Here is a 144,179-nt window from a genome sequence, read left to right as displayed (position 1 = left end):
AACGCCCGAAAAGGATAGGCGTCCCCATCAACTTCTCGCACAAAGATTCGACTTTGTGTATGAGCCCGGGTCATCAAAGTTTACGGAATCCACCATAAAACCTCACGGAATCCACCCTGACACGGAATCCACCGTGAAATATGCATGATACCACTGGTCGCAGATCGGATGCTATACGCTCGCATAGTGAATGCCGGAAGGTCCCAAGAACAAAAGAACTCTACTTTTTGCACAAAACTCAAGGTAAAAAGCATGCACGACCTGAACAAGAGACCAATTGGGTGCGATTCCCCTCCCATGCCTTGTGTGAGCGCTCCAGAAAGCATGTATTTTTATGTATTAATCATCTTCAAGCTCAAATAATAGCCCAAATTACAAAATAGCAAGATTTTAGCTTTTGAGTTTGCTTTAGCACAAAATAGAAATAAAGCTAATGGACAGTGCCCCAAGAGTCTGGCATACCCAATACAATGTCCAAGTACAAATAACATAATCGTGCGCCCATGCGCATAATTAAATAATAAATAAATATCCAACGCTTCAATAAATAGGCGCGACAAAATATAGGTTCCATGCCTAAGGTATGCACCAATTAAAATATAAATGATAAATTGAATACTCGCTATCCTCCAATGCTTTCCTCCGCCACTGCTACTATCTCTACACATCAAGTGAAGCATCTACAATCGTTAGCAAAATAATACAATTAAACCGACAAAAGTGAATACGTAGCAGTCTTCAGCTACATAAATAAATCAACTGGTTTGAAATCAATCCTAACCTTAATTTATTACGAGTGCGCACTCTAAACTCATAAACATTTATTAATTTAATATGCATTTTGCGAAATCACCCGCTATGGAATCACCCATGTACACACTAAATTAATGAAACGCCCGAAAACGATAGGCGTCCCCATCAACTTCTCGCACAAACAATCCACTTTGTGTATGAGCCCCGGTTATCAAAGTTTACGAAATCCACCATAAAACCTCACGGAATCCACCCTGGCATGGAATCCACCGTGAAATATCCCTGAGACCACTGGTGCGCAGATCGGATGCTGTACGCTCGTGTAGTGAATGTCGGAAGATCCCCAAGGAGAAAAGAGCTCTACTTTTTGCACAAAACTCAAGGTAAAAAGCATCCACGACATGAACAAGAGACCAATTGGGTGCAATCTCCCCCCATGCCTTGTGTGAGCGCTCCACAAAGCATGTATTTTTATGTATTAATCATCTTCAAGCTCAAGTAATAGCCCAAATTACAAAATAGCAAGCTTTTAGCTTTTGAGTTTGCTTTAGCATAAAATAGAAATAAAGCTAATGGGCAGTGCCCAAAGAGTGTGGTATACCCAGTACAATGTCCAAGCACAAATAACATAATCGTGCGTCCATGCGCATAAACAAATAATAAATAAATATCCAACGCCTCAATAAATATGCACGACAAAATATAGGCGCCATGCCTAAGGTATGCGCCCATCAAAATATAAATGATAAATTGAATACTCGCTATCCTCCAATGCTTTCCTCCGCCACTGCTGCAATCTCTACATATCAGCTGAAGCATTCACAATCACTAGTAAAATAATACAATTAAAGTGACAAAAGTGAATGCCTAGCGGTCTTAAACTACATAAATAAATCAACTGGTTAGAAATCAATCCTAACCTTAATTAATTGCAAGTGCGCACTCTAAACTCATAAACATTTATTAATTTAATATGCATTTTGCGGAATCACCCGTTATGGAATCACCCATGTATACACTAAATTAATGAAACGCCCGAAAAGGATAGGCGTCCCCATCAACTTCTCGCTCAAAGAATCCACTTTGTGTATGAGCCCCGGTCATCAAAGTTTACGGAATCCACCATAAAACCTCACAGAATCCACTGTGGCACGGAATCCATCGTGAAATATGCCTGATACCACTGGTGCGCAGATTAGATGCTGTACGCTCGCGTAGTGAATGCCGGAAGGTCCCCAAGAACAAAAGAACTCTACTTTTTGCACAAAACTCAAGGTAAAAAGCATGCACGACATGAACAAGAGACAAATTGGGTGCAATCTCCCCCCATGCCTTGTGTGAGTGCTCGAGAAAGCATGTATTTTATATATTAATCATCTTCAAGCTCAAATAATAGCCCAAATTACAAAATCGCAAGCTTTTAGCTTTTGAGTTTGCTTTAGCACAAAATAGAAATAAAGCTAATGGGCAGTGCCCAAAGAGTCTGGCATACCCAATACAATGTCTAAGTACAAATAATATAATCGTGCACCCATGTGCATAAACAAATAATAAATAAATATCCAATGCCTCAATAAATAGACGCGACAAAATATAGGCGCCATGCCTAAGGTATGTTTCCATCAAAATATAAATGATAAATCGAATACTCGCTATCCTCCAATGCTTTCCTCCGCCACTACTACTATCTCTATACATCAACTGAAGCATTCACAATCGCTAGTAAAATAATACAGTTAAAGCGAAAAAAGTGAATACCTAGCAGTCTTCAGCTACATAAATAAACCAACTGGTTAGAAATCAATCCTAACCTTAATTAATTACGAGTGCGCACTCTAAACTCATAAACGTTTATTAATTTAATATGCATTTTCCGGAATCACCCACTATGGAATCACCCATGTGCACACTAAATTAATGAAACACCCAAAAAGGATAGGCGTCCCCATCAACTTCTCGCACAAAGAATCCACTTTGTGTATGAGCCCCGGTCATCAAAGTTTACAGAATCCACCATAAAACCTCACGGAATCCACCATGGCACGGAATCCACCATGAAATATGCCTGATACCACTGGTGCGCAGATCGGATGCTGTAGGCTCGCGTAGTGAATGCCGGAAGGTCCCCAAGAACAAAAGAACTCTACTTTTTGCATAAAACTCAAGGTAAAAAGCATGCACGACATGAATAAGAGACCAATTGGGTGCAATCTCCCCCCATGCCTTGTGTGAGCGCTCCAGAAAGCATGTATTTTTATGTATTAATGATCTTCAAGCTCAAATAATAGCCCAAATTACAAAATAGCAAGCTTTTAGCTATGAGTTTGCTTTAGCACACAATAGAAATAAAGCTAATGAGCAGTGCCCAAAGAGTCTGGCATACCCAATACAATGTCCAAGTACAAATAACATAATCGTGCGCCCATGCGCATAAACAAATAATAAATAAATATCCAACGCCTCAATAAATAGGCGCGACAAAATATAGGCGCCCATCAAAATATAAATGATAAATCGAATACTCGCTATCCTCCAATGTTTTCCTTCTCCACTGCTGCTACTACACATCAACTGAAGCATTCACAATCGTTAGTAAAATAATACAATTAAACTGACAAAAGTGAATACCTAGCAATCTTTAGCTACATAAATAAATCAACTGGTTAGAAATCAATCCAAACCTTATGTACACACTAAATTAATGAAACGCCCGAAAAGGATAGGCGTCCCCATCAACTTCTCGCACAAAGAATCCACTTTGTGTATGAGACCCGATCATCAAAGTTTACGGAATCCACCATCCCTCACGGAAGCCACCGTGGCACGGAATCCACTGTGAAATATGCCTCCTGGCATCAATCACAGCCATTCCCAATCAAATAACTTGAAGTAGACTGCACCAATATTCATGAAATAGGTAGACAGTAATAGAGCCTGGCATGAATGACTAAGAATCTAGCATTGTCCTCAGTCGTATTCCATTCATGATCAAAAAGTAACTGCTCGAATACAACTTCCTGATGTTTTTGACCTGCGCCTTGACTTTCAACTGAAACATCATATGAAAGATAAAGGTTGCTTTACATATCTTGAACCTTCAAGCCTACATGCACACAAATACTAATGTATAAAAATATATGGTGTAATCTGAGCCCTAAGATTGTCCAATAGGAATGGCAAAGAAACAAGTTTTAACTTCTTAGCCACATTTTTATACTTTGTTTCAACTCATACCTTTGATGTGTTATCTATGCATTCTTGCCTTTGAAAGTCTTCAATCACTCTACACATGTCAATAGAGCATACTTGAACAATTCACTTCAAGCCTCCAATCTACACTAGATGATAGCTATAAGTTTTACTATAGTAGACATATAAGATACCTCATCATATACTCCTGAGAAGCATTCATCGAATTCAAGCAAACCATGCTTCTCCAAATCCTTTTAAGCCTTTGTGATTATAAAACAATTCATTTGTATGCTTATTTTAAGGCTTTTGAAAAAAAATTGCACAATCTCTAGAAAATGTTGTAAATCCCAAAGAAAAAGTATTTGTACCTACTAAAATAGACAATATCATTTTCATTTTAGTACCATCATAGTCCCACTTTAAAATGGCATATACTGAAAGTCCATGTCATGTCATGATTCTTTGAATTCTTTAGAATTTGGGGGTAAATGATACTCATGAAGAATATCATATTTTTTTCATGATTAACACATACAATGAGAAATGGAATAGGATACTTACCATCATAACTTCTAATCCTAGTATAGATAGAACTATCATCCAATGCCTTAGCTTCCATACAAACTAAAGTGATATATGGCTATCCAAGAATCACATGGTAAGTAGATATATCCTATACAAAGAAATGCTTCTCATCTTGTACACCTTCAATGGGGATTTGTACATTTGGACATGCAACATACAAGTCTCCTTGTGCATTATATGTAGCCCACATTCTCAAACCATGATTTGTATCAATCCACCATTTTCCACTTTGGTAAAGACTCCTTCTCATAAAATTTATCTCAGATTCATGATCTATTAATGCTATAAATGGCTCCTTAAGATTACACACTTTGATTGGATTCTGAGGAGATCTAGCCAATTGGTTCTTTATATAGTGACTTTTTGAAATAACTCTTGGTACTTCTTCTTCTATGAAGTGAAGTTGTTTAACCCCTCAAGAAGTTTGGTGAAAATTATTGCATTTTCAACATCTTCCTCTTTCTTCTATAGCTTATGCATCTTTGATTCTTATATACCTTTTATGCCTTGGGAAAATAGCTCTTCTTTCCCCTACAAAGTGGCAGTGATTCACTCACAATTTGATGCTTCGTCTTAGTAATGTCAATGTTTTCTTGATGAAATTCTTGTTTAGAAATCCCAAGAATTTCACCCAAATTAGATTTCACTCTACTATTAAGATCATTTCTTCCAAGAAAACTTTCAAATCTATAGTTGTTTCAATATCAAATTCCAATTTGTAAGTTGGATGTTTGTCTTTAGCTTTGCTTTGTTCCCTCTTCTTTCCCTTTGATACATGTTCCATGGATACATGAGGTGGAGATATTTCATGAGGCATAGAATCAAAATTTCCACCTCCTTTGAGTGCTCATTTTGATGTTACCTTATTACCATCATCTCATTTTCATTTCTCTTCAACAATAACTTTACTATTTTCACTTCAAGAATATTTGCATACATGAAATGAGAACCTACAAGATCAGCTAGTCATTTTGCCAATGCAATTTCCTATTTGATTCAATTAATGCCTAAAAATTTTCCCTTTTTAGTTGTATGTATTGCATAAGAACAAAGCTCATTCTTCTTGCTAGTTAAGCCTTCTCCTGTTGCATTCCTCTTTGTAACATTTTTGAGTTGTAAACCATGAATGATAGCTTCAACAACAATAGAAGCATACTTGATAGGCATATCTTCCACTAGCTATCTTATATAAAATACATCATAGTGTTTTCTACCATGCTTTATGGTATCACACCAAAAATATATGTATACAAATCCTTCACAATTTGGAAGTTTTTGCAAACTTTAGCTAGATGCACCACATCTCTTTCACTAATTCTTCCATCATATCATCTTTGTTTGGAGCTAGAGTTGCAGTTACAAGTTTATGCTTACTTGTTGTGTACTTTGTGGAATCAGAGGGATTCTCGCAATAGCTGAAGAAACAAATCTATTTATCCATATCGAGAGTCAATTGCTCTATTCTATCTAGCTATGCATACCTACACTTAAATTATTATAGCAATTCTGTTGGTGCTAGGTCCTAGCAACCCACTCCAAGAAAGTCCATTTTGTCACCTATTATGAATCTTGCGTAAAATATTCATCATTGAGTGCCTTTGAAAAATCATCCCAATTTAAGTCATGATTTGCAAGAATGTCGCATACATGTGATCGAAGTTCTAGGACCACAATCACAACAAAATATCAACTCGTCTAATTTACAATAAGCCCCAAAAAATATAATCTTTGTATATAGAACCTTAAATACTTAGATACATCTCACCCTTCAAACTACTTTATTTCAAGCGTCATAACTAACTCGACTGCATTTCTAATAGCTTTTCCATGCTTATACATCACATATGTTTGTATAATCTATTGTAGATAATCCCGTCATACAAATCTTGCATCCAAAGAATCACCCATGATTTTGATTTCCTTACCCTAGTTCTTTCACATCAGATTCTTTCTCGATGATGGACACTATTGAATATGCATCGCTTTGGGCATGTTCTAATTCCATCCCTAGTTTTCCCTTATTAAAGTTTTGTTCCTTCTAATTTGCTTTAGGCACATGAAGCTAGCATGTATGCAACCCAAAATCTACACTTTTTTCTTCTCATGTTTTCCATGAGTGCTGCAACCTCCAAATATCCACAAAATTATGCATTTGTATTACTAATATTAACTCTTTGCTAATCTTATATGCATCAACATGAGTATATTAGCTTTGAACCAATTAAAGTTCTATCTTAGATATAAGAGTTTCTTGAACATGGGTACACTCTAGTTTTTATGACATGTCTTCTCCCAACCACATGGCAATGTAGTAAAGAACCAAGGGTTTGGTATAGCTCAAGTGAGTATCGCCATTTAAACTAGGATAATTTGATGAAATTGATTTCCTAGCATTTATTCTCTCTTAGTCCTAAGCCATAAGTAAAGATATCTTAATGAAGGCTTCTATTCCATCTTGTCTTAGAGTTTCGTGTGCAACTTCTTCAATCGAATCTCACAATAGTGCCTTTCTGTTTGAAACTAGGCTTCTCTTACATATGAAACAAACTAGCAATACCAAAAAGTGACATTGAGAAACAAAATGAGTCTGCAACTCGCCTCGGTTCTTGGTGTAGGTGGATGATGATATCCCTTTGTAGAGTGCACATCCACTAGTGGAGGACGTTATTCATGGTCCTTAGGGGCAAGGGAATATGTTTAATACCGTGCATGGTTTGGAATTGGGTATTTGAATAATCTATGTACCTCCTTTACTTTTTAATGAACTAACCTTTGGAAATTGTAGTAATGGTAATCGCGCTACATTTAGGGTAGCTAGGATAATAATTTAGCCATTGGATAGAAGGTCAAACCATTGGACATAAAATTAAGATTTTGGCAAGACTGTGTTTCTTGTACGAACAATTAAGCCATTGAATGCATAGATAAGTTGTAATTGGCAAGTGTTTATTGTATGCTTAGAGTGTTAAACTTTAACTCTTCTTCTTTGTCGGTTAAGATGAAACCCTCCTTTTCTAGCTAGAGAGCTCTCTCTCTCTCTCTCAAAATATATGTGCATGCATGTAGGTATAGCCGTAGCATTATATGGAGCGTGTGTAGACCAAGGATTACAACATACGCGTATAAACCCATGAACACCAAGAAGAAGTTTCACATAGTACTAACAAGTGTACTTATATTGCGAGATGGATGCACGACAGATACAAGGCTAAACGAGACTGCGTGTCATAAATAGCACGCGTGGGTTTTATTCTATGTCGTAGTTACGACGGTTGGATGGAACTCTGACGAGTGTGCACGTCATATAACGCTAGCTTTATTACTTGTTTTTATTATATAGGTAGTCTGCCTTCATTTTGGTCCGATGAAGCCTCCGGAGCCTTGGAATGATTCCTTGAGGTGGGGCGTGAAGCAGCCCATCCACATGCCCGTCATCCTGATGGGCTTGTTGTTCTTCATCTCATAGAAGGTGACTTTGCCGTTGCAATGGGGGTTGCAGAGAACGGGGTGGAATTTGTAGAAATTTGTACAAGGTATGAGGTCCCGTGTCGCATAGAAGCGGGTGAAGCTGCCTACGCTAGGTTCGCATGGTGCACCACAACCTTCAAAGGTGGCGCCGTCAACTTTCGGGCCATTGATCCGGCCGCCCCCCACGCGTATTGTCATCTGGTCCCAGAGAATGTTGCTGCCCTTCTCCGCCGCGGCCAGCGTCGCCAACGCCTGCTTCACCAGCTCTTCAGCACTGCCTCCTAATTCCAGCAAGGATGCGCGCAGCTCCTTCTCTATCGCTCCCTCATCATACTCCTCCTTGTTCAGGCACACGAATGCCTGATCACGTCGCAGCTGCTCCACTGCCATCTCTATCTCTGTCTCTGTCTCTGTCTCTCTCTCGCGACACTAGTGCAATTGCTGCAAATCACCCTACCACTAGGCCTCGCTTTTATACACCTCCTCCTGCACGCGAGTATCGGCCAGACGGGAACATATTCGGTTCTGCACGCGGGTATCAGCCAGACGGGAACATATTCTATTCTGTTGCCTTTTTCCTTGGTGTGCACGCGGAAGAGGATCGGTTCCATTCAACGCATTGACAGCGAAATAACCATTTCAAACTTACCCGAGGTTTCATATCCTCTCATCCAATCTATCCATGCCTCGCTATAACTGTTCGTATATCTCTTTGCCGAATCAAGGCGGAATGGGCTTAGCAAGAGACACACTGCTCGCAGGTTCCCTTTATTCTCCATTATATAATTATTTGCCAATGCATTGACATCGTACAGACGATGGATGCTCCTGCCACTACACGGAACATATTCTACCCCTCCTTTTCTTCATTACCAATAACTTGTGCGTCACATCTTGCATGGCAATGGATGCGCAGACTAATCCGCACGCGAGTACCGGCCAGACGGTAACATATTCTATTCTGTTGCCTTCTTCCTTGGTGTGCATGCGGAAAAGGATCGGTTCCATTCAAGGCGTAATTGAGAGCGAAATAAGCATTTCAAACTTACCCGAGGTTTTGTTTGTTCAATTTTTCATTTGTCTATTTTGTTATATGGTTCGTTATATGATTTGTCTATTTCACAAGTAGTGTATGTGGTCTCCTACCATTTGGCCATACCACCATATTGGAAAGACAATCTAATCCATCTTCAAAAGCTTGTAAATAGTAATGGTGAATACACACTATCTTAGGGTTCAAATTGTATACTTTGAGATCCAACCCAAGATTTCGTGAATTAGAGTTTACGTAATATCGTGTATATTACGCAAGAGCTTGCAAGTCTCCCCACTCGACCTTCAATACCACCCACTACTTGATGATATTATGCAAGAAGAATAACTCCATATTACATGTCATTTGGTACACCGAACTTGCTTTCCAATATCATCACATATGTTTATGCCATAGCAGACCAACCTTTTGGTATCCATCCCCTAGCAAAACTATCGTATAGCAATGAGGAGATCACCAAAAAATATCTAAGTGTACGATGAGAGTTCAATAGGAGAAGCTTATCAAACTAGAAATTTTAGAAAACATTAACAAAACATACTTCTATAAGCTAGGGAAACTTTGAGAAACTTTAAGAAAGAACTTATAAGTTTCTAAGGAAAAACAAGTCAATTTATTAAGTCTAATTTATAGAAAGGGATATCTTCTATAATCTTTTGAATGCACATAGTATATAGGTTTTCTTTCTAAGTGAACTCCTTCAGAATATAACCACAACTTCTCTCATTGGTGGAAAATAAGGGCCTAAACAATGTGCTAATATTGCACTACCTTTTGTTCAGGTGATAGAATAGATTCCACAAGCTCAAAGGATCTACATAATCGAGATGACCATGCCACGACATAGCATCCTTCGTGCAATTGGATGATGAGGCCTAGATGCATGGTTTTATATTGATCTAGAAGCTGACGGCATACACTATAGACAGGCTTCTATTTGCATGGTGATAATTGTGTTTGTATGTGTGTCTAATAGCATGTCCAATCTAAAACCTAGCCAAAGTGTAATTAGAGGTACACATAGATGCATATTTGGTGATATGATGTTCCAAATTTCTCTACTTTCAACATGGTTGCAAAGTTTTTAGGTAAGTTCCATGTTTCTCCAAATGAGATTTTCCTAGATTTGCCTTAAAATTTTTAAGAAAATGACATATTTTTAAAATTTGGGTGAAAAATAACATATACCTTTCTAAAAAGTTCAATTTTATGCATTTTAAAATAAAAACTACGATGATATTGAAATCATTTTAAAATAACATATACCTTTCTAACAAACTTGATGCATTACATGGAGTAGCTAAATAACACAAAGAATAATATATCTCACAAGAAAGAGAATAAGTATTTAAATGGAAGTGGGAACATAGAAGTTAGCTATTTGATTCAATGCATGTAGTATTAGTGTGAAATTCCATTGTATTTAACCTCAATTTATTCATGCTAACAATGTCAAGTTGAATAATTTCATTTAAGCTAGCAACTCAATTCACTATATCAAGTTGAAAAAGAAGTATAGAAAAAAAGAAACACAAAAAAATGTAAAGTTATAAGCTACATCTTTAAAAAAAACAAAGTAATTAAAAAATTCAAGTTGTAGATTATGTTGATCAGAAAGTTTACTCAAAACATATACCAAGTTGATGTAGTGCTTCAAGTGAATGATGAAAGTGTCAAAAATCTTCATAGAGCTTAATGCACTCTATGAAGTCAATATAATGTTGGTAACAACTTGATGCATTGTATCAAATGAAAACTAAAGTTGTTGAAAAATACAATGCAACTTGATGCGATACATCAAGTTAGTACAACATTTACTCAAAATTCAAACCAAATTGATAGAATGCATCAATGAAAGAATAAAATTGTCACTAAATACAATACAATTGATACCTCATAGTAAAAAGGCTAACAAATTGGTGTATTAAATCAATTGAATAACGAATTGAGTACAAAATAAATTATGAAATTATCTTGGATAATATAAATTTGATTCAATATACCAAGTATAAGTGAGAAATTATTTTAAAAACAATCCATTTGATGCCCTATATTAATTGATATCAAATCTATAAATATTTTATATCAAATTTTTACATTGTATTAAGTGGAGAACAAAAATGTAACAAAATATGAAAGACCTTGATGCATGACATCAAGTTAGCATAGATTTGAAACAAATAATCATAAAAACTTGATGCATTAAGTTAGTAAGAGTTTAAAACTAAAAATCATACCAACTTGATGCAATACCTCAAGTTAGTATAAAACTTACCACAAATTCATATGAACTTAATGTAGTGTATCAAGAAGACAATGAAGTATCACAATTTTTAGCTCCACTTGATGTACTACATCAAGTTTGTATTGATCTAGAATAGAAAATTATGCCAACTCAATACCATGCCTCAAGTTAGTATAAAATTAAAGTGAAAAATCATACCAACTCAATGTGTGCATTGACTTAGTATAAAATGTATTAGGAATTCATAACAACTCAATGAGGTACATCAAGATAACTTTCACTCCCACTTGATGCATTGTATCAAGTGGAGGATGAAAAATAAAAATCACATGAGTCACAACATCACTTGATGCACAACATGAAATACCACTGCAATAAGGTCAATTGTTGAGGAAACTTGATGCAATGCATTAAGATAGAATATAGATATTTTACTATATACATGTTCTAGATGTATAGATTACTTGTATATCAAATGCTATTTACCAATTTGGATGAAAATCATGCAAAAAGTATATAGCTAAAATATAAAAGTTAATTTAAAAATCCTAATAATTTATAAGGTACAATAAATCATACAAAAAATCCTTATTATTTTGACAGTTCTTGAATATGTAATGACTAATCCATTAGATAAAGTTTTCCATAAAAATATATTTACAAATATTTAATCATTAAAAATATATTAAATTATAACTATAATTCTTAAATTTTATCAAAAATTTTAACATACAAATTTACATGAAAGCTAGTTAAGCCCAAAAGAATACATGTATCTCATCCCAAGCTCTTATGTCTAGTACGTTGCCCTAGGTTGTCTATGTCCTTTGCTCCAGTATAATAATAGGCCACATTGAAGTAAAATGCTTGCAAGAAACAAATAGCTTGTTTGAAATACTTCCTTAAACCAATCAAATGAAAAATAAAAGAGAGATAATCTCAAATGATGAAGGCTACACCAAGCAATAAATCAAAAACTTCAAAAAAAGTACTCATTTAAGATAAATAATGTACCAACTTGGAGATCATTATGCTCATGATCACAATTGGTTGTATAGAAATTACAATCATAGTCACCAATATCATCAAGATAATCAAAACCATCATAGTCCACCATCAAAATGGTTGTAATAGCATAATCAATATCGAGCTCCTTAGCAATCCCATAATAAAATAAGGCATGATAGAAGTGATATAGAATAATACCAAGGTGGGCAATAAAGTCTGCCTAGAATACTACAAGTGTATTTAAATCTATAGTACCCAAGATCTCAAAACTGATAATAACATATCCAAGGTAGCATCCATCATGAACAAAGTAAGAAAATCCATGGATAGTCAATATTCAAGGTGAGTGCTCTTTTAGCTTAGTATGAAAGGACTGTGTGTTGGTCGATGTGATGTATTTAAGGATTTCCATGGTTACTTATAATAAATTTAATGAGTTTCGAAGATGCCATGATGATTGAAAAGATCGTGTTAATAGCTGTGAAGTAGTATTGATCGTGACTATGGCTAGACATGATCATCATGATGAATCTAAGCACTATGATCTTCACAATGATTTTAAAAAATCATGAAACATTATTACTTAGGTAGCAAATAACTAAAAGTGCAAGAAAGAGAACTTGATGTGCTGCATTAACTCACTTGAATAAAATTTTGATTTTAAAGACGTTTTAAAAAACCTTACCTTAGTGATGTAAACTTGATGGATTACATAAAGTTGGGCAATAGAAATATGGGATTTGGTACTTTTAAAACTTGGTGATGGAAAATCAAGAAAGTAGAATGGAAAAGCAATGAAAAAAAAACCCTCTAGCAATACTAATAAAAACAAGATAAAGAAGAAAAACTTGGTAAACTAAATTTGGGCTTCACTACTAGACATTTGATGCACTATAACAAGTTTGAGAGAAAATAATTAGACTAGTTCATGGTGACTTTGTGCATCACAATCAAGTTATTAAAATAGAAAAAAAAAATTAAGAAATTTAATGTGGTGTGTCAAGTTTATCAAGAACTTCATACATTGCATCAAGTGTAGAAAAAATGATCCAAAACTAAAGTGAACTTGATGCACTATATTAACTTGTATAGAATATATGCTAAAATTCTACAAAGCTTCATGGATTACAATACTCTAGCTCAAAAAGTAATAATATTTTAAGGAATTTTGATGCATTCACAATAAGTAAGAAAAATTAATTATTTTAACATTTAAGTCAATTTGATGCATCACATCAAGTTGACCAAATTATTAGCTAAAACTCTAAGACACTTAATGCACTACATTAGTTTGGTTAAAAAAATATAGCAAAATTTATAATAAAATTAGTGCATTATATCAAATCCATAAAAAAATTAGCAAATTTTATAAGAAGCTTGATGCATTGCATCAATTGGACTGAAAATATGCAAATTTTATAAGAAACCTAATGCATTATATCAACTTGGGTAAAAAAAATGTAAGATTTCTAAGAAAGTTGATACACTCCATCAAATTGGCTAGAAAAATAGCAAAATCTTTGAGAAACTTGATATAATGCATCAAGCACAATAAAAAATGATATAAATATCAAGTTAACTTGAAGTATTGAATTAAGTCATCCAAAATATTAGTTATAATTCTAGGAAATTTGATGTACTACACCAACTTTATAAAAAAATTAACAAACTTTTTGAGAAACTTAATGCACTACATCACCTTGAATATTTTTAACAAAGCTGTAATGAGACTTGATGCTCTATAGCAATTACCCAAATCTAATATAAAGATTGGGAAAAACTGATGCATTATATCAAATCAAGTTAAATATTAGAAAAAAATCCAAGAAACTTGATGCACTTTATCGAGTTAGCTATAAAATTAAACAAAATTCCAAGAAAACTTGATGTAATGCATCATGTAGGATACAAAACTTGGTACAATATTTGCATGAGAGTGATGTATTATAGAGATCAATAGAAATATTAAGAATAGTCATAATAAACTTGATGCATTACATCAAGTACACTAAAGTGTTAACATAATTTCTAAGAATCTTATGGCACTAAAATAAGCGAAACTAGATATTATAGTATACCGCTACTCAAACTTGATGCATTCTATCAAATTAGTGGAGATATTGACAACATCCCATCAAGTTATCTTTAAAAAGTTAAACATTTCTTAGAATCTTGATGCAGTGCATCAAGTTCTCTATAGTCCTAAAGAGAATTCCTTGGTTGAGTAATCAAACATGTTTACTATATTCATTATAACTTGAGTAGGGAAGAGAAATTAGGAGACAGAAAGAAGGCATGCACCATAGTCATAAGTCTTTTGTTGTATGAGAAAGATATGTTGGACTTGTCATTGATTATGTTTGGATAACAAAAGTTTTGAAAGTTTATAAGGATGACCATTTAGGTGGGATATGATCTATAGAAGTACATTGGTTTCAAAGAAAGCATAAGGATGCACTTGTAGATAAATACACACAAACTCAAATGCAAAATATGAAACTTCATACAACCGAGCCAGTAGCATTGGGTGAGATTTAGGAAAAACCCTTGATGAATGTATGATGAAGGGCACACATTTGGAATGCCACATGACAAGAAAGCCTTCAACACGTAAAGTATGCACAATAATGGTAAAAGGTAAAGGGACGCAATATCACAGCGTTGACAGATATGCGCAACATTATATCCAGAGTAAGTACGGAATTTGTGGAAAATATAAAATCACCCATTACCAAAACACAAGAAAGCACAGTAATTTTTGGCAATAATAAATATTTATATTACACGAATCACAAAGCACAAACACAACTAAAAGAGGAACACACAAGCACCAACATGCATCATACATCTTACCAACTCAAGTCTTTCCACTAGTTCTAGGATTAGATTGGTTGGTTACCAAATAAGTCATCATCCACTTTCAAACATGCATGATAAGTATAGGAAATAGAATTTTTGTACTACTCCACACATTAGGAAACAAAGTGAAAAGAGCATGTATACAATTGATTAATGAATCTTCATTGATGCCACAAAAGATATGAATCTTCATTGATGCCACAAAAGATATGAACAAAAGAAATCCATGAAATATTGCAAAAATACAAAACATATTTTCAAAAAAAAAAAACACAACTTACAAAGTTAATCCACCATGAGATAAGAACACAGGCAGAAAGACCTATCAAGATGGCCATGAGCAGAAGAGCATTGAAGGAGAATCAATGATGCATCAATGAATGATACACTTAAAAATATGCTAGCAAATGGAGTGATAGTCTCTTTGTCTAGTGATTAGACATCTAAGCCACATTTGGTAAATAAATATTATGAAAAAAATATTTTTTAATTGATTTTAGACCCTTTAAAAAGGTTGCACTACATGATGTCTATCCTTTATCATGACTATATGATGTTTTGGATACATTAAGTCGATCAAGATACTTCATCTTCCTTGATCTTGCATCTAGGTATTAGCAGATACCATTGTCACTAGTGAATAAACACAATACAAAATTTTACACAACCAATAACCTATATTAGTTCACAAGAATGCCCTTTGGCCTCAATGATACAAAGAGTACATTCTAGTGCATGGGAAACATGATCTTTGGAGACCTAATTGAAAAAACGGTATTAGCAATCTATATGGATGATATTTTGACCACAAAGAAACTTAGTAGCAACATAAAGAAGTCTTAGAAGAAGTGTTGAAAAGGATAGAGAAATATAATGTGAAGCTATAGATACATAAGTGTGAATGGGGCTCAACATGCTTAAAATTCTTAGGGTTCATTATGTTAGCAATTAGCATTAGAATCAAAAAAAAAAAAAAAAGAATGTTGTTAAGCAATTTCCAAGGCCCACAACCATGAGAAAGCTCCAAATCTTTTTGGGTTTGATCACATTTTTAGGTAAGTTTATCCTTAACTAAGCCATATAAACATAGCCCTTAATAAATATTTTTAAGAAAGGCTACGAATATGACTGGAGACTATATTGTGCAAAAAGTTTCAAAGAACTTAAGAAAAACATGCAAACATCAATTATGTTGAGCTATCCCAACTTCAACAATGAATTTAAACTTCAAATAGATGCATCAAATGCAAGATTGGGGGCTATACTCCTACATTAAGAAAAAGATGAAAAGTGGCAACCTATTTCCTACATTACCCCTACACTTACACAATCTAAAGAAAATTATAGCGCTACCAAAAAGGAACTTCTTGGAGCCCTGTTCAATGTTCGTGGTGGATACATGCTTGGAAGATGGGTAGATATAGGTCCCACAAGGTAGTTGATCTCATCAACAACCTGTCCAATGGATCATGCCCTCTTTCTTGAAACCAAAATCTGGACTTGTAGGTAAACCACCCTCATCATCACTCACAATTTTCACACTTTATAAGCTACCCAAAAACCAATGTAAATTGAAGCCTTCTCTAAAACACCAACTGCCATGCCATTTTCTACTTGAAGTCGTGCTTACAATAATGTTGACATACTATTGTTCCTCTTCTAATCACAAGCTACCAACTTCTTCTCACATGGAACAAAAAGAAGTAAATCCACCTCAATAGGCACTAACACTTATAAGTACTATCCATGTATCATAAGTTTAATCTAAAAGTCCATGATTCTCAATAAGGCCATCCCCAAGTCTATCAAAATTATCCATTTTTGAATCCATCTTTCAAAGCCTCAGGTCTCAAAAATTTGTGCAATCTCTTTGTTCTCTTCTTCTTCTATCTTTGTTAATGATGTATAAGGACTTCTGATGGATTCTACTAAGCGTTCATCTAAAGACTATGTGCTCTCTTTAGGTGGAAATGTTGATACTTTATCCTCTTATAAAGGTAGTTTTTGTGTGTCATCATATGCTGATGGGATCAAAAATGGGCCGGCATTGGCTATGGCACTAGTCGGACCTCATGCACACAATAGACACCTCCACCACCACACGGTCTCGCGGGCCAGGAGCGTCTGTAATAACTAAATGCTCACTAGATACATCTAATATTGCATTTGTAGCTGGATAAAAATCCAACATCACCTTTCCCAAAACCCCTCAAAGGGGGTATCCCACACGTATTGGCAATAAGTGCCACATATCACAAACATAGATGGCACTCCACCGGCTATTTGCCGTGTCCCCATTTTAGCTCTCCTACGTCTTGGGGATTGGTCCCTATATGTGCTGCTTTTACATATAAACACATTCGCACAAGACTCCTCTCTTTGTCAACGAGATCCAAGAGATACCATGTTTCCTCACTAATAACTTCCCCCAAGAAACAAACGACTAACCTATGGCAAGGGGAATCTCACCCTCTCAAGTGTGGGTCAACTATAATTCAAAAAATTACTATGCATTTCCAGGAGTTGATACCATATGTATGATCAAAGCAATAGTGGATGTCTCATTGCGCACAAAAAGTTGTGTTTTGAAATCAGCCTATGTGCTAGTACGCAAACAGTCTTCTCATGAATTGCAACTAATACGTATATGCTTCATTGCAAGAATCTAGCACCAAGGCAAGCCTAAATGTTATGCATAGAAAAACAATCAATCAGAATTTTTATTATTTCAACCCTCAAAATGTTGCACAAAATCCTACTCCCCCTCACGGTTTAAGTTTTGCTTCGTTGCATAGGTGTATAGAGGTTGTTTTCTCATGATTTAATATATAAAGAGGAATCAATCACACACTATGATAAAAACATAGGGCAAAGTGATGCCAAACCTCATGCTTTGCCACTATCATACGTCCACAACCACATATTATATTTTTCTCTATTTTTCTAAGGCGTATTCCTATTTTTCTCTTATTTTTCTATTTTTCTCTATTTTTCCAAAAAAATTTAATATAATTTCAAAGCTATGGCTCTTGATTCTTAGAATAGCAAAAATATAGATTTTATTAGCATTTTATCCCATGTGTATTGGTTTATTCCACTCGAAAACACCAAAAATCACATTTTTTCTCATAAAAAGCATGTTTTACGGGTTTCTAAAAATTATTTCTAGAATTTTGACTTTATGTTTTTTGATTTTTTCATCATGCAAGCATAGAGCAAATAGTAAACAACATGTCTACCAATTTTCACTCCATAAGAACAACATTGGCTTAATCAAATGTCAAAAACAAGCAATTTTCCTTTGTAAAATAGAAATACCGGTTTTTCCTTCTTTGCGGGTTTTAAAATCTGATGCCGAACTGCAGATCAGCCCTCATTCAAGGCTCAACCTACCTCCAAATAGCCAACTCTAGCTCACCATCGATCTGGTGCCATGCCAGACAAGCATCCTTCAATCGGTTCTCTTCTTTATTCTTCCCAAATGAATTGCCTCTTGAAAGAGAGAGAGGGAGGAGAGAGAAAGATTGATTTTGAAACTCAACAATTGGGTAGCCATTTCAAAGGCTCAAGGCAACAATAGGAAGCGTAGACAAGATGTAGATTGGGCATCTAATCAGTTGGGGGGTGTTTATAGCCACCATAGCCCACCCATCCGTCAAAAATTCGCGTGAAGAAGGCACCATTCTTGATTAGCACCACCGAAAAAATGCCCCCTTACAAAAATTGAGAATTTAGGGGGCCCCAAAAGGCACACCCTTTGGACTTTCTAAAGTCCATTTCCACTTGGCCACTTTAGCCATTGGCCTCCCGTCCTGCCTATCTCTCGCGTCCCGCATCCAAATCAACCTTTAAAAATTCTTGGGCGTCTGTCTCGAAGTCCCCAACTACCAGGCATCTCCAGAAGTCTCATCCGATATGCCAAAAAATTATGAAAATTTCCCGACCGCCGTTTGGTTGGTCTTTAAAGCACTTTTGGGCATTGCCGCTTAAAATCGTACTAATTGCAGCTGCCGCCTTCGACGAAGTCTATTTTTCCCTTGAAATTCGGAGTTTTTGGCTATTTTTAAGCACTTCTCAGCATAAAAAATCATCTATCATTGGCGACCACGTGATAGGGCAACTCAGCCCATTGAATCCCACGAACAGATTTGCACAGAAACAACCAAAGGAAGCATCAAGATGATACAAAATAAATACACATAAAAAGACATCGCAGTTCTCACCCTACCCCTTGACAAAACCAAGGCATGAAATCCACGAGGAGTAGACCTAGCATAATCTGATAAGAGCCTAAAGCGTGTCACTAACCTGATGTTCCAACAAGCCAAGCGAAAAAAAACTATCCAAGAGGTCATCCCAAGTGGTGGTCTGAGCTACCTACCTAACTAAGGACAACTCAACTAGGAACTCCTACTAGGCGAGGACACTTATAGCTTGATCAAGAGGTATTGTTTTGTTTAGCACATTGGCCTTTTAGGCTCTTATGTTCCCATACACGGGTGTGTAAAAAGGAGGGAGCTGCGTGTAGTGACCTAAGGAGAACAAGGCATCGGCCTCAGGTCTTGTCTCGGTACCCAAGAACCTACCAAGCCCTCGCAAGGCGACACTTAATCCTTTTCTAACGCTCGCTTTTATTTTCACTCCAAACTTCTCTTATTCTTATTTTTCTAGCTAGATGCCACCCCTAGGAAGACAAGGCATTTGGCTCCGGGTTCTAACTCGTCCCCAAGAACCTACCAGGCCCTTGCAAGGCAATAAACAACTGCTCAAGGACTTTTCTTTCTTTCCTTTTCTATTTTTTGTAGGGTTAGAACCCCTTTTTACACACCTTCGTAATTCATAGATTGTCTCTCGGATATTTAGGGTTGTGTTTCTTTATATCATCATTTTATTAGGCTTCTCTAACTACCTCACACTAACAAGACCTCCTAGAACGGCTGGCTAGTAGGTAGCAGAATAGGGTCACTAGAACTTCCTTCAAAAAGAGGTCTTTTAGTGCCTGGCAATGCCTTTTTAGGAGGCAATGACTACTCAGATCTCCCACAGACATACATAACCTAAATCTGGGACTTCATGCCTTGATTGCCGGTCCCCAACAAACAAAAAGAAATTACCCACTGACACATGTATCGTTACTTACTTAAGGGAAAAAAAAACTCGAAAAGGGGGCAAAACCACCTGGGATGGCCACAAGAAGCTCCTTCCCAGCAAAGGCACTGTCCAGCGACTTCATCAACCTGTATGATGCAACCACTTAAAAAACAAACCATTAATCGTACCTACACCAAATAGACATAGAGCCCTCTTGGCCTAAAGAGATTACATTTGTACTGCAAACTAACTGGCCCTCTTGGCCTAAAGAAATAAGAAAAGCTAGCTCATGTAGATCCCCCCTTGAAAGAAGGAAGGTATACGAAAATACGCTCTATTCCAAGGGGAAAAAGAGGGCTCTCAGCCCTAAACTAAATGCATCAAGTTGTGACCCATACCTCCTACATATATAGCAAGAGGCATATGCATAACATGTCGTCTGACCAACCTATGGGTCTAGAATAATAGTGGTAGATGGGTCTCGACTACTCATCGCATTACCCATATCAACCATCGCCTACCATATAACGCATGGTCTAATAACATTCCCCACAAACGATCAGGTCCTGTCTCTTTATCAAGAGCAACATCCGAACTAGGACCACAGTTAAAGAAGAGGTCCTCTTCATAAGAAAAATGGGCTAGTGAGTCCACAAATTGATTCCAAGAATGTGGAATCAGCTAAAGAGACACACTCTCAAACTCATCAAGTAGGGTTATAGCAATGCGATGATACATACGAAGGATAGGATTCCGAATTGTATATGTCTCATTGAGTTGATTTAAGATCAACTGGGAATCCCCTTTTACTAACAATTGTTGAATACCACATTTCTTGGCAATATTGAGTCCCATAATCAAGGCTTTATACTCCACCATGTTGTTAGTGAATCCTACCCTGAGATAAGCAATTAATTTCATTGTAACTCTACGTCGGGGATCTCGGATAACTACTCTAACACTCCCTTTTTTATTAAGGCCCTTGGACGCTCCATCGAAATATAATGTGTATATCACAACGGGTTTAGACAGCCACTCATCCGGAACTCCCCTATTCATAATTATGATAGTCAAAATTCAACATATTTAGAAGATGAACTGATGGATCCATCCCACCTTCATCATTAAAGACTACAAGGACACTCATCAAAATCTACAAACAGTGATGATAGAAGACCTTAATCTCCCAAAAGAATGTCCCATCATCTTGCTCAGTCACTTTATAGCCTTTACTCCACCATATGAGCTTTCCTTGATAATATCGTTGCTCTAAGTATGGGTGATCCAAATAAGGGATCAATCAACCCATCAACCTCTATTGTTGTTTCCTTACAGATATCTGATCAATCGCGCATAGGCCTGCAAGGCACTTATGTCATTAGTGCAATTTTAAAAAAAAGGTTTAATCTTATTAAGATTAACCTTATTCTTAAACTCCACACCCTCAAGATCTACCAATAATGCTGTGGATTTATTATTCCCGATCCTGACAATCCTATAAGGACCCTCCCATTTCGGCTGCACATCATAGTACAACACTAGCTGTCCTTTCTTAAAAGTGTATTTCTTTGCTTTTAGGTCATGGAGCTGCTTCATCCAACTCTTGGTCACCTCCTGATGTAGCAAGCTCTGCAATTTAATCCCGTCGAGGTGTGCCAAAGTCGTAAAGTGCTCTAAGAGGGCATTCCCATCCCCAAAGAATGATTGATCGCAAATCTTATGGTTGGCAACTCGATCTCTAGAGGTAGGATGCGCTCCTCTCCATATATTAACTTGAATGGGGTGTGACCAGTGGCTCGTTTGAATGTCGTATTGTACGCCCACACGGCCACATACAACTTTTTGTCCAACCTCTTTTCTTTTCCGATACTACCTTAGACATAATGCACACAAGCTACTTGTTGGTACCCTCGAACTGCTCATTGGCGTGTGGGTTATAGGGGGTTGTTTTATTGTGCTTGATGTGCCAAGCCTCAATTAGGCTTTTTATCACTTTGTTCCAAAAACGTCCCCCGGTCCGATACTATTTATTTTGGCAAACCAAATCAACATACTATTTTCTCTAATTAAGAAACTCGCGGTTTCCTTTGCATCGTCTTTCCGTGCTGCACGTGCTTCCGACCACTTAGTAAAATAATCAGTTGCTACAATAATATATATTTTATGTGCAATGGACGATGGAGTAATAGGGCCCACAAAGTCGATCCCCCACTTCTTGAACGGAAGGATCACCATAATAGGAGTGAGTGGTTGCTTCCTATTCTCTTAACTATCATATTGTTGACAGATGTCGCATCTTTTAACTTACTCGAATGCATCTTGGAAGATGGCTGGCCACCAATATCTTGCTTTCAAGGCTTTTTGCGCAGTTAGCTGCCCAGCAAGATGATCTCCGCAAGCAAAGTCATGGCACTCTTCTAAGATGAAAGGGACCTCGTCAGGCATTACGCATCGGGAGTAGATATCATCTACCCCTTGCCGATACAATGTGCTTGCGATTATTATAAATTTTAAAGCCTGCTGATTGATCTTTCATTTTTCTGACTTCAATAGACTAGCTCCCATCTCTCGTGTAGACAAATAATGTGCTATCACCACATACTAGGAGGGAATAGACGTTGTGTCAATCTTGAACAATGAGTTGTAGTCACTACCTTCAGCCAGAGCTTCCTTTTGGCTCCCCAAAGTCCACAAGGCACTCTATGATACCTTGCAACTTGGGTGACTTGCTCTTAATCTCATAATCAAACTCCTGCAAAGTGATTAACCACTTTGCCAAACGGTCGGACGATTGTAGCTTATTCATCAGTAGTCTTAGCCCTTCCGCCTTCGTATAAAGAACAATCTTCTCATAAAGGATGTAGTGCATGAACTTTTTAGTCACAAAAACCATCACAAAGCACAACTTTTCCATATAAGTACAATTAATTTTGGATACACCCAGCTTCCGACTGGCAAAAGCAATCAGGTGATATCGCTTCTCTTCCCACATGTGTGCTAAACAACAGCTAATGCTATGCATGGTAGCTGCTGAAAAGACATAAAACATTTCACCCCTCTTCGATGCTTTCAACACAGGTGCTCTTACAAGTTCTTGCTTTACATCCTCAAAAGCCACCTTACAAGGGTCACTCCACATAAATAAACAGTTGAAGGATAACTGATTTGTCAATGGCAACGTCCTTTCTACCAAAGCGTTTATAAACCGTCGATAATATCCAACTGATGACAGAAAGCTGTGGGCTTCTTTGGGGGTATGTGGTGGACTCATGGCGACTATAGCTTTGATATTTTTAGGATCTGTTGCAATCCCTACCGAGCTGACTACATGGCCAAGCAGGAGTCCATAAGATACACCAAAAATGCACTTCCTGGGATTGAGAGCTATGCAAAATTTTCTGCATCGCTCAAAACATTTTTGTAAAATAATCAACTGCTTTTCTCTCACAATGGCTGCCCCTAAATCCTCAATAAATACCTTTAGCTCCTCAGGGGAAATGTCACCAAAGGTCGTATTGATAGTTCGTTGCCAAGAACCAGGCGCATTGCATAAGCCAAATGCCATCACATGATACACAAAGGTCCCAAAGACTGTTATGAACATCGTATTGAGCCTATCCTATTCTACGATCGCCATCTAATTATAGCTTGCAAAATAGTCCAAAAATGAATATATCTCCCTACCCGCCAATTGATCCAGAATCTGGTTGATAAAGGGCAGTCAGTAGTAGTCCTTAACTATTTGCTTGTTCAACTCTCAAAAGTCCACACATAGTCGGATTTGATTATTTTTCTTCTTCCTGATCACAACTGGTGAACACCATTCAGTGTGCTTCACAGGGAATATGAAACCCACTTTTCGCAGTTTCTGTAACTCCTCAAACAGCCCATCCTGCAACTCAAATGGCATACGCTTGGCTTGCTATCACACAAGATGGCTTCTTTCCTTCAACAAAATTGTATGGACAACGGGGCTGGAAGGAATGCCCCTATGTTCATTGTAACTCCAAGTAAAAATATCCCAAAACTCTTGGATCAGAGTGACATAATCTTCCCATTCCTTGGCACTAAGCATGGATCCTAGCTTTATGGGACACTCATCGTGTGGCATACCAAGATTTAGCTCGATAACATCTGTGTCCCTTATTCTATCTTGAGCTTCTAATGGCTCGTTCAACGTTACTTGATAGACGTCTTCTGTGGTTGATCCCTCTTTGGATTTGTTAGTCAACGACGTCTCACTTTGCAAACACATCTTTCATTGTCTCTAACTCTATAGAAGACAGGGGAGCTCGTTCACTTTGAGGTGATTCAGGATATGCATCGACTACCACACGTCTAACACCTCTGCCAAATATCAATCTACCAGCGGGTATATCTACTTAAAATTTTGCTTGCAAAATCCAAGGTCGACCAAGCAATACTTGGTAACTTGGACGCCTTGCAAATGGGATTACCCTAAAGTCCAATAGACATTCTACATTGGCAACTGTTACTTGGACTTTAGTAATCTAGCCCTCCAACTATCTCAGACTATCGTCAATCATTCTAAGGATTGTGGAGGCATCTTTCAGAATCACAAGACCCAACCTCTCCATCAATTCTCAACTCATAATATTAACCAAGGATCATGTGTCAATGATAACATTATCCGCTAGAATCCCATCAACATAGGCTGCAACCCTTGGGCAATGTTTTTCGGAATGTTCAAACCAGTCATCTCCTACTTGCACTATTCCCAAGGGTTCTACGATATAACCCATACACAAGATCTTTTTAAATTCCTTACGTACTCCTGGCGACAACTTGATTAGCTGCAAAAGATTCTTGTCATTTGGGCAATTACGTGAATAATGTTGCCCACCACACCATTTGCAGCTGAATCTAGAGGGTGCACCCTCTTTGGGACGTCGACTCCCTATCAGATTCTGTTGTTTCTTTAAGAAATTAACGTCAACGGCTATTTGCCAATATTACTTAGAGATCATATACATGTAGTGCTTCATCATGTCCTTGAATTCGCTAAGGAAATTTGACGCACTCGACTCATAGCCCTGATCATTTACCCATCGGTCCCTTGGCTGCACAATTTGATTAGTCATTGGCTATATTGGTTGCTGACCCATAGGAATGATATTAGGGTTCGCTGCTTGGCCTCCCACATTTGGAGGCATCTGACTAGCGATAGGCATAGTCACACTAGGTGGAGCTGGCAAGAAAGGCACATTTAGCACCATATTCCCTCTCTCATTAGGGTTGGCTATCCCTATCCCTTGGCTTCCACTACCATTGATCAGTTGCGAATTATTTCCCGAGGTTAGACCCATATTAGGATTGATTTGAGAAGCATAGGCTGCTTGCAGATGGGATTCTATTTCTTGCGCTCGTCTAATGGAAATGTTTATATCCGCCAAGGTGACACTACTCAGCTGCACCTAGATGTTAAAATCAAGACTATGCAAGAAGTATTGTAACTAGGCAGCAGGTGGGATAGGGATAAAGGCATCCAATTTACAGAAAACCTCTTTGATCTTTTTGGCATACGCTCGTATGTCTTCATGCAGTTCTTGGCATGTCAAATTCAACACGTGCAGCCAATACTAGCCACCCCTCTTAGAGGCGAACTCCCTTCTGAAGGCTTCATAAAATAAGTCCACGGTGGTTATGGTTCCGATCTCGAGGCCATGATACCATATAGCTGCCCTTCCCTTCAGGGTCATGTAGAAGAACATCATTAGATGCCCTTCCTCTTGGATGCGGCAGTTAAACATCAACTTTTGGATTTCCCTTGTATGAACTCACCATCCTCTTTCACTAACCCATTAAAACTAGGTAGGGGGAAACCTAAGGCTAGCAAATCCGCAGTTCCCGCAGGGATTTCGATAGGTTGCGCCATGGCAATGATAGGATTTTCTAATGAAATCGAGACACGCAAAGCTGTCACACCACTTGAAGTAGGCAGATTAATTGGGAGGGGGGAAGTACTAGAACTTCCACCTCCTGACGGAATTTGATTCAGGCTAAGGTTACTAAGACCCCTCCCTAGAATAGGTTTAGGACTACTCCTTTTAGGAGAATAACGCCTATTGATTTCGGCCCTTCGTCCTAGCCCTCTCGGTTCTCTCATTTTTCTAGAGTTTGACTTGATGGATCTCTTCAAAAAGGAAATCAACTAACCAGTAGGTCCCAAGAGACCCTAGATTCAGAAACAACCACTTTGAGGCAGTTCCCGGCAGATGCACCATTGATGGGACCAAAAATGGGCTAGCACTGGCTATGGCAATAGCCGGACCTCATGCACACAACAGACACCTCCACCACCACACGGCCTCGTGGGCCAGGAGCGTCTGTGTAATAACTAAATTCTCACTAGATACATCTAATATTGCGTTTGTATCTGGATAAAAATCCAACAGCACCTTCCCCAAAACCCCTCAAAGGGGGTATCCCACACATATTGGCAATAAGTGCCACGTATCCACACAAACACAGGAGGCACCCCGCTCGCTATTTTCCATGGCTCCATTGTAGTTCTCCTACATCTTGGGGATTGGCCCCTAGATGTGCTACTTTTACATATAAACACATTTGCACAAGACCTCTCTCTTTGTCAGCGAGATCTAGGAGATACCATGTTGCACAAAATCCTACTTCCCCTCACTATTTAAGTTTTCCTTCATTGCATAGGTGTATAGAGGTTGTTTTGTCATGGTTTAATATATAAAGAGCAATAAATCACACACTATGACAAAAAAATAGGGCAAACTGACACCAAACCTCATGCTTTGCCACTATCATACGTCCACAACCACATATTATATTTTTCTCTATTTTTCTAAGGCATATTCTAATTTTTTTTCTTATTTTCTCTCATTTTTCTCTATTCTCCAATAAAAAATTCATATAATTTTAGAGCTGTGGCTCTTGATTCTTAGAAGTTAGGGGCCCCTAAAGGGAGCTGCCAAAAGGCACAACCTTTGGACTTTCGAAAGTTTATTTCCACTTGGCCATTTTGGCCCTTGGCCTCCCATCTGACCTATCTCCCGCGTCCGGCGTCCAAATCAACCTCCAAAAATTTATGGCGTCCATCTTTCAAAGTCCCCCACTGTAGGGTGTCTCCAGAAGTCCCATATGACATGCCGAAAATTTATGAAAATTCCCTTACTACCGGCTCAGTGGGTCTTTAAAGCACTTTTTGTAAGAGAGGGGGATTTAATAACGGGGAAATACTAGCTACACTGGCTGGTATATAAGATGAGAGAGACTTAATTTTTCATTATCTATAAATATACAAGTCTTCTTTCTCCTTCACCTTGCTCTCCAAGCTTCCATGTCTTCTTTTCCTCTTTTCTAGTCTTTCTCTCTCTATTTCTAGTCTTTCTCTCTCCTTGTAACTGTCTTTCTCTCTCTTCTGTTCTTCTTCTTCTTCTCTGCAGTCTTCTCTCTCCCCTTTCTCTCTCCCAGTTCCTCTCCTTGACAATTGGTATCAGAGCCTAGGTTCTTGGTCCCAGTTAGTCTCTCATTTTACCCAATTACAATTTTCTAGTCACATGAATTTTTAAGTCACAGGTACACAGTATAGGGAGCAGTAGGGGAGTTCCCAAAGATTTCTGGACCACAAGGACTGCAGGCAAAAGCATTAATGGTGGCTTGGACCAAGTTTGGAGGGGAGAAGACCGACTTTGGCAGCTCGTGGGTCATTTTTGGCCCATTTTGAAGGTAAACTCTTAGTAACCGTGGTCACCGATATTAGAAGAAAGTCTAGCTGGGGTTACATTTCAGGGAGGGTCTTCTCTCTCCTCCTTCCACAAGCTTCCTACAAGCTCCCATGGAGGAAACCAGCCCCAAATCTTGCTCTCCCCCTTCTTCCATGAAGCATTAGCCCTTCCCCTTCCATCTCTGAAGCTCAGGAGCCACAGATCAAGTAGGGTTGAGCTGGGTGGTCATCCCCAACCCTCCAAGAGCAGCCCTGTAATTTGCGGCACAAAAAACGGGTTGCTTCCTGGCATGTTGGACAGCACCCTAGCCCTCCTCTCCTCCATGGATCTCACTCCTAGCTCTTGGCAAGTCCCTAGGTCAACATTGAAGGCTTCCTTCTCAGCTTCTTGGACTCCTCTTCCCACTTCAAGAAACCCTGATCTTGTGCAATCCATGGCAGCCATGGAAGCTTGTTATCAAGCTCAAAATCTTGAAGATTTTGGTCTTTTCTTGGTCCCGTGAGTCCCTCTTCAAGCCTAGCTCAAGATTTCAGCCATCAAGAAGCATGGGAAGAAGATTAGAAGCAAGATTTGAAGACATGCACTTGTGGGCAGCCATGGCTATGGAAGTAGAGCTTCAATTTCAGCAAGAGCTCTTCATGGGAAGGTCCTGAGCCATCCTACCCCCAAGCTATAGCCACATTGGAGCTCATTCTCAAGATTTGAAGGCTTCTTGGAAGCAAGAAGGCATTATGGAGTGCTCATTTGGAAGGAATCACCCCCTTGATCAGTCTATGCAAGCAATACCCTTTCCCCATGGAAGAATCCTTCTTCCCCAAGCTTGACTTCATCCTTTCTTGACGGAGCACAACCATCTTGGAGCCATGGAGCATGCAGGATCAAATTGGAGCTCTCATGAAGGACTGAAGTGGCATTAATGACTGCGTTCTTCTTCAAACGACTCAAGGTAACCGATTCTTGGCTCTCATTCTCTCCATTTAAGCCTCTTGTTGAATCCTATCCACTTGTTTGAGAGAATGTATGAGTCCAAGTAGGTAAGTCCCAGACATTGTATGCATGCTGAATATTAATCTCAGTCATTCCCCTTTGATCTTATGGCATTGAAATGGATTTTACTCATGCTAAAGCTTCATTGAGATTATATTTTTGCTTACCCATAACCCGTTTGGCTTCTTGCAGTGAATTGACTGAGCCAAGAATTGATTAAGATATCCATTGTATAAGGGTGAGTAGGCAGTGAGTCACTGCCGGTAAGCTCTCTATCCCTATTTCCCATTCCAATTCCATGCACTTCATGAAAAGCCCAAAATTTTGATTCCTAAAATGCATCTCATGCTGGGTGTTTAATTAATAAATGTCTGCCATGTATATTCCGGGTGAGGAAAAGCCCGATGCCAAGCGAGTTGCTTTCTTTTACATGTCATCCTATTCTAGAAGTCATCTACAACTTTTGGATATTTACAAGAGATAATATCTAAAATATCACCTCCCGGTGATCCGAAGCCCAAAACTCATTTGCAGGTGCATGTACTTCTTGGGAAATTTGAGAAATGGACTTGGCATGATAGAATTTTGATGACTATGACATAACACACTCTTGTGTGCATGGGATGTACAGATGTACATCAGCAAATGTACCCTTAGATATGCATGCAGCCATGTATGCAGTGATGTATGGGAATGCATTGCCTTACTTGGGTTGAAGATGGATGTATGTATAATTGGATACACCTATGCAATCATGTATGTACTAATGGTAGTGATTATGCATGTATGAGAGCCTACCTTGTCGATACGATCATGGAAATGATTATTCTCGTGCTCAGTAATGCTGAAGTGATGCCAAACATGCTAAAGGGTGCTCAAGTGATGCATGATGCCAAGCAAACAGTGAATCCCATAGTGCAATAGAAGGAGAACCCAATTTTAGCCCTCTTGTGACTGTTTCAGAGTGCTGGAGAAATGGCTTGCATTTGCAGAGGTGTTGCCACTCCCAAGAATTGAGGTGCTGACCTTGGAGAGTACCTTGAGGCCTTGCCAAGAACTTTGTTCAATTTTGGATACCCACTTGGAGCATACAAAGTACCTATAGCCCACAACATGCCTTTCCTAGGTGTGGACAGGGTGCTGGACTACATAGAATAGTCCCACAATTCTAATTACAAAAATTTCTATATAAAACCTGGGAATGCGTGCATATGCTCATCTCAAAGAGGGCATTGCTGCCTCTGTTTTGAACAAAAAAGTAAGTCAATCGGAGTTGTCTAGCTCTAGTTATAGCCAAAATAGTGACAAGTGGTCTCACGGGACTACACTTAGACATGGCGGGTAACAGGGGAAAAAACAAAGCAAATGAAGATGTTCAGCAACAAATAAGGGATGCACGCACCCCGAGGGATGACACCAACTTTGAGGTTGAAGAGGAATGTGGGCAAGAAGAATTCTTTGACCCGGCTGACACTTTCCCATTTGACCCCGACGGTCATGTGGATGTGAATATGGGTGATAAGAATGATTCACATGCTACTGCCACTGTTTGTACTATCTCCCTGGATGCTTGGACAGGATCTAAGAGCCCCAACAATCTTCGTCTTCAAGGAAAGATTCATGAGAAAGATGTATTTGTCTTGGTAAATAGTGGTAGCACACACAATTTCATAAATAGAGCAGTTATGCACAAGCTGAAATGTTTTGTCTCTGATTTACAGCAACCAATGAGGGTGCAAGTGGCCAATGGGAGTGACAAAATTAGTACTCATGTATGTCCAGCTGGACCTATTAAGCTTGCTGAAAATTATGAGAAGAAAGTGGATTTGATTGCACTCAATATGGGACCAATAGACATTGTGTTGGGCTGCGATTGGCTAAAAACTTTGGGCACCATTTCCATGGATTTTTCATTGTTCTACATGTAGTTTTTCAGGGCTGGACAGCTTGTTCACTTGCAGGGAATTAAAAACAACAGTGAATTTCAGCTTATTACAGCCAAGCAGCTCAAGAAAGAGTTCAAGAAACGCTCCCAGATTTTTGTGCTGCAATTAAACAAGGAAAACGCAGATCAATCCCGAAAAATGTAGGATAATTCAGCCCTTAAGGCTCTACTTGCGGAGTATGGTGACTTGTTTCAGCTACCTATAGCATTACCTCCCAAGAGAGCGGTTGATCATCCCATTGATTTGGAGCCCCATTCCAAGCCGGTCAATAAACCCCCTTACAGGCTGTCCAAATGTGAAAGAGAAGAAGTGGCCAAGCAGGTCAAAGATGTAGTAGATATGGAATTCATTGAGCCTAGCTCATCCCCTTTTGCATCATCTATCTTGCTGGTCAAAAAGAAAGATGGCACTTTCAGGATGTGCATTGATTATACAGAGATCTGAATAAGATCACTATCAAAAATACATACCCTATTCCTAGGGTGGATGACCTATTAGATGAGTTGAAGGGAGCTAAGTATTTCACAAAGATTGATTTGAGATCCGGCTACCATCAGATACACATGCGTGAAGGGGATGAGATAAAGACTGCATTCATGACCGATCGTGGGCTCTACCACTTCTTACTCATGCCCTTTGGCTTGACTAATGCACCAGCCACGTTTCAGAGCCTCATGAACAAAATACTTCAGCCTTACTTATTCAAATTTGTATTGGTATTTTTTGATGACGTCCTCATTTATAGCCGCTCAAAGGAAGCTCACCTTATGCACATGAGGCAAATATTTGATATACTTAGACAGCATAGACTCTTTGCTAAGGAGACAAAGTGTTTGCTCATGCAAACTGAGGTTGAGTACTTGTTGGGACATATTGTTAGTGAAGCAAGCATTAGAGCTGACCCAAAGAAAGTGCACTGTGTCAGAGATTGGCCCACACCTGCAAATACCACCTCCTTGAGAGGATTCTTGGGTCTCTCCTTGTTTTATTGTAGATTCACTATGCCACTATTGTAGCCACTATTGTAGCCCCTCTCACTGATAGGCTAAAGAAAGAAGCATTTTTTTGGGATGCATTGGCAAATAGAAGCTTTAATCAACTGAAAGATTTGCTTACTTCAGCCCCTATCTTGGTATGCCCTGATTTTTCTAGGAAATTCACCATTCACTGCGATGCCAGTGGGAGAGGAATATGTACAGTTTTGCTGCAAGAACATGGGGTCATAGCGTTTGAGAGCCAAAAGCTGGCTGAAAATGAGAGGGTTATGAATGTCTATGATCAGGAAATGCTGGCCATCCTTCATGCCATCAAGAAATGGCATCACTATTTGTATGGTAGCCGATTTAGAGTGAAAAGCGACCATAGAGTACTCAAGTACTTCTTGTCTCAGTCGAATCTGACTCCAAAGCAAAGGAGATAGGTAGCCACCTTACAAAACTATGACTTTGACATCACCCACACTCGTGGGAAGGAAAATGTAGTGGCTGATTCCCTATCTAGAATGTGGGCATGTAAAGTCTCTGCTATCATGGAATTACACAGTGATTGGATACACAAGCTTCGGGAGGCTTGCCTACTAGACGCTGATTTCAGCAATGCATTTCAGAAATTACAGCAGGGACAATGTGTGGAAAACTCTTTGTATCAGCTGAAAATTGGGCTTTTATGGTATAATGGCTGAATTGCCATCCCTCGTACCTCCCCATTCAAGCAAAAAATCATGCAGGAGATGCATTCAGCCCCCATAGCTGGTCATTTGGGAGTCTTTAAGACCTATGACAAAATTGCTAAAAGCTTTTACTGGAAGGCCTTTGGAAATATGTGAAAGACTTTGTCCTGGGCTGCATGCCTTGTCAGCAAAACAAGGACAGCACCTTAAAACCAGCTGGTCTACTTCAACCATTGCCTATGCCTGAAGGCAAGTGGACACACATCACTATGGAGTTCATCACCGGCCTACCGGTGACCAAGAAAGGTTGGGACAACATCTATATAGTTGTGGACAGACTCACAAAGGTAGCCCATTTCATTCCCACGAAGACTCAGTATAATGCTTCTCAAGTAGCCAGCCAATTCATGGAATATGTTTTCAAATTGCATGGCTTACCACAGGTCATTGTGCATGACCGAGATGCTAAGTTTATGAGTAACTTCTAGCGGGCAGTTTTCAGCTCTATGGGCACTCAATTAGCACCTTCCACTGCTTACCATCCAAAGACAGATGGTCAAACAGAAAGGGTCAACAAATGGCTGGAAACTTACTTGAGGCATTTTGGTCACACTACAACAGAAACAAGGCATAGACGCACAAAGTCGGGCGCGTCTATCATTGCGTCTATAAGTGCGTGTAAATAGACCCGAATTTTGCGTCTATATATCCGCGCAAATAGATGCCAATATAGACGCGCCAGCAGACACACAATTATTTAACCACCTAAAATTGCAATTCACATAATTAAAAAACCAAAGTTAATAATTATTTAACCACCTGAAATTGATTCTTAAGCATGCATGTGTACGCATGATAAAAACTATAGAATTAAGAAGACACATTGAATCATTGAATTAAAAAAAATAGAGTTAATAATTACTTTTTCATTGCTCTCTAATGAATGGCAGTCCTCCAGTTGACAAGCCTGATATAAGTAATTAACGACAAGCGACAGAGACCTTACAATTAGTAGCAAGCATTGCAATATGTATCTCGTAATTTCTCTACTTGAAGATGATAAAAGATACTTCCTTTTTATTATGGAAAATTCAATTTAGCTTTAAACTTGACTCTTGATTCTTGAGTATGCACGTGTGCGCATGATAAAAACCATAGAATTAGGAATACACATTGAATCATTAAGCAAATTAAGTATGTTATAGTGAATGATCCATCTCATCTTCAATGAGATCAACCCTTGCTAAACTATCTACTTCTAGGTCTATGTTACCAAGAGGTAACGAAACAAATAAGTCTATCCCACTATCAGATGTGTTGCTATATTGCTCAATAACTTCATCAATATCATCGACAATCACATTATTGTCTTTTTCTGCGTTTCCTTGAACATCCTTGCGAGGTTCATCTTGTACTATATCATGCATATTATCCATTATGGTGTCATCATGCACATCATCATTAATTGTTGGATTGCCATATGCTATCTCCATGTCGGTAATATTACCATATATTGGTTTTGAACGATTAGATATAGGGATGACATACCACCATCGGTTATTGTTTACCATTGGATGATACATAACCTGTATTTGAAAAACAAAAGCAAGAAACTTAAGTACTTATTATATTGTGTATATGTATCACATGTATACATATAAAAAAATTAGCCTTTGTATATATACCTGCTCGCATTGTTGAGGTAGTACTAATGTGTCATTCTTGTTTTGGTGAAATTTTGTAGAGTCAATGTTTACAAAACCACTTGGATGATGTGTGATTGTGCAATGGTCACCATTTGTTACCACTTCTTTAAACCACTTCACATCCCGTACATATATAAAGAATCGTCTGAAGTCAAGCTTCAGAATATCTTGGATCATGCCACAATAACCTTCCATGGTACCATTGGCATCCTCGAAGTGAGCAAGGACACCACAATCTTGGGTATTTCTCTTTTCATCTATACGTTGAGTTTACCCTCACACCAAAGTGCATTGAATAATGTGCACTAGTAATAAAAGATAAAAGATCAAACATGTCAATTATTTATATAAAATAAAACTTATAGAAACAAATTAATTGATAGTATGTCTCACCTTTGATAAGAAACCTTGTGCGTATTCCCACTCTTCTTGAGATATATTAATTTCTTCCTCTTTTTCCATTCTCTCCATTTCCTCATGTAACCAATCTATATCAATATGACGTGGGAGCGCATTTAGATGATCTGGAAATGAGACATTACGTCCATATCTAGTGCGAAATTCTTGTCTTTCGCTTTTTCTTCTTGCCGTTGCTTCATTATATAGTGTCACCCATTTGCTCATTACATCACTATTGAGCACACAAAAACTATTTAACTTATGAAGTTCTTCTTTTGTTAGCACTTTACTCATTCCTTTTCCTTGAGGTACTATAGAGGTCATCCTCAAGTCTTCATCATCTTTCTATAGTCGTGGTTGAGAGGGATCCACTTCAGCAAGATATTCAGAGATATAAACAAGGGATGATTGCACTAACCAACCCTCAGCCATGCTTCCCTCAAGCCGTGCTTTTTGCCTCACAAAATCTTTCAAGGTTTTCATGAAGCGCTCAAGAAAAAACATCCACTTTACATGAACTACCCCACAAAGTGAGATCTCATCAATCAAATGTACGAGTAAATGTAATTGAGTAGTCAAAATGGATCGAGGAAAAATTTCCTCCACCAAACAAACCACCTCAATAGATAATACTCGAGCATCTTGCAATGTGTTTGGATCAAATTCCTTCAAGCTCACGTATCTGTCAATATGTATTTGAGAATTGTTTATTTTTGTGTAGAAATTCAAAGATATATAATGAAAAAATACAATGTATACAAACCTCACAAGCTCTCCCATCTTGTAAATGATATCACATACATCTTTGGATACACAATGGGATATGCTAGTAGGAAGTATGAACTGAATGTAAATAATATTCATAGATCAAATGATTAGTTGAGAAAAAAGTCATCATACCCCAAAGTTTACACATAGTTACAACACTAATTACTATATTCATGGTTAGAGATACCCTTACTTGAATCATTTTGTGCCAATCGTGGGACTTCAAACCAGATAGTTGCTCCACACCTCCTTTCTTTTTCTTTATGAAGGCTCCCTTGAGACATCTCATACATCCTGTGGGTGTTCAAAAGCTACATATTTGTTCCTTCACTGCTTTTTCCTCATTCTTTGACAACATCCAAGGTGCATGGGGTAGCTCAATCTTTCCTCTGGGTCCAATGCGTGGCCATGCTCGTCTCATGTGATCAATGTTACGTAAATCCTCCCTTACAGTAACTGAATCACGAGCCCCTATCAAGTGATCCCATAATGTAGATACAACATTTTTGAATATGTGCATGGGGTCCAACAGGTGATTGATCTTGAGTTCAGTCCAGTATGGAAGACGAAAAAATATAGAGAACCTAACAAACAAACAATATATTATGTAAACAATTCATCATGCTAAATACTTTAAAGTCAATCGAGAGAAATGTACTTCTTACCGACTCATGCCGAGTGGAGGGTGGCTGTCGGCATTAATCCATCTCTCCTTCCAATCTTGAATGGTTAGAGACTGTGGAGTCATTCCATTAGTAGGGAGAACATATTTGGGATGGTCAATAGGAAGAAATCGATGATGATTGTCGTAGATAACCTTCTTTAAACGTGTCGGCCTAGAGGAAACTAGAGAGGGACTGCAAATAAGACATGCATAATATCCTAACGTGGTTAAACTTGAAAAAACAAGTGAATTAATAAAATGCAATTGATTCAAGTCTTGAATTTCAAATATAGAGTTATATACATGTATCTGAACACTCTCTGTATCCTGGAAAGTCATGCATGGTCCACAACAACATGGCCTTCAATGTGAAATCTCTAGAGGATACAGATGCACTTGTATCTTGCACCTCAATACCTTCCCATAACATTTATAACTCTTCAATCAAAGGCTCTAAGTAAATGTCCATGTTTTTTACCTTGTACTTTCCAAGAATCAGAAGGGACAACATTACATGTCCCTTTTTAATTGCCATGGATGGAGGAATATTATAGTTCACCAATACCACTGGCCATACACTGTATGATGTGCTTTTGATGCCAAATGGATTGATTCCATCCATAACTAAACCAAATCTCAAATTTCTTGACTCTTCTTTGAAAACGGGCCACAAATTATCTATATGTTGCCATGCCGATGTGTTTGCAGGGATCCTCCATTTTCCATCACTTGAACGATGACTAGCATGCCATGACATGAGCTTTCCAATAGACTTACACTTGAACATAAGTTTTATATGTGGAACAATCGGAAAATATCGCAAAACCTTACGAGGCACATCCATTGACTTCATCTCCACTTCGTATCTTGATTTGCTACAAACAGGACATTCTCGTGTGAACTTATGAATCCCACGAAATAAGACACAATCATTGACACATGCATGGATCTTGACATAATCGAGGCCTCCCAAAGATGTCAATTAATGTCTTGCTTGCTCTCTCTTAGTTGACAATTTGTTTCCTTTTGGAAGCATTTGTGATAATAACCTACATATATTTTTAAAAGTGAGTTAAAAAACCACCAACGTCATATATTTCTGTCTGATTTCAAAATAGAACAATTAATATTATGATTCATAAGCCAAACTGAATTGATACCTACTTCAATAACGCATCCAAACTGACATTACTCCATCCATAAATTGTTTGCAAGTTAGGTATCTCGAGGGACGCACGAAGAATGGAGTACGTACAACCTTCATACAATGGAGTAGATGATGCTACATATAGTGGATCATCTGGCTTCGTAGAGTGACCTTCTCCCTGAACCGGTTGCAAAAATAGATGGTGTACCATGTTGTCCAAAATCTCATCCTCTACCACTTGATGGGGCATTTCATGAGGGCTACTATCATGGTCGTCAGTCTCTACTCTTCTTGAAGACTCTGCCTCCTCGCGTCGACATTTTGCAGCCTCTCGATGCCCGGGAGGGAGCATCTGAGGATGTGGCACTGCATCCTGCTCAACCACAAAAGGGAGTTTCATGTACGTTGATATATAATTCCCATAACATAGACTAGCAATCTTAGTGGTAAAAAAAAACAATGAATACTGGTGATTTTTCTCAGTCCCATTCTCCATACAAGCTAAGGTGTGACATTGCAATTTGACATGCTCGAAAAATACACCCTCGACAACGATCACACATGCATTTAATTTTTCGTCGTAGCCATGCATCTCGATTATGAAGACGCAATGTTTCATCCTCACTTGAGGATGTGCTCATTGACTCATCAGCACCGCACTAGGTGATGACGATGACATGATTAAACCTAATTCATGACAACATCAAATTAAAATATTTATCATTCATATGTTTACATAAGATCTCAATTTTAAATATACAAAAATCATCATAAATACATTAAAACTTATGATAAGAATTCACTTTTAAAACTTATCTTAAAAATAAAAAATTATGATAAAGCCTAAATGTGCGTCTATATCTACGTTTACATATGCGTTTATATTAGCGTCTATTTTCGCATCTATATTCGCGTCTATCCTCACGTCTATCTGAACAATAGACGCGCATATATACGTAAAAATAGACGCACACGTCAAAATTCAAACCATACTTAAATCATTTCTTTTCAAACTGCGCCTTTCCTTTCTTGCGTTTTTTGCGGTTCTGAAGCTTGAGTTTAGCCGACATGCAGTCTCTTCATGCCTCACCTAGTCTCTTCATGCCTCACCTCCTCATGACTCACCTCTTCTTTCATTTCAAACACACAAGAAGGGAAAAATGAAAGCCAAGGAGAGGTGATTCCATTATGTATTGCATTTTGTAAATCATCAATGGCAGTCATCGGGCTAAAATCAGCCGACCGAGCGCGTTTGATAGCGCGTCTACATTTCAGTGTAGACGCAAAAAATGTTTCCTCTCATAGCATCTGAGGGTGCGTCTTAGAGCGCGTGTGCTGGTGCGTGTGCAAGTAAATCTACACACGAGGATACACGCGCGCGCAAATTGACCTGAATTTGCGTGTGACACCGCGTCTCTGCTGCATCTTAGATGCGAATATAGACACGTTGGACAGAAGGTTGACTTTGGGAGCGCGTCTGAGGGTGCGTCTAACCTACAATTTAGATGCGAGGATACACGCGCCAGCTCTCCCAGCTCTGATAGTAAACAATATATTTTTGCAATGATAAATGTGACCAATCCTATGTTTGTGTTTATCAATTTTCTTGTTTATAAGAAGCATTAGCACTTAAGTTTTATGCTCAATGTCTAAAGAAAGCTCTTTGAAAATGTAGGTAATATATGATTTTTGTATGCAAATAAATTTGTCTTTTTCCTGTGTTTTTTTGCAGATGTCGTATCCTGGTTCATCTAGCAATGACCCGGATTTAGATTGCATGAATGATACATTGGCCTCGTTTGGTAGGGGGTCAATGCATTTTTTGGAGGTTTTCCTAGTAGGGAAGACTTCATGGGAGAGATGACCAGACACCTTGGCCGCTCTCCCACAGCGGACGAGGTGTTCAGTGTCATGTCTGGAACGCCTCTGACGTCTTTGCCTAGCACTACTTCCCAAACTCCACATGCAGGTACTCCACATGCAGGTACTCCACATGCAGGTACTCCATATGCAGGTACTCCACGTGCAGCACCTGTACGTGCATCAGCTGAAGCAAGTGCATCTGCAGAAGCAAGTGCATCTGCAGAAGCACGTGTGTCTAGCGAGGCACAGGGTAGTCGACAAAGAGGGAGGAGGGAGAGTCGAGGGGGAGGACGAGGCTTGTGTGGGGGTTGCCTAGGAGGTGGCGAGCGATCACCCTCACCAGTAGATCACGTAGAGGAGGTTGTACACCAGTACTATAGAGTTACAAATGTTGGTGGCATCTTTTATGATGATGAAGGAAGGGATGTAATGGCGTACATGAGGAGCGTCGTGCATGTGACGTATAAAGATTGTTTCATTACCTTCAAAAATCAGAAAAGTGGCTTGTGGCAGGAGGTGTTGAGGGCAGTCCATAGGAGGTATCCAAATCCTGAGGGTCAGCGATTCTGGGATGATTGGGGACACACAAAAGTGAGGAATATGCTTCACAACAAAAGATCCCACCTCATGACACGGGCCAAGGACTCACTGCGGAGGCAGGAGGAGGGGCGTGGAGCCTATAGCCAACCACCTATGTGCCACCGCATAGAGTGGAAGAAAGCCAAGAAGAAAGCAGCAGAGAAAGTGAAGAGTCGCTAGCACGCAGAGGCGCGATGGATCCAAATGGAAACTATGGGATCGTCGCATTACGGATCGGGCGACAGAGAGTCGTGGGAGGCAGAGTTTGTAAGTATATTTTGATTTTTAGTTTTTTAAAATTTATATTTCTTTCAATTCTTTATATAATTTATTCTAATATATTGTGACTCATAATTGTTTGTATATATCATAATTGTTTTGCAGACTACTATCGTTGGTAGGATACCTACTCCTAGAGAGGTAGGTTACCATCGAGGCCATAACCGCGCAGCCACATGGCTTCACTTCTATGAGGAGGGTCTCATCACTGAGGACCAATACAACCGGGCCATGAGGATTTGACAGCTAGAGGAGGTATCTTACTGAAGTGGATCCCTCTCAACCACGACTATGGAAAGATGATGAAGACTTGAAGATGACCTCTATAGTACCTCAAGGAAAAGAAATGAGTAAAGTGCTAACAAAAGAAGAACTTTGTAAGTTAAATAGTTTTTGTGTGCTCAATAGTGATGTAATGAGAAAATGGGTGACACTATATAATGAAGCAAGGGCAAGAAGAAAAAGTGAAAGACAAGAATTTTGCACTAGATATGGACGTAATGTCTCATTTCCAGATCATCTATATGCACTCCCACATCATATTGATATAGATTGGTTACATGAGGAAATGGAGAGAATGGAAAAAGAGGAGGAAATTAATATATCTCAAGAAGAGTGGGAATACATACGAGGTTGCTTATCAAAGGTGAGACATACTATCAATTAATTTGTTTTTATAAGTTTTATTTTATATAAATAATTGACATGTTTGATCTTTTATCTTTTACTACTAGTGCACATTATTCAATGCACTTTGGTGTGAGGGTAAACATCTTCGAACTCAACGTATAGATGAAAAGAGAAATACCAAAGATTCTGGTGTCCTTGCTCACTTCGAGGATGCCAATGGTACCATGGAAGGTTATTGTGGCATGATCCAAGATATTTTGAAGCTTGACTTCAAACGATTCTTTATATATGTATGGGATGTGAAGTGGTTTAAAGAAGTGGTAACAAATGGTGAGCATTGCACAATCACACGTCATCCAAGTGGTTTTGTAAACATTGACTCTACAAAATTTTACCAAAACAAGAATGACACATTAGTACTATCTCAACAATGCGAGCAGGTACATATGCAAAGGCTAATTTTTTTATATGTATACATGTGATACATATACACACTATAATAAGTACTTAAGTTTCTTGCTTTTGTTTTTCAAATACAGGTTGTGTATCATCCAATGGTAAACAATAACCGATGGTGGTATATCATCCCTATATCTAATCGTTCAAAACCAATATATGGTAATATTACCGACATGGAGATAGCAGATGACAATCCAACAATTAATGATGATGTGCATGATGAAACCATAATGGATGATATGCGTGATATAGTATAAGATGAACCTCGCGAGGATGTTCAAGGAAACGCAGAAGAAGACAATAATGTGATTGTCGATGATATTGATGAAGTTGTTGAGCAATATAGCAACACATCTGATAGTGGGATAGACTTATTTGTTTCGTTACCTCTTGGTAACATAGACCTAGAAGTAGATAGTTTAGCAAGGGCTGATCTCATTGAAGATGAGATGGATCATTCACTGTAACATACTTAATTTGCTTAATGATTCAATGTGTATTCCTAATTCTATGGTTTTTATCATGCGCACACGTGCATACTCAAGAATCAATATTCAAGTTTAAAGCTAAATTGAATTTTCCATAATAAAAAGGAAGTATTTTTTATCATCTTTAAGTAGAGAAATTACGAGATACATATTGCAATGCTTGCTACTAATTGTAAGGTTTCTGTCGCTTGCCGCTAATTACTTATATCAGGCTTGTCAACTGGAGGAACTGCCATTCATTAGAGAGCAATGAAAAAGTAATTATTAACTCTATTTTTTTAATTCAATGATTCAATGTGTATTCTTAATTCTATAGTTTTTATCATGCGCACACGTGCATGCTCAAGAACCAATTTCAGGTGGTTAAATAATTATTAACTTTGGTTTTTTAATTATGTGAATTGCAATTTTAGGTGGTTAAATAATTGTGTGTCTGCTGGCGCATCTATATTGGCGTCTATTTACGCGGATATACAGACGCAAAATTCGTGTCTATTTACACGCACTTTTACATGCACTTATAGATGCAATGATAGACGCGCCCGACTTTGCGCGTCTATGCCTCGTTTCGATTGTAGTGTTTGCCTTTATTTACACGAGCATTGTACACATTACTGAAACTATTTTGTATGGCCTAAATAAAGCACATAGTGCTATAGCTGCCCTGCCACAAATTTTTTTTCCTTGTTACCGTTGCTATTAGCGTCGCAAATTTACTGCACGCGTCGCTATTAGCATTGCAAAGCATCGTTCAATGCGACGCTAATACCGATGTCAATAGCAATGTTGATAACGGCGTTGATATTAACTGTTCTATGGCATCGCCAATGACAACGTTTTTTACGTTGACATGGGCAAATTTCTTTATTAACATTTTCGTCACTTTTAACGTCGGTATAATGCCTATATCTTGTAGTGTTGAACAACAACCTTAGACTATGCCATCCTCTGTTTGTACACAAACACTTTGCCTTCAGAATTGTTGCACTTGGCCACCCTCTTCTTCGTCTTTGCTTTGTAGATGTAGGCAATTCTCTTACCAAAATTTTAGTTTACTTCCTCTACTATGTTCACCCCTTCAATTTATAAAAGAAAAGTACTTAGATACTGGTTAGATTAAGATCGCTTGTAGTCAAAGTTGCTTCCGTGGTCTTGTTCTTTATGGCTCTACGGGCTCCTTTTTCTTTATACCACATGGAATTCGACTGCCTATCTGAGGGTATCTTTCCCTTGTCAACACTAGTCGTTGTCTTCTGCAGCTTTCATTGTCTCCTCTTTGTCCTTCTTCTGCTACTGCATCGCTAACTTCCTTCGGCCACTTTGTTCCCACCCTTCGTTTTCTCTCTCCTCCCCCTTTCCTGCATTAGTTACGTCCCTCTTTATAATCAGTGCTGCCCTTGACATCTCATCCTGATATGGCTCACAAAAGCTTGATGCTTTTCTCTCCAAAAAAGCTTAGGAAAAAGCTTTTTTTTATAAATCATTTCATGACATTAATGATTTATCAAGTGTATTAAAACAAGATTCTTCCTCAAGTGTATTAAAACGAGCTTCTGACGTCAAGGTTTACATTTTCCTTGTGTCACCATCTTTCAGGGTGTTGCCATAATTATTATTTATGAGTACTATGGGCATAGACGTCATTGATGATGAAGAAGTCCACCTAGACAAACACAACGGTGGCCTACTGAAAAGATTGGTCCAGCATACTGCAGCATGTTAGTCTTGTTATTCTGGAGTATTTGTAACGTGTCCACTAGTATCATCCAGGACACGTCTTAGTAGTCCATCGTAAAGGATGTCTAGAAAGCTCCGCCCGGCACTCCCATGGAATGTTACGGGATTTGCGATCTAGGGCTTTCCGCGTTTGCCACGTAATTAATCCGTTAAGCACTGGTTCCTTCACGTAATCTTATCACGTGACATAGAAAAACAATATCAGACAAGTTCTTTATTAACATATCATCATATTTATCTTTGAAATACAAAATTTCTTCCCATAGGCTTATCCACAATCCGCCCGAAGGCTATCCAGCAATCCACAGGGATCACTATTCCAAGTTTCTGCCCGTAGACTAGTATGTGGGCCTCGAGATCCAATCCCGAGTCACGTTAGCCTCTTGTGCAGGACCTGGAAGGCGAGGGATTTACGACCAAAGCCCCCCTACCACCCAAGCGTCCTCTTGCTCCAAGTAGCGCTCAACGGAGAGACCTCTCGCGGCGGGTTCGGTCCACATTCCCGGTGCGGTCACAACCCCCTTGGTTAGGGTCAGGCAGACAGTCGGGGGTAACTAAAGCTGCCTCTCCCTTCAGGCCTTCAGCCTGAAGTATGGACATTCTTTTAATTTGTAATTAATAAATCAAAGAGTGCTCTAAAATCTCTAGCAAGCACAAACATTTCCATTGATCGATCTTGTTGTTGGCAAACTGCTAAGGAAGGAATCTTTCCTTTTGAATGCATCTAGCACTCGATCCGGGGTGCCTTGCAACTTGACAAGATCCTTTATATTCTGGGTTAGGGCGTACCCTATTAACCCAACTTGGTCAACCCTAAAGTTCATTTGATACTTTAGTTTCCGGTTTTTTTTTAAACCTTCCTTACTTAGAAGGATATCAAAGTATACATCCTTTTGCAAGATAACTTGCGTAAGGATCTGCCATCCTTATTGCGGGACTTTAGCCTTTCTTCTTGTGAATCGATCACAAGACCATATGACTTCGTACTTGCCGCACAAGTCCTACATCGTACTAAGCGATAATGGAGTTACGAAACAATCCGTTTCAGTTTCTTTAAGCTGACGTTTGTCAGACCTAGGGTTTCCTAGCTTTATTATTTTCTTTTAAGAAACTCAGGGATGAACCCTAATTTCTTTTACGTTTACAATTTACTGACCCTACAATCAGGGAATGTGGGCAAGTATTTAAGGTATAAACGTTTCTTGGGTTTTAATTCATTCCCAATAAATATTTCACAGCATTTTTAGTCTGGTTAACTCTAGAAGGTAGTTTCGAGATTACTTTCGTATGATCTGTTTTCTACGTGTCACTTGACTTTTCAATCATATACCTCATCGATTTGAGGTTAGGTTAAATTCAACTGATCTTCCCTTTTCTTTGCGAACAAACTCATGCTAAATAAGCAATCTTTTCCTTGCTAAGTTATGTAGTTAGCAATGATAACTTCCTAAAGTTTAAGCATCGCAAGAATCCTTTCAAGATTTTCACTTTCCATGATGATTTGTTGTAAAAAGAAATAGGGGTTAATAGTGCAAGATGCAATTTTATACCTTCTAGACTTGACCGAAGTATACTACTTTAGTGGGTAAATAATCGTGCTCATGATTCGTTTCAATGCTTAATGCTATTTGAAAAAAACTATGTTTATACTTTATTTATTTTGCATGTTTCATTAAACTAAATTCCTTCGTCGTGAATAACTAGGACAAAATATATCTTATCCCTAACAATTCATCTTGCGTGATTGAATTAGAACCGATATAAAATTAAAAAGGAAAAACCTGGGTTTGGCGTGAGATATCCATGGATACCGGGAGATGACCCTCCCGCAGCTACTCCTTGGACTTTCTTAGGCGGCATCGCAGTTGTAGTCCTTCGAACATGGAAGTAGCTTTACACTCCTTTTCGGAATTCCACCGTCGCTTCAATACACTTCTTGTCTTTTTCGAGGCAAGGAATCGTTAAGGGATTTGCCACGAGAAGGGGGTAATAAGACCTTTAAGATCTTAGTTTCTTCGGGAGGCAAAGGCTTACAAAGCCTAAAGAAAAGGCCCTATAGGGATATATACACGGTGAAAAGGGTGTGTGTGAGTGTGGTTTCAAAAACATATGAAGGGGGCCTTGGGAGATCGTTGTGTCAAGATTGTGGGAGAGAAGGAAGGAGCCTCACTTGTAGCTTTCTTGCTTGCACAATGGGGGAATACACACAAGGGTGGACGTTGAAAACAATTTTCCTCTTCTTAGTTGTGTAAGCCAAAAACAACTCTAGTATATAGAAATAGAAGAACTCTATATATGCGTCTCAAGCCAAACTCAACTAACTAAGGTGGCATTCTAACTGAGCCACGAACTAGAGTAGCTAAGGATAGTTGTCATCTAGCTATTATTCATGGGCGGTGTACCAACCGCATCTGCAACTGACAAGTCGCTGACATAAATGCACAACGGTCACCCTGGCATATCACGAGTGGAGCTCGATATCTCAACACTCCCCCTCGAGCTCAATCCCAATTCTTGCACACCAAGCAGGTCTCTGAACTTGCATAGCTTCTCTGTGCCCAATGCCTTCGTAAATATGTCAGTTACCTGATCCTCTGTGCTGACATAAACTATATCAATAAGACCTAGTAAAACCCTCTCCCGCACATAGTGATAATGCACCTCAATGTGCTTTGTTCTAGCATGATAGACTGGGTTATTTGCCAAGTGTATACTACTCATGTTGTCACAATAAATGACAACTGGCCCATCTATAGGCTGATGCATATTATAAAGTAGCTTATGCAACCAAGCTACCTCACATGCAGCCACTGCTGCACCCCTATACTCAGCCTCTGTGCTCGACAAGGCAACTGTAGGTTGTTTCTTGCTGCTCCAAGTGATTGCAGCACTCCCAAAAGAGAACACATATCCTGTGTTTGATCGTCTATCAGAAATACTACCATCCCAATCAGCATCAGTGTATCCATGCAACTGTATCTGAACCCCAGGCTCATAAAGTAGTCCATACTGCAATGTGGACTTCACATACCTAAGTATGCGTCTAGCCGCATCCAAATGCGGTTTCCTTGGAGCCTGCATAAACTGACTTACCAATCCAACAGCATAACTCAAATCTGGCCTGGTAATATATAAATCAAACTTCCTACTATGCGTCTGTACATAGTAGGGTCTTCCAGAAGCTCACCTGCATTTGCGCTCAGCTTCACATTTTGCTCCAAAGGAACTGAAATAGGCTTACAGCCTGTCATCCAATATTTGTACAGCATGTCCAATCCATACTGCCTCTGCAAGAGCCATATCCCACTTGGTGATCTAATCACCTCAATGCCCAAGAAATAACGTAGCCCTCCCAAATCCTTCATCTCAAACTTCTGCTTCAATAGCATTTTCACATGAAGGATATCTTCATCACTATCACCTGTGATAATCAAATCATCAACATAAATGACAACCCAGTTGTATGGGAAACTGCTAAAGAAGTGTTCTTTCCTTTTTGAGTGTATCAGCAGTCGTTTTCAAGATGTCTTGTAACTTGGCAAGATCCTTTATATTCGGGTGTAGGGTATACCCAACTTGGTTAACCCTAAGGTACCTTAGATATGCTAGTTTCTATTTTACAACTTTCCTTATTTAGAAGGATATCCAAACACTACGTCTTTTTGCAAGATAACTTGCGTAAGGATCTGCCGTCCTTGAAGAGGGTTTTTCCCTTTTCTCCTTGTGAATTGATCACAAAATGATTTCATACATGTTGCGCAAGTCCGGCGATGGAATAATCTGTTTAGATTCCTTAAGCTGACGTATGTCAAGCCTAGGGTTTTCTAGTTTCTTATCTTTATGAAATTATTGTCCTTACGGTAAGGAAAGTAGTCAAGGGTTTAGGGTATGAATGTTTCTATGTTTAGATTGGTTCGGTTAGCTTTTGGAAAGATTGGTTCGGTTAGCTTTTAGAAAGTAATCTTACTCGTCTTGTCACGGTTTTACTATCCTTGTGACAATTAACTTTCCCAATCAATACAGTTTAATTTGGCATATAGCATAATGCCAAGATGATACAAAGAGCGACGATACTTCTTGGGACAAAGGCCTAGCTGAGAAATTGGTGTATACACACTTTATTAGTCCCAAGTCCTCAAATAGTAGGGGAAAAGTGTTAATAGAGTGTCATCCAGCAATTCCCTATTACATTTTCTTTCCAAATGAGTTCGTATATCTAATTTTTATACTTGTTAATTCCTAACATTTAACTTCCGTTTTCTTTAAAGATGAACTCATGCCAAATAACAATAGTTGCCTTGCTAAGATGTGCAACTAGCAAAGATAACTCCCTAGTAATTTGAGCATCGAAGAAACCTTCCATGAATTTAGCCATTTTACCATGATTCGTTGCGAAAGGAATAAGACTAATGGTGCAAGATATCATTTCTACACTTTAGGAATATATTACTATAGTAAATGGTTAATCTTGCCTATAATTTTATAATGCTTGATGCAATTTGAAGAAAGCTAATTTGTATACATTGTCGTCCATAGGCTAACTCCTTCGTAAAAAAATAACTCGAGCAAATATATCTTTCCTTAACAATTTTTCTTTGCATGATTGACTTAAAACCAAATTAACACCAAGAGGAAAAACCTGGCTTTGAGGGGAGATATCCACATGGATACCGGGAGATGACCCTCCCGCCGCTACACCTTGGACTTTCTTCGGCAGCATCGTAGTTCGAATGTGAGATAACCTTTCCCTTTTTCTTCTTGGAATTACACCGTCTTCTCCTTCCTTATCTTTTACCTGTTTCCCACTCTTCCTCCTTCACTCCCTCTTTTTACTCCCTCTACTTCCCTCCCTATCTTTTATCTCACGGCTATTTCTTCCTTACGGGATACCATACGAAGCCATGATGATGAATTTGATTTTTTTAGGACATGGGAGTGTGTGGACACCGGCTTGTTTGATAAGATTAAGAACACAAAGCTCAACTACGAGAGCACTTGCACAAAAAGGTTTGAAAGTGAGTGAAGGGATTAACGCAAGAGAATGGAAGTTTGCAAGGTAGCCTAAGGACAAGGTAGGCCTATGGTTGTGACCTGAAAAATCTAAAGAGCTATGAGGAGGGAAAAGAGCAAGGGCTTAGGAAATTAAAACCGGAAGAGGAAACAAGGGGGCTTAGGGGGGAAAATTTAAACCCGGGGGGGGGGGGTAATAAGGACTTTTAGGGGATTAAAATCCGGAGGGGAACAGAACAAGGCTTAGGAGGGGAATTATACCGGGAGGGGGGGGGGGGGGGAAAGAACAAGGGCCTTAGGGGGGGATTTAAAACCCCGGGAGGGGGGGGGGAGAACAAGGGCTTAGGGGAGGGATTTAAAACCCCGGGAGGGGGGGGGAAGAACAAGGGCTTAAGAAGCCCACCTTGGAACCTTCCAAGGGGCTTCTGGAAGGGCCACGTGGGGGGGGGGAAGAACAGCTAATTCGGCAAAAACGGCGGGACTGGCCTGCAGCAGTCGATGGTGGCGTGATGGAGGGCAGACGGTCGGCGTGGCAGTGGCGATTCGTCTCCTTCCTTCAGCTCAAAGCTATGGCGGCATTCGGTTCTTCTCATGGCCCCCCAGCCTTCTCTATCCAGCGGCCCCTCCCCTCCCCTCGTTTAAATAGTGGAGGGAGGGGGATCTTCTCCTCCTGCGTGTCGACACGCATGCCCTCCCTCCCTCCACAAGATCCACCAAGGAGCTTCATAACTCCTATTCCCCTCCCCCTCCAGCTCGTCAGTCGGCTGGAGGAATAAGGGGGGGGATAAATTTAAAAAAAATAAATTCAAAAGCCCGATCTATTTTTTTCCCACGCGGACTTTTACAACTGCTATAGCAACTGCTTCAGCCCAATAAAAGTCTGGCGGGTCTTTTTCACTGAGCATGGCACGAGATACCTCTCCAATATGCTTTTTTTCCTTTCTGCAATTCCATTTTGTTGTGGGGTATGACTGCATGAATATTGCTGCTTTATGCCATGCTCCTACAAAAACCTTGCAAACTCATATGAGAGGTACTCTCCCCCTCCATCTGACCTTAGGCATTTTATTTGCAGGCCTGTTTATTTTTCAACCATAGCTTTAAGAGTTTTGAAATGCCCAAAAACTTCACTTTTCTTTTTCATAAAATACACCCAAACTTTTCTGCTATAGTCATCAATAAAAGTGACAAAATAATGAAGCCTCCAAGAGATGCAGCTTTAGTAGTCCACACATCAAAGTGGATTAATTCCAATGACTTCTTACTCTCTTGAACATGTCTAGGAAATGGTTTCCTTGCCTATTTTTCAAACTGACAGGCTTCACATACCTTATGCATTTCTGCAACCTTGAATTTAGGCAATCCTGCAACAATATTTTGGGCTTGCATTGATTTAAGTCGTTGTATATTAACATGACTGATGCGTTTATGCGAGATATCAATATCTGCAACTACACCGGTCCCATGTGCAAACATTGATGCACTCAATTCAGGCATGTCTGCATCCAACGTAAACATTCTGCCCTTCTTCTTTCCTTTTGCTATCAAGCAACCTTTATTTTTCATATCCTCAACAAAGCATCCATGAGAATTAAATCTGACCTGCAAGCCCTGCTCAACCATTTGACCAACAGAAACTAGGTTCTTGGTGATATTCAGGACATGAAATACATCCGACAGGTATTTCTTTTTCCCATCCTTCATAGACAAAGGAAATTTTCCAATCTGCACAATAGGATATGCAATATCATCACCAGTCTCCACAAATCCTGGTTTTTCCATTTTCCTTGCATCCTGCATCCATTCTGCATGACCTGTCATGTGGTTTGATGCACCTGAGTCAACATACTACACATCGTTTCTTTCTTCTGCACTTGTCACAGAATTGGTCATGTGCTGCACCATAAACAAATGCTCATTTCTGTCATCACCCTGTCTACTAGAAGATGCATAATTCCCTTGTTGCAATTTTCCATTCATGATGTCATTCTGCTTTTTATAGTAGTCTTTAGCCATATGACCAATTTTACCACAGTAGTAGCATTCAACATTGTTGTTTACATTTTGGCCTCTTTGCCATCCACCACGACCTCTTTGGCTCCCCCTGCCTCTAGAGTTACCACGTCCTCCTCCATAGGACTGGTTTTCTTGAGTTTGCTGCATATTCTGATTTCTACCACGGCCTCCAGATCGGCCTCCTCTACCTCTGCCTCTACCTCTTCCAGCATTTGAGTAGAAGACAACTTCTTTTGAAGTTCCTCCTAAAGAAGATGCACCACCATTTCTCTGCTCCTCAGAAATTAGAAGAGCAATCAACTCCTCAAAATCAGGAAATCTTTCATGGACGGAAATGGATGTTCGGAACTGTGCATAATCCTTTCCTAGACCATTCAAGGTCACAGAAACTAAATCATCATCTTCCACTGGCGACCCAATGGAAGCAACTGCATCTGCAATCTTCTTCACCTTCATGTGGTAGTCATTGATGCTCATACTTTCTCTTTGCACATTATGCAACTCTTGCTTGAGCTGCATTTTCCTGGCTTGCGTATTTGTGCTATACATTTTTGACAAAGTATCCCATGCCTCCTTTGACGTACTTGCATCCTGAATATGCACAATCATAGAGTCTGAAATGCTGATAGACAGCCAGTACATAACTTTCCTGGCTCTCTCATGCCATGCTTTAAATGCCTGCATTTGCTGTTGATTGGGAACATTTGCTATTGATTGGGAACATTTGCTGTTGATTGGGAACTGGTTCTTCTTCATTTCCTGCAACGAATTTCCAATATCCTTTTCCCATAAGGAAATTTGTCATTCTAAACTTCCATGCTTGGAATTTGTTCTTATCAAGATTTTCAGTGACAATCTGTGAAAGAGAATCGGACGCCATTACAGAACACTGCAAAAAATTATGTCACTGCAAAGAACACAGCTTTAGCCTCACAAGGGAAAATCTGCAAAACTGACAAAAGTGGTATTTGACCACACAGTCACTTCCTAGTGACGATTTTGCATCAACAGGCAACAAGGATGATTCTGTAACTCCCAATGTCTCTGCGCAGAGGCATACGATGCAATTTCTACAGTAACTTTTCACCGACCTGTAGAACAGTGGTCGCACAGCATAAAATCGGGCCTTGTCCTGAGTGCATGCAGAAAACTTCAGCCTCCAAAACAGGCCCCGAAATGGCCTCAAATAAAAAAAATAGGGTCACCAAGGGCTAAAGCCCTTTCCCGCAGTATATATTGCCCTCTTACTTCACAGCGAAGGGCGTCTCAACCTGAGACAATGCACTCTTGCACTTTTCGGCTGTGCTACCTGCAGAGACTTGCTCCCAGAACAGAAAAATGAAAGCGACACTTTCCCTCTTACCAGAACACCGCGAAATTGATTTGCTTTCTTGAGCTCCTTACCACGAAAAAGGCTCTAATACCATGTCAAGATTGTGGGAGAGAAGGAAGGAGTCTCACTTGTAGCTTTCTTGCTTGCACAATGGGGGAATACACACAAGGGTGGAGGCTGAAAACAGTTTTCCTCTTCTTAGTTGTGTAAGCAAAAAAGAACTCTAGTACATAGAAATAGAATAACCCTATATATGCGTCTCAAACCAAACTCAACTAACTAAGGTGGCATACTAACTGAGTCACGAACTAGAGTAGATAAGGATAGCTGTTATCTAGCTATTATTCATGGGAGGTGTACCAACCGCATCTGAACTGACAAGTCGGTGACATAAATGCACAACGGTCACCCTGGCATATCACGAGTGGAGCTCGATATCTCAACACGTTGGACACGGGAGTGAAAGGGTATAGGAAGCGGGATCTTGAAGGGATTTCTGGACACAGGGGGGGGGTAAGTTCCACGCCAAGGGGAAAAGTGAAGGATGAAAGGGGGTTTCAAAAGGTACAAGAAGGGGGACTTATGAATTTAAGCATGGGGAAAAAATGTAATAAGACTTTTCAAGCCTTAGTTCTTTTGGGGGGGGGGTTCCATCCATGGAAAGGGGACTTAAGGGGGAAAGGGGCTTAAGGCTTTAAGCACGGAGGGAAAAAAAAGACTTATAAAGACTTAATGACTTTTAACACGGGGGGAGGGGTGTGTGGACACAGGGTGAAAAGGACTTAGGGGTTTCAAACCCAGGGGGGAAAAAGATGAAGGGTAATACAAGGGGTTTATAGGTTAAACACAAGGGGTGAAAGGGCCTTTAAGAAGATAAACCCAGGAGGGGAAAAATTGAAGGTATAGGAAGGAGGGCTTAGGTCCCTCCCCTTAGAAACTTCCAAGAAGCTTCTTGGAAGCTTCTGTAGGTCGAGTTATCACACGTGGAGGAGAGATAGGATGAATTTGACGGTGGTGTGCTGGGGGGATTGGCAGACTCAGGCGGCTGGTTCACCTCGTCCGTCTGGCAGTGTTGTCCCTCCACTTCAGCTCCACCTCTCTTATCTGGTGGCGTTCGATTATCACCTTCCTCCTCCAGCTCGGCAGCAACACGAGGTTTGTAGCAGAGCGATGGCTCCTTTCTCTTCTCTCACGACCACCTCCAATCCTTCCCTTCCCCACAAAGGTTTATATGGGAGAGGGAGAGGTACCTCCCCTCCCCCACGCGGTTCATGCATGGGTTTCATCCCCTCTACGGCATCCAGTAAGGATGCTCAGTCATCCTTGCTATTCCCCTCCCCTCCAGCACGACAGTCGACTGGGGGAAAGGGGGGAAATAATAATAATTTTTTTTTCCATTATTCCTAAAGTTTATCCTTTTGGCCTCTCTAAGAGGAGTTTCCCACGTAACTAAACATGTTTTTTTTTTCTTTTAACTCGTTTATGCAAGTGGAGATCAAGATACGTTTGTGGATAATTTGAAAATTACACCGTGAGTGTATTTTTTTTATGTTGGAATTCCTTTGCATGACTATCACATGGGTTAGAAATATTATCAACGAAAATATTACATTCTCTCCCCCTTAGAGGAGTCGAGATGTCCTCATCTCGAGGTAAAATGGGGATATTGATGGTTGAGTGTACCTTCATTTATCCAAGTGGCATCCTCTTCGGGATAATCTTTCCACTGGACGAGGCATTCTCTCAGGGTTCTCGATCTTAATTGCCTCTCCCTAACATCTAAAGTCCTGTCAGGCCTTAGTTCAAGGACTCCTTGACTAGGCATTACAACTTGTTGGTCGTTAAGTACGTGGTTAGGATTTTCAAGATTGTGGGAGAGAAGGAAGGAGTCTCACTTGTAGCTTTCTTGCTTACACAATGGGGGAATACACACAAGGGTGGAGGCTGAAAATAATTTTCCTCTTCTTAGTTGTGTAAGCCAAAAAGAAGTCTCATACAAAGAAATAGAAGAACCCTATATATGGGTCTCAAACCAAAGACAACTAACTAAGGTGGCATATTAACTTAGCCACGAACTAGAGTAGATAAGGATAGCTGTCATCTAGCTATTATTCATGGGCAGTGTACCAACCGCATCTACAACTGACAAGTCGGTGACACAAATGCACAACGATCACCCTGGTATATCACGAGTGGAGCTCGATATCTCAACACTCCACCTCGAGCTCAATCCCAATTCCTGCACACCAAGCAGGTCTCTGAACTTGCGCAGCTTCTCTACGCCCAATGCCTTCGTAAATATGTCAGCTACTTGATCCTCTGTGCTGACATAAACTAGATCAATAAGACCTAGTAAAACCCTCTCCCGCACATAGTGATAATGCACCTCAATGTGCTTTGTTCTAGCATGATAGACTGGGTTATTTGCCAAGTGTATACTGCTCATGTTGTCACAATAAATGACAACTGGCCCATCTGTAGGCTGATGCATATCATAAAGTAGCTTATGCAACCAAGCTACCTCACATGCAGCCATTGTTGCACCCCTGTACTCGGCCTCTGTGCTCGACAAGGCAACTGTAGGCTGTTTCTTGCTGCTCCAAGTGACTGCAGCACTCCCAAAAGAGAACACATATCCATTGGTAGATCGTCTATCAGAAATACTACCAGCCCAATTAGCATCAGTGTATCCATGTAGTTGTATCTAAACCCCAGTCTCATAAAATAGTCCATACTGCAATGTGGACTTCACATACCTGAGTATGCATCTAGCCGCATCCAAATGGGGTTTCCTTGGAGCCTGCATAAACTGACTTACCAGTCCAACAGCATAGCTCAAATTATGCCTGGTAATAGTCATATAAATCAAGCTTCCTACTATGCGTCTGTACATAGTAGGGTCTTCCAGAAGCTCACCTGCATCTGCGCTCAGCTTCACATTCTGCTCCAAAGAAACTGAAATAGGCTTACAGCCTATCATCCCATATTTGGACAGCATGTCCAATCCATACTGCCTTTGCAAGAGTTGTATCCCACTTGGTGATCTAATCACCTCAATGCCCAAGAAATAACGCAGCTCTCCCAAATCCTTCATCTCAAACTTCTGCTTCAATAGCATTTTCACATGAAGGATATCTTTATCACTGTCACCTATCATAATCAAATCATCAACATAAATGACAAGTAGCATAATACCTTTCTCTGTTTTTCTCACATAAAGTGAGAAATCTGCATTGGAAATCTAAAAACCAATAGTGACAAGATACTGTCCTATCTTGTCAGACCATGCTCTAGGTGCTTGCTTCAAGCCATACAATGCTTTCTTCAACGTGCAAACAAACTTAGGATGAAGAGCATGCACATAACGTGGTAGCTGCTCCATATATACCTCTTCTTGCAAATCACCATGCAAGAAGGCATTCTTTACATCCATCTGATGTAAAGACCATTCCCTTGACGCAGCCATAGCAATGACTGCTCTTACGGTTGCCATCCTTGCAACCGAACAGAATGTTTCTTCGTAGTCAATGCCATATGTTTGTGCATACCCCTTGACTACTAATGTTGACTTGTATCTGTTCACATAACCATCTGCATTGTGCTTCACCTTATAAACCCACTTATAGCCAATTGCATTCTTACCTTTAGGCAAAGGTACCAATTCCCATGTAGCATTTGCTTCCAAGGCATCCATTTCTTCATCCATGGCTTTCTCCCATTTTTCTTTTCCCATGGCTTGCTCAAAAGAAGTGGGTTCTGGTTCATGTATCACTTTGACCATATAGGCATAGTGAATGACTGTAAATCTATCATATTTCAGCCTATCCATAGGATACCTAGCTTTGGTAGACCTGCGCAAAGTAGGTTCACTCCCAGGTGCTCTCAAAACATCCCTGGTCTTCCTTACTCCAGGTGTAACAGTAGAAGGAATACCCAACTCATCATCAATGCTCTGTTCTGAGCCACTGGATTCACCATCCACATAAGAGTGACCTGCATTCACATCAAACATGGGCTGATCTACCTTCTCTTTTCCTTTTCGTGAAACCTGCATACCACTATCTGCATTGTTTTGAGGAGATTCTCCTGATCTCAATCTGCCTGTCCATGGCGAAGAATGTGAACCACTGCTAGAGGACACTCCAGGTCCACTAATATTTTGTGACTGCTGCTGTGAATTCTGTGCAAGATTACCATTTTGTGCATCTACATCATCAATCACATTTATTGGTTTATACCAGCTACTCATCTCATCAAAAACGACATCCACTGCTCACTGTAAACTTACGAGTAGAAGGGTTATAGCATCTATACCCTTTCTGCTGCAGAGAGTAACCAATAAAGATGCTCTTCTCAGCTTTTGGATCCAACTTGGATCTCAACTCATCTGGCACATGAACATAGGCAATGCAACCAAAAATCTTCAAATGAGAAATATCTGCTTTCCTACCAGTATACCTCTCCTCTAGAGTCATCCCATGTATTTCTATAGTGGGAGTCATGTTCATTATGTAGATTGCTGTAGCAACTGCTTCAGCCCAGTAAAAATCTAGCAAGTCTTTTTCGTTGAGCATGGCACGAGATACCTCTCCAATATGCTTGTTTTTCCTTTCTGCAATTCCATTTTGTTGTGGGGTATGACTGCATGAATATTGCTGCTTTATGCCATGCTCCTGCAGGAACCTTGCAAACTCATTTGAGAGGTACTCTCCCCCTCCATCTAACCTTAGGCATTTTATTTGCAGGCCTGTTTCTTTTTCAACCATAGCTTTAAGAGTTTTGAAATGCCCAAACACTTCACTTTTCTTTTTCATAAAATACACCAAACTTTTCTGCTATAGTCATCAATAAAAGTGACAAAATAATGACAGCCTCCAAGAGATGCAGCTTTACTAGTCCACACATTAGAGTGGATTAATTCCAATGGCTTCTTAATCTCTTGAACATGTTTAGGAAATGGTTTGAACTTGCGCAGCTTCTCTGCGCCCAATGCCTTCGTAAATATGTCAGCTACCTGATCCTCTGTGCTGACATAAACTAGATCAATAAGACCTAGTAAAACCCTCTCTCGCACATAGTGATAATGCACCTCAATGTGCTTTGTTCTAGCATGATAGACTGGGTTATTTGCCAAGTGTATACTACTCATGTTGTCACAATAAATGACAACTGGTCCATCTGTAGACTGATGCATATCATAAAGTAGCTTATGCAACCAAGCTACCTCGCATGCAGCCATTGCTGCACCCCTGTACTCAGCCTCTGTGCTCGACAAGGCAACTGTAGGCTGTTTCTTGCTGCTCCAAGTGACTGCAGCACTCCCAAAAGAGAACACATATCCACTGGTAGATCGTCTATCAGAAATACTACCAGCCCAATCAGCATCAGTGTATCCATGCAACTGTATCTGAACCCCAGTCTCATAAAATAGTCCATACTGCAATGTGGACTTCACATACCTGAGTATGCGTCTAGCCGCATCCAAATGTGGTTTCCTTGGAGCCTGCATAAACTGACTTACCAATCCAACATCATAGCTCAAATCTGGCCTGGTAATAGTCATATAAATCAAACTTCCTACTATGCGTCTGTACATAGTAGGGTCTTCTAGAAGCTCACCTGCATCTGTGCTCAGCTTCACATTCTGCTCCAAAGGAACTGAAATAGGCTTACAGCCTGTCATCCCATATTTGGACAGCATGTCCAATCCATACTGCCTCTGCAAGAGCTGTATCCCACTTGGTGATCTAATCACCTCAATGCCCAAGAAATAACGCAGCTCTCCCAAATCCTTCATCTCAAACTTCTGCTTCAATAGCATTTTCACATGAAGGATATCTTCATCACTGTCACCTGTCATAATCAAATCATCAACATAAATGACAAGTAGCATAATACCTTTCTCTGTTTTTCTCACATAAAGTGAGAAATCTGCCTTGGAAATCTGAAAGCCAATAGTGACAAGATACTGTCCTATCTTGTCAGACCATGCTCTAGGTGCTTGCTTCAAGCCATACAAAGCTTTCTTCAACCTGCAAACAAACTCAGGATGAACAGCATGCACATAACCTGGTGGCTGCTCCATATAGACCTCTTCTTGCAAATCACCATGCAAGAAGGCATTCTTTACATCCATCTGATGTAAAGACCATCCCTTTGATGCAGCCATAGCAATGACTGCTCTTACGGTTGCCATCCTTGCAACCGGACTGAATGTTTCTTCATAGTCAATGCCATATGTTTGTGCATACCCCTTGACTACTAATCTTGCCTTGTATCTGTTCACAGAACCATCTGCATTGTGCTTCACCTTATAAACCCACTTACAGCCAATTGCATTTTTACATTTAGGCAAAGGTACCAATTCCCATGTAGCATTTGCTTCCAAGGCATCCATTTCTTCATCCATGGCTTTCTCCCATTTTTCTTTTCCCATGGCTTGCTCAAAAGAAGTGGGTTCTGGTTCCTGTATCACCTTGACCATATATGCATAGTGAATGGCTGTAAATCCATCATATTTCAGCCTATCCACAGGATACCTAACTCTGGTAGACCTGCGCAAAGTGGGTTCACTCCCAGGTGCTCTCAAAACATCCCTGGTCTTCCTTACTCCAGGTGTAACAATAGAAGGAATACCCAACTCATCATCAATGCTCTGTTCTGAGCCACTGGATTCACCATCCACATAAGAGTGACCTACATTCACATCAAACATGGGCTGATCAACCTTCTCTTTTCCTTTTCGTGATACCTGCATACCACTATCTGCATTGCTTTGAGAAGATTCTCCTGATCTCAATCTGCCTGTCCATGGCGAAGAATGTGAACCACTGCTAGAGGACGCTCCAGGTCCACTAATATTTTGTGACTGCTGCTGTGAATTCTGTGCAGCATTACCATTTTGTGCATCTACATCATCAATCACATTTACTGGTTTATACCAACTACTCATCTCATCAAAAACAACATCTCTGCTCACTGTAAACTTACAAGTAGAAGGGTTATAGCATCTATACCCTTTTTGCTGCAGAGAGTAACCAATAAAGATGCACTTCTCAGCTTTTGGATCCAACTTGGATCTCAACTCATCTGGCACATGTACATAGGCAATGCAACCAAAAATTTTCAAATGAGAAATATATGGTTTCCTACCAGTATACCTCTCCTCTGGAGTCATTCCATGTATTGCTGCAGTGGGAGTCCTGTTCATTATGTAGACTGCTGTAGCAAGTGCTTCAGCCCAATAAAAATCTGGCAAGTCCTTTTCATTGAGCATGGCACGAGATACCTCTCCAATATGTCTGTTTTTCCTTTCTGCAATTCCATTTTGTTGTGGGGTATGACTGCATGAATATTGCTGCTTTATGCCATGCTCCTGCAGGAACCTTGCAAACTCATTTGAGAGGTACTCTCCCCCTCCATCTGACCTTAGGCATTTTATTTGCAGGCCTGTTTCTTTTTCAACCATAGCTTTAAGAGTTTTGAAATGCCCAAAAACTTCACTTTTCTTTTTCATAAAATACACCCAAACTTTTCTGCTATAATCATCAATAAAACTGACAAAATAATGACAGCCTCCAAGAGATGCAGCTTTAGTAGTCCACACATCAGAGTGGATTAATTCCAATGGCTTCTTACTCTCTTGAACATGTCTAGGAAATGGTTTCCTTGCCTGTTTTCCAAACTGACAGGCTTCACATACCTTATGCATTTCTGCAACCTTGAACTTAGGCAATCCTGCAACAATGTTTTGGGCCTGCATTGATTTAAGTCGCTGTACATTAACATGACCAATGCGTTTATGCCAGATATCAATATCTGCAACTACACCGGTCCCATGTGCAAACATTGCTGCACTCAATTCAGGCATGTCTGCATCCAATGTAAACATTCTGCCCTTCTTCTTTCCTTTTGCTATCAAGCGACCTTTATTTTTCATATCCTCAACAAAGCATCCATGAGGATTAAATCTGACCTGCAAGCCCTGCTCAACCATTTGACCAACAGAAACCAGATTCTTGGTGATATTCGGGACATGAAATACATCAGACAGGTATTTCTTTTTCCCATCCTGCATAGACAAGGGAATTTTTCCAATCTGCACAATAGGATGTGCAGTATCATCACCAGTCTCCACAAATCCTGGTTTTTCCATTTTCCTTGCATCCTCCATCCATTCTGCATGACCTGTCATGTGGTTTGATGCACCTGAGTCAACATACCATACATCATTGCTTTCTTCTGCACTTGTCATAGAATTGTTCATGTGCTGCACCATGAACAAATGCTCATTTCTGTCATCACCCTGTCTGCTAGAAGATGCATAATTCCCTTGTTGCAGTTTTCCATTCATGATGTCATTCTGCTTTTTATAGCAGTCTTTAGCCATATGACCCATTTTACCACAGTAGTAGCATTCAACATTACTGTTTGCATTTTGGCCTCTTTTCCATCCACCACGACCTCTTTGGCTCCCCCTGCCTCTAGAGTTACCACGTCCTCCTCCATAGGACTGGTTTTCTTGAGTTTGCTGCATATTCTGATTTCTGCCACGGCCTCCAAATCGGCCTCCTCTACCTCTGCCTCTACCTCTTCCAACATTTGAGTAGAAGACAGCTTCTTTTGAAGTTCCTCCTGAAGAAGATGCACCACCATTTCTTTGCTCCTCAGAAATTAGAAGAGCAATCAACTCCTCAAAATCAGGAAATCTTTCACGAACTGAAATGGATGTCCGAAACTGTGCATAATCCTTTCCTAGACCATTCAAGGTCACAGAAACTAAATCATCATCTTCCACTGGCGACCCAATGGAAGCAAGTGCATCTGCAATCTTCTTCACCTTCATGTGGTAGTCGTTGATGCTCATATTTTCTCTTTGCACATTATGCAACTCTTGCTTGAGCTGCATTTTCCTGGCTTGAGTATTTGTGCTGTACATTTTTGACAAAGTATCCCATGCCTCCTTTGGCGTACTTGCATCCTGAATATGCACAATCATAGAGTCTGAAATGCTGATAGACAGCCAATACATAACTTTCCTGGCTCTCTCATGCCATGCTTTGAATGCCTGCATTTGCTGTTGATTGGGAACATCAGGAAGAACTGGTTCTTCTTCATTTCCTGCAACAAATTCCCAATATCCTTTTTCCATAAGGAAATTCGTCATTCTAAACTTCCATGCCTGGAAGTTGTTCTTGTCAAGCTTTTCAGTGACAATCTGTGAGAGAGAATCAGACGCCATTACAGAACACTGCGAAAAATTCTGTCACTGCAAAAACTCAGCTTCACCCTCACAAGGGCAAATCTGCAAAACTGGCGAAAGTGGTATTTAACCACACAGTCACTTCCTAGTGATGATTTTGCATCAACAAGCAACAGGGATGATTCTGTAACTCCCAATGTCTCTGCGCACAAGCATACGATGCGATTTCGACAGTAACTTTTCACTGACCTATAGAATAGTGGTTGCACAGCATAAAACTGGGCCTTTTTCTGAGTGCGTGCAGAGAACTTCCGCCTCCAAAACAGGCCCCGAAATGGCCTCAAATCAAAAAAACAAGGTCGCCGCGAAGGGCGTCTCAACCTGAGACAATGCACTCTTGCAATTTTCGGCTGTGCTACCTGCAGAGATCTGCTCCCAAAACAGAAAATGAAAGCAACACTACTCCTCTTACCAGAACACCGCGAGCTTGGCTTGCTTTCTTGAGCTCCTTACCACGAACAAGGCTCTGATACCATGTCAAGATTGTGGGAGAGAAGGAAGGAGTCTCGCTTGAAGCTTTCTTGCTTGTACAATGGGGGAAGACACACAAGGGTGGAGGCTGAAAACAGTTTTCCTCTTCTTAGTTGTGTAAGCCAAAAGAACTCAAATACAAAGAAATAAAAGAACCCTATATATGGGTCTCAAACCAAACTCAACTAACTAAGGTGGCATACTAACTGAGCCACGAACTAGAGTAGATAAGGATAGCTATCATGTAGCTATTATTCATGGGCGGTGTACCAACCGCATCTGCAACTGACACGTCGGTGACATAAATACACAACGGTCACCCTGGCGTATCACGAGTGGAGCTCGATATCTCAACACCTTATGCGTTTCTGCAACCTTGAATTTAGGCAATCCTGCAACAATATTTTGGGCCTGCATTGATTTAAGTCACTGTACATTAACATGACCAATGCGTTTATGCCAGATATCAATATCTGCAACTACACCTGTCCCATGTGCAAACATTGCTGCACTCAATTCAAGCATGTCTGCATCCAACGTAAACATTCTGCCCTTCTTCTTTCCTTTGCCTATCAAGCGACCGTTATTTTTCATATCCTCAACAAAGCATCCATGAGGATTAAATCTGACCTGCAAGCCCTGCTCAACCATTTGACCAACAGAAACCAGATTCTTTGTGATATTCGGGACATGAAATACATCGGACAGGTATTTCTTTTTCCCATCCTGCATAGACAAATGAATTTTTCCAATCTGCACAATAGGATGTGCAGTATCATCACCAGTCTCCACAAATCCTGGTTTTTCCATTTTCCTTGCATCCTCCATCCATTCTGCATGACCTGTCATGTGGTTTGATGCACCTAAGTCAACATACCATACATCGTTGCTTTCTTCTGCACTTGTCATAGAATTATTCATGTTCTGCACCATAAACAAATGCTCATTTCTGTCATCACCCTGTCTACTAGAAGATGCATGATTCCCTTGTTGCAGTTTTCCATTCATGATGTCATTCTGCTTTTTATAGCAGTCTTTAGCCATATGACCCATTTTACCAGAGTAGTAGCATTCAACATTACTGTTTGCATTTTGGCCTCTTTGCCATCTACCACGACCTCTTTGGCTCCCCCTGCCTCTAGAGTTACCACGTCCTCCTCCATAGGACTGGTTTTCTTGAGTTTGCTGCATATTCTGATTTCTACCACGGCCTCCAAATCGGCCTCCTCTACCTCTGTCTCTATCTCTTCCAGCATTTGAGTAGAAGACAGCTTCTTTTGAAGTTCCTCCCGAAGAAGATGCACCACCATTTCTCTGCTCCTCAGAAATTAGAAGAGCAATCAACTCCTCAAAATCACGAAATCTTTCACGGACGAAAATGGATGTTCGGAACTGTGCATAATCCTTTCCTAGACCATTCAAGGTCACAGAAACTAAATCATCATCTTCCACTGGCGACCCAATGGAAGCAAGTGCATCTGCAATCTTCTTCACCTTCATGTGGTAGTCATTGATGCTCATATTTTCTCTTTGCACATTATGCAACTCTTGCTTGAGCTGCATTTTCCTGGCTTGCGTATTTGTGCTATACATTTTTGACAAAGTATCCCATGCCTCCTTTGGCGTACTTGCATCCTGAATATGCACAATCATAGAGTCTGAAATACTGATAGACAGCTAGTACATAACTTTCCTGGCTCTCTCATGCCATGCTTTGAATGCCTGCATTTGCTGTTGATTGGGAACATCAGGAAGAACTGGTTCTTCTTCATTTCCTGCAACAAATTCCCAATATCCTTTTCCCATAAGAAAATTCGTCATTCTAAACTTCCATGCTTGGAAGTTATTCTTGTCAAGCTTTTCAGTTACAATCTGTGAAAGAGAATCAGACGCCATTACAGAATACTGCAAAAAAATTCTTTCACTGCAGAGAACACAGCTTCAACCTCACAAGCGCAAATCTGCAAAACTGACGAAAGTGGTATTTAACCACACAGTCACTTCCTAGTGACGATTTTGCATCAACAGGCAACAAGGATGATTCTGTAACTCCCAATGTCTCTGTGCACAGGCATACGATGCAATTTCTACAGTAACTTTTTACCAACCTGTAGAACAGTCGCTGCACAGCATAAAACTGGGCCTTTTCCTGAGTGCGTGCAGAAAACTTCCACCTCCAAAACAGGCCCCGAAATGGCCTCAAATTTAAAAAAAAGGGTCACCAAGGGCTAAAGCCCCCTCCCGCAGCATATACTGCCCTCTTGCTTCACCGCGAAGGGCGTCTCAACCTGAGACAATGCACTCTTGTAATTTTTGGCTGTGCTACCTGCAGAGATCTGCTCCCAAAATAGAAAATGAAAGCAACACTGCTCCTCTTACCAGAACCCCGCGAGCTTGGCTTGCTTTCTTGAGCTCCTTACCACGAACAAGGCTCTGATACCATGTCAAGATTGTGGGAGAGAAGGAAGGAGTCTCACTTGTAGCTTTCTTGCTTGCACAATGGGGGAATACACACAAGGGTGGAGGCTAAAAACAGTTTTCCTCTTCTTAGTTGTGTAAGCCAAAAAGAAGTCTCATACAAAGAAATAGAAGAACCCTATATATGGATCTCAAACCAAAGACAACTAACTAAGGTGGCATACTAACTGAGCCACGAACTAGAGTAGATAAGGATAGCTGTCATCTAGCTATTATTCATGGGCGGTGTACCAACCGCATCTACAACTGACAAGTCGGTGACATAAATGCACAACGATCACCCTGGCATATCACGAGTGGAGCTCGATATCTCAACAAGGATTAGGTACATACTTTTCCAATAGGCTGATATGGAATACATTATGAACTTTTAGGTTCTCTGGGAGTTGCAGTTTATAAGCATTGGGTCCTAGGCATTTGAGGATTTTGTATGGTCCACAATACCTTGGACTTAGTTTCTTGCAATCTCCTAAGGATAGAGAACTCTTTTTAGGGTGTACGCGAATGAAGACCATGTCTCCTTCTTCGAAGATTCTATCTTGATGCTTCAAATCCATGTATGCCTTCTGTCTATCCTTGGCAGCTTGGATGTCCTGTCTTATTGACTTTATTTGGTCATTCATCTCTTCCAACATCTACCTTGATGCTTCAACCCTTAGGGTTGGATCAGAAAAGTTTAGGGGACTTCGATAGTCATGACCATACAATGCTTGGAAAGGAGTCATCTGAATGCTCTGCTCATAAGAAGCATTGTATGCAAATTCTACTAAAGGCAAGTATTGAATCCACCTCTTCGGTTCTCGACAGCAGTATGCCCTAAGCATATCCTCGATGACTTGATTTACTCGCTATGTTTGGCCATCCGTTAGCGGTTCTAAAACAAAGTTGAGTCCCAATAGCTTCAAAGATAGTTATCCAGAAGTGTGATGTGAAAAGAGAATCATGATCACTAATGATTCTTCTGGGTAAACCATGTAGCTTGAATACCTCCTTGATAAACAATCTTGCAATGTCTGAGGCTTTATAGTTTGTTTTTACTGGAATAAGGTGTGCAACTTTAGTAACATGTCAACTACAACCATGATGGAGTTGTATCCTCCCTGGACTTGGGGTAGGCCTACTACAAAATCCATACTGATGAATTCCCATTTCATTTGGGGAATGTCAAGCGGTTGCAGTTTCCCTGGCATCATGACATATTCGGCTTTGATACATTGGCAAGACAAACACTCAGTGACATATTTGAGAACGTCACCTTTGAGCCTCTCCCAATGGTAGCTCTTCCTAACTGCATTAAGAGTCTTAGCATAGCCAGGATGTCCTGCGAAAGGAGAATCATGAGCTTCCCACAATATCTTCTGCTTAAGTGACTGGCTTGCTGGTATACACAGCCTTGTTCTATAGTAGACAAGTCCACTATCAATGGAAAATTCCTGATACTTAGCCTGCAACTTTTGGTTCTGATCCTTGATAGAAATTTCCCTTAACATCTTTTGGTAGGCTAGATCATGGCATACATCCTCTCTAGCTAACTCAAGTATTGGATTGTTTGGCATAGATACTTTTGTAGCTAGAGATCTAGCTGTTGATGGATTCTGCAAGATTAGGGAATTAAGGAATGCCTTGCAACTAAGTGCATCGGCAACTACATTCTCTTTCGCTGGTCGGTACTTGATTTCAAAGTCATATTCCTCCAATACTTCAATCCACCGACGTTGCCTCATGTTGAGCTCATTCTGGGAAAAGATCCATATGAGACTCTTATGGTCGATTACTAGAGTAAACTTATTACCCAACAAGTAGTGTCTCCAAAGATTTAGAGCATGGATGACAGCTAGCGATTCCAGATCATGCGTAGCATAATTCCTTTCATGACTCTTCAATTTCCTTGAAGAGTATGCTACTGGATGACCTTCCTACATAAGTACACACCCCAAGACAAGAATGCTAGCATCAGTTACTACCTCGAACTCCTTATTGAGGTCTGGAAGTTTTAGAATAGGTGCTGATACCAAACTTTGCTTCAATCTGTTGAAGCTATTTTCTTCGGGAGTTGACCGTGCAATGGAAGTCTGCTTCTTTAGTAAATCCGTCAGAGGTGCTGCAATCAAAGCATAGTTTTTGATGAAGACCCTATACCATCCTGTCAATCCAAGAAGCTACATATCTCTTTGATTGATACTGATGTTGGCCACTTAAGCACATCTCTGACCTTGGCTGGGTCCATTGATATTCCTTCTGATGATACTATGAATCCCAGATATTCAATCTGACGCTTGAAGAATGCACACTTCTTCATTTTAGCATATAGCTTATGCGACCTCATTGTCTCAAGGAAAATCAGAAGTTGGGGTTCATGATCTTCTTCCTGTTTAGAATAGACTAAAGTGTCATCGAAGAAGACAAGCACGAAATCATCAAGATATGGCCTAAAGATATCCTGCATTAACCTATTGAAGGTGGCAGGTGCATTCGTAAGCCCGAATGACATAACTAGGAACTCAAAGTGCCCATATCTTGTATTGAAGACCATCTTTGGGATATCTTCTTCCTTGATCCTTATCTGATAGTAACCTGACCTGAGATAAATCTTGGAGAAGATCTTCGCACCCTGAAGACGATCAAGAAGCTCATCTATTCTAGGAATAGGATACTTGTTCTTGACTATTGATTGATTCAACCCTCGGTAATCAATACATAGTCGAAGTGTCCCATCTTTCTTTTTCTGGAATAGTACTGGAGCTCCCCACGGTGAATTGCTAGGCCGGATGTAGCCCTGATCTAACAGTTGATTGAGTTGTTCTTTCAACTCAATTGCTTCTGGTATGGACATTCTATAATGTCTCTTTGCAATTGGCGCAGATCTAGGTACTAACCTAATCTCATGATCCACTTCTCTTTGAGGTGGGAGTTCAGTCAACTCTTCAGGGAATACGTCCGCATATTCCTTTAGCCAAGGTCCTTCATGAGACTCTTGCTTTTGATCTAATTTGTTGAGTTTGATCAAGTAAACAGGTAATCCTTTTCTAACTCCTTTTATGATCCGAGATACTTTGGTCAATTGGATTCTCGGCACTCCAGCCTCACCTTTATTTGTGACTAATTCCCTTTCAGAGTTTCGAAAGGAAACTTGACCCTTCCCACAGTGAATGTGGGCGTCGTTAGGCTTAAGCCAATCCATTCCGAGTAGACACTCATGGATACCTAAATTCATGACTCTGAATTTAACCGAAGTCTTCTTTCCTCCCAGAAAGAATTTCACCTTAGCAGTTTGCCTGGTACAAGTAACCTCACAACCATTTGCCAATTCCACAAGCAGGGTAGGTGCTTCTACTATGGATATTCCTAATCTTTTTGCACATGCTGGTGAGATAAAGGAATGTGTATTGCCACAATGAATCAAGGTCTTGAAACCTTTACCTTGATAGTCCGACGGTGTCTGAATCACCGAGAACTGGCGATTCGGCCCTTTCTTGTGTAAAGCGGGATGGACTGTCGCTCTTTTGAATTCTGCTTCCATGGTCGGATCTTCCTCTTCTTCTTCTTCACATCTTTGCCTATTGGCAATGCAGGCGGTTCTTCCTCTTCCTCGGGTAGCGGCTCCTTGACACGGCCTATTCCTTGGAAAGGCGCTTGGTGATGTCCTCCGCCGAGCTTGGGACATTGCCTCTTGAAGTGACCGGGTTCGTTGCAGTGGAAACAATGGAGGTTTCGGCCATTAGTTTGAGTAGGAACAAAGTTATTGACGTTATTTGTCCTTGCTTTCTTTCTTTGTCCCTGATTATGACCTTGAACTCTCTTCATTTGAGGTCTGAATGCTCCTCTGTTCGGGTCATTATAAGACCAGGTTTTGTTACCCCTTGGTCTAGCTTGCACCTCCTGAATTATAGGTGCCGCTCGAATGAGTGCATCTTGAAGATCTGATGGACGCATAGATTCGAGAGGGGTATTTACTGGTGGATTTAAGCCTGCACAAAATTTGGACACCTGCTGTGTCATATCCATCTGTGGCACATACTTTAAAAGTGAGACAAATTTAGAGTAGTATGCGTCAAGAGTGAGTCCTAGCTGTTTTAGCTCATAGAACTTGTTCATTTTCTGCGTGAGATATGCACATGGTAAGTATCTTCCCTGCACAGCTTTCTTCAGCTTCTCCCAGGTAACGGATCCCTCTCCGATCCCTTGATCCCTGCACCATTGCTTCCACCAAAGTCTGGCTTCGTCGGTGAGTTTTAACTTGGCGAGCATAGCCTGATTGGCGGGTGCAGTACCGACTGCTTCGAAGTAAACCTCCATGGATTCAATCAAAATTTCAGCATCAGCTTGGACGAGTCTGCCTCTCCCGTCAAACTCGGGTGGCTTAATCTGCTTAAGAAGGAACTTCTTCTCCTGGATTACAGCAGTACTTGATGTAGGAGGCGAATTAGGAACCTATACCTGGGGTTGTGCCTGAATAAAGGTTTCCTTAACATTATTTACGATATTCGATGTTAGCTTACATTACATCTTTAATTCAGCTATCTCGTAAACAATGTAGCTACTTAACTTTTTATCAACTCTTAAGCACAACCAGACATTGATAAAAAAAGTCTTTATTTGTATTTATATGGGCATAGCCCTTTCGAATACAACGTTTCATGCGATAGTAAGCCTACTTTACATTTAGTTTGGGGAGAACAATGTTGTATTGCATTTATCTACAGGAACTGTGTAATAGTAGGGTTTTGGATCATGGATCTTCAGGAATCGATAAGTCATTGGAAGTTCAAGATATCCTTTCCGTTGGAATCCATACTTCTCATGGCGGCCCAACACTTTAATCCTATCGGTGGGGATTACATGGGCTACTTCCTCATATACATATGAGTTCATCTCAACCCTCCGACCTTGAATATGTAAAGTCGAATTTACGTGAGCTTCCACAAAAACGAACAGCTTCACGACTTTCAAGTCTTCCAACCATTTGATCCTCTTTAGGTTGGTCTGTAAATAAGCAAACCGGTGGGCGGCTATATAGTAGATTCCTAAAGCACCCATCCATCTTCGTTCCATGTACAAAGGTGATGGATTATAGACCTGCTCCAGGATGTTCATCATCCCAATTCTTTGTCTATAAAGCGGAGAATGCATTGCAGTCATAAATACGACTCGAAATACCAAAAACTTGTTCCATGCTTCGTAATTCTGCAAGACAGCATTGAAGGTAAGGAAATCTTTGGGCAGCAACAATTTCTTTATTTCATTTCATTGAGATTTCATAAAAACAATTCCGTGGTTGGTCGGCTCTAATACCAACTGTAACATGTCCACTAGTATCATCCAGGACAAACTTAGCAGTCCATCGGAAAGGATGTCTAGAAAGCTCCGCCCGACACTCCCATGGAATGTTACGGGATTTGCGATCTAGGGCTTTCCGTGTCTACCACGTAGCAGAAGTGTTCTGGCCGTTCCCACTTAGGATCGATCGGAATTTGGGTTTTTCCTGAATGGTCATTTCCTAACAGCAACTAGCGTCGGACCCAAGTGAACTACTTAATGCAGAAACGCCAGGTCCAAAGTGGATTCACGCTGCACTTGGTTCAAGGAGAATGGGAAATGAGAGGGATGCAAAGCTCAATCTCTCTACCATAAGGCATAGTCCCATTCCCTTCCCCTAAAACAACGTAAATCGGTTAAGACATAACTCTAGGTCAACGCTTTCGTTGTTCGTGTTCTTTGACAATCATCACGCTGTTCTTCGAGATTCGTGAAAAGTTACCAGCCAACCGGGACCACCCTACCGTAGGACGGACCCATGGCCCATCCTCCGCAGTTTCCTCAGTTTGTTTTAGTTATGTAATTATCTAGCACATTAGTTGGACATGTAACACCCAGCTTCTTTAATTAATCCGTTAAGCATTGGTTCCTTCACAAATCTTATCACATGACATAGAAAAACAATATCAGACAAGTTATTTATTAACATATCATCATATTTATCTTTGAAATACAAAAGTTTTGCCCGTAGGCTTATCCACAATCTGCCCGAAGGCTATCCAGCAATCCGCAGGGATCACTATTCCAAGCTTCCGCCCGTAGACTAGTATGCGGGCCTCGAGATCCAATCTCGAGTCACGTTAGCCTCTTGTGAAGGACCCGGAAGGCGAGGGATTTACAGCCAGAGCCCCCCCTCCGACCCAAGCGTCTCCTGCTCCAAGTAGCGCTCAATGGAGAGACCTCTCGCGGCGGGTTCAGTCCACGTTCTCGGCGCGGTCACAACCCCCTTGGTTAGGGTCAGGCAGACAGTAACTGAAGCTGCCTCTCCCTTCAGGCCTTCAACCTGAAGTATGGATATTCATTTAATTTGTAATTAATAAATCAAACAGTGCTCTAAAATCTCTAGTAAGCACAAATATTTCCATTGATCGATCTTATTGTTGGCAAACTGCTAAGGAAGGAATCTTTCCTTTTGAATGTATCTAGCACTCGATCCGGGGTGCCTTGCAACTTGGCAAGATCCTTTATATTCTGGGTTAGGGCGTACCCTATTAACCCAACTTGGTCAACCCTAAAGTTCATTTGATACTTTAGTTTCTGATTTTTTTTTAAAACCTTCCTTACTTAGAAGGATATCAAAGTATACATCCTTTTGCAAGATAACTTGCATAAGGATCCGCCATCCTTATTGCGGGAGTTTAGCCTTTCTTCTTGTGAATCGATCACAAGACCATATGACTTTGTACTTGCCGTGCAAGTCCTGCATCGTACTAAGCGATAATGGAGTTACGAAACAATCCGTTTCAGTTTCTTTAAGCTGACATTTGTCAAACCTAGGGTTTACTAGCTTTATTATTTTCTTTTAAGAAACTCAGGGATGAACCCTAATTTCTTTTACGTTTACAATTTATTGACTGTACAATCAGGGAATGTGGGCAAGTATTTAAGGTATAAACATTTCTTGGGTTTTAATTCATTCCCAATGAATATTTCGCAGCATTTTTAATCTGGTTAACTCTACAAGGTAATTTCGAGATTACTTCCGTATGATCTGTTATCTACGTGTCAATTGACTTTTCAATCATATACCTCATCGATTTGAGGTTTGGTTAAATTCAACTAATCTTCCCTTTTCTTTGCGAACAAACTCATGCTAAATAAGCAATCTTTCCCTTGCTAAGTTATGTAGTTAGCAATGATAACTTCCTAGAGTTTAAGCATCGCAAGAATCCTTTCAAGATTTGCACTTTCCATGATGATTTGTTGTAAAAAGAAATAGGGGTTAATAGTGCAAGATGCAATTTTATACCTTCTAGACTTAACGGAAGTATACTACTTTAGTGGGTAAATAATCTTGCTCATGATTCGTTTCAATGCTTAATGCTATTTGAAGGAAAACTATGTTTATACTTTATTTATTTTACATGTTTCATTGAACTAAATTCCTTCGTCGTGAATAACTAGGACAAAATATATCTTATCCCTAACAATTCATCTTGCACAATTGAATTAGAACTGATATAAAATTAAAAAGAAAAAACCTGGGTTTGGGGTGAGATATCCACATGGATACCGGGAGATGATGGACCTAAAAACAGGCCGGCACTGGCTCATGCACTAGCCGGGCCTCGTCACTACGCACAAGACAACCTCTCGGCCTCGCGGCCAGGAGCGTCTATCAAAATCTCTGCCTTCCTAAACATTGCGTTTGTAATACGTTGTTTATAGTCCACTCTTCTCTCACCCACTACTCCTCAGAGGGAGTCCCTTACACATTGCCTAATGGCACGAAGCACATACATAGGGGGTCCTCCAACGGCTGAATGCCGTCAACCCTCAGCGACTCTCCTACACCTTGGGGATTGGCCCCTCGATGCGTCGCTCAACATATAAACATGTTCGCACAAAATCCACTCAAGGTACCATTTAATCGTATACAAGAATGTACCATTGTCCTTACTTCTCTTTTCCCTAGACCCCACGACTAGCCTATGGCTTAGGGTGTCCTATCTTTCACTCAACGTGGGTCAAAGTCCTAATGAAAGCAGTTGCTGTGCATCCAGGATTTCTGATACCTTTAAATATTTCCATGATTTGTGCATATTGTGGATGCCAAGTGCTCAAACAATTATGATATCAATATTGTGCACATGTGGAAAACATCCTTTCAATGATTTTCAACTACCGTTCTTATGCGGCGTTGCACGAACCTAGCACCGAGGACACCCTCGTGCTACTAGGCTCTTATTTTATAATTATTCACCGACCTATATGGCATGCACATAAAAACAGCAGTCTTTTCATCATTTTACTCCACATTTAGACACACTTTAACCACTCTACCCTCCCATCGATCAAATGCTGCATTGTTGTATGGATTTATAGGGCATTTTGCCATCATTTTATGTGTAAAAAGCGGGAGAAACACACTAGAACAAGAAGGTGGGGATGAACTGAGGCAAATCCTCATGCTTCAGTCCCCACAAACATTCACAAACATTGTTCTTAATTTTCATTAATTTTCCGCACCCAAAATGCATTTTTTCCCTATTTTTAGTGTTTTTTCTCTATTTTCTTTGTATTTTTCCTTATTTTTTGCATTATTTAATTACTAAAAATTCAAAATAGGTTATGGGTTGTGGCCCTTAGTTCCTTCTTGCAGCAAAAATGAAAATTTAGTTGGTGTTCCTATTCATTTTTCCATTTTTATTATCAAAACCATCATTTTTCCTTGATTTTCCATATTTTACGTGTTCTAGTGTATTATTTTGAGTCACAAGATGCATATTTTTCTGATTTTCTGATTATGATCAACAAGTACTCATGGAAAACAGCAACATGAACAATTTTTAGCCCACATGAACAACACTTTATCAATCAAAAGCCATAAAATCTCAAATTTCCTTTGAAAAATTTGAATTACCGCTTATTTGCGTGTTTCGGGTTTCATGTCCATGGCTGCAAATCTGAAAATCAGCAGTACTTCATGCTCAGCACGATCACAAATCACCATTTCCAGCCCATGGAGCAATCCGATCCATGCCAGACAAGCCTCCACCATTCTTTCTTCTTCCTTCTTCTTCCCACATGAATACCCCCTTAGAAGAGAGAGAGGGAGGAGAGAGAAATACTAGATTTCTATCTTAGCATTCAGGCCATCAATGGAGGAGCAAAGACAGGTGATAGAGTCCACAGACAGAAGGGAATGAAGCCCCATAATCCATTAGGCAGGGTGTTTGTAACAGCCATGATGCCCTCTCTCCATCCATGGCGCATTTTTCGGCGCCTTCTATTGATCACGTTTTTTCATCTCTCTTCATTCTCTCTCCACGTTTTTTGCTTCATAAGGTGCATAAAATTTTTGGGGGGGGTCTAACTCCCAAAGGGCACACCCAATTTGGCCTCTCAAATGTCCACCTTTTCATATCTTGATCGTTTCCTTGGCCATTTCCCCGTCCGGACTCCAAATTGAGCTCTGAAAAATCCTGGGCGTCCGGCTTGGCATCCCGCATTGGCCGGTAACTCGTGTCAACCCGCACGACAGTCTGAAAAATTATAAAAAATCAACAAGCGTCGCTCGGGCACCTTTAAAGCACTTTGGCGCTTAAAATCGTCCTAGATCGAGCTGCCGCCTTTGACGGTGAATATTTTTCCCTTGATATTCATAATTTTTAGCTATTTTTAAGCACTTCCCGGCACCTAAATTCCACTCTCATTGGCGACCACGGGATAGGGCAAGTCAGCCCGTCGAATCCACGAATATATCTGCACGTAAACAACCAAAGAAGCATCAAACTGATACAAAACAAATATATAATAAAACTCAGCACAATGCTCCCCCTACCCCTGGACAGAACCAAGGCATGACATCCACAAGGAGTAGGCCTAGCATCATCTAATAGAAGATCCGAAGCGAGTCACTAACCAACTGCTCCAACAGAGCCAGACTAAAAAACCTATCAAAGAGGTTGCCCTAAGTGGTAGTCTGAACTACTTACCAACTAAAGACAACACAACTAGGAGCTCGTACAAGGCGAGGACTCCTATAGCCTGATCAAGGAGTATTTTCTTTCAGTACATTTCTTCATTTAGGGTTTTTATTTTATGAACATACTTGGGCATGTAAAAAGGAGGGAGCTGAGCGTAGTGACCCAAGGAGAAGCATCGGCCTCAGGACCTGTCTCGGCACCCAAGAACCTACCAAGCCCTCGCAAGGCGACACTTAATCCTTTTCTAACGCTCACTTTTATTTTCGCTCCAATCTTTCTTGTTTTGTTTTTTTTTTTTTCCAGCAAGAAGCCACCCCTAGGAAGAAAAGGTATCAGCCCCAGGTCTGACTCGTCCCCAGGAACCTACCAGGCCTTCGCAAGGCGATGATCAATTGCTTATACATTTTCATTCCTTTTCTTTTCTTTGATAGGGGTTAGAACCCCTTTTTACACACCTTCGTATTTATATTCATCTTTTGGGATGTTCAGGGTTTCTTGGCATCATCATTATTATCTTCTGGCAGGCTTCTCTAACTGCCTCACAACTAACAAGAACTCCTAGAACGGCTGCCTAGCAGGCTTAGCAGAACAGGGTCACTAGAACTCCTTTCTAAAACAGGTCTTTTGACACTTAGCAATGTCTTTACAAGAGGCAATGACTACTCCGACCTCCCTCAAATATACTAAACCTAAACCTCAGGACTTCCTGCCTTGGACGCCGGTCCCCAATAAGAAACGAAAAACCCCTTAACAAGTACTCAACCACATATAACAAACAACCACAGTACTCATAAAGGATAGATATCACCTGGATAGGGCCACGAGAAGCGTCGATGCCGCGACAAAGGCTCCCTCCAAGCTTGCCTTCAAACCTGTCTAGCACAGAGCTTAAACAAGAGACCATTAACTGCACCCGCACTAAACAGACAACCGGCCCTCTTGGCCTAATGAAATAAAACACTTCACTACAAAACTAAATCGGCCCTCTTGGCCTAACGAAATCTGGAGGTAATATCCAAAGCAGCTAGCCTTCCTAGCTTAAAACTAGATAGGTCATTTTAGTCCACGTAATACTGATGTCCTTGGCATATATATCACACCCTCTTAGACTACCCAAGGTGCCAAAGATAGCATATCATAGGTCGACTAGCCCCATGCTACTCATGCAAGTTAGCTAAAAGCTTGATCTTGTATTTCTTTTTCTTTTTCTTTTTTTTTCTTTTTAATCTTAGGGTTTTCTTCTTGTAGAGCTACAAGTCCAAGCCTTTCCACAAATAACTCATCAATAAGACCGATCCCTTCTTGGGCACTATGAGCTAAATGAACAACCTTAGTGGACTCGCATGTCCCACATTTATTGTAATCCGAATAACCTGGTCATTCAAGCGGCTGAGTGGCTCCTTTGGGAGAAATAATCATACCTTTGTACTCATTCGAACCTCCTCTATTTGGGTTTTCACATAAATCAGTGATGCGACCCAAACTAGATAGAGCTTCAAGCCTAAGCATATCACATGGGTGTATCCCAAGGCAGTGTATATGGTCAGATGTATATCCAATCTCACCCTCTTGGGGGTTCAACAGAATATATCTAGATGGGATCCTTGGCCTTGCATCCGACATTCCTGCCACACTTTTGGAGATTTTGGGTCTCCAAACCCATCTCACATTTCCCTTAATATTCTTGCACTCCCTCAATTTGCTGCACTTGTCTAACGAACTCAATGCAAACTTATCCCTATGGCTAAATGGCCTCACATCCTTATGACCTTTTTGAAGCACATGTGGACTTTTAGCATTTTGCATCCTCTTTACAAAAGATGTCTTTACTTGTTTACGTCCATACTGCAAATTTTCTTCCATAAGAACCATGCTTTCACTAGAAGGAACAACATCCACCCGGAAGCATGATTCACTTAGAGATGATAAAGGTCTCTCAAGAGCCTTACTAGCAACAAAATTAGAACCACACACAGAATTCTTATCAACACTCATAGGCCCATTGGTACGATCCATATTGCCATCACAACTACCTTTCGTGGAAGTGTTGCAAGCCCTAATGGGACTTACATGGCTTGGCACCTGTTCACTGAGAGGCATGTCATTACTACTCATAAGATGACCATTTTTTGCTTTGAAATTTTGGCCACCAAGGTTCCCCTCATAGGCTACCTTGGTATCAACAAGTGAGCTGTCTTTTTGCAGAAATGGTTGGAAGCTAGGATGCACGTGTACTGAGCGGGGAAAACTCCAAAAGTTTTCCCAACATCTCTGAATATGACCCTCATAATCGATGGCATGCTTTTTTGCTTCCCTTAACGACTTAGGATTCCGCAGTCCCACTTGGATTTGCGTATTAATCTCTAAGCCATTCAGAAAGAGCTCACATAGCACATCATCTGGTAGTGCACTGGCTCTTCTTGGCCAAAGCCTAAGAATACTATCAAAGGCTCTAGCATACTCTTTAACAGAAGGATAAGACTCCTGTCTAAACTGCATAAGCTGCCCTAAGACCTGAATCATAGGGAGCTTCTTTTCATACTCATCTAGAAATCTATCACAAGACTCCTCAAATGATTTGATCGACCCTCTTGGGAGGTTCCAATACCATTTCCTTGCCTCCCCCTTTAGGGTATTGGGAATACAAGCATCCGATGTATATCGTCAAACCCACTTGCAATACAAGTTAGGTCGTATTCTCTTAAATGAATCATTCGATCCTCATTTGGCAACCCATAAAACACTGGGAGATCCCTATAAAGAGGAGGACATTTAGTCCTCCCTTTTGGGATCAAGACTTGGTCATAAAAATCTTCGTATTCCTCTTGACCTAATACCAGTGTATTAGGGTCTTTAACCTCTTCCGTTTCCACCTTTACTGGTGTGGAAGAGTCACTAATTCCATGAACTTCCCTTTCCGCCAACTCACAAAGTGGTTTAGGGAGTCCAACATTATGCAATAGGGAATCTATCCCATCATCTGCTAGTGGTGTTCTAGTAAGCCTATTCTCATCTACCACCACTTTGCTAGAACTTAGGATAGGTCCTAATGAAATCTTCCTTACTAACAATGGTTTTCCACACACATGGACATCATCCAATGCTTTATGGATCTTGGCAATCACACTACGGTACCCAACTGCGTCGGGCACTAGCATCGGATGTATCTTTAGATCATAATCATCATGTCCTCCTATGTGCATATTAACCATCATTGTCACAGTCTTTTCTATGACATTATCATCATGAATTATCATAGATGACTGTGTCATCTTAGCACTACTTTCACTTTCCCTTTTTTCTAATCGCCATGGGCTATTAATCTTAGAGGTAGCTCCATGGGTATTTTCCCATAGGGACCCAAACTCAAGCATGGTATCACTTTCAGGGCAAAGGGTAAAATAGTCAATCACCCAATGTGTTAAAGATCCCACTAGACTGTTCAAGATAGACAAAGTATCCTTTGGGTGTTGGGAATTTCTTGGATTGACCGTCATACTAATGACCAAAGTTTTTATCAGACTAACTTGATATCCACCGCTTCAAGGCGGCTATCGACCAATAAAACTAACAGGTCCCTTATGAGACCAAGATTCGGAGACCGCCACTTATCAGCAGCTCCCGGCAGACGCACCACTGATGGACCTAAAAACGGGCCGGCACTGGCTCATGCACTAGCCGGGCCTCGTCACTACGCAGAAGACAACCTCTCGGCCTCGTGGCCAGGAGCGTCTATCAAAATCTCTGCCTTCCTAAACATTGCGTTTGTAATACGTTGTTTGTAGTCCACTCTTCTCTCATCCACTACTCCTCAGAGGGAGTCCCTTACACATTGCCTAATGGCACGAAGCACAGACATAGGGGGTCCTCCAACGGCTGAATGCCGTCAACCCTCTGCGACTCTCCTACACCTTGGGGATTGGCCCCTCGATGCGTCGCTCAACATATAAACATGTTCGCACAAAATCCACTCAAGGTACAATTTAATCGTATACAGGAATGTACCATTGTCCTTACTTCTCTTTTCCCTAGACCCCACGACTAGCCTATGGCTTAGGGTGTCCTATCTTTCACTCAACGTGGGTCAAAGTCCTAATGAAAGCAATTGCTGTGCATCCAGGATTTCTGATACCTTTAAATATTTCCATGATTTGTGCATATTGTGGATGCCAAGTGCTCAAAAAATTATGAAATCAATATTGTGCACATGTGGAAAATATCCTTTCAATGATTTTCAACTACCGTTCTTATGCGGCGTTGCACGAACCTAGCACCGAGGACACCCTCCTGCTACTATGCTCTTATTTTATAATTATTCACCGACCTATATGGCATGCACATAAAAACAGCAGTCTTTTCATCATTTTACTCCACATTTAGACACACTTTAACCACTCTACCCTCCCATCGATCAAATGTTGCATTGTTGTATGGATTTATAGGGCATTTTGCCATCATTTTATGTGTAAAAAGCAGGAGAAACACACTAGAACAAGAAGGTGGGGATGAACTGAGGCAAATCCTCATGCTTCAATCCCCACAAACATTCACAAACATTGTTCTTAATTTTCATTAATTTTCCGCACCCAAAATGCATTTTTTCCCTATTTTTAGTGTTTTTTCTCTATTTTCCTTGTATTTTTCCTTATTTTTTGCATTATTTAATTATCGAAAATTAAAAATAGGTTATGGGCTATGGCCCTTAGTTCCTTCTTGCAGCAAAAATGAAAATTTAGTTGGTGTTCCTATTCATTTTTCCATTTTTATTCTCAAAACCATCATTTTCCCTTGATTTTCCATAATTTACGTGTTTTAGTGTATTATTTTGAGTCACAAGATGCATATTTTTCTGATTTTCTGATTATGATCAACAAGTACTCATGGAAAACAGCAACATAAACAATTTTTAGCCCACATGAACAACACTTTATCAATCAAAAGCCATAAAATCTCAAATTTCCTTTGAAAAAATTGAATTACCGCTTATTTGCGTGTTTCGGGTTTCATGTCCATGGCTGCAAATCTGAAAATCAGCAACACTTCATGCTGAGCACGATCACAAATCACCATTTCCAGCCCATGGAGCAATCCGATCCATGCCGGACAAGCCTCCACCATTCTTTCTTCTTCCTTCTTCTTCCCACATGAATTCCCCCTTAGAAGAGAGAGAGGGAGGAGAGAGAAAGACTAGATTTGTATCTCAGCATTCAGGCCATCAATGGAGGAGTGAAGACAGGCGATAGAGTCCACAGACAGAAGGGAATGAAGCCCCATAATCCATTAGGCAGGGTGTTTGTAACAGCCATGATGCCCTCTCTCCATCCATGGAGCATTTTTCGGCGCCTTTTGTTGATCACGTGTTTTCATCCCTCTTCATTCTCTCTCCACGTTTTTTGCTTCATAAGGTGCATAAATTTTTGGGGGGTGGGGTCTAACTCCCAAAGGGCACACCCAATTTGGCCTCTCAAATGTCCACCTTTTCATTTCTTGACCGTTTCCTTGGCCATTTCCCCGTCCGGACTCCAAATTGAGCTCTGAAAAATCTTGGGCGTCCGGCTTGGCATCCCGCATTGGCCGGTAACTCGTGTCAACCCGCATGACAATCTAAAAAATTATGAAAAATCAACAAGCGTCGCTCGGGCACCTTTAAAGCACTTTGGCGCTTAAAATCGTCCTAGATCGAGCCGCCGCCTTTGACGGTGAATATTTTTCCCTTGATATTCATAATTTTTAGCTATTTTTAAGCACTTCCCGGCACCTAAATTTCTCTCTCAGGAGATGACCCTCCCGCAGCTACTCCTTGGACTTTCTTAGGCGGCATCGGAGTTGTAGTCCTTCGAACGTGGAAGCAGCTTTACACTCCTTTCCGAAATTCCACCGTCGCTTCAATACACTTCTTCTCTTTTTCGAGGCAAGGAATCGTTAAGGGATCTACCACGAGAAGGGGGTAATAAGACCTTTAAGACCTTAGTTTCTTCGGGAGGGAAAGGTTTACAAAGCCTAAAGAAAAGGCCCTATAGGGGTCTATACACGGTGAAAAGGGTGTGTGTGAGTGTGGTTTCAAAAACATATGAAGGGGGATCTTGACTGGATTTTTGGACACGGGGGGGGAGGTAAGATCCAAGCCAAGGGGAAAAGTGAAGGATGAAAGGGGGTTTCGAAAGGTACGAGAAGGGGGGCTTATGAATTTAAGCACGGGGGAAAAAGGTAATAAGACTTTTCAAGCCTTAGTTCCTTTTTTTTTGGGGGGGGGGTTCCATCCATAGGAAGGGAGCTTAAGGGGGAAAGGGGCTTAAGGCATTAAGCACGGAGGGAAAAAAAAGACTTATAGAGGCTTAATGACTTTTAACACGGGGGGGGGGGGGGGGGGGGGGGGGGGGTGGACACGGGGTGAAAAGGACTTAGGGGTTTCAAATCCAGGGGGGAAAAAGATGAAGGGTAATACAAGGGGTTTATAGGTTAAACATAGGAGGTGAATGGGCCTTTAAGAAGATAAACCCGGGAGGTGTGCATAGTATTGATTTTTTCGTGTAACAACAAGCCTCGTTAATTTTATTGAGAATTAGTAGTGTAACATGGTGGACATGGAGGAGGGAATAGGAAAAAAATGTGGATATATATGGGCATACTCATAAGGTTTGAAGATGCAAAAAGATATGTGGAAGCAAGTCACTAACCAAAGCGCAAGATACCACAAATAAAAGGAACAATTGATCAACTACCACATAGATGCGGCACCTTTGTATAAAAAGACAAAAACCATGATAAGACATAAACAATGATGAAAGGAGACAAGAAAAGGGAATTCGTATGGGGTTGAGAGATTAAATATTGGGGTGTGTTTGGTTGGCTGTTTGATAGCTATCTTGGTTTTTTGCATTTTTTCTATTCTAGAGGTAAAATAAATGAAATAACAAGAGATTGTGAATGGTATTTTATCTTATTTTGGTTTTTTTGTGTTTTTTTCTTTATTTTAAAAATGTTATAGAGTAAAATATGAAATGGAAAGAAAGTTGTGATTCTATTTGTGTGATGTTAGTAAGAAGTTGTATGAGTCTATTTGGGTTTTTTAGATTGTGCTTTTCATTAAAAAATAGAATCAATTTTCTTAGAGGAAGGAGTTTTTGAATTTTGCATTTAAGAATACATAACCTAAAATTAGATGAAACACATAAGAAATTTGAAAGGTTTCGTGTAGGAAGTATGTTTGGGAAAGTAAAACTAAGCTAGTTCATCCAAAAATCCCAAATGTTATATTGTTGAGTAATGGTCACAATATTTATTAAAAAGAAGAAAAATTTCACATACTCACAACATTAAAAGGATCAAAGGAAAAATAGGAATTGTAGGGAAACAAATAATTTGTTGGAATTTTCTATAGTTTGGACCATGTTTGGAAGTTTTTGTTTTTTAAAGATTATGTAAATTTGACTATAATGCAATATGAGAAGTTGACTCAAAAAATGAGCCACAAAGCCAACCAGGTCTTGGCATACTAGATTGAGTGTGGGTTGAGCTCCAAGGGTACTCGAGTTCAATTCTTCTGCATCCCCTAAGACACATTACAAAATCTATGCGCATCCAAAAAATGACAAGTAAAACATATGTTCAAATATATTTTTACTTTAAAAGTTTTAAATATATTAAAGATGAGAAAAAATAGATAAAACATACAAAGGGTGCTCAACCAATTGTTTCAGGCTTATGCATATGCAAACACATTGAGCAAACCACTTATAGTATGAGTTTACATGGGCTTAGAGTAGGTTCACAAGGTCAAAAGTGGGGGGCATAGGATGCTTCTATTTTGGTTGTCACCCCCTCCCCCAATAGCTACTTCCATATTTCCTCATATTTTATCCAGTTGACGTGCACATTTGGAGGGTTTATGTGCCTTGGGGTGGTGTAAGCTATCCTTGGTTCAGGAGGGTAGGGGTGTGGAAGAAAAAAATGGCACTGAGGCTAAGAAATAGAGGATAACAATCGGGATGATCAAGAAGAGTTGAATGGAGGTGATTATCATGATGATCATGATGTGGAACGAGTAATAAGAGGAAGACAATGATGATAATGATGTGGATAAGAAAGAAGAGATGGATGGTGATAATTTTGGCAATGACTAGTTTGATGATGGTGACAATGCTCAAGTGCATGGCGATTGGGAAATCTCTTTGGGTCTCTCTCTTCCTTCGATGCATTGTTGACTAGCTACTCTTCCCTTCTCCATATAAGCATGAAGAGATGATTGTTATACAAATTCTTCTTCCTTATTTTTTCATGGTACACAAATTCTTTTTTACGTAATGCTATTCTTTGAAATTCCACTAAGTCCATTTGTGTTGAGGTCTTAGCATCTCTTCTATTCTGTTTGATGAAACCCATTATGAGAGCTTATAATCTATTGCACATTTGCATGGTATTGCATTGAGACTTTATCCTCCTCAGAGGCAAGTAAAAGATTTGAGCTATTAGTAAAGAAAGAATTTCACCATTGTTGCTCCTACTAGTTTTATATAGTGATATGAGCTTACCTAATTTTATAAAAGGTCATACATGGGGTGGTATGCTATCAGATGTATAGAAATGACCTATTTGTATTTTACGTGATGTATTGTCACATGTAGTAATGCGGTGTCACATGTTTTTGCATAAACTAAAAACCCGTGGTAAAACATCTGGTAGGTAGGAATTTTTGTGTTTACTTCTTTGCGTGACTGTTTTTCTTGTTGTATTTTAGTTAGAACTTTGTGTTTGATTAGACTAGAAATTGTTTTTTTCATTTTTTTGGATTTTTTATGCATGAAAACTTGATTGTCTTGATCAAGATTGGTGTTATTTTGGATAGCTTTGAGTTGGATTTTGATTGTAGCTACTCAAAATCTGGAATGGGGTATACTCTCTTGCCAATATGTTTACATATGACATGGATTATGGATGCATGAGCACTTCACATTGCACTTGTTCGATACACTACACTTAAGGGTCATCTCCTAACTTTTTCAATTTCTTCCATGACATGGGTTGGGTTAATGCACTCTTTGCACCATCTTTGAGTACTAGCACAACATGATGTTCATTGTAGCTAGATGCACATGCACTTGAGAGAGAGCACCTTTTATTGTGCAAGCATTATTTCTTGCATGTCGTAGAGTTTGGATGTTCATCATTGAATTAGGAATCTCAAGCTTAGATGAAGAGGTGGTTGTGTAATATTTCCTGCTGAAAAATATTACGTACACACGTGAGTCTCACGCAATGACGATGTTGGCATTGAATATACAGGCGGTGCAATTGTACAATGTCCATTGGCATAAACAGACCAAAGAAAAAGTAACCGAATATCCTTGTATGAACCTCCTCTTGGGAAGAGATCATGAGGATAATATTGGAATTGTGGCAATTTTTTTAAAAATTATCCCCTCTTTCCCCCAGCCAAAGGTCGTGCTGGAGGAGAGGGAGAAAGGCGCTTATGACTAAGCATCTTGCTGGAGGACATAAGGGAGGGAATGGCCATGCAATCAGGATGCATGGAGGGGGGAGGTACTTCTCCCTACCCTATAGAAACCCCTTGTGGGGGGGGGAGTAAGAAAAAAAGGAAGCACGGGATGCTGCCAGGCCAAGGGAGTGGTGGAGAGGCTGAAGGAGAGAGTCGAGAGCTGAATTGTGACATTGACGTGTGAGAGAGAAAGTAGAACCACCAGTCTGCGCCAGCTTCCATCGAAGGAAGAGACGTGGGGAGGAGTTGTGAAGTCTGCACCGCTGAAGCAAGACGCCGCCAGCCTTCCTCTCGTCCACGTGGGTTTTTCCACGACCCCCCAGAAGTTCCCAAAAGCTTCTTGGGAAGCTTCCAAAGGCCCTTAGGAAGCCCCCCTTCTTGTGGCTTTTATAAGGCCCTTCTAAAGTGGTTTTTATATACCCCCCCGTGGGATTTAAGAACTCCTTCTCATGGGGATCCCCCAATTCTATTTTACCCTTCCCGTGGTCCATTCAAACCCCTTCCCGTGGGGTTCCACTAAAGCCCTATAATCTCACCTTGCCTTGGGGTTTAAAGCAACCCTTCCTGTGGAAATCCTCACTCTTGGGTTTCAAAACCCCTTTTTCATTTGCCCTACAAAGCCGTTTTTCAAAAACCGGAGTTTAAGCCCCTTGCATTCCACAAAATCCATTTAAAGCTCCCTTCCTTGGATTTTCATGAGCCTTCCCAATTGGTCCTTATAACCCTGGAATTTAAGCACTCTTTTCCCTCTTGCATCCCCCATAAAGCTCACAATAGCCGAGTTTTTCAGGCCCCTTTTCATAGCATCCCTACTGTTGAGATATCGAGCTCCACTCGTGATATGCCAGGGTGACCGTTGTGCATTTATGTCACCGACTTGTTAGCTGCAGATGGGGTTGGTACACCGCCCATGAATAATAGCTAGATGATAGCTATCCTTATATACTCTAGTTCGTGGCTTAGTTAGTATGCCACCTTAGTTGAGTTTGGTTTGAGACCCATATATAGGGTTCTTCTATTTCTTTGTACTAGAGTTCTTTTTGGCTTACACAACTAAGAAGAGGAAAACTGTTTTTAGCCTCCACGTGTGTGTGTATTCCCCCATTGTGCAAGAAAGAAAGCTACAAGTAAGACTCCTTCCTTCTCTCCCACAATCTTGACATGGTATCAGAGCCTTGTTCGTGGTAAGGAACTCAAGAAAGCAAACCAAGTTTGCGGTGTTCTGGTAAGAGGACCAGTGTTGCTTTCATTTTTCTGTTTGGGAGCAAGTCTCTGCAGGTAGCACAGCTGAAAAGTGCAAGAGTGCATTGTCTCAGATTGAGACGCCCTTCGCAGTGTAGCAAGAGGGCAGTATATGCTGCGGGAGTGGGCTTTAGCCCTTGGTTGCTCTGGTTTTTTTTATTTGAGGCCATTTCGAGGGCTGTTTTGGAGGCGGAAGTTTTCTGCACGCACTCAGGAAAAGGCCCAATTTTTTGCTGTGCGACCACTGTTCTACAGGTCAGTGAAAAGTTACTGTAGAAATTGCATCGTATGCCTGTGTGTAGAGACATTGAGAGTTACAGAATCATCCTTGTTGCCTGTTGATGCAAAATCATCACTAGAAAGTGACTGTGTGGTCAAATACCACTTTCGTCAGTCTTGCAGATTTGCCCTTGTGAGGCTGAAGCTGTGCTTTTTACAGTGACATAATTTTTTGCAGTATTCTGTAATGGCATCTGATTCTCTTTCACAGATTGTTTCTGAAAAGCTTGACAAGAACAACTTCCAAGCATGGAAGTTTAGAATGACAAATTTCCTTATGGGAAAAGGATATTGGAAATTCGTTGCAGGAAATGAAGAAGAACCAGATCTTCCTGATGTTCCCAATCAACAGCAAATGCAAGCATTTTAAGGATGGCATGAGAGAGCCAGGAAAGTTATGTACTGGCTGTCTACTCTGTCAAAAATGCATAGCACAAATACGCAAGCCAGGAAAATGCAGCTCAAGCAAGAGTTGCACAATGTGCAAAGAGAAAGTATGAACATCAATGACTACCACATGAAGGTAAAGAAGATTGCAGATGCATTTGCTTCCATTGGGTCGCCAGTGGAAGATGATGATTTAGTTTCTGTGGCCTTGAATGGTCTAGGAAAGGATTATGCATAATTCCAAACATCCATTTCCGTCCGTGAAAGATTTCCTGATTTTGAGGAGTTGATTGCTCTTCTAATTTCTGAGGAGCAGAGAAATGGTGGTGCATCTTCTTCAGGAGGGACTTCAAAAGAAGCTGTCTTCTACTCAAATGCTGGAAGAGGTAGAGGCAGAGGTAGAGGAGGCCGATCTGGAGGCCGTGGTAGAAATCAGAATATGCAGCAAACTCAAGAAAACCAATCCTATGGAGGAGGACATGGTAAGTCTAGAGGCAGGGGGAGCCAAAGAGGTCGTGGTGGATGGAAAAGAGGCCAAAATGCAAACAGCAATGTTGAATGCTACTATTGTGGTAAAATGGGTCATATGGCTAAAGACTGCTATAAAAAGCAGAATGTCATCATGAATGGAAAATTACAATAAGAGAATTATGCATCTTCTAGTAGACAGGGTGATGATAGAAATGAGCATTTGTTTATGGTGCAGCACATGACCAATTCTGTGACAAGTGCAGAAGAAAGCAATGATGTGTGGTATATTGACTCAGGTGCATCAAACCACATGACAGGTCATGCAGAATGGATGCAGAATGCAAGGAAAATGAAAAAACCAGGATTTGTGAAGACTGGTGATGATACTGCACATCCTATTGTACAGATTGGAAAAATTCCTTTGTCTATGCAGGATGGGAAAAAGAAATACCTGTCAGATGTATTTCATGTCCCGAATATTACCAAGAACCTGGTTTCTGTTGGTCAAATGGTTGAGCAGGGCTTGCAGGTCAGATTTAATTCTCATGGATGCTTTGTTGAGGATATGAAAAATAAAGGTCGCTTGATAGCAAAAGGAAAGAAGAAGGGCAGAATGTTTACGTTGGATGCAGACATGCCTGAATTGAGTGCAGCAATGTTTGCACATGGGACAGGTGTAGTTGCAGATATTGATATCTGGCATAAACCATTGGTCATGTTAATGTACAGCAACTTAAATCAATGCAAGCCCAAAATATTGTTGCAGGATTGCCTAAATTCAAGGTTGCAGAAATGCATAAGGTATGTGAACCCTGTCAGTTTGGAAAACAGGCAAGGAAACCATTTCCTAGACATGTTCAAGAGAGTAAGAAGCCATTGGAATTAATCCACTCTGATGTGTGGACTACTAAAGCTACATCTCTTGGAGGCTGTCATTATTTTGTCACTTTTATTGATGACTATAGTAGAAAAGTTTGGGTGTATTTTATGAAAAAGAAAAGTGAAGTTTTTCCCTCTTAAAGCTATGGTTGAAAAAGAAACAAGCCTACAAATAAGATGTTTAAGGTCAGATGGAGGGGGAGAGTACCTCTCAAATGAGTTTGCAAGGTTCTTGCAAGAGCATGGCATAAAGCAGCAATATTCATGTAGTCATACCCCACAGCAAAATGGAATTGCAGAAAGAAAAAACAGGCATATTGGAGAGGTATCTCGTGCCATGCTCAATGAAAAAGACTTGCCAGATTTTTACTGGGCTAAAGCAGTTGCTATAGCAGTGTACATAATGAACAGGACTCCCACTGCAGCAATACATGGCATGACTCCAGAGGAGAGGTATACTGGTAGGAAACCATATATTTCTCATTTGAAAATTTTTGGTTGCATTGCCTAAATTCATGTGCCAGATGAGTTGAGATCCAAGTTGGATCCAAAAGCTGAGAAGTGCATCTTTATTGGTTACTCTCTGCAGACAGAAAGGGTATAGATGCTATAACCCTTCTACTCGTAAGTTTACAGTGAGCAGAGATGTTGTTTTTTATGAGATGAGTAGCTGGTATAAACCAGTAAATGTGATTGATAATGTAGATGCACAAAATGGTAATGCTGCACAGAATTCATAGTAGCAGTCACAAGATATTAGTGGACTTGGAGTGTTCTCTAGCAGTGGTTCACATTCTTCGCCATGGACAGGCAGATTGAGATCAGGAGAATCTTCTCAAAGCAATGCAGATAGTGGTATGCAGGTATCACAAAAAGGAAAAGAGAAGGTAGATCAGCCCATGTTTGATGTGAATGCAGGTTACTCTTATGTGGATGGTGAGTCCAGTGGCTCAGAACAAAGCATTGATGATGAGTTGGGTATTCCTTCTATTGTTACACCTGGAGTAAGGAAGACCAGGGATGTTTTGAGAGCACCTGGGAGTGAACCTACTTTGCGTAGGTCTACTAGAGCTAGGTATCCTGTGGATAGGCTGAAATATGATGGATTTACAGCCATTCACTATGCATATATGGTCAAAGTGATACAGGAACCAGAACCCACTTCTTTTGAGCAAACCATGGGAAAAGAAAAATGGAAGAAAGCCATGGATGACGAAATGGATGCCTTGGAAGCAAATGCTACATGGGAATTGGTACCTTTGCCTAAAGATAAGAATGCAATTGGTTGTAAGTGGGTTTATAAGGTGAAACACAATGCAAATGGTTCTGTGAATAGATACAAGGCAAGATTAGTAGTCAAGGGGTATGCACAAACATATGGCATTGATTATGAAGAAACATTCGGTCTGATTGAAAGGATGGCAACCGTAAGAGTAGTCATTGCTATGGTTGCATCAAAGGGATGGTCTTTACATCAGATGGATGTAAAGAATGCCTTCTTGCATGGTGATTTGCAAGAAGAGATCTATATGGAGCAGCCACCAGGTTATGTGTATGCTATTCATCCTGAGTTTGTTTGCAGGTTGAAGAAAGCCTTGTATGGCTTGAAGCAAGCACCTAGAGCATGGTCTAACAAGATAGGACAGTATCTCGTCACTATTGGCTTTCAGATTTCCAAGATAGATTTCTCACTTTGTGTGAGAAAAACAGAGAAAGGTATTATGCTGCTTGTCATTTATGTTGATGATTTGATTATCACAGGTGATAGTGATGAAGATATCCTTCATGTGAAAATGCTATTGAAGCAGAAGTTTGAGATGAAGGATGTGGGAGAGCTGTGTTATTTCTTGGGCATTGAGGTGATTAGATCACCAAGTGGGATACGGCTCTTGCAGAGGTAGTATGGATTAGACATGCTGTCCAAATATGGGATGACAGGCTGTAAGCCTATTTCAGTTCCTTTGGAGCAGAAAGTGAGGCTGAGCGCAGATGCAGGTGAGCTTCTGGAAGACCCTACTATGTACAAATGCATAGTAGGAAGTTTGATCTATATGACTATTACCAGGCCAGATTTGAGCTATGCTGTTGGATTGGTAAGTCAGTTTATGCAGGCTCCAATTTTAATGCCGCATTTGGATGTAGCTAGACACACACTCAGGTATGTGAAGTCCACATTGTAGTATGGACTATTTTATGAGACTCGGGTTCAGATACAGTTGCATGGATACATTGATGCTGATTGGGATGGTAGTATTTCTGATAGACGATCTACCAGTGGATATGTGTTCTCTTTTGGGAGTGCTGCAGTCACTTGGAGAAGCAAGAAACAACCTACAGTTGCCTTGTCGAGCACAGAGGCTGAGTACAGGGGCGCAGCAATGGCTGCATGTGAGGTAGCTTGGTTGCATAAGCTACTTTATGATATGCATCAGTCTACAGATGGGCCAGTTGTCATTTATTGTGACAACATGAGTAGTATACACTTGACAAATAACCCAGTCTATCATGCTAGAATAAAGCACATTGAGGTGCATTATCACTATGTGTGGGAGAGGGTTTTACTAGGTCTTATTGATCTAGTTTATGTGAGCACAGAGGATCAGGTAGCTGACATATTTACGAAGGCATTGGGCGCAGAGAAGCTACGCAAGTTTAGAGACCGGCTTCGTGTGCAGGAATTGGGATTGAGCTCGAGGGGGAGTGTTGAGATATCGAGCTCCACTCGTGATATGCCAGGGTGACCGTTGTGCATTTATGTCACCGACTTGTTAGCTGCAGATGCGGTTGGTACACCGCCCATGAATAATAATTAGATGACAACTATCCTTATCTACTCTAGTTCGTGGCTCAGTTAGTATGCCACCTTAGTTGAGTTTGGTTTGAGACCCATATATAGGGTCCTTCTATTTCTTTGTACTAGAGTTCTTTTTGGCTTACACAACTAAGAAGAGGAAAACTGTTTTGAGCCTCCACCTGTGTGTGTATTCCCCCATTGTGCAAGAAAGAAAGCTACAAGTGAGACTCCTTCCTTTTCTCCCACAATCTTGACACCTATAAAGTTTTTAAACCCCGTTTTCTTTCAAAGCCTTCCATTACAAGCCTTTTAAATCCATTGTATCCCTTTTCATGAAGGCCCTATTATATCCGAAATTTCCAATTCCCTTTTTCCTTACATTTCCCAAAGTCATTTTTTATGAATGTAAAGTCCTAATCCTGAAATCGCTACTTCAAGGAGGAAGCCCATAAAGCCTTCTAAAGCCTGATTCCGAAAGACGGTGCAATCGGTCAAGGAAGCCGAATCACAAAGAGAGTTTTGCATGCAAAGGAGATGGGCCAAGAACATAAGTCTGCGGCCAAGGCAAAAAGGTCGAAGTCTTGATGGCTCCTAAGAAGGCACAAGGCACAAGCGCAGGAGAATCATCTCCTAACATCCATGTGGACATTTCATCACAAGTCCAGGTTTTCTTCCTAATTTTGATTCATATCGTAATATAACAATTGTGTATGGATCATTTATGGAATTAGGATGCGCTTTTTTAATTGAAATACTTTGGCTAAATTAAAGGAAATAGCTTACGATCAAAGAATTGGTCATTTGTATTTTTCAAATAAACGAATGAAAAAAGAGCATAAGATCTCTATGCATTCCTAGCAAGTGGTTTTTTATGCATTACAAAGTAACAAATTTAGATCAACTAAAGATCATCTTTATAAAGTCAAAATTATTATTGTACACTTCGATTATGCATGGAAAGAATAAATCGCATGTCACATTATTAGGTACCTTTCCTTCGAAATGATTCATTAAAAGAAGATTGCTAATAATCCGTAGGAATTTCAAGGCATGAAAATGGTTCTTGAGCTGCATGAAGTAGATTAATCTCTAGGAAATTGACATAAATCTCAATCAATTACGTAAGTAGTTATGAAAGGTTGTGTAAAATCAGCATGCGAATAATTCATTCAGAAATGAAACTAGGAAAAGGCTGCATGGTTCATTTTAGACATAAAACGCTAAAGCGTAGTAGCATGAATCTTGATTACATGTTATAGAAGGATCAATAGGAATTATGCCATAAATTAACATACACTTTGATCCTAACCATGAATGTTAGGGATTGTAAATCTAAACATACATAGGCAATAAATTGTGTGCTTACGAGAATGGTATCATAATGCAACTAGTTTTTCCCCTATTTGATCAAGACAATATCTTCATGAATAGACAAGTAAATTGGTTTACCCTAAACACCTAAAACTACGACGGAATCGCTTAGGAAGGGTTAAATCGATGCAACATATCCCAAAGTGCTAACTAGGGTTTAGCACGTTAAGGACGTGACCTAGTCATACTTATTGCCAAGACGAAATTGTCGTATCCCTAAAGACCTCTCCACATTCACAGAATGTAGGGACAATAGGACATACTTGCAAGAAATGATCTAGGGTTTCTACCCTAGGATCGCTCGCTAAAAAGAGGAAACTCGATTTGAATTTAGAACCCTAGGATCAACAATGTCGGCCTAGTGCAACCAGGAACGGATTGTCATGAAGACACCCTAACCTTGCTTCCTATCTAATCATGATTCCGTGATTAGAAGATGCCATTTGATGGGCAAAATAGTCCCATGGATTAGATGCGACACTGGTGCAACATGTTGCAAAGTCGCATGATCTTGTGATTTGATCACAAGGGAATAGCCAAATCCTCAGAATGAGATTGGCAAATTCTTGCGCAAGTTTATCTTGCAAGAGGACAAGTAGTCATCCTAACATAGCACATTTCTTGGGAAAAGAACCGAGATAGGGGATTAGATAATTTCTTGGAAGCAAACGACCAATCAATAAATTGGAATAACATATTTATTGCTAACAAAGATTAAGGTATTGGTAAAGTTGGGTTAATAGGGTACGACCCTAACCCAAGGACATAAGGGTTAACAAACAAACCCTTGGGAATCTTTCGAAGTCCCAATTGATCCCAGATTGAGTGTTAGATGCATTTGGAAAGAAGGATTCACTCCTTAGCAGTTGGCCAAAATGACAACCACTGGAAATGATTGTGCTTGTAACAATTTAGAGAGCACTGTTTTGCTTTGTTTGCTCAAAGAATTAAATGATGAAAAGATATCTAATGCTTCAGGTTGAAGGCCTGAAGGGAGAGGCAGCCTTAGTTACCCCCGACTGTCTGCCTAACCCTAACCAAGGGGGTTGTTAACGGCGCTGGGAAGGTGGACCGAACCTGCCGCGTAAAGTCTCTCCGTTGAGCGCTACTTGGGGCAGGAGGACGCTTGGGTGCCAGGGGGGCTCTAGCCATAAATCCCTCACCTTCCAGGCCCTGCACAAAGAGGCCAACGTGACTCGAGATTGGATCTCGAGGTCCACATACTAGTCTACGGGAAGAATCTTGGATTAGTAATCCCTGTGGATTGCTAGATAGCCTTCGGATGGATTATAGATAAGCCTGCGGGCTGGACTTTATAAATGTATTTCAAAGATAAATATGATAACCTGTTGAAAAGAAACTTGTTTGACATTGCTTTTCTATGTCAACTGCTATGATTACGTGAAGGAACTGGTGCCTAACGGGCTAATTAAGGAAGCTGCTTGATGCATGTCCAACTAAATGTGGTAGGTAATTAGATAACTAAAACAACTTGAGGAAAGTGCGGTGGATGTGGCCATGGGTCCGTCGTACAGATGGGTGGTCCCGGTTGGCCGAGAGCTTTTCTCAATCATGATGGACAACAAGAAGATCGTTTCAAAGGACACGAATAGCAAGGGCGCTGACCTAGATTCTAAGTTATAATAATCCCGATTTACACTGTTTTAGGGGAATGGAATGGGACTATGCATTATGGCAGAGAGGTCGAGCCTTGCATCCCTCTCGTTTCCCATTCTCCTTAAACCAAGTGCAGCATGAATCCGCTTCGGCCCTGGCGTTTCTGTGTAAAGTAGTTCGCTTGGGTTCGACGCTAGTTGCCATTTAGGAAATGACCATTAGGAAAAACCATGATTCAGGTTGGTCCTAAGTGGGAACGACCAGAATACTTCTGCTACGTGACAAACGCAGAAAGTTCTAGATCGCAAACCCCATGACATTCCATGAGAGTGCCGGGCGAAGCTTTCTAGACCTCCTTTCCGATGGACTACTAAGACGTGTCCTAAAGGGAACAGGTGGACATGTTACAGGTTGGGCGAGTTTAATGGTTGTGAATGATTCCTTCAGTTGTTGTAAGATGGGTTTTCTACTTGGTCAATATCATGAGGACCACTATTGTCCTTAGTGATTGAAAGATTTGCATGGCTGGAGCACAGTGTAACAAATTTTCCTTCCACTAAGTGATGAGAGGTAAGGTTAAGGAGCTAATGAATCAACGAACTATGTCTGCATTCATGATGCACGGGCACTTGTAGATAGACTAGGCACTAATACTTCACTTCATTTATCATCTTGCATATTGCACTTATTGTGTGTTTGGATGGCATGGATTTCAACTTTGCACTTTTTTTCAAAACATGTGTGATTGAGCATAGCATTCATATTTAGAAGCATGTTGTTTGATAGGACACTTTGCATTGAATCAATAACAAGTACTTCACAGAAACAATATTTTGGAAGATACAAGCTTGAAAGATATTTGATAGATTTGAAAACGTCTAATGGCAACTATGAAAGTATAGGATTTCTTGGAGTCGTGGTGGTGGATAAAATTCATTGGGGTACTTGTTTGCATATGACATATGATTTTTGACACTGAGAAGTGCTTAAAAATAGCAAAAAATTCCAAATTTCAGGGGAAAAATAGACTTCTTCGAAGGCGGCAACTGCAATTGGTTCGATTTTAAGTGACAATTCCCAAAAGTGTCAAGGAGAGGAAGTGGGAGAGAGAAACAGGAGAGAGAAGACTGCAGAGAAGAAGAAGAAGAAGAACAGAAGAGAGAGAAAGATAGTTACGAGGAGAGAGAAAGACTAGAAATAGACAGAGAAAGACTAGAAAAGAGGGAAAGAAGACATGGAAGCTTGGAGAGCAAGGTGAAGGAGAAAGAAGACTTGTATATTTATCAGATAATGAAATATTAAGTCTCTCTCACCTTATATACCAGCCAGTGTAGCTATTATTTCCCCGTTATTAAATCCCCCTCTCTTACATTCCATCCCCACCCGAAGGTTTTTGCCCTTAAAAACAATTTGGGAATGTGTGATAACTGGGAGGGGCCGATCAGAGTACTACTCTGTGGAATTATTACAAGGGTATACTGATGAATGAAGAGGTATTATTGTGTATGATGGGCTGTGGGGTATGTATGATGCATGGGCCTTATTGGGGGGTTATAAACATGAGTTTTTGACCCAAATATCTGGAGTAAATGCAAACTGCAGACAGCGGACAGCATGTTGTTTACTATAGGACCTTGCTGTAGTAAATCTGTCATAACTTTTTGTGGGAGACTCCAAACGGGGTGTGATATACATCAAAACAGAGCTCTCAAGAAGTACTTTCAGCCCATGTATGGTATGCCTTACTGTCAGTAGTGCAAAAAAAAAAAACTGCTTTAAAACAGAGTGTTGTCTACAGTCTGTCTAGGGAAAACTAGGGCCATAGTTAGCTAGATTTCAACCAAACCTACTTCTAAAAGGTATAGGAACTCTTCCAAAACTGAAACTCTCCTCCAAGAAGCTTCCTCAAGTGGTAAACCTTGCCACTTAATCAAGTATTCCATGATCGAGCGAGAGCAAAACCTCTTTTCCCTTTGTCCTATGAATTTTTCGGGTATGTATTGAATGATGCCTTCTTCATCTATTGGTGGGAGTTCCTTAACATAGTCCACGGCTCAGCCAATGAAGGGCTTCAACTGACTCACATGGAAGACATTATGGATCTTGGTAGATGGGGGTAATGCCAATCGATATGCCAAGTCTCCCACTCTCTTGTGTGTGCCAACTTATTGCTAGACCCATGTTTAAGGGAGGCATATCATGACTTAGGCACTTTCGAGAGCACTAAATCCCCATCTTGGAACTCCACATCCCACCTTTTGTCATCAGCATAAAGCTTCATTTGATCTTGGGCTCTCTTCAAGTTAGCTTTACACTGCTGAAGTAAGGCTTGCATTCTCTCCAATTCTTCCTTGCTTTGTGCATTTATTTTATCATTGAAGATCACCATAGGAAGGGGCACCTTGTAGCCATACAAGGCCTCAAAAGGTGAAACTCCAATGCTAGCATGTGTGGAGTTATTATAGGCAAACTCAACCAAGTGCAACCATGAGTCCCAAGCATGCTGCACATCATGACAAAAATGCCTCAAGTAAGTTTCCAGCGATTTGTTGACCCTTTCTGTTTGACCATCTGTCTGTGGATGGTAAGCAGTGGAAGGTGCTAACTGAGTGCCCTAGAGCTGAAAACTGCCCGCCAGAAGTTACTCATAACTTAGCATCTCAGTCATGCACAATGACCTGTGGTAAGCCATGCAATTTGAAAACATATTCCATGAATTGGCTGGCTACTTGAGAAGCATTATACTGAGTCTTCGTGGGAATGAAATGGGCTGCCTTTGTGAGTCTGTCCACAACCACATAGATGTTGTCCCAACCTTTCTTGGTCAACGCTAGGCCAGTGATGAAGTCCATAGTGATGTGTGTCCACTTGCCTTCAGGCATAGACAATGGCTGAAGTAGACCAGCTGGTTTTAAGGTGCTGCCCTTGTTTTGCTAACAAGGCATGCAGCCGAGGACAAAGTCTTTCATATCTTTCCAAAGGCCCTTCTAGTAAAAGCTTTTAGCAATTTTTTCATAGGTCTTAAAGACTCCCAAATGACTAGCTATGAGGGCTGAATGCATCTCCTGCATGATTTCTAGCTTGAATGGGGAGGTATGAGGGATGGCAATTCGGGCATGATACCATAAATGCCCATTTTTCAGCTGATAGAAGAGTTTTCCACAAATTGTTCCTACTGTAATTTCTGAAATGCATTGCTAAAATTAGCATCTAGTAGGTAAGCCTCCTCAAGCTCATGTATCCAATCACTGTGTAATTCCATGATAGCAGAGACTTTACATGTCCACATTCTAGACAGGGAATCAGCCACTACATTTTCCTTCCCACGAGTGTGGGTGATGTCAAAGTCATAGTTTTGTAAGGTGCCTACCCATTTCCTTTGCTTTGGAGTCATATTCGACTGAGATAAGAAGTACTTGAGTACTCTATGGTCGCTTTTCACTCTAAATTGGCTGCATACAAATAGTGATGCCATTTCTTGATGGCATGAAGGATGGCCAGCATTTCCTGATCATAGACATTCATAACCCTCTCATTTTTAGCCAGCTTTCGGCTCTCAAACGCTATGACCCCACGTTCTTGAAACAAAACTGCATCAATTCCTCTCCCATTGGCATCGCACTGAATGGTGAATTCCCTAGAAAAATCAGGGCATACCAAGATAGGGGCTGCACTAAGCAAATCTTTCAGCTAATTAGAGCTTATATTTGCCAATGCATCCCAGAAAAATGCTTCTTTCTTTAGCCTATCAGTGAAGAGATGCTACAATAGTGGCTACAATAGTGGCATAGTGCCAAATGAATCTCCGGTAAAATGAGGAGAGACCCAAGAATCCTCTCCAGGAGGTGGTATTTGCAGGTGTGGGCCAATCTCTGACACACTGCACTTTCTTTGGGTCGGCTCTAATGCCTACTTCACTGACAATGTGTCCCAAGTACTCAACCTCAATCTGCATGAATGAACACTTTGTCTCCTTAGCAAAGAGTCTATGATGTCTAAGTATATCAAATATGTGCCTCATGTGCATAAGGTGAGCTTCCTTTGAGCGGCTATAAATGAGGACGTCATCAAAAAATACCAATACAAATTTGAATAAGTAAGGCTGAAGTATTTTGTTCATGAGGCTTTGAAACGTGGCTGGTGCGTTAGTCACAACAAAGGGCATGACTAAGAAGTGGTAGATCCCACGATCGGTCCTAAATGCAATCTTCATCTCATCCCCTTCACGCATGCTTTCTTGCTTGCACAATGGGGGAAGACACACAAGGGTGGAGGCTGAAAACAGTTTTCCTCTTCTTAGTTGTGTAAGCCAAAAGAACTCAAATACAAAGAAATAGAAGAACCCTATATATGGGTCTCAAACCAAACTCAACTAACTAAGGTGGCATACTAACTGAGCCACGAACTAGAGTAGATAAGGATAGCTATCATGTAGCTATTATTCATGGGCGGTGTACCAACCGCATCTGCAACTGACACGTCGGTGACATAAATACACAACGGTCACCCTGGCGTATCACGAGTGGAGCTCGATATCTCAACACTCCCCCTCGAGCTCAATCCCAATTCCTGCACACCAAGCAGGTCTCTGAATTATCCTACATTTTTCGGGATTGATCTGTGTTTTCCTTGTTTAATTGCAGCACAAAAATCTGGGAGCATTTCTTGAACTCTTTCCTGAGCTGCTTGGCTGTAATAAGCTGAAACTCATTGCCATTTTTAATTCCCTGCAGGTGAACAAGCTGTCTAGCCCTGAAAAACTGCATCTACAACAATGAAAAATCCATGGAAATGGTGCCCAAATTTTTCAGCCAATCGTAGCCCAACACAATGTCTATTGGTCCCATATTGAGTGCAATCAAATCCACTTTCTACTCATAATTTTCAGCAAGCTTAATAGGTGCAACTGCACATACATGAGTACTAATTTCCTCACTCCCATTGGCCACTTGCACCCTCATTGGTTGCTATAAATCAGAGACAAAACATTTTAGCCTATCCATGACTGCTCTATTTATGAAACTGTGTATGCTACCACTATCTACCAAGACAAATACATCTTTCCCATGAATCTTGCCTTGAAGACGAAGAGTGTTGGGGCTCTTAGATCCTGTCCAAGCATCCAGGGAGACAGTACAAATAGTGGCAGCAGCATGTGAATCATTCTTATCACCCATATTCACATCCACATGACCGCCGGGGTCAAATGGGAAGGTGTCAGCCGGGTCAAAGAATTCTTCTTGCCCACATTCCTCTTCAACATCAAAGTTGGTGTCATCCCTCATGGTGCATGCATCCATTATTTGTTTCTGAACATCTTCATTTGCTTTGTTTTTCCCCCTGTTACCCGCCATGTCTATGTGTAGTCCCGTGAGACCACCTGTCACTGTTTTGGCCATAACCAGAGCTAGACAACTATGATTAACTTATTTTTTTGTTCAAAATGGAGGCAGTAATGCCCTCTTTGAGATGATATGCACGCATTCCCATGTTTTATGTAGAATTTTTTGTAATCAGAATTGTGGGACTGTTCTGTGCAGTCCATCACCCTGTCCACACCTAGGAAAGGCCTGTTGTGGGCTATAAGTACTTTGTATGCTCCAAGTGGGTATCCAAAACTAAATGAAGTTCTTGGCAAGGCCTAAAGGTACTCTCCAAGGTCAGCACCTCAATTCTTGGGAGTGGCAACACCTCTACAAATGCAAGCCATTTCTCCAGCACTCTGAAACAGTCACAAGAGGGCTGAAATTGGGTTCTCCTTCTATTGCACTGTGGGATTCACTGTTTGCTTGGCATCATGCATCACTTGAGCACCCTTTATCATGTTTGGCATCACTTGAGCATTACTGAGCATGGGAATAAGCATTTCCATGATCGTGTCAACAAGGTAGGCTCTCATACATGCATAATCACTACCATTAGTGCATACATGACTGCATAGGTGTATCCAATGATACATACATCCAACTTCAACCCAAGTAAGGCAATGCATTCCCATACATGGCTGCATGCATATCTAAGGGTACATTTGCTGATGTACATCCGTACATCCCATGCACACAAGAGTGTGTCATGTCATAGTCATCAAAATTCCATTATGCCAAGTCCATTTCTCAATTTTCCCAAGAAGTACCTGCACCTACAAATGAGTTTTGGGCTCTAGATCACTGGGACGTGGGCAAAGTTCCCCTCAGGCAGGGTTGTGCACCCCTTCAAGGTCTTTGATGGCAAGGGGTGGTCACCCCTCTTTTGTCTTGCCACCTCGCCTGGCATCCGGCTTTTCCTCACCAGAAATATACATGGCAGACATTTATTAATTAAACACCCAGCATGAGATGCATTTTAGGAATTGAAATTTTGGGCTTTTCATGAAGTGCATGGAATTGGAATGGGAATAGGGATAGAGAGCTTACCGACAGTGACTCACTGCCAACTCACCCTTATACAATGGATTTCTTAATTAACTCTTAGCTCAGCCAATTCACAAGAAGCCAAACAGGTTATGGGTAAGCAAAAATATAATCTCAATGAAGCTTCAGCATGAGTAAAATCCATTCCAATGACAAAAGATCAAAGGGAAATGACTGAGATTAATATTCAGCATGCATACAATGTCTGGGACTTACCTACTTGGACTCATACATTCTCTCAAACAAGTGGATAGGATTCAACAAGAGGCTTAAATGGAGAGAATGAGAGCCAAGAATCGGTTACCTTGAGTGGTTTGAAGAAGAAGGTAGCCACTAATGCCACTTTAGTCCTTCATGAGAGCTCCCATTTTATCCCGCATGCTCCATAGCTCCAAAATGGTTGTGCTCCGTCAAGAAGGGATGAAGTCAAGCTTGGGGAAGAAGGATTCTTCCATGGGAAAAGGGTATTGCTTGCATAGACTGATCAAGGGGATGATTCCTTCCAAATGAGCACTCCATAATGCCTTCTTGCTTCCAAGAAGCCTTCAAATCTTGAGAATGAGCTCCAATGTGGCTATAGCTTGGGGGTAGGATGGCTCAGGACCTTCCCATGAAGAGCTCTTGCTGAAATTGAAGTACTTCCATAGCCATGGCTGCCCATAAGTGCATGTCTTCAAATCTTACTTCTAATCTTCTTCCTGTGCTTCTTGATGGGGGTGGCTGAAATTTTGAGCTAGGCTTGAAGAGGGACTCACGGGACCAAGAAAAGACCAAAATCTTCAAGACTTTTGAGCTTGATGCCAAGCTTCCATGGCTGCCATGGACTGCACAAGATCAAGGTTTCTTGAAGTGGGAAGAGGAGTCCAAGAAGCTGAGAAGGAAGCCTTCAATGTTGACCAAGGGACTTGCCAAGAGTTAGGAGTGAGATCCAGGGAGGAGAGGAGAGCTAGGGTGATGTCCAGCAGGCCAAGAAGAAGCCTGTTTTTTGTGCCACAAATTACAGGGCTACTCTTGGAGGGTTGGGGATGATCACCCAGCTTAGCCCTACTTGATCTGTGGCTCCTGAGCTTCAGAGATGGAAGGGGAAGGCTGATGCTTCATGGAAGAAGGAGGAGAGCAAGATTTAGGGCTGGTTTCCTCCATGGGAGCTTGTAGGAAGCTTGTGGAAGTATGAGAGAGAAGACCCTCCCTGAAAGGAACCCCAACTAGACTTTCTTCTAACTCCTGTGACCATGGTTACTAAGAGTTTACCTTCAAAATGGGCCAAAAATGACCCATGAGCTGCCAAAGTTGGTCTTCTCCCCTCCAAACTTAGTCCAAGCCACCATTAATGCTCTTGCATGCAGTCCTTGTGGTCCAGAAATCTTTGGAAACTCCCCTACTGCTCCCTGTATTGTGTACCTATGACTTAAAATTTCACGTGACTAGAAAATTATAACTAGGTAAAATGAGAGACTAACTGGGACCAAGAACCTAGGCTTTGATACCAATTGTCAAGGAGAGAAACTGGGAGAGAGAAAGAGGAGAGAGAAGACTGCAGAGAAGAAGAAGAAGAACAGAAGAGAAATAAAGATAGTTAGGAGGAGAGAGAAAGACTAGAAATAGAGAGAGAAAGACTAGAAAAGAGGGAAAGAAGACATGGAAGCTTGGAGAGCAAGGTGAAGGAGAAAAAGACTTGTATATTTATCAGATAATGAAAAATTAAGTCTCTCTTACCTTATATACCAACCAGTGTAGCTAGTATTTCCCCGTTATTAAATCCCCCTCTCTTACAAAAAGTTCTTTAAAGACCCACTAAGCCGGCAGTCGGGGAATTTTCATAAATTTTCAGCGTGTCATATGGGACTTCTGGAGATGCCCTACAGTGGGGGACTTCAAGAGATGGACGCCATGAATTTTTGGAGGTTGATTTGGATGCTGGGCATGGGAGATAGGCTAGATGGGAGGCCAAGGGCCAAAATGGCCAAGTGGAAATGGACTTTAGAAAGTCCAAAGGGTGTGCCTTTTGGGAGTTCCCTTTAAGGGCCCCTAACTTCTAAGAATCAAGAGCCATAGCTCTAAAATTATATGAATTTTTTATTGGAAAATAGAGGAAAATAGAGAAAAATGGAAGAAAATAAGAGAAAAATAAAAATACACCTTAGAAAAATAGAGAAAAATATAATATGTGGTTGTGAACGTATGATAGTGGCAAAGCATGAGGTTTGGCATCAGTTTGCCCTATTTTTTCGTCATAATGTGTGATTTATTGCTCTTTATATATTAAACCATGACAAAACAACCTCTATACACCTATGCAACAAAGCAAAACTTAAACAGTGAGGGGGAGTAGGATTTTGTGCAACATGGTATCTCCTAGATCTCGCTGACAAAGAGAGGAGTCTTGTGCAAATGTGTTTATATGTAAAACTAGCACATCTAGGGGCCAATCCCCAAGATGTAGGAGAACTACAATGGGGCCATGGAAAATAGCCAGTGGGGTGTCTCCTGTGTTTGTGTGGATACGTGGCACTTATTGCCAATATGTGTGGGATGCCCCCTTTGAGGGGTTTTGGGGAAGGTGCTGTTGGATTTTTATCTAGCTACAAACACAATATTAGATGTATCGAGTGAGCATTTAGTTATTACAGATGCTTCTAGCCCGCGAGGCCGTGTGGTGGTGCTGGCCCATTTTTAGTCCCATCAGTGGTGCATCTACCGGGAGCCACCTCAAAATGGTGGTTTCTGAATCTAGGGTCTCTTGGGACCTACTGGTTAGTTGATGTCCTTTTTGAAGAGATCCGTTTAGTCGAACTCTAGAAAAATGAGAGAACCGAGAGGGCTAGACAGAGGGATGAAATCGATAGGCGTTATTCTCCTAAAAGGAGTAGTCCTAAACCTATTCTAGGGCGGGGTCTTAGTAACCTTAGCCTGAATCAAATTCCATCAGGAGGTGGAAGTTCTAGTACTTTCCCCCTCCTAATTAATCTACCTACTTCAAGTGGTGTGAGCCAACCCTAACAAAAGAGAGAATGTGGTGCCGAATGTGCCTTTCTTGCCAGCTCCGCCTAGTGTGACTATGCCTATGGCCAGTCAGATGCCTCCAAATGTGGGAGGCCAAGCAGTGAACCCTAACATCATTCCTATGGGTCAGCAACCAATGTAGCCAATGACTAATCAAATTGTGCGGCCAAGGGACCTATGGGTAAATGATCAGGGCTATGAGTCGAGTGCGTCAAATTTCCTTAGCGAAGTCAAGAACATGATGAAGCACTACATGGATATGATCTCTGAGCAATATTGGCAAATAGCCATTGATGTTAATTTCTTAAAGAAACAACAGAATCTGATAGGGAGTTGACGTCCCAAAGAGAGTGCACCCTCTAGATTCAACTGCAAATGGTGTGGTGCAACATTATCCACATTATTGCCCAAATGTCAAGCTCGACATCTGTAGGAAGTGCGGCCATTTAGCAGCCACATGTTGGAGTAAGATTACTTCCCTCCTGCAAGGTAGTCGGCAACGAGGGCCTGTTAATCATCGTGCACAAGGAAATAATTTTTAGCAGAATGATGGGCCAAAAAAATTACTTGAAAGGGGTAAGGCTATTGTTGAGGAACTGCCAGGCAACAGTGGGGTAGGCCTCATCGAGGCTATATAGGCTAATGGCACTGAAGTTTCTAGCCTACATGCTATAACAAGAGGCCAACAACATAGAGAAGGTGACAAAGATAATGTAAAACCTGTCGATGGAAACCCTAGGCAAGATGATAAAGGAACACAAGTTCTAAATCCTAACAAGGAAGGGGGACCTCTGAAGCCCGTAGAGAGTAAGACTAATGCCAAGAGAGATAAAGAGGTATTAAGAAAGAAGGTGAGAGTTAAAAAAGAGGCAATAAAGCTGGTGCAACGTCCTAAAGAGTGAATGGTTTGGCACGAGAAGCGAGCTTTAGCGAATTATCACGAATTCAATTTACCTAGCTCCCTTTCTGATGATAAACCAGACGAGAATCTTTTGCAGCTAATCAAGTTGTCGCAGGAGTACGCAAGGAATTTAAAAAGATCTTGTGTACGGGTTATATTGTAGAACCCTTGGGAATAGCGCAAGTAGGGGATGAATGGTTTGAACATGCCGAAAAGCACTGCCCAAGGGTTGCGGCCTATGTTGATGGGATTCTAGTGGATAATGCTATCATTGACACATGATCCTTGGTTAATATTATGAGTTCAGAATTGATGGAGAGGTTGGGTCTTGCAATTCTGAAAGATGCCTCCACAATCCTTAGAATGGCTAACGATTGTCTAAGACAGCCGGAGGGCTGCATTACTAAAGTCCAAGTGACAGTTGCCAATGTAGAATGTCTGTTGGACTTTAGGGTAATCCCATTTACAGGGCGTCCAAGTTACCAAGTATTGCTTGGTCAACCTTGGATTTTGCAAGCAAACTTTCAAGTAGATATACCCGCTGGTAGATTGACATTTAGCAGAGGTGTTAGACGTGTGGTAGTCGATGCATATCCTGAATCACCTCAAAGTGAGCGAGCTCCCCTCTCTTCTACAGAGTTACAATGAAAGATGTATTTGCAAGTGAGATGTCGTCGACTAATAAATCCAAAGAGGGATCAACCACAAAAGACGTCTATCAAGTAATGCTGAACGAGCCATTAGAAGCTCAAGATAGAATAAGGGACACAGATGTTATCGAGCTAGATCTTGGTACGCGAGACGATGAACGTCCCATAAAGCTAGGATCCATGCTTAGTGCCGAGGAATGGTAGGATTATGTCACTCTGATCCAAGAGTTTCGCGATATTTTTGCTTGGAGTTACGATGAATGTAGGGGCATTTCTTCCAGCCTCATTGTCCATACAATTTTGTTGAAAGAAAGAAGCCATCTTGTGCGATAGAAAGCCAAGCGTATGCCATTTGAGTTGCGGGATGGGCTGTTCGAGGAGTTACAGAAACTGCAAAAAGCGGGTTTGATCTTCCTTGTGTAGCACACTGAATGGTGTTCACTAGTTGTGATCAGGAAGAAGAAAAATAATCAAATCTGACTATGTGTGGACTTTTGAGAGTTGAACAAGCAAACAGTTAAGGATTACTACTAACTGCCCTTTATCAACTAGATTCTGGATCAATTGGTAGGTAGGGAGATATATTCATTCGTAGACTGTTTTACAAGCTATAATCAGATGGCAATCGCAGAAGAGGATAAGCTCAAGATGATGTTCATAACACTCTTTGGGACCTTTGTGTTTCATGTGATGGCATTTGATTTATGCAATGCGCCTGGTTCTTGGCAACAAACTACCGATAAGACCTTGGTGACATTTCCCCTGAGGAGCTAAAGGTATTTATTGAGGATTTAGGGGCAGTCATTGTCAGAGAAAAGTAGATTATTATTTTAGAAAATTGTTTTGAGTGATGCAGAAAATTTTGCATAGCTCTCAATCCCAGGAAGTGCATTTTTGTATATCTTATGGAGTCCTGCTTGGCCATGTAGTTAGCTCGGTAGGGATTGCAACGGATCCTGAAAATATCAAAGCTATAGTCGCCATGAGTCCGCCACATAACCCCAAAGAAGTCCACAGCTTTCTGTCATCAATTGGATATTATCGACGGTTTATAAACCCTTTGGTAGAAAGGACGTCGCCATTGACAAATCTATTATCCTTCAACTGTTTATTTATGTGGAGTGACCCTTGTAAGGTGGATTTTGAGGATGTAAAGCAATAACTTGTAAGAGCACCTGTGTTGAAAGCATCGAAGAGGGGTGAAATTTTTTATATCTTTTCAGCAGCTACCATGCATAGCATTAGCTGCTGTTTAGCACACATTTGGGAAGAGAAGTGGTATCACCTGATTGCTTTTGCCAGGTGTATCTGAAATTAATTATACTTATATGGAAAAGTTGTGCCTTGTGATGGTCTTTGCGACTAAAAAGTTCACGCTACATCCTTTATGAGAAGGTTGTTCTTTATACAAAGGTGGAAGGGCTAAGACTACTGATGAATAAGCTACAATCGTCCGACTATTTGGCAAAGTGGTTAATCAATTTGCAGGATTTTGATTATGAGATTAAGAGCAAGACATCCACGTTGCAAGGTATCGTAGAGTGCCTTGTGGACTTTGGGGAGCCAAAGGAAGCTCTGGCTGAAGGTAGTGACTACGACTCATTGTTCAAGATTGACACAACATCTATTCCCTCCTGGTATGCAGTGATAACACATTATTTGTCTACGGGAGAGATGGAAGCTAGTCTATTGAATTTTGAAAAGTGAAAGATCAATCAGTAAGCTTTAAAATTTACAATAATCGCAGGCACGTTGTATAGGCAAGGGGTAGATGATATCTACCCCCGATGCGTAATGCCTAACGAGGTCCCTTTCATCTTAGAAGAGTGCCATGAGTCTGCTTGCGGAGATCATTTTGCTGGGTGACTAACTGTGCAAAAAGCATTGAAGGCGGGATATTGGTGGCCAGCCATCTTCCAGGATGCATTCGAGTACATTAAAAGATGCGACATCTGTCAACAACATGATAGCTAAGAGAATAGGAAGCAACCACTCACTCCTATTATGGTGATCCTTCTGTTCAAGAAGTGGGGGATCGACTTTGTGGGCCCTATTACTCCATTGTCCACTACACAGAAAAAGATATATTATCGTAGCAACTGATTATTTTACTAAGTGGTCGGAAGCACGTGCAACACGGAAAGATGATGCAAAGGAAACTGCAACTTTCTTAATTAGAGCAAATAGTATGTTAATTTGGTTCGCCAAAAGAAATAGTATTGGACCGGGGGACGCATTTTTGGAACAAAGTGATAAAAAGCCTAATTGAGGCTTGGCACATCAAGCACAATAAAACAACCCCCTATAACCCACGAGCCAATGGGCAGGTCGAGGGTACCAACAAGTAGCTTGTGTGCATTCTGTCTAAGGTAGTATCAGAAAAGAAAAGAGGTTGGGACAAAAAGTTGTACGTGGCTGTGTGGGCATACAATACGACTTTCAAACGAGCCACTGGTTACACCCCATTCAAGTTAATATATGGAGAGGAGTGCATCCTACCTCTAGAGATCGAGTTGCCAACCATAAGATTTGCGATCAATCATTCTTTGGGGACGGGGATGCCCTCTTAGAGAACTTTACGACTTCCGCACACCTCGATGAGATTGAATTGCAGAACTTGCTACATCAGGAGGTGACCAAGCATTGGATGAAGCAGCTCCATGACTTAAAAGCAAAGAAACACACTTTTAAGAAAGCACAGCTAGTGTTGTACTATGATGTGCATAGAGAATTATTTCAAGGAAAGATAGAGCCCAAATGGGAGGGTCCTTATAGGATTGTCAGGATCGGGAATAATAAATCCACAACATTATTGGCAGATCTTGAGGGTGTGGAGTTTAAGAATAAGGTTAATCTTAATAAGATTAAACCTTATTATTTTTTATTGCACTAATGACATAAGTGCCTTGCAGGTCTATGCGGGATTGATCAGATATCTGCAAGGAAACAATGATAGAGGTTGATGGGTTGACTGATCCCTTATTTGGAGCACCCATACTTAGAGCAACGATATTATCAGGGAAAGCTCATATGGTGGAGTAAAGGCTATAAAGTGACTGAGCAAGATGACGGGACATTCTTTTGGGAGATTAAGGTCTTCTATCATCACTGTTTGTAGATTTTGATGAGTGTCCCTGTAGTCTTTAATGATGAAGATGGGATGGAGCCATCAGTTCATCTTCTAAATATGTTGAATTTTGACTATCATAATTATGAATAGGGGAGTTCTGGATGAGTGGCTGTGTAAACCCATTCTGACGCACACATTATATTTCGATGGGCCCTAATAAAAAAAGGGAGTGTTAGAGTAGTTATTCAAGATCCCCGACGTATAGTTACAATTAAATTAATTGCTTATCTTAGGGTAGGATTCACTAACAACATGGCAGAGTATAAAGCCTTGATTATGGGATTGAATATTGCCAAGAAAGGTGGTATTTAGCAGTTGTTAGTAAAAGGGGATTCCCAGCTAATCTTAAATCAACTCAATGAGACATATACAATCCGGAATCCTATCCTTCGTATGTATCATCGCATTGCTATAACCCTACTTGATGAATTTGAGAGTGTATCTCTTTAGCAAATTCCACATTCTTGGAATCAATTTGTGGACTCACTAGCCAATTTTGCTTATGAAGAGGACCTCTTCTTTAACTATGGTCCTAGTCCGGATGTTGCTCTTGATAATGAGACATGACCTGGTCGCTTGTGGAGAATGTTATCAAACCACGTGTTATATGGTAGGCGATGGTTGATATGGGTAATGCGATGAGTAGTCGAGACCCATCTACCACTATTATCCTGGACCCATAGGTTGGTCAGACGACATGTTATGCATATGCCTCTTGCTATATATGTAGGAGGAATGGGTCACAACTTGATGCATTTAGTTTAGGGCTGAGAGCCCTCTTTTTCCCCTTGGAATAGAACATATTTTCGTTTATTTTTTTTCTTTCTTCCAAGGAGGGATCTATATGAGCTAGTTTGTTTGATTTCTTTAGGCCAAGAAGACCAGTTAGTTTGCAGTATAAATGTACTATCTTTAGGCCAAGAGGGCCCTATGTTTGTTTGGTGTAGGTACGGTTAATGGTTTTTTGTTTTAGTAGTTGCATCATACAGGTTGATGAAGTCGCTAGAGGGTGCCGTTGCTGCGAAAGAGCTTCTTGTGGCCATCCCAGGTGGTTTTGCCCCCTTTTTGAGTTTTTTTCCCTTAAGCAAGTAATGATACATGTGTCACGGGGTAATTTCTTTTTGTTTATTGGGGACCGGCAATCAAGGCATGAAGTCCCAGATTTAGGTTATTAATGTGTGTGGGAGGTCTGAGTAGTCATTGCCTCCTGAAAAGGCATTGCTAGGCACTGAATGACCTCTTTTTGAAGGAAGTTCTAGTGACCCTATTCTACTACCTACTAGCGGGCAATTCTAGGAGGTCTTGTTAGTGTGAGGTAGTTAGAGAAGCCTAATAAAATGATGATATAAAGAAACACAACCCTAAATATCTGAGAGACCATCTATGAATTATGAAGGTGTGTAAAAAGGGGTTCTAACCCCTATAAAAAATAGAAAAGGAAAGAAAGAAAAGTCCTTGAGCAGTTGTTTATTGCCTTGCGAGGGCCTGGTAGGTTCCTGGGGACGAGTTAGAACCCAAAGCCAAATGCCTTATCTTCCTAGGGGTGGCATCTAGCTAGAAAAATAAGAATAAGAGAAGTTTGGAGTGAAAATAAAAGCGAGCGTTAGAAAAGGATTAAGTGTCGCCTTGCGAGGGCTTGGTAGATTCTTGGGTACCGAGATAGGACTTGAGGCAGATGCCTTGTTCTTCTTAGGTCACTACGCTCAGCTCCCTCCTTTTTACACGCCCGTGTATGGGAATATAAGAGCCTAAAAGGCCAATGTGCTAAACAAAATAACACCTCTTGATCAAGCTATAAGTGTCCTTGCCTTATAGGAGCTCTTAGTTGAGTTGTCCTTAGTTAGGTAGGTAGTTCAAACCACCACTTGGGATGACCTCTTCGATAGTTCTTTTTCGCTTGGCTTGTTGGAACAACAGGTTAGTGACTAGCTTTAGACTCTTATCAGATTATGCTAGGTCTACTCCTCGTGGATTTCATGCCTTGGTTTTGTCAGGGGGTAGGGTGAGAACTGGGATGTCTTTTGATGTGTATCTATTTTGTATCATCTTGATGCCTTCTTTGGTTGTTTTTGTGCAGATCTGTTCGTGGGATTCAATAGGCTGAGTTGCCCTATCACATGGTCACCAATGATAGATGATTTTTAATGCTGAGAAGTGCTTAAAAATAGCCAAAAACTCCGAATTTCAGGGAAAAAATAGACTTCATCGAAGATAGCAACTACAATCAGTACAATTTTAAGCGGAAATGCCCAAAAGTGCTTTAAAGACCAACCGAACGGCGGTCGGGAAATTTTCATAATTTTTTGGCATATCGGACGAGACTTCTGGAGATGCTCGGTAGTGGGGGACTTCGAGATGGACGCCCAGGAATTTTTAAAGGTTGATTTGGACGTGGGATGCGGGAGATAGGCCGGATGGGAGGCCAAGGGCTAAAGTGGCCAAGTGGAAATGGACTTTAGAAAGTCCAAAGGGTGTGCTTTTTGGGGCCCCCTAAATTCTCGATTTTTGTTGGGGTGCATTTTTTCAGTGGTGCTGATCATGGTGGCTGCAAACACCCCCCAACTGATTAGATGCCCAATCTACATCTTGTCTACACTTCCTATTGCCGCCTTCAGCCTTTGAAATGGCTGCCCAGTTGTTGAGTTTCAAAATCAATATTTCTCTCTCCTCCCTCTCCCTCTTTCAAGAGGCAATTCATTTGGGAAGAATAAAGAAGAGAACCGATTGAAGGATGCTTGTCTAGCATGGCACTAGATCGATGGTGAGCTAGAGTTGGCTGTTTGGAGGTGGGTTGAGCCTTGAACGAGGGCTAATCTATAGTCCGGCATCAGATTTTAAAACCTGCAAAGAAGGAAAAACCGGTATTTCTATTTTACAAGGGAAAATTGTTTTTTTTAAACATTTGATTAAGCCAATATTGTTCTTATGGAGTGAAAATTGGTAGACATATTGTTTACGGTTTGCTCTATGCTTGCATGATGAAAAAATCAAAAAACATAAAGTCAAATTTCTGAAAATAATTTTTAGAAACCCGTAAAACACAATTTTTATGAGAAAAAATGGAATTTTTGGTGTTTTCGGGTGGAATAAACCAATACACATAGGATAAAATGCTAATAAAATCTATATTTTTGCTGCTCTAAGAATCAAAAGCCATAGCTTTGAAAGTATATCAATTTTTTATTGGAAAAATAAAGAAAAATAAAAAATAAGAGAAAAATAGGAATACGCCTTAGAAAAATAGAGAAAAATATAATATGTGGTTGTGGACGTATGATAGTGGCAAAGCATGAGGTTTGGCATCACTTTGCCCTATTTTTTTTATCATAGTGTGTGATTTATTGCTCTTTATATATTAGATCATGACAAAATAACCTTTATACACCTATGCAACGAAGCAAAACTTAAACGATGAGGGGGAGTAGGATTTTGTGCAACATTTTGAGAGTTAAAATAATACAAATTCTGATTGATTGTTTTTCTATGCATAGCATTTAGGTTTGCCTTGGTTCTAGATTCTTGCAGTGAAGCATATACATATTAGTTGCAATTCATGAAAAGACTGTTTGCATACTAGTACATAGGCTGATTTCAAAACACAACTTTTTATGCGCAATGAGACATCCACTATTGCTTTGATTATACATATGGTATCAACTCCTGGAAATGCATAGCAATTGTTTGAATTATAGTTGACCCACGCTTGAGAGAGTGAGATTCCCCTTGCCGTAGGTTATTCGTTTGTTTCTTGGGGGAAGTTATTAGTGAGGAAACATGGTATCTCTTGGATCTCACTGACAAAGAGAGGAGTCTTGTGCGAATGTGTTTATATGTAAAAGCAGCACATCTAGGGACCAATCCCCAAGACGTAGGAGAGCTATAATGGGGACACGACAAACAGCCAGTGGAGTGCCTCCTGTGTTTGTGATACGTGGCACTTATTGCCAATACGTGTGGGATAACCCCCTTTGAGGGGCTTTGGGGAAGGTGTTGTTGGATTTTTATCCAGCTACAAACGCAATATTAGATGTATCTAGTAAGCATTTAGTTATTATAGACACTCCTAGCCTGCGAGATTGTGTGGTGGTGGAGGTGTCTGTTGTGTGCATGAGGTCCGCCGACTAGTGCCATAGCTAGTGCCGGCCCATTTTTGATCCCATCAGCATATGATGACACACAAAAACTACCTTTATAAGAGGATAAAGTATCAACATTTCTAACCTAAAGAGAGCACATAGTCTTCAGATGAACGCTTAGTAGAATCCATCAAAAGTCCTTATACATCATTAACAAAGATAGAATAAGAAGAGAACAAAGAGATTGCACAAATTTTTGAGACCTGCGGCTTTGAAAGATGGATTCAAAAATGGATACTTTTGATAGACTTGGGGATGGCCTTATTGAGAATCATGGACTTTTAGATTAAACTTATGATACATGGATAGTACTTAGTGTTAGTGCCTATTGAGGTGGATTTATTTCTTTTTGTTCCATGTGAGAAGAAGTTGGTAGCTTGTGATTAGAAGAGGAACAATAGTACGTCAACATTATTGTAAGCACGACTTCAAGTCGAAAATGACATGGCAGTTGGTGTTTTAGAGAAGGCTTCAATTTACATTGGTTTTTGGGTAGCTTATAAAGTGTGAAAATTGTGAGTGATGATGAGGGTGGTTTACGTACAAGTCCAGATTTTGGTTTCAAGAAAGAGGGCATGATCCATATGACAGGTTGTTGATGAGATCAACTACCTTGTGGGACCTATATCTAGCCATCTTCCAAGCATGTATCCACCTAATAACCTACTAAAGAGAGTGGCACGAACATTGAACCAGGGCTCCAAGAAGTTCCTTTTCGGTAGCCCTATAATTTTCTTTAGATTGTGTAAGTGTAGGGGTGATGTAGGAAATAGGTTGCCACTTTTCATCTTTTTCTTAATGTAGGAGTATAGCCCCCAATCTTGCATTTGATGCATCTATTTGAAGTTTAAATTCATTGTTGAAGTTGGGATAGCTCAACATAATTGATGTTTGCATGTTTTTCTTAAGTTCTTTGAAACTTTTTGCACAATATAGTCTCCATTCATATTCGTAGCCTTTCTTCAAAATATTTATTAAGGGCTATGTTTATATAGCTTAGTTAAGGATAAACCTACCTAAAAATGTGATCAATCCCAAAAAGATTTGGAGCTTTTTCATGGTTGTGGGCCTTGGAAATTGCTTAACAACATTCTTTTTTTTTGTTTGATTCTAATGCCAATTGCTAACATAATGAACCCTAAGAATTTTAAGCACGTTGAACCCCATTCACACTTATGTATCTATAGCTTCACATTATATTTCTCTATCCTTTTCAACACTTCTTCTAAGACTTCTTTATGTTGCTACTAAGTTTCTTTGTGGATCGAAATATCATCCATATAGATTGCTAATACCTTTTTTTCAATTAGGTCTCCAAAGATCATGTTTCCCATGCACTAGAATGAACTCCTTATATCATTGAGGCCAAAGGGCATTCTTGTGAACTAATATAGGTTATTGGTTGTGTAAAATTTTGTATTGTGTTTATTCACTAGTGACAATGGTATCTACTAATACCTAGATGCAAGATCAAGGAAGATGAAGTATCTTGATCGACTTAATGTATCCAAAACATCATATAGTCACGATAAAGGATAGACATCATGTAGTGCAACCTTTTTAAAGGGTCTAAAATCAATTAAAAAAGTATTTTTTTCATAATATTTCTTTACCAAATGTGGCTTAGATGTCTAATCACTAGACAAAGAGACTATCACTCCATTTGCTAGCATGTTTTTAAGTGTATCATTCATTGATGCATCATTGATTCTCCTTCAATTCTCTTCTGCTCATGGCCATCTTGATAGGTCTTTTTGGTTGTGTTCTTATCTCACGGTGGATTAACTTTGTAAGTTGTGTTTTTTTAAAGAAAATATTTTTTGTATTTTTGCAATATTTCATGGATTTCTTTTGTTCATATCTTTTGTGGCATCAATGAAGATTCATTAATCAATTGTATACATGCTCTTTTCACTTTGTTTCCTAATGTGTGGAGTAGTAGAAAAATTCTATTTCCTATACTTATCATGCATGTTTGAAAGTGGATGATGACTTATTTGGTAACCAACCAATCTAATTCTAGAACTAGTGGAAAGACTTGAGTTGGTAAGATGTATGATGCATGTTGGTGCTTGGTGTGTTCCTCTTTTAGTTGCGTTTGTGCTTTGTGATTCGTGTAATATAAATATTTATTATTGCCAAAAATTACTGTCCTTTCTTGTGTTTTGGTAATGGGTGATTTTATATTTTCCACAAATTCCGTACTTACTGTGGATATAGTGTTGCGCATATCTATCAACGCTGTGATATTGTGTCCCTTTACCTTTTACCATTATTGTGCATACTTTACGTGTTGAAGGCTTTATTGTCATGTGGCATTCCGAATGTGTGCCCTTCATCATACATTCACCAAGGGTTTTTCCTAAATCTCACCCAATGCTACTGGCTTCGTTGTATGAAGTTTCATATTTTGCATTTGAGTTTGTGTGTATTTATCTACAAGTGCATCCTTATGCTTTCTTTGAAACCAATGTACTTCTATAGATCATATCCCACCTAAATTGTCATCCTTATAAACTTTCAAAACTTTTGCTATCCAAACATAATCAATGACAAGTCCAACATATCTTTCTCGTACAACAAAAGACTTATGACTATGGTGCATGCCTTCTTTCTGTCTCCTAATTTCTCTTCCCTACTCAAGTTATAATGAATATAGTAAACATGTTTGATTACTCAACCAAGGAATTCTCTTTAGGACTATAGAGAACTTGATGCACTGCATCAAGATTCTAAGAAATGTTTAACTTTTTAAAGATAACTTGATGGGATGTTGTCAATATCTCCACTAATTTGATACAATACATCAAGTTTGAGTAGCGGTATGCTATAATATCTAGTTTCACTTATTTTAGTGCCATAAGATTCTTAGAAATTATGTTAACACTTTAGTGTACTTGATGTAATGCATCAAGTTTATTATGACTATTCTTAATATTTCTATTGATCTCTATAATACATCACTCTCATGCAAATATTGTACCAAGTTTTGTATCCTACATGATGCATTACATCAAGTTTTCTTGGAATTTTGTTTAATATTATAGCTAACTCGATAAAGTGCATCAAGTTTCTTAGATTTTTTTCTAATATTTAACTTGATTTGATATAATGCATCAATTTTTCCCAATCTTTATATTAGAATTGGGTAATTGGTATAGAGCATCAAGTCTCATTACAGCTTTGTTTAAAATATTCAAGGTGATGTAGTGCATTAAGTTTCTCAAAAAGTTTGTTAATCTTTTTATAAGGTTGGTGTAGTACATCAAATTTCCTAGAATTATAAGTAATATTTTGGATGACTTAATTCAATACTTCAAGTTAACTTGTTATTTATATCGTTTTTTATTGTGCTTGATGCATTATATCAAGTTTCTCAAAGATTTTGCTATTTATCTAGCCGATTTGATGGAGTGTATCAACTTTCTTAGAAATCTTACATTTCTTTAACCCAAGTTGATACAATGCATTAGGTTTCTTATAAATTTTGCATCTTTATCAGTCCAATTGATGCAATGCATCAAGCTTCTTATAAAATTTGCTAAACTTTTTACGAATTTGATATAACGCACTAATTTTATTATAAATTTTGCTATTTTTTTACCAAACTAATGTAGTGCATTAAGTGTCCTAGAGTTTTAGCTAATAATTTGGTCAACTTGATGTGATGCATCAAATTGACTTAAATGTTAAAATAATTAATTTTTCTTACTTTTTCATTGCTTTTCCATTCTACTTTCTTACTTTTCCATCACCAAGTTTTAAAAGTACCAAATTCCATATTTCTATTGCCCAACTTTATGTAATCCATCAAGTTTACATCACTAAGGTAAGGTTTTTTAAAACGTCTCAGAAATCGCAATTTTATTCAAGTGAGTTGATGCAGCACATCAAGTTCTCTTTCTTGCACTTTTAGTTATTTGCTACCTAAGTAATAATGTTTCATGATTTTTTTAAATCATTGTGAAGATCATAGTGCTTAGATTCATCATGATTATCATGTCTAGCCATAGTCATGATCAATACTACTTCACAGCTATTAACACAATCTTTTCAATCATCATGGCATCTTCGAAACTCATTAAATTTATTATAAGTAACCATGGAAATCCTTAAATACATCACATCGATCCACACGCAGTCCTTTCATGCTAAGCTACAAGAGCACTCACCTTGAATATTGACTATCCATGGATTTTCTTACTTTGTTCATGATGGATGGTACCTTGGATATGCTATTATCAGTTTTGAGATCTTGGGTACTATAGATTTAAATACACTTGTAGTATTCTAGGTAGACTTTATTGCCCACCTTGGTATTATTCTATATCACTTCTATCATGCCTTATTTTATTATGGGATTGCTAAAGAGCTCGATATTGATTATGCTATTACAACCATTTTGATGGTGGACTATGATGGTTTTGATTATCTTGATGATATTGGTGACTATGATTGTAATTTCTATACAAACAATTGTGATCACGAGCATAATGATCTCCAAGTTGGTACATTATTTATCTTAAATGAGTACTTTTTTTTGAAGTTTTTGATTTATTACTTGGTGTAGCCTTCATCATTTGAGATTATCTCTCTTTTATTTTTCATTTGATTGGTTTAAGGAAGTATTTCAAACAAGCTATTTGTTTCTTGCAAGTATTTTACTTTAATGTGGCCTAGGGCAACGTACTAGACACAAGAGTTTGGGATGAGATACATGTATTCTTTTGGGTTTAACTAGCTTTCATGTAAATTTGTATGTTAAATTTTTTTATAAAATTTAAGAATTATAGTTATAATTTAATATATTTTTAATGATTAAATATTTTTAAATATATTTTTATGAAAAACTTTATCTAATGGATTAGTCATTACATATTCAAGATTTGTCAAAATAATAAGGATTTTTTGTATAATCTATTGTACCTTATAAATTATTGGGATTTTTAAATTAAATTTTATATTTTAGCTATATACTTTTTGTATGATTTTCATCCAAATTGGTAAATAGCATTTGATATATAAGTAATCTATACATCTAGAACATGTATATAGTAAAATATCTATATTCTATCTTAATGCATTGCATCAAGTTTCCTCAACAATTGACCTTATTGTAATGGTATTTCATGTTGTGCATCAAGTGATGCTGTGACTCATGTGATTTTTATTTTTCATCCTCCACTTGATACAATGCATCAAGTGGGAGTGAAAGTTATCTTGATGTACCTCATCGAGTTGTTATGAATTCGTAATACATTTTATACTAAGTCAATGCACCACATTGAGTTGGTATGCTTTTTCACTTTAATTTTATACTAACTTGAGGTACTGTATTGAGTTGGCATAATTTTCTATTCTAGATCAATACAAACTTGATGCAGTACATCAAGTGGAGCTAAAAATTGTGATACTTCATTGTCTTCTTGATACACTACATTAAGTTCATATGAATTTGTGGTAAGTTTTATACTAACTTGAGGTATTGCATCAAGTTGGTATGATTTTTAGTTTTAACATTTTACTAACTTGATGCATCAAGTTTTTATGATTATTTGTTTCAAATCTATACTAACTTGATGTAATGCATCAAGGTCTTTCATATTTTGTTACATTTTTATTCTCCACTTAATACAGTGTAACAATTTGCTATAAAATATTTATAGATTTGATATCAATTAATATAGGACATCAAATGGATTGTTTTTAAAATAATTTATCACTTATACTTGGTATATTTAATCAAATTTATATTATCCAAGATAATTTCATAAATTTTTTTGTACTCAATTCGTTATTCAATTGATTTAATACACCAAATTTTTAGCCTTTTTAGTATGAGTTTGTTGACATGAGGTATCAATTGTATTGTATTTAGTGACAATTTTATTCTTTCATTGATGCATTCTATCAAATTGGTTTGAATTTTGAGTAAATGTTGTATTAACTTGATGTATCGCATCAAGTTGCATTGTATTTTTCAACAACTTTGTTTTCATTTGATACAATGTATTAAGTTGTTACCAACATTATATTGACTTCATAGAGTGCATTAAGCTCTATGAAGATTTTTGACACTTTCATCATTCACTTGATGCACTACATCAACTTGGTATATGTTTTGAGTAAACTTTCTGATCAACATAATCTACAACTTGAATTTTTTAATTACTTTGTTTTTTTAAAGATGTAGCTTATAACTTTACATTTTTTTGTGTTTCTTTTTTTCTATACTTCTTTTTCAACTTGATATAGTGAATTGAGTTGCTAGCTTAAATGAAATTATTCAACTTGACATTGTTAGCATGAATAAATTGAGGTTAAATACTATGGAATTTCACACTAATACTACATGCATTGAATCAAATAGCTAACTTCTATGTTCCCACTTCCATTTAAATACTTATTCTCTTTCTTGTGAGATATATTATTCTTTGTGTTATTTAGCTACTCAATGTAATGCATCAAGTTTGTTAGATGTTTCATCAAGCATCATGTTTAATGTATCTTATGTAATAATTTTAACATATTATTGTTGAATTTTATCAATTAGTTCAAACTTTAAGCACAATGTTTCACTAATTTGATATTGTATATCACCTCTTGCTCTTTATCAAATTCAAGTCTCTTTAATGAAATCAAGCCTTGTAAAAAAGTACATATATAGTTAAGATATTGTGTCAAATATAAATTATGAGATAACTCTAGTTCCTACTTTTAGTATCTCGCTATTAATTTTGAATCATTTTTGTCATGGACATGACTCAAGAAGAGAGTAGTAAGAACTCCAAGAAGACATGGGAGTATAGTCTTGAAGAGGATACTCTAGCTCACTTGATTCTCCTTCCCCCACTACCATGACAATGAAGCGTGGGAAAATTCAAGTCCAAAAGGGTGGCAAGATAGATCCTTTTTGAAAATTAGATAAAGCTACTAAAGTATCGCACCCTTAGCAAGAGACTTGAGAGATGAAATCAATAAGAAGAAAAACTTATTATTGCATTATCTTCTTTTATATAAGGCCAAGCATTGTCACATGTTGTACGTTGTTGTGCCGCTACACGCACACCATGTAAAAAAAACTAGAGTGTGGCTTTCTTATTGATTTAGAGAGCCAATGCTATTTTAGACATTGGTGTTAGTGTCCATGGTTCAAAAATATTAGATTTTTGGACAAGTTTTAGCCAATTTCTGATCTTCTAGATATTATCTCTTATAAAAATCCATAAAACTATAGACAACTTCTAGATTAGGATGACATGTAAAAGAAAGCATGTAGCTTTCAGCCAATTTGAGAGGATTTTGTGTAAAAAGAGAGATGGACGAAATCGTGCACAGGCAGTGAATAGTACTCCAAAGTGGGAGATGAAGAAGGAGTGATCTCCTGGCTGGGTGTCCTAGTATTTAACCCCCCTTTCGAAGACAATGGAAGCATCAGATTGGCAATCTAAGAAACATAGAGGAAGGTATTATTTTATACACATTTTTGTCTACAAGAAAGAGTTTTATCTTCTCATAATGCAGGAATAAACTGACAGGCTTCATCTCTGTTAGTATTCTTCTACATTTTCTAATTCTTTTTGGGAGTATTCTTCTATGTCTTCAATTTCTTCGAACCCCTTCTTTTCTGTCTACTCCTCTCCTTGAATCTACCTTTACCTTGTTGTCTCTTACTCTCGTGGTGGACTTTCAACACACCAAATGCTCTGACACCGTGTTAGGGGAAGTTTATGATATCATCAGAGGTGAATTTCGAAAGATATTTGGGATGATTTGGGGCTGATATCTTCATTCGTATTCATAGAATTAGCTACAACAGTGTTCTTTTAATTCATTTCTTATTCTATAGAAGACATATTGTCAAAATATGCAAGTATTATGTGCCCCTATAGCAGAGCAATGTTTGTAGATAATTCATAGATTCTTTGAGTTGAATTGAAATGATTTTTTTCTCTTATTTCTTGGCTATGTTAACTTATCCTTATAAAGAACTCAATTTGAAGCTCTCTTGAAGCAAGTCTCTTTGCCCTACAAGCCTTGTAATTGACTCATAAGCTTTTGTCCCTAATAGTCTACATTGAATATAATCATGCAAAGTTGATTCATGCTATGGCATCATGTATGAATGATGGGATGCATAGTTGTTTATGATACATGACAACATATTGTACTTGATTTTATAATTTGTGATTTCTCTTACAATCAAGAAAACAAGCTTGATTTGAGTTAGAACTTATGAGATAATACTCTTGTGATCTTTACTAAAAATGTGCAATTGGAAGCTCTATTAACATCTTCAAGAACTTGGCTTGAAACCTTTAACTCTTCTCTTATCTCTACCATCTCCGGAGTCTAAGCTCTTGAACCCCCATACATTCTTCTCTCTCAAACCCCTGTGATTGGCCGTGAAGTACCTCTTGAACCTTTAAACATTCACTGCAATCTACTTATCTCTTGAAGACACATCTCTATCTATCTTGTCTAGTTTTCTTACCAAACCCCTGTGGTGGCCTTCAACCCTACGCGCTGCGACAATGTGCATCTCAAAGTTCTATTCAAGCCAAAGAGACCTCTCATCCTACAAAAATCAAGACTAGTGGGAGAGAAGATAGTAGCTATATACAAAAGAAAAAGTATTCTACCAAGACCAATATCTCCATCAAAGAAAAGACCATAAAAGAAATCTAAGAAATAGGTGGAACCTCACCCAAGTACTAAATGTAATTTTGAGGAGTTCAAGGATGAGTCAACAATTGGAGGAGAGGAACTCATATTTCCAAGTGGGGATATTCATGTGCGCAACCATACCATTCTAGGGAGGGGTGTAAGGGACAGTTAATTGATGCTTAATACCCCATTATATGTCCTTAGGCATTAAGCCTGAGATGTACTCACCCCCATTATTTTTCCTTAGGTATTTTATCCTCTTCCCAGACTGATCCTTTGCGAGGGTAAGCCAATTATGAAAGACGACCAAGACATTACATTTTTATTTTATGGGATAAGCCCAAACCTTATGTAAATAATCCTCAATAAATGTGACAAATTACTTCCCACTCCCTAATGATTCACAAGGCATGGGTCCACATACATCTAAATGCACAAGAGCCAAAGGATCACCCATGCATGGAATACTAAACTTTTTATGTGAATTTCTAGTCTAACTACCATATAACTTGTGATCACACAACTCAAAATGTGAGTAGTCAAAAGGTGAAAGATATTACAAAGCACATAATTTTCATTCCCTTAAGAAAAATATGCCGAAGAAGAGTATGCTAGAAAGATACATGTGGGATAGAACTCATTGACCAAACATGGTCAATAGTACCAAATACAACCAAGGGGTAGAGGTTGCCAGACTTGGCACCTTTTGCAAGAATAAGCCTGCCATGAGTTATCTTCAATGTAGAATCACCAAAGCATATATGATAACCTACATCATCAAGTTGCCAGCAGACATAAGATTAGAGAACATGTTAGTAAATTGAAGAGAAATAAATAAATAAATATGTATACTATAGTTGTTCCTTTGATAGTGATGGTGAATCATTACCAGTGTCAAGAAAAAGAAAACTTCAAAATTCCTAAAGCAAAGACATATGGCTATTACGTCATAAGTGGCTTACACTCAACTAAAGCAAGAAGGCAACTTCTAGAAGAGTATCCTCATACACATCACTCAAAATACACTTAGTGTAAACTAGATGCAAGATTGAGTCTTAGAGAAGCGAAGCTTTTGGTCTAGAATCATAATAATGACAATGATTTCAAAAAAAAGTCATTCATTGAGAAGATTAGATCTTTTCATATAGAAAATGAGGAGCATATATAAAAGTATGGGAAGGTAGGCATGAACCTTAAAAGACTATGCTTATTAGAGGTTTGTGTGGTGATTGATGAGAACTCATAGATAGAGGGTTTCTATAATTATGGCCCAATGTTTTAACTTGCATTTAGGATGGGCCAAATTTGGAACTTACAAGATTTAATCTTTTGCATGTTGGAAGATAAGAAACTAAAAGGTTAGCAATTAAAGAAGGCTCAAGATGGTGCAAATGTCATTTTGAAGGGAAAGTCTAAGAAGATAGATGTGCCTATCGAAGAGCTTATTGATGATATGAAGTTGTTGCCATGGCACTCTATTCAAGGCATGAAGGATGAGAGGATGCTTTTATCTACCTTGTCTAAGGTAATAGCAAAAAAGCTCTTGTGAGATGAGATGATCAATGAACTCATAATTTTTGTTTTCAATGTGTTTATCTTATTTTGTATCCACTCAAAGACTAAGAAAATATTTTTACTTGCAGATATAGTGATTACGTAGAGATGCATTTTTTTTCTATCATCCACAACTTCCACTACATGAGATACATTACAAAGTTATTCATGGTTATGTGAACGATTTAGATAAATTAGTAGATCCACATTACTTCACCATTGCAATTGTAAAATAAACTATATTGTGATATCAAGATACTAGCTTGGTTGAAAAAAAAAACTTTAGAAATGATCTAATTTTTAAAACAAAATGCTTTCATCATGGTAGTATCTATTTTAAAATGCATAAAATTAAACTCTTTAGAAATGTTTATGTTATTTTTCACTCAATTTTTAAAAAGGTGTCATTTTCTTAAATTATTTTAAGAAAATCTAGGGAAATCTCATTTGGAGAAACATGGAACTCACCTAAAAACTTTGCAACTCTATTGAAAGTAGAGAAATTTGGAACATCATATCACCAAATATGCATCTATGTGTACCTCTAACACTTTGGCTAGGTTTTAGATTGGACATGCTATTAGACACACATAGAGACACAAATATCACCATGCAAATAAAAGCCTGTCTACAGTGTATGTCGTCAGCTTCTAGATCAATATAAAACCATGCATCTAGGCCTCATCATCCAATTGCACGAAGGATGATATGTCGTGGCATGGTCATGTAGACTATGTAGATCCTTCGAGCTTGTGGAATCTATTCTATCTCCTGAACAAAAGGTAGTGCAATATCAGCACATTGTTTAGGCCCTTATTTTCCACCAATGAGAGAAGTTGTGGTTATATTCTGAAGGAGTTCACTTAGAAAGAAAACTATATACTATGTGCATTCAAAAGATTATAGAAGATATCCCTTTCTATAAATTAGACTTAATAAATTGACTTGTTTTTCCTTAGAAACTTATAAGTTCTTTCTTAAAGTTTCTCAAAGTTTCCCTAGCTTATAGAAGTATGTTTTGTTAATGTTTTCTAAAATTTCTAGTTTGATAAGCTTCTCCTATTGAACTCTCATCGTACACTTAGATATTTTTTGGTGATCTCCTCATTGCTATACGATAGTTTTGCTAGGGGATGGATACCAAAAGGTTGGTCTGCTATGGCATAAACATATGTGATGATATTGGAAAGCAAGTTCGGTGTACCAAATGACATGTAATATGGAGTTATTCTTCTTGCATAATATCATCAAGTAGTGGGTGGTATTGAAGGTCGAGTGGGGAGACTTGCAAGCTCTTGCGTAATATACACGATATTACGTAAACTCTAATTCACGAAATCTTGGGTTGGATCTCAAAGTATACAATTTGAACCCTAAGATAGTGTGTATTCACCATTACTATTTACAAGCTTTTGAAGATGGATTAGATTGTCTTTCCAATATGGTGGTATGGCCAAATGGTAGGAGACCACATACACTACTTGTGAAATAGACAAATCATATAACGAACCATATAACAAAATAGACAAATGAAAAATTGAACAAACAAAACCTCGGGTAAGTTTGAAATGCTTATTTCGCTCTCAATTACGCCTTGAATGGAACCGATCCTTTTCCGCATGCACACCAAGGAAGAAGGCAACAGAATAGAATATGTTACCGTCTGGCCGGTACTCGCGTGCGGATTAGTCTGCGCATCCATTGCCATGCAAGATGTGACGCACAAGTTATTGGTAATGAAGAAAAGGAGGGGTAGAATATGTTCCGTGTAGTGGCAGGAGCATCCATCGTCTGTACGATGTCAATGCATTGGCAAATAATTATATAATGGAGAATAAAGGGCTAAGCCCATTCCGCCTTGATTCGGCAAAGAGATATACGAACAGTTATAGCGAGGCATGGATAGATTGGATGAGAGGATATGAAACCTCGGGTAAGTTTGAAATGGTTATTTCGCTGTCAATGCGTTGAATGGAACCGATCCTCTTCCGCGTGCACACCAAGGAAAAAGGCAACAGAATAGAATATGTTCCCGTCTGGCTGATACCCGCGTGCAGAACCGAATATGTTCCCGTCTGGCCGATACTCGCGTGCAGGAGGAGGTGTATAAAAGCGAGGCCTAGTGGTAGGGTGATTTGCAGCAATTGCACTAGTGTCGCGAGAGAGAGACAGAGACAGAGACAGAGATAGAGATGGCAGTGGAGCAGCTGCGACGTGATCAGGCATTCGTGTGCCTGAACAAGGAGGAGTATGATGAGGGAGCGATAGAGAAGGAGCTGCGCGCATCCTTGCTGGAATTAGGAGGCAGTGCTGAAGAGCTGGTGAAGCAGGCGTTGGCGACGCTGGCCGCGGCGGAGAAGGGCAGCAACATTCTCTGGGACCAGATGACAATACGCGTGGGGGGCGGCCGGATCAATGGCCCGAAAGTTGACGGCGCCACCTTTGAAGGTTGTGGTGCACCATGCGAACCTAGCGTAGGCAGCTTCACCCGCTTCTATGCGACACGGGACCTCATACCTTGTACAAATTTCTACAAATTCCACCCCGTTCTCTGCAACCCCCATTGCAACGGCAAAGTCACCTTCTATGAGATGAAGAACAACAAGCCCATCAGGATGACGGGCATGTGGATGGGCTGCTTCACGCCCCACCTCAAGGAATCATTCCAAGGCTCCGGAGGCTTCATCGGACCAAAATGAAGGCAGACTACCTATATAATAAAAACAAGTAATAAAGCTAGCGTTATATGACGTGCACACTCGTCAGAGTTCCATCCAACCGTCGTAACTACGACATAGAATAAAACCCACGCGTGCTATTTATGACACGCAGTCTCGTTTAGCCTTGTATCTGTCGTGCATCCATCTCGCAATATAAGTACACTTGTTAGTACTATGTGAAACTTCTTCTTGGTGTTCATGGGTTTATACGCGTATGTTGTAATCCTTGGTCTACACACGCTCCATATAATGCTACGGCTATACCTACATGCATGCACATATATTTTGAGAGAGAGAGAGAGAGCTCTCTAGCTAGAAAAGGAGGGTTTCATCTTAACCGACAAAGAAGAAGAGTTAAAGTTTAACACTCTAAGCATACAATAAACACTTGCCAATTACAACTTATCTATGCATTCAATGGCTTAATTGTTCGTACAAGAAACACAGTCTTGCCAAAATCTTAATTTTATGTCCAATGGTTTGACCTTCTATCCAATGGCTAAATTATTATCCTAGCTACCCTAAATGTAGCGCGATTACCATTACTACAATTTCCAAAGGTTAGTTCATTAAAAAGTAAAGGAGGTACATAGATTATTCAAATACCCAATTCCAAACCATGCACGGTATTAAACATATTCCCTTGCCCCTAAGGACCATGAATAACGTCCTCCACTAGTGGATGTGCACTCTACAAAGGGATATCATCATCCACCTACACCAAGAACCGAGGCGAGTTGCAGACTCATTTTGTTTCTCAATGTCACTTTTTGGTATTGCTAGTTTGTTTCATATGTAAGAGAAGCCTAGTTTCAAACAGAAAGGCACTATTGTGAGATTCGATTGAAGAAGTTGCACACGAAACTCTAAGACAAGATGGAATAGAAGCCTTCATTAAGATATCTTTACTTATGGCTTAGGACTAAGAGAGAATAAATGCTAGGAAATCAATTTCATCAAATTATCCTAGTTTAAATGGCGATACTCACTTGAGCTATACCAAACCCTTGGTTCTTTACTACATTGCCATGTGGTTGGGAGAAGACATGTCATAAAAACTAGAGTGTACCCATGTTCAAGAAACTCTTATATCTAAGATAGAACTTTAATTGGTTCAAAGCTAATATACTCATCTTGATGCATATAAGATTAGCAAAGAGTTAATATTAGTAATACAAATGCATAATTTTGTGGATATTTGGAGGTTGCAGCACTCATGGAAAACATGAGAAGAAAAAAGTGTAGATTTTGGGTTGCATACATGCTAGCTTCATGTGCCTAAAGCAAATTAGAAGGAACAAAACTTTAATAAGGGAAAACTAGGGATGGAATTAGAACATGCCCAAAGCGATGCATATTCAATAGTGTCCATCATCGAGAAAGAATCTGATGTGAAAGAACTAGGGTAAGGAAATCAAAATCATGGGTGATTCTTTGGATGCAAGATTTGTATGATGGGATTATCTACAATAGATTATACAAACATATGTGATGTATAAGCATGGGAAAGCTATTAGAAATGCAGTCGAGTTAGTTATGACGCTTGAAATAAAATAGTTTGAAGGGTGAGATGTATCTAAGTATTTAAGGTTCTATATACAAAGATTATATTTTTTGGGGCTTATTGTAAATTAGATGAGTTGATATTTTGTTGTGATTGTGGTCCTAGAACTTCGATCACATGTATGCGACATTCTTGCAAATCATGACTTAAATTGGGATGATTTTTCAAAGGCACTCAATGATGAATATTTTACGCAAGATTCATAATAGGTGACAAAATGGACTTTCTTGGAGTGGGTTGCTAGGACCTAGCACCAACAGAATTGCTATAATAATTTAAGTGTAGGTATGCATAGCTAGATAGAATAGAGCAATTGACTCTCGATATGGATAAATAGATTTGTTTCTTCAGCTATTGCGAGAATCCCTCTGATTCCACAAAGTACACAACAAGTAAGCATAAACTTGTAACTGCAACTCTAGCTCCAAACAAAGATGATATGATGGAAGAATTAGTGAAAGAGATGTGGTGCATCTAGCTAAAGTTTGCAAAAACTTCCAAATTGTGAAGGATTTGTATACATATATTTTTGGTGTGATACCATAAAGCATGGTAGAAAACACTATGATGTATTTTATATAAGATAGCTAGTGGAAGATATGCCTATCAAGTATGCTTCTATTGTTGTTGAAGCTATCATTCATGGTTTACAACTCAAAAATGTTACAAAGAGGAATGCAACAGGAGAAGGCTTAACTAGCAAGAAGAATGAGCTTTGTTCTTATGCAATACATACAACTAAAAAGGGAAAATTTTTAGGCATTAATTGAATCAAATAGGAAATTGCATTGGCAAAATGACTAGCTGATCTTGTAGGTTCTCATTTCATGTATGCAAATATTCTTGAAGTGAAAATAGTAAAGTTATTGTTGAAGAGAAATGAAAATGAGATGATGGTAATAAGGTAACATCAAAATGAGCACTCAAAGGAGGTGGAAATTTTGATTCTATGCCTCATGAAATATCTCCACCTCATGTATCCATGGAACATGTATCAAAGGGAAAGAAGAGGGAACAAAGCAAAGCTAAAGACAAACATCCAACTTACAAATTGGAATTTGATATTGAAACAACTATAGATTTGAAAGTTTTCTTGGAAGAAATGATCTTAATAGTAGAGTGACATCTAATTTGGGTGAAATTCTTGGGATTTCTAAACAAGAATTTCATCAAGAAAACATTGACATTACTAAGACGAAGCATCAAATTGTGAGTGAATCACTGCCACTTTGTAGGGGAAAGAAGAGCTATTTTCCCAAGGCATAAAAGGTATATAAGAATCAAAGATGCATAAGCTATAGAAGAAAGAGGAAGATGTTGAAAATGCAATAATTTTCACCAAACTTCTCGAGGGGTAAAAAAAATTCACTTCATAGAAGAAGAAGTACCAAGAGTTATTTCAAAAAGTCACTATATAAGGAACCATTTGGATAGATCTCCTCAGAATCCAATCAAAGTGTGTACTCTTGAGGAGCCATTTATAGCATTAATAGATCATGAATTTGAGATAAATTTTATGAGAAGGAGTCTTTACCAAAGTGGAAAATGGTGGATTGATACAAATCATGGTTTGAGAATGTGGGCTAGATATAATGCACAAGGAGACTTGTATGTTGCATGTCCAAATGTACAAATCCCGATTGAAGGTGTACAAGGTGAGAAGAATTTCTTTGTATAGGATATATCTACTTACCATGTGATTCTTGGATAGCCATATATCACTTTAGTTTGTATGGAAGCTCAGGCATTGAATGATAGTTCTATCTATACTAGGATTAGAAGTTGTGATGGTAAGTATCCTATTCCATTTCTCATTGGATGTGTTAATCATGAAAAAAATATGATATTCTTCATGAGCATCATTTACCCCCAAATTCTAAAGAATTCAAAGAATCATGACATGACATGGGCTTTCAGTATATGCCGTTTTAAAGTGGGACTGTGATGGTACTAAAATGAAAATGATATTGTCTATTTTAGTAGGTACAAATACTTTTTCTTTGGGATTTACAACATTTTCTAGAGATGGTGCAATGTTTTTCAAAAGCCTTAAAATAAGCGTACAAATGAAATGTTTCATAATCACAAGGCTTAAGAGGATTTGGAGAAGCATGGTTTACTTGAATTCGATGAATGCATCTCAGGAGTATATGATGAGGTATCTTATATGTCTACTATAGTAAAACTTATAGCTATCATCTAGTGTAGATTAGAGGCTTGAAGTGAATTGTTCAAGTATGCTCTATTGACATGTGTAGAGTGATTGAAGACTTTGAAAGGCAAGAATGCATAGATAACACATCAAACGTATGAGTTGAAACAAAGTACAAAAATGTGGCTAAGAAGTTAAAACTTGTTTCTTTGCCATTACTATTGGATAATGTTAGGGCTCAGATTACACCATATATTTTTATACCTTAGTATTTGTGTGCATGTAGGCTTGAAGGTTCAACATATGTAAAGCATCCTTTATCTTTCATATGATGTTTCACTTGAAAGTCAGGGCGCAGGTCAAAAACATCAGGAAGTTATATTTGAGCAGTTACTTGTTGAGCATGAATGGAATACGACTTAGGACAATGACAGATTCTTGGTCATTCATGTTTGATTCTATTACTGTCTACCTATTTCATGAATATTGGTGCATTCTACTTCAAGTTATTTGATTGGGAATGGCTGTGATGGTGTAAATCTATGTGATATCTTTCAAGACAACAATTCTGCGCTAATGAATATTATATATATCTTATGTTTATGTATCTCTCCTAAATATTATGTGTGTTTAATGGCTGTGAATTCGTTCAAGAAGTTTCATGCAGCAATAGGACCGTTTTGGCAGACCAGTGTGTCTTTTGTTTTTGTTATGTCTCTGCGGAGGCATAACACTTTAGCAATCCTGCTAGTTTCATGAGCAAAATTCTCATAATTTAGGCACCAGACCTAGAACCAATTTTTTCATAATGAAAGCTTCAAGATCTTTCACAAATTCAAGGCGTTTTTGCATTTTCAACCATTTTTCTGCACTTCTACAAGTTGCACGTATTAGGATATCCCTGTATAAGAAATACCCTACAGTCAAATTATTTTAAGGAGGATATCTTGAAGTTCTTATTCTTGAAGAATTCATAATCTTCAAAAGTTCTCAATGCTATGGATTGGAGGCACATTATTTAGGTTTTATCTCTCTTCCTTGAAGATCTTGTTTTCAATTCAGGCAAAAATTTTAGATCTATGATTATTTTGGGAGTTTCAAGCTGGAGTCATCATATCAAGATGTCATGACGATATATTCATAGAGAAAGAAGGCTATGAAGTTCAAAGATGGGAAATATTGATTTGCAATTTTTAGGATAGCATAATGTTATGGACAATTATGATTTGTACCTAAATGGGCTATAATATTCATGACAGTGCATGCCTACAGCCAATTATGATGTCTGTTGTAAGTATAAATGGCATTCCTCAAAATTATATGCAATTTATGATTGTTCTTTTATTCAAAAAGTGATATGCTTCATTATGGATATTTCAAGAGTCCTTAGAATTAGACTTGCTAGTGAAAGAATGGAGAAATCTCAAGATGTCTTGAATTTTTGGGTATAACTAGAATTGCAGGAGTTTCAAGCAGTTACCTAAACTACAAGAGTTTCAAGAAGTTACCTAAACTATAGGAATTGTAGGCAATCATTTGAATTGCATGAATTTTTAGGCTAATTACTTGAATTGCAGGAGTTTGAGGTATAACTTGAAGTGCAACAGTGTCAAAGGGCTGTAAAAATGATAGGCATAACCTGAATTGCAACAAATATTGGAGATAACTTGAGAAGTCTGGTCAATAAAGGAGTTTTCAAGAATTTTCAAGAAGTATTTATAAAGGAGTATTTCAAGCAGTTTGAACTGCTAGAATTGCAGAAGTACCATGAGTATTAAAGGCTGAAGACCTATTACTCCATCATTGCAGGAGGTTGGATCAAAGCAAAGTGGATTCTTTTTCAAACTATAGAAATGCTTCATTATGGGTAAATCCAAGAAGAAGGAAAAGAGATACAAAGTATGCTTTGAGCATGGGCATAGTTCCAAATGGTGTCCATATGTCCATGAGTCCTGTGAAAGTGGGAAGTCTTACAAATATTTTTGCATGTTTGATCTATGCCAACAGTTCAATGGTATTCGTAAGAAGTTCTCTTTAGCAAAAAATAGGGGTTCGAGTTCAAGACTAGATAGAGCATAGGAAAAGCTAACTTCTTTTGATAATGTCCTTGATGATGCGTATGAATGGCATTATGACCATGAAGGCCGGAAGGTTAAGTCTTGCTCAAGTTTGAAGCAAGTTTAGAGATTTCTTAGAGTAGTTGAGAATCTCAAGAGAAGTATTATGATGTTTTGGATTTGGATTAGGATTCAAGTTCAAGTGATGATGATGATTGCTATCCTTTACCTATGGATTTGCCAGAGATTGAGGTTGAGGGAGTTAGAGAGGACAAGAGCCAAAGTAGCCATGGATCCTCCAATGCCCCAAACCCAACACAAGAGCTTACCAATGGGAGAGTGGAGCATCACACACCTTGCATTTAAAAATTGAAGGCATTTTCCATACTTTGGAGCCTTGCCAACTATTATAATCAAACTCGAATTAGCTTTCCTGAAGAAGAAAGAACTAATGAAGTTATCATCAAGGAAGTTGATCAGTCTGCTGATCAAGAAGATCAGTTACATATTCAAGAAGATGTTGTCATGGATGACAAGCATGAGCCTAATGTTTTTCTCAATGAGGATGCTATTGTGGATGATTTTCTTGGTTCTCTAACTGGTTTTGAGGAAGATTAGGCAGCCAAGGAGCCAGATTTCACTGAAGAGGCTTTACAAGTCTTTGAAATGCCACTACATGTAGTAGAGAATCCATCCTTTTAGGATGTATTTTTGTAGGACACATATATTTATAGCATGCTGAATACTATTCGAGGTTATATCACTATTTAGCCTGAAGAAATTCAGCAAGTTACTACTACTGTAAACTCTCAAGTTAATTGCCTGTATGAGCAGTTTTCAGGACATCAAGTGATTAGTTTTCACTAAGTTTGCAAGCAGCAAATGAACAGTTTTCAACAATGTCCAGGTTTACAACTGAAGGTTGAAAGCCAGGAATTGTAGAAGTCAGTCCATTCATGTGGTTTTTGTAAAGATTTGAGTGATTTATGTCCTATGACTCAATCTTCAAGTGAGATGATTCAATGTCTTCTAAGCTAGAAAAGGAGAGGAATCCAATTGAAATTGTAGTAGTTGAAGCTTTATCCACCATTAATCGACTTCAAGTAGAGAAAGCATTGCTTCAACAAGAGGTTTCTCATGTCAAGAATGCAATGGATTTGCAAGTTTCTCATTGTTCAAAGGTTATTGATGCTCTTGAGAAAGTGGTTTTGCTGAAAGATAATGAAATTGCTAAATTGCATAATCAATTGGCTTATTCTCATATTCTAAGTCAAGCTGTTATTCTTGAGGATCTATATGCACAAACAATTCATATGATTGATGAAGTATGTATTTCTCTTGAATATTGCATGTGTTTAATGGCTGTGAATTCATTCAAGAAGTTTCGTGCAACAATAGGACTATTTTGGCAAACCGGTGTGTCCTGTGTTTCTATTAGATTTCTACGGAGGCATAACAGACAAGACAAAAAACTTAGAGAAATCTTCTTGATAGCCAAATCTCAAGGATCCTAAGAAAAACTTATAGCGATCATCTAGTGTAGATTAGATGCTTGAAGTGAATTGTTCAAGTATGCTCTACTGACATGTGCAAAGTGATTGAAGATTTAGAAATGCAAGAATGCAAAGATAACACATCAAAAGTATGAGTTGAAACAAAGTAAAAAAATGTGGCTAAGAAGTTAAAACTTGTTGATTTGCCATTACTATTGGATAAGAAAAACAATACTTAGAGCAAGCTTCTTGACAACCAAATCTCAAGGATCCTAAGAAAATCGAGCAAAATTTCACTACAAAAACTTTGAGAGAGTTTAAAATTGGTTATGGGGTTTTTCTTACTCATGAGGAGAAGCAATTTTTTGTGGAAATGCTATCAAAGCATTAAAGATATTTGCTTTTTAGCCACATGAGATTGGCTGTGTGGATCCTAGTCTCGTGGAAAAAAGAGAGTGGGAGAGTAAAGATAAGGAGGGAAAAGATAGAAGAAATGAAGATAGGGAAAGAGGGAGAGAGAGAGAGAAAGGGACAAAGAGAAAGAGAAAATAAAAAATAATATTATAAAGTAAAGAGAGAGAAGGGAGATAGAGAGGGGAAAAGAGAGACAAAGAAAGAGAGGGATATAGGACAATTAATCAAAATGTTTTACTCCCCTGAGTCGCTTAAGAGGGAGATATTAGAAAATATCATCATAAATATAGGGAGATACCATCATCAATGCCCTCATTATGGGAGAAAGGATATTTTATGATGATAATTGGGAATTTATTGGGAGGAGAGACTCTCTCTTTCTCTCTCTCTCTCTCTCTCTCTCTCTCTCTCTCTCTGTGTGTGTGTCTCTCTCGCCTTATATCAAAATGATGATGGGGGTGGGGATGGGGGAATACTTGTATTTTCCAACATGAAGAGGGTGCATAGGCTACTACAACATGGGGGAGAAGGCATTGATGATGATGATGATTTTTTCGGGGGCAAGGGGGGAAGAGGTTGTGAGGAGGTGGTGGAGGGGGAGAATGCAATGTGGTTGAGGGGAGATGAGATGGCAGCCTAATTGGTGGCATTTAATAGGTTGCTCCCCCCTTATTAACTTCATTCTTGTTTATAAAATTTTTTAAAATAAGGTTACTTGTAAGGTTTCTTTAAGAAAATCCTTTTGGATGTGATTCCCATTTAGTTCTATGGAATCTTTCCTATGCGTGTAATGTGACAAAAATTTGGTGTGATGCAACTTACATGCTCCTCATCCACAAGGGAATTTGCCAGGTGATATTCTTTTCTAGTAAATTTGATTACCTAAGATATTATGCAGGATTGGAAAAATCACGTTGATGTATATTGCTTTGGAAATATTACATTCTCTTCCCCTTAGAAAAAATAAGATGTCCTCATCTTGAGAGAAACTTGAGGTGATCCCTCATGAGGACTCGTCAATCCATGTGGCATCCTCTTCAAGGAAGTCCTTCCATTTAATAAGGTACTCATGAAGAGTATGATTCCTAAAAGTATTTTCCCTAATCTCAAGAATTCTACCAAGCTAAAATTTCAAAAATCCTTAAGTTAGTATTACAATGTTTCCATCATTGAGGACATGATGAGGGTTTAAGCCATAAGGCTTAAGAAGGGTTACATTAAAAAATACATGATAAACTTTGAGATGAGACAAAAGTTCGAATATGTACTTCACCCAAGCCCAAAGGTAAATCTTGTGCCACTCCACCTAGTGATATGTAACTAGTATACATCCTGGCACTCGAAACCATTCCTCCCAAGGCTTTTGACAATATAGTAGGGCCACAATGTCTGAGACTAAGTTTTTGAATTTCCCAAGGGATAGGGATTTCTTCTTTGACCAAACTCTTAGGGATACCATGTCTCCATCCCTGAAGGTCCAAAGAGTTTTCTATTGTAGTAGGCTCTTAAAATTTCTTCCAATACTTGATTGACCCTTTCAATATTTCTATCAATTTGAGGAATAACCTCCTTGCACAGTTAGAAGTCCAACCACAAAATCCATAATCATGAACTCCCATTTCATTTGAGGAATGTCAAGAGGATGCAACTCTTTGGGGAGTTTGATCCTTTCAACCTTTACTCATTGATGCCTCAAGCATTGAGTTACATATCTTAATATTCAACCTTTAGTCCTAGCCAATAATAACTCTTTCTTACCATTGTCAAAGGGGTTTTAGCCAAAAGGTCATATCCACCAAGGATCAGAGATAAAGGGAAGTAGAGGATAGGAGATGGAAGTGAAGAAAAAGAATAGACCAGAGGTAAACACGGTAAAGACAAAGCACTATGAATCAAATCGCTATGTATTCATAGAACCTGAAGTTCCTTGTTTGGCACTACTTAGAAACAATCTCCAAACATAAGATCTCCTGGAGCTCCTTCATAGACCAAAAACGTGCATCAAACATTAACTTATTCTCTGTTGCTTGGAACCCAAATCTGATGGCTCAGTTGGATCTAAAAGGGGGGTAAAACCCCAAGACACCTAGTCCGAAATCTCGAAGATCCCTCCTTCTTTTCCCCGTTCAAAGTGCTATTTGCTGGTTGTTAACTACAATTGTGACCCACATGATTTCTCCAGTTTTTCCCTTTCATGAAAAATTCAAAACTGGTTGAAAAAGCCCCTTGCTTTTTGCATGCCACCCTATTCTAGAAGTTTTCCTAGATTTTTAGGATATTTACAATAAATAATATAAAAAATAGACTAAAACTGTCCAAAAATCTAGTATTTTTAAACCATCAATGTCACGGACACTAGCACTAATGACTAAGATGATATTTACTCTCTAGATCAATAAGAAAGCTAGATGGTGATGCACTCCAAAGATTTTCACATTGTGTTCGCATTGTCGCAGGGGATTCGCGTGGGGGTTTGTGGATGTTGCTTGTCACAGGGACGCTTTGAGATGGGAGGAAAGATGAAGAAGAGTGCTCAGCTCAAGATAAACTCATAGACATCAAACTTCTTTTCACAAGAATAATGAATAAGTTTGCATGAGCATTGGATTCTTCTTGCCTACATTCCTCTTCAACCTCAAAGTTGGTGTCATCCCTCGGGGTGCGTGCATCCCTTATTTGTTGCTGAACATATTCAGTTGCTTTGTTTTTCCCCCTGTTACCTGCCATGTCTAGGTGTAGTCCCGTGAGACCACCTATCACTATTTTGGCTATAACTACAGCTAGACAACTATGATTGACTTACTTTTTTCTACAAAATGGAGCTAGAAATGCCCTCTTTGAGATGAGCATATGCATTCATTCCCACGTTTTATACAAAAAAAATTGTAATTAGAAATGCGGGACTGTTCTGTGTAGTCCAGCACCCTGTCCAAACCTAGGAAAGGCTTGTTGTGGGCTATAGGTACTTTGTATGCTCCAAGTGGGTATTCAAAACTAAACGGAGTTCTTGGCAAGGCCTAAAGGTACTCTCCAAGGTCAGCACCTCAATTCTTGGGAGTGGCAACACCTCTGCAAATGCAAGCTATTTCTCTAGCACTCTGAAACAGTCACAAGAGGGCTAAAATTGGGTTCTCCTTCTATTGCACTATGGGATTCACTGTTTGCTTGGCATCATGCATCACTTGAGCATCCTTTAGCATGTTTGGCATCACTTCAGCATTACTGGGCACGAGAATAAGCATTTCCATGATCGTATCAACAAGGTAGGCTCTCATACATGCATAATCATTGCCATTAGTGTATACATGACTGCATAGGTGTATCCAATGATACATACATCCATCTTCAACCCAAGTAAGGCAATGCATTCCCATACATCACTGCATACATGGCTGCATGCATATTTAAGGGTACATTTGCTGATGTACATCCGTACATCCCATGCACACAAGAGTGTGTCATGTCATAGTCATTAGAATTCCATCATGCTAAGTCCATTTCTCAAATTTCCCAAGAAGTACCTGCACCTACAAACGAGTTTTGGGCTCTAGATCACCGGCAGGTGGGCAAAGTTCCCTTCGGGCCGGGTTGTGCACCCCTTCACGGTCTTTGATGGCAGGGGGGGTCACCCCTCTTTTGTCTTTCCACCTTGCCTGGCATCGGGCTTTTCCTCACCAAGAATATACATGGCAGACATTTATTAATTAAATACCCAGCATGAGATGCATTTTAGGAATCGAAATTTTGGGCTTTTCATGAAGTGCATGGAATTGGAATGGGGAATAGGGATAGAGAGCTTACCGGTAGTGACTCACTACCTACTCACCCTTATACAATGGATTTCTTAATCAACTCTTGGCTCAGTCAATTCACAAGAAGTCAAATGGGTTATGGGTAAGCAAAAATATAATCTCAATGAAGCTTTAGCATGAGTAAAATCCATTCCAATGCCATAAGATAAAAGGGAAATGACTGAGATTAATATTCAGCATGCATACAATGTCTGGGACTTACCTACTTGGACTCATAAATTCTCTCAAACAAGTGGATAGGATTCAACAAGGGGCTTAAATGGAGAGAATGAGAGCCAAGAATCGGTTACCTTGAGTCGTTTGAAGAAGAAGGCAGCCACTAATGCCACTTCAGTCCTTCATGAGAGCTCCAATTTGATCCTGCATGCTCCATAGCTCCAAAATGGTTGTGCTCCGTCAAGAAAGGATGAATTCAAGCTTGGGGAAGAAGGATTCTTCCATGGGGAAAGGGTATTGCTTGCATAGACTAATCAAGGGGGTGATTCCTTCCAAATGAGCACTCTATAATGCCTTATTGCTTCCAAGAAGCCTTTAAATCTTGAGAATGAGCTCCAATGTGGCTGTAGCTTGGGGGTAGGATGGCTCAGGACCTTCCCATGAAGAGCTCTTGCTAAAATTGAAGCTCTACTTCCATAGCCATGGCTGCTCAGAAGTACATGTCTTCAAATCTTGCTTCTAATCTTCTTCCCCTGCTTCTTGATGGCTGAAATCTTGAGCTAGGCTTGAAGAGGGACTCACGAGACTAAGAAAATACCAAAATCTTCAAGATTTTTGAGCTTGATGCCAAGCTTCCATGGCTGCCATGGACTGCACAAGATCAGGGTTTCTTGAAGTGGGAAGATGAGTCCAAGAAGTTGAGAAGGAAGCCTTCAATGTTAACCAAGGGACTTGCCAAGAGCTAGGAGTGAGATCCAGGGAGGAGAGGAGGGCTAGGGTGCTGTCCAGTAGGCCAGGAAGCAGCCCATTTTTTATGCCGCAAATTACGGGACTGCTCTTGGAGGGTTGGGGATGACCACCCAGCTCAACCCTACTTGATCTGTGGCTCCTAAGTTTCAGAGATGCAAGGGGAAGGGCTGATGCTTCATGGAAGAAGGGGGAGAGCAAGATTTGGGGTTGGTTTCCTCCATGGGATCTTGTAGGAAGATTGTGGAAGGAGGAGAGAGAAGACCCTCCCTGAAAAGTAACCCCAGCTAGACTTTCTTCTAACTCCTGTGACCACGGTTACTAAGAGTTTACCTTCGAAATGGGCCAAAAATGACCCACGAGCTGCCAAAGTCGGTCTTCTCCCCTCCAAACTTAGTCCAAGCTGCCATTAATGCTCCTGCATGCAGTCCTTGTGGTCCAGAAATCTTTGGGAACTCCCCTACTGCTCCATGTACTGTGTACCTATGACTTAAAATTTCATGTGACTAGAAAATTATAACTAGGTAAAATGAGAGACTAACTGGGACCAAGAACCTAGGCTCTGATACCAATTGTGAAGGAGAGGAACTGGGAGAGAGAAAGAGGAGAGAGAATACTGTAGAGAAGAAGAAGAAGAAGAACAGAAGAGAGAGAAAGACAATTACGAGGAGAGAGAAAGACTAGAAATAGAGAGAGAAAGACTAGAAAAGAGGGAAAGAAGACATGGAAGCTTGGAGAGCAAGGTGAAGGAGAAAAAATACTTGTATATTTATCAGATAATGAAAAATTAAGTCTCTCTCACCTTATATACCAGCCAGTGTAGCTAGTATTTCCCCATTATTAAATCCCCCTCTCTTACAAAAAGTGCTTTAAAGACCCACTAAGCCAGCAGTCGGGGAATTTTCATAAATTTTTGGCATGTCATATGGGACTTCTGGAGATGCCCTACAGTAGGGGACTTCGAGAGATGGATGCCATGAATTTTTGGAGGTTGATTTGGACGCCAGGCGCGGGAGATAGGCTAGATGGGAGGCCAAGGGCCAAAATGGCCAAGTGGAAATGGACTTTAGAAAGTCCAAAGGGTGTGCCTTTTGGGAGCTCCCTTTAGGGGCCCTTAACTTCTAAGAATCAAGAGCCATAGCTCTAAAATTATATGAAATTTTTATTGGAAAATAGAGAAAAATAAGAATACGCCTTAGAAAAATAGAGAAAAATATAATATGTGGTTGTGGATGTATGATAGTGGCAAAGCATGAGGTTTGGCGTCAATTTGCCCTATTTTATTGTCATAGTATGTGATTTATTGCTCTTTATATATTAAACCATGACAAAACAAGCTCTATACACCTATGCAACGAAGCAAAACTTAAACAGTGAGGGGAAGTAGGATTTTGTGCAACATGGTATCTCCTGGATCTCGCTGACAAAGAGAGGAGTCTTGTGCGAATGTGTTTATATGTAAAAGTAGCACATCTAGGGGCCAATCCCCAAGATGTAGGAGAACTACAATGGGGCCATGGAAAATAGCCAGTGGGGTGCCTCCTGTGTTTGTGTGGATACGTGGCACTTATTGCCAATATGTGTGGGATACCCCCTTTGAGGGGTTTTGGGGAAGGTGCTGTTGGATTTTTATCTAGCTACAAACACAATATTAGATGTATCTAGTGAGCATTTAGTTATTACAGATGCTCCTCGCCCACGAGGCTGTGTGGTGGTGGAGGTGTCTGTTGTGTGCATGAGGTCCGGCTAGTGCCATAGCCAATGCTGGCGATTTTTTGTCCCATCAGTGGTGCATCTGCCGGGAGCTGCCTCAAAGTGGTGGTTTCTGAATCTAGGGTCTCTTGGGACCTATTGGTTAGTTGATGTCCTTTTTGAAGAGATCTGTTAAGTCGAACTCTAGAAAAACGAGAGAACCGAGAGGGCTAGATGGAGGGCCGAAATCAATAGGTGTTATTCTCCTAAAAGGAGTAGTCCTAAACCTATTCTAGGGCGGGGTCTTAGTAACCTTAGCCTGAATCAAATTCCATTAGGAGGTGGAAGTTCTAGTACTTCCCTCCTCCCAATTAATTTGCCTACTTCAAGTGGTGTGACAGCTTTGCCTGTCCCGATTTCATTAGAAAATCCAATCATTGCCATGGCACAACCTATCACAATCCCTGGGGGAACTACGGATTTGCCAGCCTTAGGTTTTCCCCTACCCATTTTTAATGGGTTAGTGGAAGAGGATGGTGAGTTCATATAAGGGAATTCCAAAAGTTGATGTTTAACTGCCGCATCCAAGAGGAAGGGCATCTAATGATGTTCTTCTACATGACCCTGAAGGGAAGGGCAGCTATATGGTATCATGGCCTTGATATCGGAACCATAACCACCATGGACTTATTTTATGAAGCCTTTGGAAGGGAGTTTGCCCCTAAGAGGGGTGGCCAATATTGGCTGCACGTGTTGAATTTGACACTCCAAGAACTGCATGAAGACATACGAGCATATGCCAAGAAGATCAAAGAGGTTTTCTATAAATTGGATGCCTTTATCCCTATCCCACCTGCTACCTAGTTACAATACTTCTTGCATGGTCTTGATTTTAACATCCAGGTGCAGCTGAGTAGTGTCACCTAGGCAGATATAGACACTGCCGTTAGACGAGCACAAGAAATAGAATCCCATCTGCAAGCCGCCTACTCAAATCAATCCTAATATGGGTCTAGCATTGGGAAATAATTCGCAACTGATCAATGGCAATGGAAGCCAACACTACAAGATATAGACCTTATAGCGACGTTTAAAGCGACGAAAATACAAACAATAAAATTTGCCCCCGTCGTCGTAAAAAGCGTCGTTATTGACGACGCCATAGAATCGTCACTATATGCGTCGCTATATGCATCACATTTGCGACGCATTTGCGACGCATATAGCGACAGTTACAGAGAATTTGCAATGCTCATAGCGACGCCAATAGCGACGCGAGCAGTAAATTTGCAATGCAAATAGCGACGGTAACAGAGAAAAAAAAATTTTGTGGTAGCTGCCCTGCCACATATAGCACTGTATGCTGTATGAGAGCCATACAAAATAGTTTTTGCACTGCTGCATACAAAGCGCTTGCAAACAAAAAGAATGTATACTGAAATCATAAAACTGATACATGAAATAAATACATGATCGCATAAAATGCGATTGGTACAATCATGAAACGATATCACTAATACATAGAAAATGTCTACATAGATCAGGCGACTAAAAACTAAAGGTGTGTGAGCTCTAAGGATCCAAGGGCGAGCTACAAATCCTCGTCTCCCGAAAGCTCATCCCGCCGCAAAGGAGCATCAAACGGATTCTGCAGAAAAAGAAACAACATATCAATCCACCATACAATAATGTATTCAAATATCTCATGGTAACTACGGACAAGATAGATGAGTGACTTACAGGGCCGCCGCGTCTATACAATCGGTCGATCAATGCCCTGAGACCGTGCCTCTCTGCATATCAGTCTCAAGGCCTTGCGGATCGCGATTTGTAATGGAGTGCTGCAAAGAAAACAAAATGCTAACTGTTAGAAACATGATTGTCAGTACAAAGAATATCTCAAAAAAACAAATAAGCAAAACAAAAGAGAAACTTACAAAGTCCTCCAAATATGTCCTGTGGTCGCCACTCCCAAGATGATGCACCGATCCAGCCTCGATTCGTGCCCTCGCCGCCTCCTGCTGCTGACTCCAACGTCTTGGCGAATTTGTAGCCTCCTCCCTCAGTCGGCGCCAGTCGTCTGCATCTAACCACTCGGGCTTTGGAGCCCCACTCTTGATTGCCTTGCGTGCGTCGGATCGTCTATGTGACATGTATGCACGCATGCAATCCATCATCCAGCCCGTAGAGAATCTATCTACTACGGCTGGCACCGGGAACTCCTCGTGCAAGGATGCTACTATGTAGTCCTTGCTCCCCTCCGGTATGTTCCTCTAATGATCCAGGACGTTGTGCCGAAAAACTTGTTGGCACAACTCCCTCATGCGAGCCATCACCCTCCTCCCCTCATCATTCATGATGATGGATCCTGACCTACTATCCACTAGGTATCTATAACCCCTAGGAGTTTGCCTAAGATGGGCCCTCTCCCATCTCCGTCCACACTCCTGAGCATATCCAGGAGACCCCTGTACATCCGGTGTACCGACGGGGGTAGCCTCTCTCGGAGTGTCACTCAAAGGGGTGCCACGAGAGGGGGTGCCACCAAAAGGCGTGCCATCTGCCGATGGCTGCGCAAAAGCCGGAGTAACTGGAGTCGATGTCCCCACAGGTGTGACAAATCATGGAGGTGATGCAGCTCCAGCTGAACGACGAGACGGAGACACCGTGTCCGTGTCTCCACAGCAGCACCCCCCTGATCCTCCTGCAGTTGCAGTCTCTCCCTCTGGCCCAAGTCGCGAGCGTCGAGATCATCTGCTCGAAGCTGAAGCATCTGATCACACTGAAGAAGATCTAGTAGAGCGCCCTGATGAAGAACGAGACAGCTCCTGGTCTGCCATCTCTCTGAATCTCGCGAGCTGATCTGGAGACATGCGTGCCATCATGTCCTAAAACTCCTCATCGCTCATCCCTCGACTCATCCTGAAAATGTCGATACCTGCACAGATAAAAAATGATATTAGAATAATCAATTTAAACTATACAAAGCACATTAATATAAATCATTTTTGAAAAATCCCTCTTAAAATGCATATCTTATCTACCTTTATGGAAGATCTAAACAACGAATTGAGTAATACAATTCTCCAAGAATGAAGTATTCTATGGTCCCATATTAATCTCCTGACACAACTCTGCATACACTGGAAGGTCGATAGACATGTCACCACAAAAGAACGAGTCTGCCTCGTTCTCAAAAAATTCTACGACTTCTGTATTTCCATCATTGTTAGCCGATGCGGGCTCCAAGCTTGCGGTGGCCTCCACCCCTTGTAATATCGACCCCTCTATTTGCATATTTTCTTCATCTATGCCTGGAACATCGCTTTGATCATATACTCTCGCACCTCGAGGAGTTGAAGGTATAACATACCACCATCGAGGTTGTCCGGGGTTTGGATAGAAGATTACCTGTTCACAAACACTTACAAAGCGAGTTCAAACCATTGTGACATAAACCATGTCGTATTACAATTAGCAAGCAAATGACTATTTGCACCTGTTCACAATGGGCCGGCAACACAAAGGTGTCGCCCAAATCCGTCCATTTTTTATCGGAATCAATTTCGAGAAATTCAGATGGACCTCGTCGAACTGTTGCTCCAGCTCCTCCAAGTACCACTTTGAACCACTGCACATCGAATAGTATCATCGAGAAGCTACGGTAATCCACCATAATAATACTTTTCAAGTTCCCAAAATACTCCATCTCATCCACAACCGTGTTCGGATCCGTTGCTCGTCGCTGGCTCTCTTGCTCAAACCTTGCCAGGACACCACAGTCCATTGTGGAGCGCATTTTATCAATACGCTCCACGCGAAAATGTCGTCCGCGCGACCACGCTGCACTATTTTTTTTGTACTGCACATTTGAAACACTCAAATTAGATGTAGCAAGCAAATTTAGATATGACACATTCTAAACCCCTCATCACCTTTGGACTACATCCCCTCGAGAACTCCCACACCTCCATTGAGACCTCTGTCCCTTCGCTGGATGCTGCACTCAAGGCTCCATGCAACCATCGTGTTGACATAAACCGTGGCATCTCCTCCATGCCTTCGGGATATCGAATCGGTCGGTGACGCGTACTGCGTCGGAATTCAGCTCGCGCTTCCTCTCGATCTTGCCTTGCAATCTGGTACTTGGCAAGCCACGTCTCCATGGAGGCATGGTGCAACATACAAAAGCGATTCACCTTCTCTTCCATTGAGGCATCCATTCTTTTTTCTACCCCATTTCCAACCACCACATCTCCAGTCAGCCTATCATCGTCCTTCAGCGTCCAAAGCATTGTCCGGTTCCACCGTTGGTAGCGATTGTGAGATATGCACTAACGCCTCTGACACCAACCAACCTTCCGCCATGCTACCTTATGGACGAGCTCGTTGTCACACAAAGCCTTTCAGGGTTTTCATGAAGCGCTCTAGGAAGAACATCCATCGCGTATGGACAGGTCCAGCAATCTCCACTTCGTCCACAAGATGCACAAGAAGGTGAACTTGTATCGTGAGCATGCTAGTGGGGAGGTATTTCTCAAAGAGACAGACCGTCTCAACTGCTCCCCGCCTTGCGGATTCAATAGAGGACGTCTTAATCTCTTTCTGTGAGATCCATTGCACTAAAGTCGACAACTTGTAAATGGCCCCGCAGATTTCTGGAGTAAGGCATCCCGCGATCGTGATCCGTAGGACAAACTGCCACAAATGAGAAAGCATTATGAATAATGGTCACTTTTCAAATTTCAAAATGTCCACGCTAATTAAAATCCATTATGTTCACAAACCTGACATATCTTATGCCAATCATGGGATTTTAGCCCAGACATTTGGTCATCTTTAGAAAATGCAGACCTGAGAGAACGCATCATACCCGTCGGAGTGCGGATAGACTTGATTACTTGCTTCACAATGCGCTCTTCTTTGGTAGACAAAACCCAGGGAGCGCGAGGAAGCTGCACTCCCCCTTCAGCACTCGACTGCGGCCAAAGCGCCTCCATCTTACCTATCTCCTTTAAATCCATTCGTGACCCTATAGTGTCTCTCTTTCTTGTGATGTGGTCCCATAGAAAGCTGCCCACATTCTTGAAAATATGCATAGGATCCAACAAGTGGTTGACCTGTAAGTGGGTCCAATATGGCAACTCGTAGAAAACTGAGAACCGTCGCATTCCATTTGGATGTGATTCCGGGTTTACCATTTTCAGCTCATACCAGCTTGCAGCGTTCATACGTGCTGGAGGTCGTCCAAGAAAACCTTCCCTGAGTTCATGATCCTCCGGCAAGAAAGCGGCGTGTCCTTGATATACCATCTTCTTCATGGTTCGTGACCTTCGGGAGTCTAACTGTGGCCTACACAATGGACATGCATGATAACCTGAGGTAACCAGACCTGTAAGGCGAGCCACGACCTAGTGAATACTTGATTGAATGAAATAAAATATAGATATTACCAGCGAGAACAAAGGTCTGCTCACCTGAGCACTCTCCCAATCCTGGAAAGTCATGCATCATCCACATGAGAATGGCTCGAATGTTGGCTGACTGCCGACCATCGCGCCTGCTCATATCTTGCACCGTGACCCCCTCCTCCCACAAAATCTTAAGGTCATCGACTAATGGACGAAGATACACGTCCATATTTTTTACTTTGTAGCGGCCCAGGACGAGCAAGCTAAGGATGAGATGTCCTTTCTTCGTAGAAAGCCATGGAGGGATGTTGTAGTTGACAAGCACTATAGGCCACACTCTGTAAGAAGTCGAGCGCAGACCGAATGGTTTCACATCATCCATGGCAAGACCGAGCCGAAGATTCCTTGGCTCTCGTGCAAAGCCTGGGAAGGTAGAGTCAATGTGGCTCCATGCGCGCGAGTCCGCTGATATTCGTTGAACTCCATCCGTGGACCTATTCTGCACATGCTACGTCGTCAAGCTTGCCATGGCAGACGTGTGAAACATGTGGTTTATGTGGGGGATGAGCGGAAAGTGTCTGAGAACTTTTTGAGGGATGGTTTTCCCTTGCAAGTCCTGCCGATACCTGTGAGCACGAGACTCGTATTCATCTCGAAACAATATGCAGTCTCGTATTCATCTCGAAACAATATGCAGTCTCGTATTCATCTCGAAACAATATGTAGTCGTTGATACATGCATGGATGTTATTGTAGTCCATGCCAAGCTTCCGTAAAACATGTCGTGCATCATCACGAGACTCAGGCATGGTATTTGCAGGTGACAATATATGATATTTCAATAACCTGAAAAAAATCATAAAACACCTTGAAAAAGCACAAATGTTTGCAATGATACTGTTTTTAAAAAAAATCAATGAAGCCTGTGTGCAAGGTACCTGAATAACTCAGTCACACTCGTATCGCTCCAACCGTATTTTTCTTGCACACTTAAGAGTGCAAGCAATGTCTTCAACCGAGATACTCGGCACCCATCATATAATGGTATGGATGCTTCCTCTCTAAGCGGGTCAGATGTCTCAACATCCATGGGAATCAATGCATCGATCATTGCCTCCATCTCAGGCTCCAAGATTGTAGGCAGG

This window comes from Lygodium microphyllum, chromosome 25, assembly GCF_053477565.2.
Source record: "Lygodium microphyllum isolate KBCC chromosome 25, Lygodium_microphyllum_v1.1.10, whole genome shotgun sequence".
Taxonomy (NCBI): domain Eukaryota; kingdom Viridiplantae; phylum Streptophyta; class Polypodiopsida; order Schizaeales; family Lygodiaceae; genus Lygodium; species Lygodium microphyllum.
Note: the sequence above shows the minus strand (reverse complement) of the source record.